Here is a 144179-nt window from a genome sequence, read left to right on the forward strand (position 1 = left end):
TGTTGCTGTTCAGTTGCCAAGACGTGTCCAACTCTTTGTGACCCCATAGACTGCAGCACGCCAGGCTTCCCTGTCCCTCACCATCTCCTGGAGTTTGCCCAAGTTCATGTCGATTGAATTGGTGATGCCATCCAACCACTTCATCCTCTGTTGCTCTCTTCTCCATCTGCCTTCAATCTTTCCCAGCATCAGGGTCTTTTCCAATGAACCAGCTGTTCACATCAGGTGGCCAAAGTATTGGAGCTTCTGCTTCAGCATCAGTCCTTCCGAATAGTATTCAGAGTTTATTTCATTTAAGATTGTTAACTGGTTTGATCTCCTTGCTGTCCAAGGGACTCTTAAGAGTCTTTAGCTGGATGCAAAGAAGTAAATCTCCATCAAGGATATACAATGTCAGGAAAGCAGGAGGAGGGAAGTAGGGGGACAATGATCCTTTCTCACCATCTGGCTGACTCAAGGGACTGACAGATACCCAGCCAGCACTGTCCACATGTGTGGGTGGGGATGACGATGGTGGTAAGGGTGGGGTGAAGCTGCAATCATCATATAAGCCAGTCTTTAAAGAGGAGTCTCCCAGTCCTTCTGGGATGGAACACCAAGTCATCCGCCACAGGTATTTTAGATAAAGAAAAGTGGAGTTGAGAACTTCCCAACTCCGCTTCCTATTTCCAGGCTAGATCTGCCTTTATTTATTTATTTATTTTTGGTCATACATTGATATGAATCAGCCATAGAGTTACACGTATTCCCCATCCCGATCCTAGATCTGCCTTTATACCTACCATAATGTAGCACAATTTGGCTCATTTGTTTTTTCCTTAGAGTAGAAAAGAATGTGTCTGTCCATGGATGTCAGAGAAAAAGATGCTGAGAGACAGAGGGTGAAGACAGATGGCATATAGTTATAAACATGGACTCTACAATCAGTCGTCTGGGTTCAAATCTTAACTCTTCAGTTATTAGTTGTGTGAGTTTGAGCAACTTATTTAACTTTTCTGTGCTTTAGGTTCTTCATCTGTAAAACGGAAAAAAAAACCACTAGTACTGGTGTCATATTGCTGTGAATTTTTTATGTAAAGTAGTTAGAACATTGCCTGGCACTTATGAAGCCTTGTATAAGCAATAATAATAATAGTTTTAAAATTATAATATTAGTAGGGACATCTTAGATTCCAGACCTCAACATTTCAGTCACTCTTTCTCTTAGATGCCCCATGCCCCCAGCCCCAGTCTCCTTCTGCTGTATTCCCCTGGTGGAACCCCAACACCGGGGGACCCCAGCCGCCCCACCACTGACACTGCAGCCAGGGGTGCTGCTTAGATGCATGCTTAGATGTCTCTCTGATGCCGTAAATTTAACAAGCCAAAGAAGAACAGATCAACTTTTCTCCAAAACCCGCTTTCTTTCTTTCTCTCTACACACCCTCCCTACTTTTCTCTCTCTCTTTTTCTCCAGATCAGAATTTACTATCTCAAGAAATAACACCACCATTCACCCACTGCCCAATTCAGAAATTTGGGGAGTTTACCTTTAAATCCTCCATCTCCTTCTTTCTTTGCTTATTGATTACCTTTTATCTTCCTCCCGTCTCGTAGAGGTTTCTTGAATCCATTCACTTCTCTCCACGTCTTTCTGTTCTACCTGGCCTTTCTTTCTCACCTGAACTATGGTGCTGCCTTATCCTTGGGCGTCCCTTCTATGTGCTATACTCTGACCTTGAGGTCTTTGAATGGTCAAACTTAATCATGGGACTCTTGCTTAAAATCATTCATTAACTTTTCATTGCCTTTAGAATGAGTATAAACTCCCCTGCAAGGCCTTCCAGGCCCCGGCCCCTCACAGCCTCTCTAGCCTCCTGTCACCACTTTCCCCTTGACCCCTGTTATTCAAGTGTGTAGACTCTCTTGGACTCTGCAGAGATGCCTTGTTCATGCTCATCTCTGGGCTTCCCTGGATGCTGTTCCTTCTGCCTTGACCACTTTCCTTTACCCTATTTTTTCTGACAGATAATTTTTTATCCTTCAAGAGTCTAACCACTAGACCATCTCCCACCCCCCTCACGTCTATACCAACTTTTAGAACAGGGTCTGCTATATGAGAAGTACTCAAAAACCATTGATTGCATAAGAAATGAATAAACAAACAAAAATTCTGGTACTACATCTTTTCAATTGTCTCTGCTGTCTCACAGCTTATCAGAAACTCCGTCTATTCCCTTATCTCAAAATTCAGCTTCTCTATCAACTCCCCACAATTTTCTACACTTTTAAATTTAATTGACTAGTTGGAGTTGGGTAACAGTCACTCTAAAAGGCATAGTTTCCAATTTATCTTAACCACACCAGACCCACTTCATCACTAGATTCCTTTGTGGTGCCTACAGTACCTGTAAGCATCTAGTTCGCAACACCTGGAATGGATTTGCTCCCCAGCAATAGATTCTCCAAGCAAGAAGAAACTCAATCTCAGTCATGCCTGTAGAGTTTCCCAAAGCGTGCCGGAAGGCATAGGATGTCTGTGCTGGACATCCAGCAGAGACCAGAGAATGTTGTCAGCACCACCATCATTGCTTTGCCCAGTGTGGGTCCCCTGCTGTCTGGGCGTGTGCTGCCATGCTGGGGGGTGGGCAGGCTAGGCTCAGAGATGTTGCCTCACAGGGTTTCTTTCCATGGAACTGAAGACTTGGTGATAGAGACCCTAAGTCATAGCACTTAAATTTCCAGTTTCCATAAGCAGCCCATAGCCATCCTGCCATCCAGCCATCACTCTGTCCTGGGTCCTACATATAAGTAGGGTGCATCTCTGCCTCTTAAGGAGCTCTCAACTTACCATCTTCTTTCAGTTCTAAGTTGCCTCCTGGGGTTGCTCCAGGCCAGCATTCCAAACCCGAACACCAGCCCAAACTCTGGCATCATCTGGTTTCACCCCTTTCATTCCTGCCAGGAACACAAAGGATGCTTACTGCCCCCTTGGAAGGTCTGTAAGGGAAACCCAAGACTTTCAGAGACACAGTAACGGCATTGTGCTAGCTTGTATTTTACTTTTTCCTGATGAACCCATCATAGCAAAACAGTAACAAAATAATACACCCATCAGCATTTTTCTCAACATCTCACCCTGTTATATCAGTTATTTCCATTTCCTTGTATTATCTTCCCCACCGAACTGCCAGTTGCTCAAGGATTAGATTTCTTTTATTCATCATTTTTATCTCTAATCCTTAGCACAGGTTCTGCCATATAATATTTGCTCAAGAAATATTATTTCAATAAATGAATGAATTATAGGTCAGTCTTCTGAGTCTCTGAGTCATGTAAGTGGTCAATATTTAGGGGACTACAAACCCTAAAGCAGTTATCTTCAAAGACCACTTTTTCAAGAATAGACCAGCTCTGTAGAAATCTGAGAATCTATGGAGACAAGCAGTTCAATTTATCCCATTCAAAGTAAATCCCCCCTTCAAACATTTATTGGTGATAACTAGAGATTCCATTTCTGAGTAATTATTTCTCTTTCAGTGAGTCAAGGTCGGGATATTTTCAAAGCTATAATCTGGACTTAGCCACACCGATTTCTGTCATTTAAGATTATCCTTGAAATAGTGAATGCACGTTTCTTACCCTGGGGTTGAAATTCATTTGAAAATCTAGACATTCTTTGTTTGCTCCGGATGAAAGTTCACATTTCTCTGTAACACAAGTTACATGAACAGGTAAATTAAAACAAGTTTTGCACTGTGATTTCCCATTAATCATGATTATCAATTCATGAATTCCTGATAAGCCTGTTTGGTTAAATCTGATCTTTCACCTCCATGTTTAGAAGTTGAATTAAGGATAATTGCATGCATTATGCCACTTGTGACAGTATTTGAGCTGATTAGCTCCTGGAGGGCTGATTAGGTGAAGCTATAGTAGTATAAAAGTGTGCATTATAATAGGCTATGTAGATGAGCTCGTAGTGATATTGTATATGACACGAAACTAAAAGAACATATTTTTATTCAGATTAGAGACACTGTTAATTGTGCTCCATAAGCATCAAGGTGCATGACAGTCTCTGAGTGACTATGTAAATTCAGCCCCACATTTTTATCAACTGCCCATCATGACTCCTTTGCTCTCTGCTAAAGAAAAAAGAAAGCATAAACAGAAAGTTTTGGCAGGTGGGATAAAATGCACAACAAAGAACATAGCCCAAATTGCTTTCCCTGCGAATCCCCACAACTAGAGATACACTTCTAATGCTGAGCCTGTTTATTTTAATAAAGATCTTAAGAGAACCCCTAGACCATCCCACATCATGTAAAGCTTCTTGTCTCATTTTCTGGCAACACCTCCCACTCCCACACACTTTCCTTCTTATTAGCTTTTGAAGCACAATGAGATCTCACTCAGCTCTGGTGTTGCAGTTTGCTTCATGCTTTTCCTTTTGACCTGTTCATCATTGATAATTTAATCATGGTTGCTTCTGGCAGCCTCCGTGTGTGTATCCTCCTTCGTTTCTGCATGTGGCAATTACCTGATGTAATCTGGGCTTCTAATTTTCCTAGAGAGCATAAAGCGTCAGGAGTAGCTACTCTGAAAAGTAATAAAACAAACACAAATATTCCCCACCCCACCTGCTCTTGACAAGCCTTCCATTTGAACGCATATTTAAAAATGTCTCATCTTCAGCTGAGGAAATAAAGCAAAAATGTGATGTTTGGGTGTAGTGGTGGCTGAGGCCTTTTGAGTTATCTCAACCTAGCCAACTCAGGCCATTTAGAGAGGATAAGATTTTCTTGGAAAACCACTGGGAACTTTCAACAAAAAATTACCAAATCTGTCAGAAAGGTGACCTGTTAGAAATATTAACTGAGCTTTCTCTTTTTGACCACATTTACTTATTTTTAAAGTTTTTTCCCCCCTAAATATATATATTTTATAACTTGTATATTTTCTTATACTATAAGTGAAAACATTCTAAAAATAGTAAAACACTCACTTGGGAAGCAGTTTTTAAAATGTAGTTGCCAGGTGACTCTCAAAAGTGGCTATTTGATTTTTCTGCGAGGATCACTCATGGGCTGAGGGTATGATGAAGGTCGAGAGATGTGTAACGTAGGCTAGCCTGACCCTTGGTTTGGCTCATATTAATAGTGGGACATCCAGTTCATTGCAGTACCCTTGTGACCTCAGCTTTTCCATCAATAAAACAACAATGACATATACCACCTATATAAAATAGAATAATGGCCCTTCCAAAGTTGTTCATGCTCTAATCCCAGAAACCTGTGTACTTACTCTTGGAGACAATGGGGAATTTACCGATGTGGCTAAGGATATGAACCTGGAGATGGAGAGGATATCCTGGATTAGCTAGGCAGATTCAATCTAATCACAGAAGTCCTTAAAAGCAGAGAATCTTTCCTGGATGGGTTACAGATGAGTTGGAAGAAGAAGGAAGGATTCAGACCATTATTTTGAAGATGGAAGAGAGAGGCCAGGAGCCAAGGAATGTGGGTGGCCCCTTGAAGCAGGGAATGGCCGCTAGCTGACAGCCAGCAGGAAGACAGGGATCTCAATCTCCATTTCTGAGCTTCTGTTGCTGAGTTCTGCCATCACACCAATAAGCAAGGAAATAGTTTCTCCCTGAGAAACTCCAGAAAGAATGCAGCCTGCTGACACCTAGATTCTAACTCAGTAAAACCCTTGTTGGACTTCTGACCCACAGAACTGTAAGTGGAAACATTTGTGTGTTTAAACCACTAAATGTGGGGTATTTGTTACAGCAGCAATTAGAAACTAACACATCATGTGATGGGGGATTAGGAAGGTCTTAATCTTTAAAAAATTTTTTTCTTCTCCAGACTATTTCCCAGAGAGGGAATATCCTGAGGTTGCTCATTTAGCTATCCCCTGCCTTCTGAAGAGCATTCTGGGTCGGTTTGATTTTGGGATCTGGTGAAGGGCTTCCCAGGTGACTCAGAGGTTTCAAAGAACCCGCTTGCCAGAGCAGGAGCTGCAGGAGACTTGGGTTCAATCTCTGAGTTGGGAAGATCCCCTGGAGGAGGAAATGGCAACCCTCCCTAGTATTCTGGCTGGTATAATCCCATGCACAGAGGAGCCTGGCAGGCTACAGTCCATGGGGTCACAAAGAGTCAGACTCAACTGAATGACTGAGCACAAGGAGGAAGTGAGTGAGAGGAGAGGAAAGAGGGAGGCTTAATAGGGACCAAAGTCTCAGAGGAGGTTTTTGATCAAAAGACTGTTAGGAAGAAAAGAAACACTAAGTTCCCTATGGAGTTAGGTAGGCTAAGTCTCAGTAAGTGCCTGGGGCATGTGGGAATGTGCTGGGAGGAAGAGACCTTGTCTAGGGAGTGACAGGCCCAGGTCTATCAGTCTGAAAAAGGAGAGAGGCAGGAGGGAAGAAGAAAGAGGGAGAGAGAGAGAGAGACATAAAGAGAGAGAATTTTCTGGGGTTGACAGCAGAGGCTGCCAGGAGATATAGCACTTTTAAGAGCTGTTAAGGATTTTGGTCATTGTTTAGTTGCTAAGTCATGTCCGACTCTTTTGACACCCCATGGACTGTAGCCCATCACACTTCTATGTCCATGGGATTTTCCAAGCAAGAATACTGGAGTGGGTTGCCATTTCCTCCTCCAGGGGATCTTCCCAACCCAGGTAATGAACCCAGGTCTCCTGCATTGCAGGCAGATTCTTTACCGTCTGAGTCACCAGGTGACCTTGGTACATAGTAATACGCATTTAATAAATAGCAGTTCCTGTTATGATTAGGGAAACTGGAGGATATTATTGTAATAGCTTAACCCAGGATATGAAAGAGGACAAGTGGATGACAGTTGGTAAGACTTAATAGCAATTTTCTTTGGAATTGTTGACATAAATAAATGCATGAGCCCTTGATTATACATTTTCCAACAAATTCAGTTAATTGTGGTTTCATTTCTCAAACTGTTCTCAACTCCAGGACCTGCACAAGTGAAAAATAATTAGCATAAAATGCAGAGTAAATGAAAGTAATATAGAATCCAAGTGCTAGCTCCTCAGCATGCTACAATCATAAATAATGTCTTTGCTTGGAATCACACTTTCTGTCTTGATTTTTTCCCCCTATTTATGAGAATTCAGATTAAAGCTGGGCTTTAACACAGACCTTGGTCAAAACTGAGAGGTGTTAAAAATTGGTATTTGTCATTTTTTCCCTCTAGTGTGATACTCAATCAACTATCCAAGGCCTGTCTTCAGGCTGTGGTTCCTGCTTGGAGTGTTGACTGCTCCTACGGCACTCTCCCCATCTGTCGCTCCTCTTTTCAGGGCCTGAGAGAATCATCAGTTGAAGTCTGTTTAACAAGACTGTTTCCTCTGAACATTGCCTGCACAGAGACTGTCAGCTTTTGACTGAGTTTTTTTCACTTGTTCACTGCTTACATGATATAGCAGTTAGCTATAGCCACAGTTCTGCTGTGTAACAAACAACTTCAAAACCTCGAGGGCTTACAACAAAAATCATTATTCTTACACTCACATAACTCTGCAGATGACTTGGGGTTCAGATGCTCTAGACGAGGAGGCTCTGCTTCAGGCTGAAAGTCTGTTGGTCTCAGCTCCAGGCTGTGGTTGACTCCATATGTATCTCATCCTCCTTGGACTAGTGACAACCCAGGGAATGTTCTTCTCCTCAGGAACAGTTGGTGTGCAAGCCAAACCACATGTGCAGATTTCAAGTCTCTGCTCACAAACACTCAGTAACCAAAGCAAATCACGGAGCTGTGCCCAGTATCGACAGGCTGAAGAAGAACACACCACTCCCATTGGGTGAACACCGGAAAGTGATGTGGCCAGAGGTAAGTGTGCATTAGGTTAAACCCTGTGAAACTGCTATTTGATCACTTTTCACTTAACCAAAAAAGCCAATTATATATAGTTTGATCTTATACTATTATTATCTAAGGAAGGGAAGAACTGGAACTTTGATCCAGTCTACCACAGATGGCTATTAAATAGACTTTTATGGTTAACTTACTGATCTTCAACAATGAAGCTTTTAGTCTTTCACATTAAGTATGAGGTTAGCTTTAGTTTTTCATAGATGATATCCTTTATCAGTTTGAGGAAGTTCCTGTCCATTTAGTTTGTTGAGTGTTTTGATCATGAAGGGAAGTTTTGGTGTCTTTAAGGTTACTTTATGTATTCTGATAAATGAGTGATGTGTCAGGGTTCAGTTCTTGCCTCTTCAGTAACAATATTGGGAATATGTCTTGCCTAAAATAGCTCTTCTATCTGTTGTAGTTAAACTACTCAATTCTAAAATATACCTATGAACCCTGACACTTTTTAACTTTTAGAAAACATTCAGAGTAGGGTGAATGTACACAGACTAAAAATTTCATTAACTGTAAGCCAGCCTGCTCATGGCAAACTATACTTCTTTCCATCAAAAGCCCCTAACCTGAAACAGGTTTACTATTCTACAATTTCCCCATTTTAATTAATTCTCTTTAAATCTAATGTCAACTGAGGAAATTTTAAATGAGTTCATTAGTCCAAATACTCAACATCTTTTCCTCCCAGCAACTGAAATAAGAACTTAAAAATAAAGTTCTTTTGAAAAAATAGTTTATACAAACAACAGAATCCATGCACTGTGCATTTTAAATGTTTTGACTGAGTCTGAATCACAATAGCGAAATGAGAAAAATGTCCTTATAAACCTAACATCCTTCACCCCATTGTCTTTCATCTTCTAATTTAGCATCTGCTGTCTACTTTACTTATGCTTCTCTGTGGTCTGTTCTTGGGTTAAGTATTTCACAGAATCTGTCTCCTGACTCCTAATCCCCAATGATGGAAAATGAACCTTCTGCAATTGAGAAAATAAACAGAACAGCAGATACCTTATTGTGGTGAATTTTAACTTTGAGGATCAGAGACCCTTTTTTAAAGAAACGTGAGGATTCTATGGATCCTCTCCCGGAAAAAATGCAGACACATGCAAGGAAATAATAAAAAAAAATGGTATGCAATTTCAGTAAGTCTTCAGATGTGTACAGAGAATATAAAAATCCAATAAGTCTTTGAGTCTGTCAGTGCAGTTAAATAAGCAAGTGTACTAGAGAAATTCCAAAGAAGTAGGAAATAAGAGTGTTTTTTCACATTTGACTCATTTTTATATCTGGTTTAGTCTCTGTTCCCAACCACTCATCACTCTGGACGTCCCTGATGCTTCAGAGACCTTAGTCTATTGCAGGCAAATCCTAGACGCGCTTCTGCCTCATAATGCAGCAGGCAAGCAGTTAATGCTCTGGCGGATTGGAGAGAAATACAGACAGGGAAACAATATTTCATTTTGCCTAGGATCTCTTTTTTATTGAATTCCTTGCCCCTTTGTTCCTTTCTCTCCCAGCTAAGAGCTTCCTGTATTGTCTTGAGGATGGGAAAACACAAGTTGGGGGAAGGAGGAGGCTAATTTTTCAGTGAGGCTCTTCAATGCCTGTGACATGACAGATGGATTTGGAGGTTCATATAATCACTTTTTCCTTAATCATGCTGGCTACCACATGGTGCATAGACACAATTGGAAATGAAGGCTCACCCAGGAGGGATGTTTTCAGAGTACCTTATCTGTGCACAAGCTATGGAAAGTACAGACAGTTGCAGAGCTATGGAGCAGCCTTGCATGCTTGGTATAGAGCCCTATTCTAAAACAGTGCATGGATGTGCACACTCACACACACACACACACACACACACACACACACACACACACACACACACAGATCCCCCTTCTAGTCAAGCGATTGTCTTATAAAGATTCACTCTAAGAGAAAACATATCTTGATCTGAAAGATGCTGCAAAGAAAAGAAGACTCATGCCATCCATCAATCTCTGGCAACTGGCATTCAGCTCTCAGATAGACTCCTCTCTTTTAATTTTTAAATCACCTTATCAATCAAAGCACCGTATTGTTCTCAGTCTCATTTGAGCTGTTCTGAGTTGATCCTATCTACTTGTCTCCTACTTGCTTCTTGGATTTGCTCCTATTGTCTGTGTTTTATAGAAATCATTCAGAGGCTTCTGAGACACACGCTTAAAAGAAGGTGTTCATTTTTCCTTAGTTAATAAATACACGAATTTCCTTGGGAAACTGTGTTGGCCCAGTGAAGTTCACACTATCAATCTCTAACTCTGGGTCACTGTAAGAAAAGGGCGAGGCGCTAGCAGTGAACCACGACAAAAGCGCAGAGTTCACGTTGACGCTGCAACAAACAAAACCTAGAGGCGGTTCGCAGAGCCTTGGTGCGGGTGTTTCAGAGAATGTCCTGGGAAATAAAGCTTTATGGTGGCTCTGCCGTCATAAATCCTAGAGGAAATTAAACAGAGGAATACGCAACTTTTTAGTAAAACATCTCAACCTGGTTCTGATCCCAGGTGATCCACTTCCCATCCCCTTCATTTCAGAGTTTTCCTGAGCTGGGCTGTGTAGCTCTGGTCCCAGTCTACTTTGAAGAAAAACAAGGCGGTGAGTATAATTATTCTCTTTTGTGACATTAGACAGTAAACCCTGTACTACTGGTGGAATGGAGCGTTTTTTCCTCTTTTGCTTTTAGAGTAACTGTCTTTCTTTCTGACACTTTTGAGGGCAAGCGAAGAGGGAAAGTTATTGGTGCTTTCTTTTTTCATCTAAAACTGTTTTATTTGAGGTGATATTTTGATTACCTTTTATGGGCTGCATTGTCGTTTCTAATCAGAAGCCAGATATCCACACTGTAGTAAAATCCTTGCCACGTTTAGGAAAGCAAGAGAAAGGCAAGGGAAATAAGCAATTCGCAGGAAGAGCGGGGTTGACATACTGGATGCAGCATTGTGAAATTTGGAGCATTCCTGCAAGCCACGAAATGATACTCCAGACACCTGAATCCGTTAACCTGCCACACTGGTTGTCAAACTCACTCTCGGGAAGCAGCTATATAGAAAGATAGTATTTACTGTCTAGAAATTACACTTACTCAGGGACTTCCCTGGTGGTCCACTGGTTGAGACTTCACCTTCCAATGCAAGGGGATGAGGGTTTGATCCCTGGTTGGGGAACTAAGATCCCACATGCCTCGGGGCCGAAAAACCAAAACATAAAACAGAAGCCATATTGTAACAAATTAAAATAAGACTTTAAATAAATAAATAAAAAGAAATGACACTTGTTCAAAAAGGAACTAAGGCATTCCTAATGCCATGTGTGTTATTACATCTTATTTTCTGTTACAGGACTCAGAAAAATATAGAAAACATTATATTTAAAAATTAAATATACTTAATATTTAACTATTAAGTATTATATTGAAAAGGCTATTTAATTTGCTTATGTCAATTCAATATGTATCTAGACTCTATTAGGCCATTGTAGGTAGTTGTTAAGGAGAATGTCATGGTTAAAAAACATAACTTGCTCTCAAGGAGCTTAAACTGTACTTTAATGTAAGAATTACAATAACTTGCTATGGAAATGTCACCTAGTCCAGTGGTTTTCTCTCTGTTCACTGTCCAAAATTCCAACGGGGGAAAGACTGAACTATAAATAAGCGGCTATAGAAACTGTTCAGATGGACGGTGACCATTCCTCAGATCTTCCTCTTCTGAGCTGCCGTTCTTGCCCCTCGGTCTGTACAGACAGATCCGGCAGCTGCAGTGACACTTGTAGGTCTTGCCGTTCTTGAATATGTGTACTTGAAGACTGAATGAAAAACGCTGAGTGTCAGGCTGGAATGAATGACTTCTAATATCATGAAGCTACTTGCCAACTGCATAGGCACCACAGGGAAAGACTTGCTTTCCCACCATCCCTACGGCCTGTGTGTGTGTGTATGTGAAAGTCACTCAGTTGTGTTTGACTTTTTGCAACCCCATGGACTGTAGCCTGGCAAGCTAATCTGTCCATAGAATTCTCCAGGCAAGAACACTGGAGTGGGTACCCCTTCCCTTCTCCAGATGATCTTCCGAACCCGGGGATCGAACCCAGGACTCCTGTATTTCAGGCAGACTTTTCACCGTCTGAGCCATGGTTGAGGCCCCATGCCAGTCTCCATGCCTCAGCATGAGGCCTAGAGAAAGTCCTTTGAAATGTTTTTATTTTTTTTTCTCTACTCTTTCCAAGAGTCAATCTTAGCACTTCTGTAATTCAACACTACCAGTTGTCCTGTGTTTACAGGGACAAGCCTCACAAGGGCTCAAACCCAGCAGCATGAAATATGATTTCCCCAGTGTCCTCTGGCAGCTGGGGGTATGGTAACATTACACTCATCATGGGATGACCTGCTGACTACTTTTAAAAACATTCATCAGCGCCTAGTTCAATGCCTGGCATGGAACGGCAGATTTCAGTGCACTTTGTCCCATTTAATTCTCATCTCAACCCAGGGATGTGGGTGAAGCAATACCGCCATTTTATGGATGGGGGTGAGAGTACTGAGTTCCAAGGAAACTGGATGACTTGGCCACATGGACACTTAAATCCAGATCTTCAGAGCCATTTAAAAAATTTATATAAAGCTCAACTTTGTCTACCATTTATAACCCAAGAATAAAATTGAGCCTGAATTATGAAAAATCAATCACACACATTTGAACCCATAACAGGAAGGGAGCCAGGGTTGCACTTTCCCCTCAAGTTTACTAAACAATGTATATGTGTGTGTGTGTGTGTGTGTGTGTGTGTATAAAACTCATCTAGTTTAGCCTGAACATTGTAATATAACATTTCAGCATTTTCCATTAAAACCAAGAAATACCACATATCCAAGTAAACTAAAGAACACTGTAATTGCTCATGTTACAGAAATGTCATTGGATATGTTAGCAAAGAGGCTTGTCATTCTATATGCCATAAATATTATTGTTTGAGAGGGTAAAATGCACAGTTTTAAGATTCCTAATCAGTGTTTTTAAGCACTTCTATTGGCTTTTCATGATTACAGTTTCACTGGGTATTTTGGTTGTTCCTTTCGACTATCAAAGAAACCTCCACGTTTGTATTTCTCTAGGGACATCCTACCAGCTCTCTGAGCTCCAGAGTTCCTGATTTCTGCATGTCCTTCCCTATAATGTGCTCTCCTGGTGGCTCAGATGGTGAAGAATCTGCCTGCAATGCAGGAGACTTGGGTTCGATCCCTAGGTTGGGAAGATCCCCTGGAGGAGGACATGGCAACCCACTCCAGTATTCTTGCCTGGAGAATTCCATGGAGAGATGAGCCTGGTGGGCTACAGTCCATGGGGTCACAAAGAGTCAGACACGACTGAGTGACTAACACTTTCATATTTCCCCTATAATGTACATGTATGTCCCCAGAAAGGAGTTTCCTCTAAATAATGTCCCTGGTCTTTCCCCTAGGCCCCCTTTCACTTTTTCACATGAGAGGAGGGGTAGTCATGTGATTGAGTTTTCAAGGAATTAATATCTATTGGTTACGCTCCCCTAACGTGAACTATTAAAACACTACAAACACTGAAGTATCCTTCTCTCTCTGCCATGAAGGGAGGCAGAAGTTCTAACTAGATGGTTTGCTCTGCAGACCGAAGCTCTCCCTTTGGGAGGGAGTATCTGAAAACCCAACTTGGCCACCAGATTAAAGACATGTTCTCCAGTTGGTTTTACGTATAATAAAACTAACATTGAATCTTAATTTCTTAAGGCTTGGCTCTCAGTTGGCTGGAAGAAGAAGATGTTATTTATTATCTCCCAATCCAGCAAAGTATTTTTTAATATACAGAAGTGGGAGCTGCTAGGTTTTCTTAAGGCTTAGACTCAGAACAGCATTTTTGCCACAGGCTATTGGTGAAGCAAACAGATTCAAGATGAGAGGGACTGGAGTTTTCACACAAGGGCATGAAGACTGGGAGGCATGGTTCACTGAAAGTCTCTTTCAGAGAACAGCTACTTCATGCAGACTTTAGTTTCTGTGCAGCATAGGACTAGAGCCTCTTTTTCAAAACTCTTGGAGTCAGATATTTTTCATAATTCAGATTCTCTTAGATTTTCTGTATGTGTGTGTATGTGTTAGTTGCTCAGTCATGTCTGACTCTTTGCGACCCCATGGACTGTAGCCTGCCAAGCTCCTCTGTCCATGGAATTCTCCAGGCAAGAATACTGGAGTGGGTTGCCATGCCCTCCTCCAGGGGATTTTCCCGACCTAGGAATTGAGACTGGGTCTCCTGCATTGCAGGCAGATTCTTTACCATTTGAGCCACCAGGGAAGCCCCTCTTAGATTCTAGAGAACTATGATATATACACTGTGTATTATATCACCTGCCCAACAGAGTTTAGAGTCACACTCCATAATCAAGTACCTTAATAATTCTATAATTAAAAAAATATGAGTCAAATGGAGTAACAGCAGAATACAGATAGCCTCATAGAAGGTCAGATCAAGTTTTGGCATTTTTCAGAGATTTCAAATTGTGAGTAAAATATTATGAACTGTATTTTGAGTCAAAATAAGCTTTTAAAGGTAAAATAAATTTCTCCTACCTTGGGCATATACCTGCTGTCAGTTCAGGTCCTCTGGGAAGCAGACATCAGAGCAGAATTAAAAGTGTGAGCCGTCTGGGGAGAAATGTCTGTTGAAAGTTACAGGAGAGAGGGAACCAGAGCAGGCAGGGAGGGCCTTCAGACCAAGAGGCAGGTCTGATCTCCATTTAAGGGGGGTGGGGGGGGAGGCTAAGCAGGAAGATCCTCAGCAGCAGAGCAGCTCCATCCAATGGGGAGCTCTATCCACAGCAAAGGTTGCCTCTTTGAGTCCTCTTGTGTCGGCTGTTATAGCCAGACCTAGTCTCCTTGCCCTGGTCAGTCAGTGGCTGGGAGCTGACTGGGAAGGGAGGCTGGCATCATGCATCCCTGGAGGCAGTCAGTCAGCTCCTGGCCTTGGGCAGTTTCTCTCTAGAAGGGAGAGCTGAACTCCTTCCTCCGTGGCGGCCATCATCCTTCCTCCTTGGCTTCCACAGACTTAGTCCCTCTGGTTCTTAGTTTCCAGCTAACACAGCGCTCTTCAGGGATGCATCCTCCATGTAACTGGGAGTTCAACTCCCATCTCAGGACTATCCCATTAGTCCATCAGCCACACGGTATTGCTTCTACACCCACTGCCAAGCCTATCCAAACAGAAGCAATTGTATAAGGCCTCCTTCCTTGGCTTTCCTTTGATGTGAGTGGACAGTAATTTACAGCACAACTCAAGAAGGGACGTCTCTGAGAGAAGTCCCCCAAGGGCCTAGAAGGACTGTGGGTTTGTGAGTGTCTTGGGGTGGGGTGAAGTGGGGGCCAGGAAGATGACACAGTGCTTGGCAAACATGTGGAGTGACTTTCAGATCAGTGACCCTTTCTTGTGGATTTTAGGGCCCTGTCCCATCTCTCCATCCCTCAGCAACCCCCTGCTGCACACGTAGCAGTGGAGTGAGGAATACGTGAACAGTAACACTAACACCAGTTAATCACCTAGCCCTTCATAGTGCCAATCCCATGACATGCACAACTATGGTCCCCATCCCTGCTATTGTGCTCCCTGGAGACAATCAGCTTGAGGCTAATCCAGTATATCTTACAGAGCAGGGACCCCAGAGGAAACATGCCCCAAATCCCCGGCTAGTGACAGGATCGGGACCAACTTCCAGCCCAGCCCTTTTTCCATGACCCCGCTCTGCCCTTTCCCTCCTCATATTAGCAAATTCACTTCCACTTTAGACCTAAGGTGCTAATGGCAGAGCTGTTATTTTAGCAGCGTGTGAAAGGTCCAAGGGTAACAAAAAATTAAAGTCACACTTCTCTTTAAATAATTATTTCAAAGACCCCTTTAAAAATACATTGGATTTTCCTGCCAGATTAAAGTCCTGGGGAGTCTTCCAAAGATTTCTTGGCTGGCCAGTGAGCATTCTGCACCCTCCCAGCTCCACACTTCTCTCACTAACTGTTATGAAATCTTCTAAGGCACTCATGCAGCACATGGCTAGGAGTTGAGAAGAGTGCAAAAGAGATCTCAGAAATAACACTCACCAGATCTCTGACCAGTTTTTCCTGAGATGTGGGTAGATAAGTAACCTCTACGAATGGCTGGCCATCCAGAGTGGACAAACTGGCATAACTGCTCTGAGTGTGCTTTTGTAGAGTTTAATGTGATAATCCAATAAAACTTAGAGCAAAGTTAATCTGACACATACAGCGGTGTACATAATAGTTATTGTCCTACATGGTAATTAGGCATAAATGAAAGCAGCTCCCATAAATGCCTATAATTAGATTTGGAATCCCTCCATGGGTGGAGGAAACAGAGAATTTAGAAAATGCTATTGCATGCTTAATATACTACAACGTTTTTTCTTAAAGAAAATTGCCTTCAGCTAGTTGCTCTGATGCCCATTTTGTGACAGAGTTCTGAATCTTTCAGTGCATGATGGTTATTTTTTTTTTTTTCCTCTCTCAGCTGCTTCTCTAGGATTAGAGAGATAAGGAGGAAGGGACTGAAATGCACCATACGGCTCCTTGGAAGCTGAGCATATAGTTCTACTATCACAAGAGAAGGATTTTCAGAATGGGTGAAGGGAAAACGCTTTGAGTATAGAAGAAAATGACTAAAATGAGAATTCTTTTTGAACAGTTGAGTCAAATTTCTAGTTTTCATCTTTGTTTGGTTCGTCTCCTAACAGATGCTGATCAGTGTTAGTGTTGAGTTCTTGATGCTGTGGACCTCTCAGTCCCTACAGCCATGACCACACAGGGGGAGACCGCGGTCCCCCTTTTTAGTTGGTGAGCACCTGCCTCATGCAGCACAGGCTTGGGGCAGGAGGTAAGGGTCGATCAGGCAAGGTCCCTGTTCTCCAGGAGTCTGCATCCTAGGTGAGGAACAAGCCCTGTAAAGAGAAGGCTCTGACATACATGTGAAGTCACAGCGGAGTCTGCGGGGGCACAGGACAGAGATTGGAAGACCTCTGCAAACAAGGCGGCACTGCAATGGAACTTGGCGACAGGGTTTTCAGTACAGAAAAGGACAGGAGGGCCTCCCTCCCAGGCTGAGGGGGCGCAGAGAGATGGAGGCTGTGCAGGAAATAATGGGGAGCTGCTGTGGGGGAAGTTGTGGGAAATGAAGCTGGGTAGAAACAGCTCGGAAGGGCCCTGGACATCCGAGAAAGGGCTTGGACTTCCCTGTAAAGGCAACAGGAAACAGGGCATGCATCCCACACTAATGGCCTGGGGCTGGGCTCCCAGAGTTGGGCCCATGGGCTAACATCTTGGAACAGCCCCTTCTGTGGGATCCGTGCAAGAGTCCAGCTGCTCCTCGCTCTCCATCCTCTCCTTTCCACCTGTTCCTCACTCGAACTAGTGGGGCCAGCTGCAGTGGGGAGGAGGAGTCAGTGCAAACAACCTTCCATGCCAGCACCTCATCCTTCACACCACTGGTTCCCAGGCCAGAATCTCCAGCAGCTGCCACTACTTCCCCGGGGAGCCCAGACAGTTGTCGCTTTTGGCATGTGGAGCTGGTAGAGATTTGCTATTCCTCTGACTCCGGCTTACCCAGCTCTCTGGCTTCCTTGGGAAAAACTCAAGCAGACTTAGGGACTGACTTTCTTTATGTCTTTAGTTGTGGATGATATTTTCTGGGAAGATTCTGGTCTTTTTCCACAGATAGTTGTGGTTTTGGCGAGCTCCTGAGAGGAGGAAGACTCATGGTCTTTCTCCTCCACCATCTTGGCTGGTCTCTCAGGAGCTAATTTCGAGCAAGTCTGAGCTCAGAATCAGAGAGACATCCCAGCCTAGCAAGTGAACCCTAATCCCCACCTGCACCCCAGATGCTTGAGATCCTTCTTAGAATAGTCAAAGCCTTCCACAGTCAGGAGCCTGGGGGAAACATTATCCACTATAAATGAGTTTCAGTCTCACCAAATTGTTTCTTTTCATGTAATATGGTGGCACAATGAGAATTTTAAAAGCACAGGGCAGTGAAGTTGAAGGAAGAGACAATTCCCGATAAATGCCAGGCACCGTGATAGGTAACTTACATACATTATGTAAACTGATTCTCACCACAAGCCCAGTGAGATGGGTGTTACTGTTCCATCTTGGAAAAGAAATTAATGCTCAGAAATTTTAGGTAACTTGTTTAAGTGAGGCTTGGGATCCCAGAGTTGTCTACCTAGATGACCCTGGGAGAGAAAAGGAGAGGCTGTATGGGCCAATTTCTATGCTATGTAAACAGTGAGAGACAGGTTGTCCCAAGGGCTTGGGGGCACTGGTGGCCTGATTTAAAGGAGCTTGCATTTCAGTTGGGCATGAAATCCTAGAAGTTAATGACATCTGGCATTTTAGCTTAAGCACAAAACTGTCAAGGACTAATCACAGAATCTTAGAACTAGAGGATTTGTCTTACAAATGATCTTATCCAATCCTTGTTTCACTGATAGGGAAACCAAGGCCAAAAGAATGGAAACAATTTGCTAGGATTAGCTCATTTGTGAAAGAGCTGTGATGAGAGCCTCAGTCCTTACCAGCTGAGTGGAATATTCACTGCCTCCGCAATAGACAATCTCCCTAATTGTGCCATGCGATTTTTATGCCGTGTTTCTGCTTCCACTGGTAAAGCCACTGATAGACCCAGGTCTGGCTGGGGTGCCTGGTAGGGGAGATGGTGGATTTTGAGTGCCTCTGGCAAGGTCAGGACAGGGCGAAAAACAGGAGCAAGGAATAACAGTTTTTTCCCCCCTAAGTTTTAGTCCTGCCCATAAAATTTATGACAAATTAATGCCCTCTAGAAATAGTGGTAACTCTCCTCTGAAAAGTATTTAACATTAACAGAATAATTTTGACGTCAAACCAAGTTCAATAAAAAGGACTTTTGTCTAAATTCGTAATATCTTTGAGGTCTAATGACCAAATTCAGGTATTCCAAGGCAGTCATGGGATATGTGCTGAGACCAATACATTATGTATATCATTAAATTTAATATTCATGTAAATTATCTATAATCGTGGAACAGGGAAAGTTGTTTTCCCGACTGCCAATTGTCCCATGTTGTTTCTCTCTACCCCTGGGGAAATTTCTCAGAATAAGACATAAAACTCACTCATTCTAAAGTGTAAATAGCTAACAATGCTTAAAGTAATTTTCTCCCAGGAGTATTTTCATTTTAACATTTAAGTCAGATAAATTATGCTTTATTGGAGAAACAACAGGCTTTATTTCAAGGTGGAAGAGAACCTTCTAGATTTAGTAGAACGTTCTTGGTGCTTCTGAAATCACACTATACCAGTGATCCTTTAGTCTTTTAGCCAGAAGAGTCCTTTCTGCTTGCAAAAATAGTAGCTTCTGATTAGTTAATGTAAATTAAATGTCTAGAGTTTGCCTAATGCTGTAAATAGATAATAATAATGGGTTAAAACCAGGCATTTAAAGAATCACTTTACATAATGAAATTATTTTCATCCTCCCAAATCCCTGTGAGGTAGGTATTATTATCATCTTGATTTTATAGATAACCGATTCAAGTTTATAGAGGTGAAGTAAGCTGCTAAGGAAGTTTTGGTGTTCCCATTTCACAGCTGAGAAGACTGAGGCTCTTAATTACTCTTTGCTCCCTTGCTCCTAGATTTTCTAACAGAAAAGAGTATCTACTTCCTTTTATTTTATATTGTTTTGAGATTCTGCATTCTTTGTTATGTTTAGTAACAGGCTAAATCATTACAACTGAAATGAATATAAGTAAGTCCAGTTTGGCACACGTTCCAAGACCAAATCAATAAGGGCAGTATTCCATGAGGTTCATTTGTGAACCTATGTGACTACATTTTTTCTTAAACGGACATGGAAATCATGATGATTATAATCTTTTGAAAAATTCACGGTTGAAACAGATCCAACTTAATTGTGAGATTTGCTTTATGAGGTTCTGTGTACAAGTCATCAAATAAAAGAAAGAACAGAAGGTCACAGATTTCACATCCGTGCAAGCATATGGATCAGTGTTTAAAACATACACAGAGAGACATTTCCACACATCTGGTTTGATCCAGAAAAAATCAGGAAACTCAAAGTTAAAATACAAACCCTTTTCATTTGCATACTGTCTAAAGAAATATCACGGAATGTTATGGAAACACAATTCTAAGCATGGTCATGGGACAGACAGTTCAGTTACAAGTTAAATGAATAGCAGGGCCTAAAGCCTGTGAGTGGTAATTAAGACCTAGGGTCTGACTCTCCCTCTACGTCCATGTCGTCCCTCTTTATACAGCACAGATGACTGGAGTGGGGTAATCACAGAGACTCAGGCTGCACACTTGTAAGAGAGACAATAGCTTTTTTGCACAATTTTCAGAAAGAAATGAAAAATTATAATTTAATGTGGTTTTGTGCTAGAATCCTGACATTTTTTACCCTGATGAACCACATGTGAGGATTTCTTTACGGCCACAAGGTGTTGAGAACTCTTAGGAAAAAAGTATCAACAAGGCTTCAATTTAGGCTTATTTTCTGGCATATTGTAGGCATTCAATAAAATTTATGGAACCACCCATTTCACAAGCCAGTAACTTCACAAATATATACTGAGTTTCCAACATGTCCCAGGGACTGTTCTAGGCTCATGGGATACAGCAGAAACAAAATGGAAAAATATTTTCTCTGATGTATTGAGGACCACATTCTAGTAAGCAGTACATAAATAAATACATAGACTATTTAGTGTGTTGAATGGTGATGTGTTCTGGTAGGCTGGACAATGGATCCCATAGATGTCCACATCCTAATTTCTGAAACCTATAAATAGCTACCCTATGGGGCTACATGATAGCTCAGCTAGTAAAGAGTCCGCCTGCAATGCTGGAGACTTGGGTTTGATCCCTGGGTTGGGAAGATCCCCTGGTGAAGGGAATGGCAACCCACTCCAATATCCTTGCCTGGAGAATCCCATGGACAGAGGAGCCTGGCAGACTGCAGTCCACGGGGTCCCAAAGAGTCGGACACGACTGAGCAACTTAGCACATGCACAGACCTGTGACTATGGTGAAAGGGAGACTGTGTTACTTCTCAGACTGGATCATAGAAGGTGACACAGCCTCTCTCTGGGATACCCACTCTTGGAACTCAGTCAGCATACAAAAAGGAAGCCCGATCAGCCACATGGCCACACCATTCACAGGTTGTTCTGAATGAGGTACCAGCTAACAGGCAACACTGATTATCAGGCATGTGAGTGGTGAACCTTCAGCTCCCAGCTGTTCTGTCACCCTCAGACTTGAAGACCCCAGTCACCGTGGACAGAGAAAAGCCATCACCACTGTGCTCATTCTGAATTCCTGAATTCAGAATTCCGCAGAATCTTTGAGCATAATTAAACAGTGGCTGTTTTAACCACCAAGTTTTGAGGTTGCTTGTTATGCTATAAAAGTAACTGAAATAGAAGGCCACATTGAGAAAGTAACATTTAAGCAAAAGCCTAAAGGAAGTAAGTGAGCACGGACAACATCAGGTGGAAGATTATTCCAGGCAGGGGAAAAGGTCACTGTAAAGCCCCCTGCGGGAGAATGCCTGAAACAGGAGGGGCTGCTGAGGCTGAAGCAGGGTGGGGAAGGGGGACGTGGGGGAAGATGAGTTCTGATATGTGTTGGAGGAGTGCAGATTGTGTAGGTACTTGGAGGCCATTGAAGCCATTTGGGCCTTTCCTCTGACTGAAACGGGAAGCTGCTAGGAGGTTTTTGAAGAGATTGTAGAATGATGTGACTTACACTGACAAAAGATCATTCCAACTTCTGTGTTCAGCGTTGACTGTAGTGGGACAGGACAGAGGCATGCAGAGCAGTCAGAGGGTATTTTTCTAATTAAGGAGAGAGTCTTGGACCAGGATTTGGATAATAGAAATGGTAAGGAGTGGTTGTATTTGCATATATTTTGATGGAGTCACTTCCCTGTCGCTCAGATGGTAAAGAACCTGCCTACAGTGCAGGAGACCCAGGTTTGATCCCTGGGTCAGGAAGATCCCCTGGAGAAGGGAATGGCAGCTCATTCCACTATTCTTGCCTGGAGAATTTCCTGGACAGAGGAGCCTGGCAGGCTAAAGTCCACGGGGTTGCAAAGAGTTGGACACAATTAAGCAACTAACACACACACTCATGTTTTGACAGTAGAGTCAGTAGATATTTAAAATATATCTTGAAGGTAAAGATACTGTGATAGATCAGATATAACGGGTGAAGAAAAGAGAATGATTGCAAAGATTTACCTAAACAACTAGAAGAATAGAGTTATTTAAGAAATTGGAAAATGCTAAAAAAAAAAAAAAAACCCTGAAAGGGAAAATTATGAGTTCAGTTTTGGACGTAATAGGTTGAAATTCCCGCTAGCCATCTAAAGGTGGGCTATTGATGGACAGGTTTGGCATCCAGAGGAGAAGTGTAGGCTAAAGACATTAATCCAAGTGTACCCAGCCTTGAGATTGGCTGAGCCCAGCAAGGTCATGACTGGAGAAAGAAAAGAGGTCCGAGGACTAAACTCTGGGGCACTCTGATTTTAGAGGTCAGAGAGATAAAGAGAGCCAGCATCAGAGACTGAAATAGAGCAGTCCAAGAGATAGGAGGAAGACCAGGAAAGAAGTGTGGTTTCCTGGAAGGCAGTTAAAAACTGTTTCAAGGAGGAGGGAGTAATCAGCAATGCAAATGATGAGATCAAACAAGATGAGATCTGAGAAGGGGCCATAAGCTTTTGCAATGTTGAAGTCACAGGAGACCTTCATGAGCCCTGTTCCAAGAAAGCGGTCATGGTAGAAAATGAATGAATGACTGAACGAATGAATGAGTATTGGTTAACAGGTTTCACATGGGCACTTTTCCTTTGAAAGAATCTGGGATATTTTTCTGCCAGAAAACAAGGGAAAAAAAGACAACACAAAACCCGAAAAGTACTCTGAGGTGGCCAAAAAAGCGTCAGTTGAGTGCATTCAGATGTTGTCAAGCTGAGCTCTAGACTCAATGATAGTCTAAGGGATCACAGTTGCCAGGAGGCTAGGTTATGATGAAAACTACAGTCTTAAGCAAGAACCAGTCATACCCTTTGTTTGTTTCCAGCAGGTCTCAACCTTCCTTCCAAAGTGAAGATAATTTAGTCTCCTGGTTAAGAGCACCCAGCCTCTGGATTCCATCTGCCTCTATTTAAACCTTGATTTCACTAGTTACTAGCTGAGTGGGTAGCTTACTTAAGTCTCAAATTCCTCCTGTGTGAGATGGGGCTATTAACAATATCCACCACATATGGTGATGTAAAGAATGGGTTATATCGAACATGAGCAGCCTGATTCATGGAAAAATTTCAGTGAATGTTAGCTGTTATTCCTGTTAATTAATATACAGGGAGAAGAGGAGGTTGTTGTACTGGCCCAGGGTAAATCAGTGCTACACAAACAAGTGTTTAACAAGCTCATCTTTATGAGAGTAAGATTAGCTGGTTTAGCTCTAATGGGTATTTTCTGTAATTGCAGGATTTTATAGTCTCTGGTAATACCAAACATCCTTTATTATACTAGAATTGAAACGGTAAACGGGGGGGGGGGGGGGCTGCCATTTGTAACCTTTGTATTTTACTCTCAGGATCAAAATACACAATAAGGAGCTTTATAAATGGAAAAGTATTATTCGGATAGGTCAGTGCTGGCTTATTGCCATGACATTGTGACTTTGATGTTGACCATTTGGAGTTCCACTGTCCCAGAATTTGACCACCCGTGCCCTTCCCCAACCCCATCATTAATACACACACCTACTCAGTATGAGATGTTTGACTAGTGAAACTTTTCAGAAAACTTCTATACTCCAAATGGAGTGAATGAAAAATGCTTGGGAAGGCTAGAAAGGAATACCCAGAACTGCAAAAACATTTCTTTAAAAATATACAAAGTCTGAGTTGTTTTCAAATTTAGTATCCCAACATGTCCACATGATGTGATGCTGGCCTTTCTGAAAGTATATATTGCTCTAATGAAAAAATGAAAAGGGAATGACAAATGCAGCAAATAGAGATCACAACTCAACTTCCACACATGGAAACAATTGTCCAAATTATGGCAAAATCTGGCAGTCTCACTTTGGCCTCATTATTCATCTGAGAACAAAATCATAGAGCACAGAAAAGTTATCCTTGTATGTAGGTTTTGCTGCTTTTACATCTCCAAATGACTTTTGCCTGCTATTGTATTTCTGTTAAAAGCTAAGCTCCCCGCTTCCACTCAAATCAGATTTCTGAGACCATAGAAAACCATGAGATCATAATCCCAATGATTCAAATAAACCCTCTGAATTCTTGCCTCAGTTTCTTCACTTTTTACAAGGAAGCCTCTGTAGCTGGGAGCTTCCCCAGTGGCTCAGCTTTAAAGAATCTGCCTGCAATGCAAGAGACACAGGAGATGCCAGTTTGGTCCCTGGGCCAGGGAAGATCCCCTGGAGGAGGACATGGCAACCCACTCCAGTATTCTTGTCTGGAGAATCCCACAGAGCCTGGCAGGCAGCAGGCCATGGAGCTGCGGAGTCAGATATGACTGGAGCGACGGAGCAGACATGCACATACTCTGTAGCTGAGAGAAAAAAAGTCAGAATGAATATGCAAGCAAGAATGAACAGTGTCTGCCAGCATCTCTAGCAGGAAAACTGTACAAACCCCAAGGTTCCAGCCCTTGTTTCCTCATGTGGGAAACACTGAGCTCTAAGCCTTTGCAACTCAGTGTAGAAAATGGACTGGAAACCTGAGTATCACCGGGAAGCTTGTTAGAAATGCAGAGTTTCAGGTCCTACCCCAGAGCCTCTGAATCAGAACTTGCATTTTAACCATTTCCCCAAGTGACCTTGTCGTTTTGTTGTGAAGTCATACCCAGCTCTTTTGTGACCCCATGGACTGTAGCTCGCCAGGCTCCTCTGTCCATGTAATTTCCCAGGCAAGAATAATGGAGTGGGTTGCCATTCCCTTCTCCAGGGGATCTTTCTGACCCAGGAATTGAACCTGTGTCTCCTGCATTGGCAGGAGGGTTCATTACCACTGAGCCGCCAGGAAAGTCCCCCAAGTGATCTGCATGCATGTGAAAGTTTTAGAAGCAGTCTCTGAGAAACTCTCACCCCTTGAGGAGCTTCCAAACTGCTTGTTCAGCTTGGTGTGATCCTGCATTTGCAAAACCAACCTCAGAGCCATGCAGGTGACTGACAGCTTTGAGGACAAGGGTACAGCAAGTCCCATATCATTATGCGTAAATGTTCCTCCTTACCCATTAAAAAGGTTCAAAAAATACTGCGCTCCTATATTCTACATAATGACCTTCCAGATTTCATGGCACCAATCATCTTCTGAGAGACTTCTGTGCCTGCACATATTAAATTAAACCTACTCTTTCTGCAAACTGTCAGTCCTTTGCTGCTGACTTTTAAGCCATGCCCCCTAAATGAGGTTATTGGAGAAAATATATCAGGCGTAACATAGACAAACTATAGATAGGTACTTGAGGAAATAAGATTAAAGCACCTTGGAGAAACAGGCCTAATTATTAACTGGTATAGTTTCTGAGTTCATTGAAATTCTGATTTTTGAATGTTCTGACAGTGTAGGGAAGACAGTGAAGCACAAACCTGCCTTGAGACTGGATTCATACGCACACAGCTGTTGCCTTAACTATCGGGTCATGCGTATAGCAGCTTTGTTTTTCTTGCCTTCCAGGTGTTTTCTGAGGATGCATTAAGCAGAATTTCAATGAGGCGGAGGGCTTTACTCAGTGTATAAATTACACTTAAATCTTCTCAAAGCAAGTTCGAACCAAATTGTCCTCCTCTGCTTATTTGAGTCTGTTACTAAGGATGCAATGGAAATGACACTTTTTAAGCCAGGCTCTCATAAATCAGGTGTTTCCACACTTCTTGAAGTGACAATAGAAAGCCAATTGGAAAACATAATAGCGAAAGACACTGCTCCCAAACTGTCGTCAGACTTTGGAGTGAGTATAATGTTTGACAGGAAAGACTGTGTGTGAACATTATTCATTGCAACCAAGAGCCATTCAAAGGCACCTTCGGAGCAAAGATTAATGAAAGAAAATTCTCAGGAAGTAACATAATATTGGAACCTCTTCCTCTCCCCCACCTGCTTCTCCTTTGGGGAGATCCAGACTTAGCTTGGGACAAGATTTACGATTCTGAAGGTGTGATGAAAGGCAAGTCATAGTTTACAATGCTGTTACCAGGTAAGGGTTTCACCTCTGGACGTATAGTTTGACATTTCTTAGCCCGATCTGGATGTCCCCTTGGTGTTTAGGCCCAAGTAGACAGCACTGATGAGTAAGTATCAGGTGTCCCAGCTACATAGGTAACCAACACCCCAATTTTAATCATCCTCAGTTTGATTTGAGTTTGATGCCCTGTGGGTGCCTATCTCAATCCATCAAACTGTCAAATGTCAGACCTACCTTCTTGACACTTCATTAATATTCTTTATCCAATAGAATTGATCATGGACTCTTTGAAGAGTCAGCCCAGAGTTATTGCTTAAGAAGAAAGCATGGAAGGAAGACTGATTTCATCTGTCAGTCTACACTCATAAGCAGCTTAGATTTTCCTCTGAAAACTGGAGAGCTTAAAAAAATCTTTCTAAATTCTGTGGCTGAGACACCACGTCCCTAGGCATTCGAGGGACCCATCTCCTTAAAAAAGTGGAATGGTGATCTGAGAATGGAAGGCTCCCCACTTTCATAACTGAAGGCTACCAGACTGCTCACTGAGAATGTGGGTCGTTTTCTAATCAAAAATGAAGATGATCAGCTGTTCGGTCACTTTTCAGAATTTAACCATATACTTAACTATGACCCAACCTAAAGAAGGCTGACATTGGGACTAAGTATACTAACTATTCATTCTTTGAAGTTTGTGGTTCCCAACATTTTTGAGCATTAGGATTCAGTCTTTAAAATAGACTATTTTTCAGATCAGTTTTAAGTTCACAGCAATTCTGAGCAGCAGGAACAGAGATTTCTTATATACCTCCACATGTGTATAGGGCTCCTCCATCATCAACATTCCCCACCAGAGTGGCTGCTATTGTTCAGTTGCTCAGTTGTGTCCAACTCTTTGCAACTGCATGGACTGCAGCACTCCAGGCTTCCCTATCCTTCACCATCTCCCAGAGTTTGCTCAAACTCATGTCCATTGAGTTGGTGATGCCATCCAACCATCTCATCCTCTGCAATCCCCTTCTCCTCCCACCTTCAATATTTCCCAGCATCAGGGTCTTCTCCAATGAGTCGGCTCTTCCCATCAGATGACCAAAGTATTGTAACTTCAGCTTCAGCATCCAAGCAGTCCTTCCAATGAATATTTCAGGGTTGATTTCCTTTAGGGTCAACTTTTTCGATCTCTTTGCTGTCCAAGGGACTCTCAAGAGTCTTCTCCAGCACCACAGTTTGAAGGCATCAATTCTTTGTGTACCAGAGTGGCACATTTGTTATATTTGATGAGCTTATATTAATACATCATTATTGTCCAAAGCCCATAGTTTAAATATGGTTCACTCGTGGTATTGTACATTCTGTGGGTTCAAACAAGTTTAAAATGACATATATCCACCACTATACCATCACACAGAGAGGATTCCTTTTTAAAATAATATTTTGTTTTTAAAAAACTTTTATTTAAAAATGTTTTTAAATGCAGAAAATTTACAAGAAGAAAATAAAGAACCAGTTACCCAGATTTGTTTTTATGAATATTTTTGCTCAGTTTGTCATTTGTTCTCTTTCTTGCTATTTCTTAATATTACATTTTTGTGAACCATTTGAAGATAAACTATATATATTACAATCCTTAATCCTTTAATATTTAGTGGCCATTTCATAGTAATAGTGGAGATTCTCTTACATAACCACAATACAATGATGAACTTCAGTAAATTAATGTTAACATGGAACAACAGACTGACTCCAAATAGGAAAAGGAATACGTCAAGGCTGTATATTGTCACCCTGCTTATTTAATTTATATACAGAGTACATCATGAGAAACGCTGGGCTGGAGAAGGCACAAGCTGGAATCAAGATTGCCGGGAGAAATATCAAAAACCTCAGATATGCAGATGACACCACCCTTATGGCAGAAAGTGAAGAGGAACTAAAAAGCCTCTTGATGAAAGTGAAAGAGGACAGTGAAAAAGTTGGCTTAAAGCTCAACATTCAGAAAACTAAGATCATGGCATCCGGTCCCATCACTTCATGGCAAATAGATGGGGTAACAGTGGCTGACTTTATTTTTCTGGGCTCCAAAACCACTGCAGATGGTGATTGCAGCCATGAAATTAAATGTTTGCTCCTTGGAAGGAAAGTTATGACTAACCTAGACAGCATATTAAAAAGCAGAGACATTACTTTGCCAACAAAGGTCCATCTAGCCAAGGCTATGGTTTTTCCAGTGGTCATGTATGGATGTGAGAGTTGGACTGTGAAGAAAGCTGAGCGCCGAAGAATTGATGCCTTTGAACTGTGGTGTTGGAGAAGACTCTTGAGAGTCCCTTGGACTGCAAGGAGATCCAACCAGTCCATCCTAAAGGAGGTCAGTCCTGAGTGTTCATTGGAAGGACTGATGCTGAAGCTGAAACTCCAATACTTTGGCCACCTGATGTGAAGAGCTGACTCATTGGAAAAGACCCTGATGCTGGGAAAGATTGAAGATGGGAAGAGAAGGGGCCAAAGGAGGATGAGGTGGTTGGATGGCATTATCGACTCGACGGACATGGGTTTGGATAGACTCAGGGAGTTGGTGATGGGCAGGGAGGCCTGGTGTGCTGCGGTTCATAGGGTCGCAAAGAGTCAGACACGACTGAGTGACTGAACTGAACTGAATTGAATACAATATTTTTATCTAATCTATATCCATATTCAAGTTTTACCTACATCCATATTCAATTGACCCAGTAATGTCATTTATAGCACATTTCCTCCTTCCTGTAGAGGGTCCAGAGTAGGGTCAGGTATGGCATTTAGTTGTCATGTTCCTTTAGCCTCCTTTGATTTGGGACATTTCACAGCTTTCTATTTTATGATGTTAATATTTTAAAAAAATAGAATATCTCCTCCATTTTTCATAGAATGTTCTTTATTTTGAGTTGCCTAATTAGATTCAGGCTATGCATTCTTGGCTGAATGGGAATACTATGTATATGATATGGTGTTTGGATATTTTTTTTTAAGTAGAAAGATAATTTGCTGACTCCTACATGATCTGAATTTTTCTTTTATTTACTTGACCCACGGACAGGACTTAGTGTGCACTTTGAAATTTCCATGTGTTAGTGGCCCGTTGAGTGTTGAACCCTCTGTACTTTGCTTATTATTAATTCAGAAAAAAAATAGAAAATGATATATCCAGATCATGTTATCTTAGTTCCTAATGTTGGCTTTTTTAGAGGTTGATGCAGGAAATATTTGAGGAACGACTTTGAAAATTTTGCACAGCTATAATTGACAACATTATCCACCATGATGTCAACCCCTCCCCTTAATAGGATCTGCTTCGGCTGCTGCTAAGTCGCTTCAGTTGTGTCCAACCCTGTGCGACCCCATAGACGGCAGCCCACCAGGTTCCCCCATCCCTGGGATTCTCCAGGCAAGAACACTGGAGTGGGGTGCCATTGCCTTCTCTGTAATAGGATCTAGTGATATTTATTTCTGGTGTAAAGCTTACCTTTATAAGATAATTAATTCCTTTTATTGAATAATTAGGAAGTAAAAGTCTCAATGAAATTTTTCTATTCTCTTCAGTTTTTTAGAAAGTTCAGGGCTGAATTTATTAAATATTCTAATTCAACTAGAATATATATAACTTTCCAAAGTGCTTTTGAATTTTTAAAATTTTACATTGAATTGCCCTGCCATCAATATGATTCAGTATCTTAGGACTCGTGTCTTGATAAGAAGACTGTGGGCTGAATTTCAGTCTTGTCGGTGACTCTCCTTTGGCACCTTCTTAGGGTGCAGCCCGAGTCACGACAGCATTCCCTTCTGAATCTCTGGGACTGTCTTCCACCTCTCGGGTCCTCAGTCTCAGGATAGTTCTTGGCCTCAGTCTGCAAAGAGTACTCATTCTCACACTTCCGGCCACCAGGCCAGAGACGTGGATTTAGGCTTCGCTTCCCGGAGGCCTGCTCTCCCAACGCCTGTCATAGAGCTGAGCTGCCGCCTTCACCAGTCAGGGCGGGTCTCCTAGGTCACCACCCCTGCCCGGCTCACCTCTGGCTGCCTCTTGTTCCCTTTGTTGTCTGCTCAGGCGCTCAGTCGTGTCCAACTCTTTGCAGCCCCATGGACTGTAGCCCGCCAGGCTCCTCTGTCTATGGAATTTTCCAGGCAAGAATACTGGAGTGGGTTGCCATTTCTTACTCAAGCGCATCTTGCCCATCCAGGGATCGAACCGAGGTCTCTTGAATTGGCAGACAGATCCCTTACCACTAGCACCACCTGGGAAACCTCTGTTCCCTTTGTTAATTCACACAAACTCATGCACACATTTATGGGTTGTGATTCCTTCCATATTGTGACTTTGTTGATTACAGGGGCCAGAACAACAGGGGCTGAGGCAAAATTCTCCCCCTGTTGTTTGAGTAGCAGGGTAATGTACTAGGGTATTAGCTTGGATTTTGTTTCTGCTTCAAAAATATTCAGCAAGAATGAGGACCGTTTGTGTTTTAGTCTCTCTGTTTTCCTGTCCCTCTCTTTCCTAGAAGGGGTCAAGGCCTTTTGTACTTCTTGCCTCCCGGGTATTTGAAGAGCTGAAAGCAGACAGTGCTTGAAACAACCTTTCTTTCTGGCTTTCCTGAAAGTCTTGAGAATACTAAGCAAGAATGTCCCCTGATGGGGAAGAGACTGGAGAGGAGGAGGTCAGAAAATGTCAGAGAGAGGATGAACATAAAGCCAGAAAGGGTCCACGGTCTCTTTTTTATTTTCCGGGAGGAGGTGGCAAGTTCCTTAAGGGGCATGTCCTCTGTGCTTAAGGAGACTGGACCCCAGGGACTGGAGCTCCAGTTTCTGTAGAATATTTCACCCAAACCTGCCTGGTATGGAGTAGCAAAATCTTTGACCTGATTTTTTTTTTTTACATTGTACTTTTAAAATTATCATAGAGCAAAATTAACTTTTATCTTTTGGTGTATAGTTTTTTTTTGTTTCAGGGTTTTTTTTTTTTTTTTTAGTTGCAGAGTGTAAACAAACTCTTAGTTGTGGCATGTGGGATCTAGCTCCTTGACCAGGGATCGAACCCAGCCCCCCTGCATTAGGAGCTCAGAGTCTTAGCCACTGGACCAGATAGGGTTTCTGAGCCAGATTTAATATGATTTTTTAAAAAAGTAAAGTGACAGTTCTTGCAAACCCAGTTGTAATGGAAATTCTCACCCACTTTATGTGTCTGATAGGTATCTGAAATCCACATATCCATAATTTTATGCATCTTGCCTTGTGGTATATCCTGTGCCCAATTGCATTAGTATCTCTTGATTATAAAAACTCAGCAAAGTGCTTCAAAAGGATAATTTGAAGCACATAACCGCTAACACAGCTACACACCTGAGTTCTGACTGGACACAAAAATACTTTGGACTTAGAACAATGGAGAAAAACTGTAAACTAAGCAAATAAAGACACTGGAGTCTAGACCTAGGTGTTAATTAGTCAGTGTTGAGTGAATTAAAGGCTACTTATCAATTGCTGACTGATACAGACAAAAAGTCTCAAAGGTGCTAGAACTGAAAGAATCCAAGTAGTTTCTGTTAGTAAGCCAGATGCCTTTCTTTGCTCGGCCCCCTGACTATAAATGTTCTCTAAAGCTTTAGTTTCAAGGATTAACTCTCACCATCCTCCCTTGGGGCTCTGAGAGGCTTCAGTGTGGGAACACATGTGTCACAATCCCTATTTCCCAATTCAGAAGACTCTTTATCTTATAATAAAGAATTTGTCTGGCCTTTGTCCCAGATTCCTAGTGTGGAGCTTTTAAAACCCTTGGAATTTGCAGCATGTTAGACTGTCTTTGTTTTTCCCGAACCCCTTGGATTACATTTGAGTTTATACCAATGAGGTTACTCATGGTGAGTCCCTAGGTAGCTTCAGGATGGAAGCTGGTCACCTGGAAGACTCATCACATGTTTAGAGGTTGGAACTTTAAGCCGGTCCAACCTGGAGGTGGTGAGAGAGGGAAGCTTGTGACTAGGTTAAATCACACGGCCAGTGGTTCAATCAGTCATGGCTATGTACTGATGTTGAAAACAGTTCTTTTGCCCCTTCCTGTTTGCAATATCTGTTCCCTTCTAACCTTAAAAAAACCTAATTATAGGAATGTGATCACTAAGCAATTGAAACTAACTCCTGATTTGTGCTCTCCTGAATGCACACCACACCATATCTAACCTGTTGATATTTTCTTCAATAAAAAGAAGAATGAAGAACTAAGCAGTTGAAAACGTGACTAGCTCTCAACCCCCAACAGTCCCCTTAGCGATCCTGCAAGCAGATCACGCAGGCAAGATAACATCTGAAGAGTGTCAGTTAGTCGGCACTCAATGGAGAATAATGCATCATCCAGCCACCTGCCTTGAAGATTCTCTGAGTTTCTCCCCCCATCCATTTTCCCCTTTAAAAACTGTCATGGCTGAGCAGAATCTCAGTTGGTCTCTGGACATGAATCCACTATCTCCCCAGATTGCCAGCTTCTCTGATGAAAGCACTTTTCCTTTTTACTGACACTTGCCTCTCGAATTATTGGCTAATGAGCGGCAAACAGGCGAACCTGGGTTTGGTAACAACAGACCAATAAAAACTGTGGACTGGAAGCTTCCTGGAGCTTCTGGCTGGTGAAGACATCAATATGCCAGGAGGGTTACATGTCTTGATTCCATGGAAAGGTGGTACAGACTTCTGCCTTCGGGAGCCTCCCTACCTTGTCCTAGATGTCTTCCTGTGGCTGCTCAGATTTGTGCTCTTTATAATAACACTGTGATCATAACACTTTTCCGAATTTTATCAATCATTTTAGTGAATTATTGAACCCAAAGAGGGTCCTGGGAACCCAGGTGTCCCCACCCCCCCCCCGCCAGATTTGCCGCTGATTGGTCAGAAGTTCTGGGGCCCTGGGGACCCCATTTGTGGCTGGCACCTGAAGTGGGGCAGTCTTGGCGCCTGCGCTAACTCCAGGTGGTTCGTGCAGAAATGAATTGCAATACACCAGTGGGGCTTGAAACAGAGCGCCCTCCATCAGTCCTGTGGGCAGGTCCCTGGCTATCGTCCCCGAATCACAGCCCCTGTCCTTCCTCTCCTGCCACAACAGACCCTGCCAGGCTGTTCTCACAGGGCCTTGCAACACCCTTAAGGTCTGAGCCAGACACTGCTTTCTCTGATGCTCTGGTAAAAGAAGTGCCCCAGCCACTCCATGGGCCCCTCAGGGAAATGCAAATGAGACCTGACCACCCCCGCTTTTCTCCCTTCCCGTGGCCTTTTATTTCAGACGCAGGGGGAGGGCTTCCTCCATCAGGCTCGTGATCTGCTCTTTTGCTGTTAATGCCTCCACAGAATTCGCTGCTGCTTTCCCCTTATTCTTCTGGCCTTTAGAAAAAAAGAAAGAGTGCTGAATGCCAGTGTCTCCAAGTGGATGCTTGCGTGGCTCTTCAGAAAGAACATGCATAGAGCCAGTGAGTCTCGGCTCCGAGTGCTGCCCGGGCGCGTCTGTATTCACCAGAGAAAAGCCAGTGGCTTTGTGAGGGGAGTTCGCTAACCCGTGTTCCCTCCTCCGCTCCTCAATGGGCGCTTCCCCGCGCCCTTTGGCAGTGTTTCCAAGGCAAAGTGACACAAACACCACATTCTTCAAGAGGAGGAGGCGGGATGATCAATGAAAACTCCCTAATAAGTTGCATGCACTCTGAGAAGTGCTGTCAGGCTTAAAGGTCACATATTTCCGAGGTACGAAAAACACAGATTCCAGTGGAAGCCTCATGCATAAGCAAAGCTTCTCATTGCATTCAAAAGTAATGTAAACGGCTGGGAAACTTATCTCTGTGATAAAGGCTGCACCTCTTTATGTATGTTAAACCTAAGGAAAGTGCTTGAAATCCTTCCTGGCATTTGCCTTGCGGAGCTCTTGTGGCCTAATGGGCCATGACACGCTTTGAGCTCCGAGAAGAGTGTGACGCAAGTGTAAATGTATTTTTATTGCCATTAGGGATGGTGATGTGGGGGGGGGGGGTGTTGAGGGAGGGGGGATTAAATGCTAAAGATAAAAATCTAGAAGGGAAATGTAAAACCAGGTCCATGAAGTTCCATGCTTCGATTAAATTAAAAGACCATATAATGCTACATTCTAATCCTGTGTGCATAAATTAACATAAAAACAAAATGACATAAAACTGCCAGCATCAGCAGGAAATTGAGGAGCTATTAGTCATCAGCCCCTGCAAGCCTCTCTCATTATTATTCAGTGCCTAGGAACTTGACGACTCAACCCACAGTGCTCAGCAGTCTTTGTTGGTAAAAGTGCTTCCTCAAAGCGGATCCTCTCCCAGGCCCTCCTTCTACCCATTGACCCAGGTTCCCTGCTTCCAACTCAGCCTGCACTGGGCCGAGGTCTTCCTGGCCGGTTCCCGCAGCAGCTGCAGATCCTCTCCAGGGCTTAGAGGTTCTCCAGGATTCTGAGAGCTCTAGTAATTAGCTGATCCTTGACTGATAAAGAGGCCAGTCCTGATCTGTACAAGGCCAAGCGCCTGGCTCCCAATGCCTGGTGTGACAGAGGTTTAACCCTGCAGTTCCTGATGCAACTCTTCACAGGCACAGTCTCTGCTTTGCCTACCAACTCCTAGAAGGGTTTTTCTTTTTTTTCCCCAGAAAACCAGGGCAGCCGCAGTCCCTGGACCCTGTGATGAGTTTGGTGGGCGTGTTTGAGGTTTACTGTTGTCACTGTGGTCTCAATAGCGTAGCTAAGCCCTTCACAAATAGCCAGCCTCCTGAAAGGAAATCCCAGCTCTCCCATTAGACACCTACTAATGCTGGAAGAAAACAACCAATGAGCCATTTGCTGGAAGTACGAGTAGCCATTGCAGACTAAGGTAGCGATTTTCCAACCAGCACGTAGCTCCATAGCAGGAGTTGCGACCTGAATCAATACTACGTCCACTCCAGGCATGGAGATGCACCCCAGCATGTCTGGCGAGCCACTGGGCAGACCTGAGCAACACCTGTTTTCATGAGGACTGAGCTGCCTCCTGAAGAGATTTCTGCTTAAGGAGTTATCTGAATCCGACTCATAGCGCCTTGCAAAACAGGGGAGGTGTGATTTGAAGATGGCGAGGAAATACTGCTTTGGAACCCCTTGAATGGATTTAATACCAAATGGAGAAAGACACCCCCAGAGACTCTGCTGTCAATTCCAATGCAGTGTGGGGCTCCAGAGCTCTGGTGTGTTGTCGGACGGCAAAGGAGAAGAGCACGTTGGGGCTGAGCTTCCATCTGCACGTGTGACAGAGCATGGAGGCTCACAGAATTGTTTAAGGAGCATCTTAGGAGACCAAGGAGCCATGTGAGCAGGTGTTCTTATTGTTGTTCAGCAGCTAAGTCGTGCCTGACTCTTTTGCGACCCCATGGACTGGAGCCTGCCAGGCTCCTCTGTCCATGGGATTTCCCAGGCAAGCACACTGGAGTGGGGTGCCATTTCCTTCTCCAGGGGATCTTCCTTTCCCAGGGATCAAACCTGTGTCTCCTGCATTGGCGGGTGCGTTCTTTACCACTGAGCCACCAAGGAAGCCCATGTGAACACTTGTGTGACTCAGGAGATCTGGCTTGTTTGGTGGCCATAGTTTGGCGGCGCATGAGGAGTCTGGAGCTGACAAGGGTGTAATTAACACGCTTGGTTTTACCTGTGAATTCTTTCAACACATCATTATTGAGCACCTGCTATGCCTGGCACTGTAGTAACTTCTGAAATTACATGTCTCCAAATCAAGTGGTAATAAAGAGATATTAATAACTCACTCTAATGATGATTATGATAATAATGAGCAAGAAGACCATGCTGACAACTATTCATTGTGCATTAGTTATGTGCCATGCACTGTGCTAGGTGTTTAATATATATTATCACAATTTTTCAATGGCCCTAAAGAGAGTACTTACTAAATCCATTTTAAAGATGAGGAAAATTGAGGCAGATCATGGGGCTAGTAGATGTCAGAAGTGAAAGCGAAAGTCGCTCAGTCCTGTCTAACTCTTTGGGACCCCATGGACTATACAGTCCATGGGATTCTCCAGGCCAGAATCCTAGAGTGGGTAGCCTTTCCCTTCTCCAGGGGATCTTCCCAACCCAGGGATTGAACCGGGGTCTCCTACATTGCAGGCAGATTCTTTACCAGCTGAGCCACAAGGGAAGTCCGAAGATGTCAGAGGTGGAATTCAAACGTGTATCTTTAGGATTCCATAATCTAAAGTCTTTCTGTCACACGTTGTTGTTGTTTAGTTGCGAAGTCGTGTCAGATTCTTTTGTAATCATGGATTGTGGTCCGCCAGGCTCCTATGTCCATGGGATTTTCCAGGCAAGAATACTGGAAGGGATTGCCATTTCTTCCTCCAGGAGATCTTCCTGATCCACAGATGGAATCCACATATCCCGCACTGGTAGGTGAATTCTTTATCACTGAGCCATCAGGGAAGCCTTTCTGTCACATGATAGGAAGTTTAATAGAAAACCATCTAAAGTGCCATGGAAGAAGGAAAGGAGAAATGAATGACTTGATGCTAACAATTGAATAGCATGCTTCAGATCAGATAGGCATTTTCAGTATTCAGTTATCCAATACATGGGGACAAGGAATGAAAGATTTTGCATATGAGTGTGTACCTTATTATAGTCCCTCATAACTTTTCTAGAAAGAAAGGAAGCAGAAACTTAAGGTATCAGAATATTGAGCTTTACTTAGCTGCCCAAAGGAGAGATTCTTCCAGAGTGGTGGTGGTCAAGAAATGCCCGAGACTCCATCTTGTTATTCTGGGGCAGAACAGGGGGCCCTTGACAACTGAGCTGTCACCAGAAGAGTGAACACTGTATTTCAATACACATTCACAGAATTTAATCTTGCCAATAAGAGGTAAACAAGTTTATCACTTATAGGAATGCCCTACTTAAAAAAAAAAAAAAAAAAGAGAAGAAGGCAGTTATTTAGTTGCATAATAGGACCCTCCAAGTTGTGAAGTTCCTTGCATAAGTTTGTGTTTTTAAGATTGCCAAGATTAATATGAAAAACTTTTTCGAAAGGGTGCTAGAGTAAAGAGAAACTGAAAGTTAAAATGTTAGAAGTTAATTAAAGTTCAATCTGGATAGACAATAGAACATCTTTGCCCAGATACTCTAAGCCAATAGGAGAATGACTCAGTTTATACACAACCTTTCAGGAACACATTTATTTTATCATGTGAGGCACATCTGTGCAAGCAACGCACTGACTCAATCCTGTCAGGAGAAAAATAAAATGTTCCTCTACTAATATGCAGTACTTTATTATTTCCCCATAGATAAGATAAACTCAGTCAGTGACCTGAAAGTAAGAGGTATAAAATAGTCCACTTAAAATCCGAGATTGTGAAGAAAATGTGCCATCATACTAAATCAACTACTCAGTAACATCCAATCCTAAAGAAAGACAAGGCGTTCTCTGACACTTGTTTATTGTTACAATGATGTACTGGGGATGAACTAGGCTTCCAAATTATTTGCTCTCCAAGAAACAAAACTCTATCCCTCGAATGCTTATTATCAGAACGCTCTAGACAAATACATGAAATGCATGCAATTTCATGTAATTTTGTGTAGGCAAATCAGCGGAATTTGATGCTGTCATTTTTCCCAGGCAAAGCTGATATCATTACCATATGACTACAGCCAGCAAACGGTTCTACAGTTATCTCATATCCTCACAGAATCTTTTCCCCCAAATGTCAATGTCGTTCAAATGCCTTCCATATGAACAACATTCAAAGGAACAGTTCTGTAATACTGCCACCCACCCACTCCCACTCCAAAAAAAAAAAAAAAAAAAAATCATGCTTACAAGAGAAGTACGAGGGGTTTTTTGGCAAGAACTTAAAGCTATCTGATTTAAGTGTTTAATTCTAGGATGTTGAGCAGAGCAGAGCACTTGAGCTGTGAGAGGCAGCCATGAGTTTTTATTGTAGACCCGACTCTACCTAATTCACATTTGATTATACATCATACCTAAAAGTCCCATTTCTCAGCACAACTGCAGTCTCCAACAAAAGCTCAGTGAGGGGTCCATTCTTTCCCCCTCAGTACACATCCTCAGCTCCTATCCATGTTAATGTCACATATGATAGTAGCAATATTCAAAATTCAAAAGATAGCCATTGTCACTTTCAGAGCTTTTCCAATACAAAATATTAATTTTATACAAAATATGGTTTGGGGGCAAAATAGAAAAAAAGATTCACATTAATAATTTTCTTCCTAAACAGATAAACAAAAATGTATTCCATTATAATTTCAGTAACTTCTAAGTCCAGTTCCTCTTATAGGTACATTTGTTTTTTATATCTTTATAAAGTGATAGAATCAACTTATTTAAACACCTCTTGTCTTAGTCACTTTGGGCTGCTATAAAGAAAGACCATAGACTGAGCGGTTTATCCACAACAGAAATTTGTTTCTCACAGTTCTGAGGGCTGAAAGTCCACCATCAGGGTGCCAGCCTGTTTGGGTCTTTGCAAGAGCCCTCTTCTGTATTGCAGCCGGAATCCTGTTGCGTCCTCACCTGGCAGGAAGAGGGTGACAGGGAGCTCTCCTATGTCTTCTTATCAGGGCATGAATTATATTCATCAGATCCACCCCCATGAACTAATTACCTCCCGTGGACCCCATCTCCAACACCATCAAACTGGGGATTACATTTCACCATATAAATTTGGGGGTGGGGGCACAAGCGCACTTCTCTAGAGACAAGCCCCATGGACCCCAATGTGTTATAGGGCAGCTGGGTTCCATACAATCAATCTGCTAGACTGTAAAGTCAGTGGAGGCAGGGCCCACGTCTGTCTCATCTAACACGAGTTATTTAGTAGACCCTCTGAGATTTGTCTGCCTCAGATTCACCCTCTGGACAGGGCATGTGTGCATGCATGTGTATGCATGTGCGCTCATGCACTATTGTAGGGAGGGTGTGAGGTGGGTGTGGAGAAACCAGGGTGTTCTAGCCCTATTTTTCCCTGTCCGGCCAGGGCAATATCTTCTGCAATGATTGAGTCTCCTCCACGGCTCCAGCCCTGTCAACCATGACCCCACTCTGCTTCCAGCTTCCCCAGCACCCTCTGCCCCTGAATTCCTGGGATGCCACCTCCTCCAGCTGCCCCTGAGGTCGAGGAGTGTTAGTGATTGCCCCTTGTTATAATTCTCTGGGGCGCCTCACCAATCCCTGTTGGGGTGAGCTCAGGAATTCAAAGTATACTCCAAGAGAACCACTTGAGTTTTCTAAATTTTATAGACAGAAGTCCGGGAAACATGCATGGGAATGGATATTAAGAATGTGAGATAATGGAGGAAGGGACATAAAGTCGGACTGGGCTGGACTTACTGATATTTGCTCACTAAGCCCAAGAAGGCAATGGCACCCCACTCCAGTACTCTTGCCTGGAAAATCCCAAGGATGGAGGAGCCTGGTGGGCTGCAGTCCATGGGGTCGCTAAGAGTCAGACACGACTGAGCGACTTCACTTTCACTTTTCACTTGCATGCACTGGAGAAGGAAACGGCAACCCACTCCAGTGTTCTTGCCTGGAGAATCCCAGGGACGGCAGAGCCTGGGGGGCTGCCGACTATGGGGTCACACAGAGTCGGACGCGACTGAAGTGACTTAGCAGCAGCAGCTCACCAAGCAGGGATTCTGCATTTAATGTGCAGCTTGAAGAGTTAGAATGGACCATAATAGTTTGGTGAAGGTTTGAGTCACCGCACCAGGTAAAGAAGCTTGTCAAGCTGAGGTGCTTGCTGAAGACAGAAAGAATACAGAATGGATAGTGGGGGAAAAGTAGTTATAAATATCAGCTGTAACCACATAACCAACAGAAAAATGAGGACTGTAATTTCATATGATTGTCATGAATATTTCCTCTGTATTTTGTTATGACTGTGTGTGTGTGTATTTGCCTTTCTTTTTCCCTTTAATATAACATAAGATGCACCGACTATAGCATAGTATTTAAATACTGTTAATTTTACATCATCGTATTGGTTTATCAAGGAGAAGAGTAAATATCACTCAAGATTTTTACCTCCTCTTTGGGGAAGGGACCAATGCCCTTTTAGTTATACACAAGACAGTTGTTTTGTGTTAAGTAGAACCTTAACATTGTCCTTATTTGGAGCTTGACTATGATTTAAGAAGATGTTTATCTTTGCCTGCTTCCCTCATAGCTCAGTTGGTAAAGAGTTCACCTACAATGCAGGAGACCCCGGTTCAATTCCTGGGTCCGGAAGATCCCCTAGAGAAGGGATAGGCTACCCACTCCAGTACTCTTGAGCTTCCATTGTGGCTCAGTTGGTAAAGAATCCACCTGCGATGCCAGGAGACCTGGATTTGAGAAGATCCCCTGGGTTGAGAAGATCTCCTGGAGAAGGGAAAGGCTACCCACTCCAATATTCTAGCCTGGAGAATTCCATGCACTGTTTAGTCATGGCGTCGCAAAGAGTCAGACTCGACTGAGTGACTTTCACTTTCACCTATCTTTGCCGGCTCGACAAGGAATACACTTGTAGTGGTTGACTTTATGTGTTAACTGCACTGAGCCACGCAATGCCCAGATATCTGGCTAAACATTATTTCTGGGTATGTGTGTGTTTCGAGAGGGCTTAGCATTTGAGTTGGTCATCTAGGAGAGCAGACTGTTCTCTCCAATGTAGGTGTGCCTCACCTAATCCTTTGAGGACCTGAATGGAACAAAAGAAAAAAAGGGAAATGGAGAATTTTCTCCCTCTCCCCCTCTCTTGAGTTGGGACATGAGTCTCCTGCCCTTGGACTGGGACTTACACTATTAACTGTTCTCAGGCTTTCAGACTTGAAAATTAACCATCCATTCTCCTAAAGATTGGACTTTGCACTTGGACTGGAACTATACCATCCAAGCTTTCCTAGGTCTCCAACTTGCAGACAAATATAATGGGACTTCTCAGCCTCCGTGTATAAATGTACTATTTGTTTTTCTCCACCTGATTTGTATACTTTCTGGTTCAGAAATTCTGGAAAAATCTGAGTTTCAAAACGTCATCCAGGTGACTGATGCAAGCCAAGTTTGAGAACCACTGCCCTATAGGACTCAGGACCCTTATCCCAGGGCTGGAGAACTCTGAGCCCCAGCTCCATCAGTGCATTTGCAGGAGGCTTAAGTGTTCCCTAAATGAGACCATCCAACTTCTTATCTACATCAATTAATAAGGCAAGTAAAACACTATACCATATTGATGGAGCTCATTAAGTAAGAGTTCTCCTTTACTAACGCCAATTAATTCTTCCCAATTATCAGCTGAACTTCAATTGAATAGCTTTTCATTTTGACTTGAAATTATCCTTTTCAGACAAGCTAATTTAACAATGCTGACAATATTCAGAACCTTCACCTAGATTAATGTGTATTCTCACAACTTAAATCCATGATTTAAAGTAGAAATGATGAGGTTGCTTTCCATGCATTTAATATGTATTTATAGAGCCCCTTACGCTACTGTAGACTTTGTGTCTGTAGCAGTGAACAAATAGATGTGATCCCTGTCCTCATGGCATTTATCAAACTCCTGGACTTGTTAGGCTTCATCAGGTTACAAGGAACAGAAATAGGTTTCTTGAGATAAAAATCAGCTTTTTAATTACACTAGGGGTTTATTGTAAAGATGCCGGAAAAGTTTAGGAAATTCAGAAAAAATAAATGGACATGGGGACAGTCTCAATGAGAAATTAAACAACGGTACCTCATCTTTCAGAATCTACTATGCTAGATGCAGAAGTTGTATAAAGGTAACTGAAATAGCAGTTTTCCGGGTAAAAAAACTGAGGTTGTCTTCCCCCGGTACCCATTATTGATGGTGGATTTTACTGAGATGCTGGCCTCCAGCCCAACCATCTTTAGACAGGAAGTCAGTGTCAAATGACACTCATCATGACTCCTCTGGGAGACAGAGCTGCCTTGGAGCTGAGGGCAGAACAAGTTAAAATCTTTTTTAACTGCAAGTGCTAGCCTAGTCCAACATTACCTAAAACCAGGACTTCTCTTGGAACTTTTCATTTGGATTTATCGTCTTGCTTGATATGGAGAATACACCTGTGTATAGTTTGAGATTTAGGTATCAACTCAGAGTGAACAAGAGTGAAGGATGGATAGGATAGAATTTGAGGAGAGAAAATGTTGACATTTTGGAGATTGGCTGGCATGAATAGCTCCGTTAGACAGATTTTTTTTTTTTTCACATTGTACATCTGGCATATTTTTCTTTCTGTATTTGCAGCACTGACCCAATGTAACACAGTCTTGCAGATCAGCTAAAGGACCGATCAGCGCAGAGAAACATATTACAGATATATCCACTCAACTGAAAGGATGTGGAAATAAACTTGATGTACAGAAAGAAGGTAATTCTGAATACCCTCATTTCAGTGTTTGCTCTAGGGGAGGCTGGGAATCTTCTAGAGACCGAGTAAGCTAGAAGGGCTTTTGGTGAAGAATTTTCTGAGTCACGAGAGGGGTATGCACAAGGCTCACACTGGCTTATTTGGAAGCATCATTGGACAGCTGCTTTTTATTCCATAGCTCCACACAATGCTCTCTTTGCCATGAATTTCATGGAACTTTAGATGAAATCCTACAGCAATTCATAGTCTGTGCACCGCAGGTTACCATGACATGCTTCCTCCCGTACTCAGGCACCACACCCCCGCCCTGAGGGTCTTCTACTCTTGTTACACCAAAGCTCTGTTATTAGGAAAAGGAGGAGCAGCTGTGGAAGTCAGACCTTAATTAAAATGAAGTCATATAAAGCTAGCTAACATGTACTGTCGCCCTCATTCTCGTTTGTTGTGTAAAGCTGTTTTATCTTGAGATCAGTCCTTTATCATAATCATTTCCTGTTTCTGAGATGGAATTTCCACCCTGAGCTGTTTATAATGATGTTTTCCCTCCTCGACCTACCAGTCAACATCACAGTATGATAACCTTTTCAGAAATAAGCATTCAATAGAGGGAAATATTTTACATATTTCCAAAAGTATCTTAAGGGCCCACTAATATCACTGAGTCTATTCTATACAATGCTTAAAACAGGAAGCTGAGTATAGAGTTACTACAATTGCTACAATTTTTGTCCCAGTGGTCAGAGCTTTCTGGTAAACAGAATGTGTGTCATTGTCCCAGTAATCAAGAAAAAAGAATCTAAGTGCCTCAAGATCCAATTTCAGCAAATTCCAATTCTCACTCTCCAAAGTGAAAGAAAACATCGCTATTGATTTCTGACATACGCAACTGGATCAAAAGAGCTTGCCGTTTTTGTTTAAGGTCCTTCTCTGTCTCTTCCTTTTGTTATTATGCTCTCCTTCGCTTTACTTGCCTTTGATTGGCTGCTTATTGAATGAACTCACCCAGACATCTTTTGTTCTGGGTAAATTTTTCCCCTGTAGAATTTTCGGGCTGTAAGGAACTGTAATCAGATCATCCGATGATATGTGGGTGAAGTCTGAATTGGCTGTGACACCGTCCAGATGTTCTCATGAGTTCTTGGCACCCAGTGTGACTTTGTGGCCAGAGCCATGGTTTGGACTCATTGCTTCAATTATTGATGGGCTGGAAACTGTCTTCAGTGATACTGCAGCTGGCAACCTCTTCATCAAATGCAGGAAAAACTGTGGGAACTAAATTGTGGTATGTTGCCATTTCATGGTGGATACAGCATTTGGAGAATTCATATTTGTTACAATTTCACAAAGCCTGAGTGATATCTCCTAGGTATTCATTCTTTCATTTAAAAAACATACATAATTCACATACTAAAAAATTCCCTTTTAAAATATACAAGTCAGTGGTCTTAAGTTTATGTGCAAAGTAATATAACCTAAAGTGAAAGTGAACGTCATTCAGTCATGTCAACTCTTTGCAACCCCGTGGACTGTAGCTTGCCAGGCTCCTCTGTCCATGGAATTCTCCAAGCAAGAATACTGGAGTGGGTTGCCGTTCCCTTCTCCAGCAGATCTTCCCAACCTAGGAATCGAACTGGCGTCTCCTGCATTGCAGGTGGATTCTTTACCAGCTGAGCTACCAGAGAAGCCCATATAAGCTAAACCACTATCTAATTTCAGATATTTTCATCACTCCAATAAGAAACACACACCCATTGGCAGTCATTCCCTTCTCCTTACTTCAAAACTCTTTACCACCGCTTATCTACTTTCTGTTTCTATTGATTTGCCTATTCTGAACATATCTTATACATGGAATCATACTGTGTTCCTTTTATTTCTGGATTCTTCCACTTACCATAATTTTTTCAAGGCTCATCCACATTGTAGCATGTATCAGCACTTCATTCATTTTTATGGCTGAATAATATTTGACTCTGTTTATATACCACATTTTCTTTATCCATTCATCAGTTGATGGACATGTGAATTGTTAAAGCTTTTTAACTATTGTGAGCATGAATATTCATGTCCAAGTTTTAGGTGGATTTATGTTTATAATTTATACTCAGTTTCCTTGAGTATATGTCTAGGAGTGGAATTGTTTGGTCATATGATAACTCTGTATTTGATGTTTTAGGGAATTACTAAGCTATTTCCTAAAATGACTGCACCAGGTACTTCCCTGGAGGTCCAGTGGTTTTGATTCCATGCTTCCAATGCAGGGGGCATACTCTGATTCCTGGTTGGGGAACTAAGATCCCACATACTGTGTGATGCAGGTAAAAAAAAAAAAGTCAAAATGGCCGCACCATTTTACATTTCTACCGGCAATTTATAACACTTTCAATTTCTCCACATCCTTGTCAACACTTGCTATTGTCTGTCTTTTTGATGGTTCAGTTCAGTTCAGCTCAATCGTTCAGTCATGTCTGACTCTTTACAACCTCATGGACTGTAGCACGCCAGGCCTCCCTGTCCATCACCAACTCCTGGAGTTTACTCAAACTCATGTCTTTTGAGTTGGTGATGCCATCCAACATTTCATCCTCTGTCGTCCCCTTCTCCTCCTGCCTTCAATCTTTCCCAGCATCAGGGTCTTTTCAAATGAGTCAGCTCTCCGCATCAGGTGGCCAAAGTATTGGAGTTTCAGCTTCAGCATCAGTCCTTCCAATGAACACCCAGGACTGATCTCCTTGAGGATGGACTGGTTGGATCTCCTTGCAGTCCAAGGGACTCTCAAGAGTCTTCAACACCACAGTTCAAAAGCATCTATTCTTTGGCACTCAGCTTTCTTTATAGTCCAACTCTCACATCCATACATGACTACTGGAAAAACCATAGCTTTGACTAGACTGACCTTTGTTGGCAAAGTGATATCTCTGCTTTTTAATATGCTGTCTAGATTGGTCATAACTTTTCTTCTAAGGAATAAGTGTCTTTTAATTTCATGGCTTCAGTCACCATCTGTGGTGATTTTGGAGCCCCCCCAAAATAAAGTCTCTCACTATTTCCACTGTTTCCCCATCTATTTGCCATGAAGTGATGGGACCAGATGCCATAATCTTAGTTTTCTGAATGTTGAGCTTTAAGCCAACTTTTTCACTCTCCTCTTTCACTTTCATCAAGAGGCTCCTTAGTTCTTCTCTGCTTTCTGCCATAAGGGTGATGTCATCTGCATATCTGATGTTATTGATTGTTCTTCCAGCAATCTTGATTCCAGCTTGTGCTTCTTCCAGCCCAGCGTTTCTCATGATGTACTCTGCATATAAGTTAAATAAGCAGGGTGACAACATACAGCCTTGACGTACTCCTTTCCCTATTTTGATGGTAGTCATTCTAAGTGGGAAGTAAGTAGCATTTCATTTGTCTTTGATTTATGTTTCCTTAATAATTAATAACTGTTTAGCATCTTTTCATGTGGTTACTGGCCATTTCTTTTTTGGAGAAATGTCCATTTATATCCTTTGTCTTTTTCCATTGGGACAGTTTTCTTTTTCTTTTTAAGTTGTGCATGATACGTGCTAAGTCACTTCAGTCGTGTCCGACTCCTAGTGGACTCTTTACCACTAGTGCCAACTGGGAAGCCCCTTTTAAGTCACAGAATTCTTTAAGTATCCTAGATCTGTAGATGAGTTCAAGATACCTTGTGTGTGTGTATACTCAGTCGTGACTAACTCTTTTCTACCCTACAGACTGTAGCTCACCAGGCTCCTCTGTCTATAGAATTTTCCAGGCAAGAATACTGGAGTGGGTTGCTGGGCCCTCTTCCACGGGGTCTTACTGACCCAGGGATGGAACTAGTGCTTCTTTCATCCCCTGCATTGGCAGGCAGATTATTTACCATTGTGCCACCTGGGAAGCCCGTCAAGGTACGTTAGCAGATATGCAATGTTCAACTATTTTTTCCCATTTTGTGAATTATTTTTTCATTTTCCTAATTATCCTTTAAAACACAAAAATTCAAAAGTTTGATAAAGTCAAGTTTACGTATAGTTTCTTTTGTTGCTTGTGACATTAGTTTATTTTCACCAACTTTTTGAAGTCCCTACTGATCCGAAATACAAAGATAAGATACCATTTCTGCCTTCCTATCAATTAGATTCTTGCATGAAAAAAGTTGACATGTGAACAGGCACACTGGGGAGTCTCGTTCTCCAGACTGAAAAGCCCATTTAGATGCCAGCATCGTTCTCAGCAGTGCTTTAAGGAAGTGGAGTGAGGGAGAGGAAATGCCACGGGACACGGTCATCCGCAGTCTTGGGGTCCGGTCCTTCTTGGGTGTTAATTTTTTACTGGCCTTAGGCAAGAGCCTATGGCCTCCATGTATTAGCCTCTAGAGGTGGCTGATCTTACTGTGTCCTCTAACACAGAAGTCTAGAATTCCATATCAGAAAGGAGATTACCTTTTAGTATCTTTATGATGAAGAGTCATTTCTTTCCTTTTTCTTCTTTATTTCTCAGGTGATCTATAACTCATGCAGTCATGAACACATGTTTTAAGTGTGCAACTCAATACATTTTTATACATGCATGGACCCTTGTAATAACCACTCATATCAAAATACAGAGCGTTTCCTTTATCCCTCACGCCTCTGCTCAGTTAATAGCTGCCCAGAGGTAAACCACTATTCTGACTTCTATAAGCATAGAGTAATTTTGTCTGTTTTTGAACTTCATTTAAATGGACCCATATAGGATGTGCTGTGTCTAGATTTATTTTTCATGATAATATCTTGAGATTCATTCATGTTGTGGCATGTATCTGTAGGCTTTGTTTTATACTAAGTAGTATTCCATTATATGAATATATTACAATTCATTATTCTGCTGAAGAACATTTGGGTTGTTGAGCTTTTAGCTGTTATAAGTAAAGTGCATGGCTTCCAGTGAACACATTCTCACATTTTTTCCCCTTGAGCATGCACCTATGAGTGGAATTGTTTATTTGTAGGGTAGACATATGTTTAGCTTTGGACATATGTACTGCCAAATATTTTCCAAAGTGATTCTGTCAATTTACCTTCCTATAAATGATGTATGAGAGTTCCAGTTGCTCCATATCCTTTTCAAAAGCTATTATTGTCAGTGATTTTAATTTCAGCCTTTCTAAAGTACGTGAGATGGCCTCCTCATTGTGTGGATTTGACTTTTAATTCTGTGATACAAATTATAATGAACTTTTCTCATGCTTATTGGCTACTTGGATATTCTTTTGGGACGGGCGACAACATATGCCTGTTCAACCCATTTTAAATTGAATGTTTGGTTTGTTTAATGAATTTGTGGAAGTTTTTTATATATTCAGGATGTGATTCTTGTCATTTATATATATATATATATTCATTTTTATTAATTGTGTAAAATAAAAGATCCCCTGGAGGAGGAAATGGCAATGCACTCCAATATTGCCTGGAGAATCCCATGGACAGAGGTGCCAAGAGGAGGGTTAGTGTGTGCAATGTAAAGAGTCAGACACTACTGAGTGGCTGAGCACTCATGTAGAATTATATATTATGCAACACTTGTGTACAAATGTATGTAATTAGCTGTTGTTGTTTAGTCACTAAGTTGTATCTGACTCTTTTGTGACCCCATGGACTGTAGCTTGCCAGGCTTCTCTCTCTATGGGATATTTTAGACAAGAATACTGGAATGAGTTGCCTTCTCCTTCTTCAGAGTCTCTTTCCAACACAGGGATTGAACCAGAATCTCCTGCATTGGTAGGCAAATCCTTTTACCACTGAGCCACCAGGGAAGCCCCCGTATAATAATATATGTATATTAATATAACATATATTACTGTATGTGGTTTTATATATTACAGATATCATGAATAGTAGTTACTAATTTTACTAAAGTGCAGTTTATCATTTCTTGCTTTAATCATTCGTGTTTTTTTTGTGTGTGTGCCCTGTTTGAGAAACCTTTTCCAAAATTCATAGAGATATTTCTCCTATGTTTCTTCCAAAAGCCTGATTATTTTAGTTTACACATTTAGCTTTATAATCCACCTTGAATTAATTTTAGCACAAACTGTGAAGTAGAGGTTCAAGTTTACTTTTTTCCATGTGGATATTCAATTTCTCCAGCACCGTTTACTCAAATGACCTTTGTTTCTTCACAGAATTACCGCATTGCCTTTGTCCTTAATCACGTCACTGTATGTGTGTGAATTTATGTCTGAACTCTCTATTCTGTTCCATTAACCCATTTGTCTATCTTTGTACCAATACCATCATGTCTTAATTACTGTAGCTTTAGAGTAAGTCTTGAAATCTAGGAATATAAGTATTCCAACTTTTTCTTCTTCAAATTGTCTTGTCTTTACTAGGCTTTATGCATTTCCATATATATTTTTGATTCAATTTCTCAGTTTACACTCACATATACATTCACATACATAAACCGATGAGATTTTGGCTGTAACTGCATTGAGTCTATAGATCAGTTCAGAGGAGAACTGATATCTCAACACACTTGAGTTGGCCAAACCATAAACTTGGAATATCTTGCCATTTATTTGTCTTTATTTTTTCTTCTTAATCCTTTGTAGTTCTTTGCAACAACTGGAAAATGAAATAAATATATAATTTACAATAGCATCAGAAGATCCAATACCTGTGATTTATTATATGAGCCAGCTCAGCAGACACTGCTCTCGCAATCCACTTCTATATGGGAGGATTTGTGGACCTCACCTGTCAATACATCATGTGTAAATATGTTAATTTTTGATTACTTTATTGATAAACATTAATTCTGATTCATATTTGACCTTCTTCAAGGGTATTGACACTGTATGTAAATCTGGCTGAAAACTGCATGTCTTTTCAGAAAAATTCAAGAAAGGTAGGAAATAATGAAACTGTGGCTTTGTTTATGATTTTTTTTCTTCTAGGAATTTGAATCTCTCCCTATTGGATTCTGAGCCCCTTTACTTTTTTAAATAGTTGATTAATATTGACAAACTTCTGGGTTATTGTTGTTTATTATTATTCATGTATTACTTGTTATATTACTTGTAATAATACTACTTTTCAAAGAAGTCTTACAATTATTATTTCATTCAATAGTTAAAACAATGTCTATTTTACAGGTGATGAAACTGAGAGGTTAAGCTCTTGTCCAAGCTCATCCATCTGGTTAGTGAAATATCTAGAACTCACAGCCAGTTCTCCTGGTGGCAGTAGAGCTGTCACTGCTTCTAGCAACACTATTCTTTTTTTTCTGTTCCCAAAATAGAGCACTGAGTAGAGAGATAATTGCCTCAGTACTATGCTTCACTTTAAAATCCAGAGCCTAATTTAGTACTGACTATACAAGTACAGAAAATTAGATCTTGAAAGGAAACTATTCTGTTATGAAGGAGCCCAATTTCTTCTTATTGGTATAAATTAATGAGATAAAACTACTTTAAAACTACTTTAAGATGCAGTGGAAAGCAGAGTAACTTTGACATTCCTTTTTATACTTAAAATGCAACAAAAATCCAGCGCTGACAAAGTCTTAGTGAAACTAGTCCATTCACACCCAGCAGCCTTCATGTCCATTGCTATTGTCTTCATGGAACATGTAATGGCAGTAAAAACCCAAAGAACCCTATATTCATTCACATCTTTTAGTCCAATGAGCTCATCCCAGTGAATTTATCCTAAAGACAGAATGCCCTTGATACTGATTTTTCAAAGTCAAAACAGAGTTCTTTATTAAAATATTATAATTAACTGCAATTGCTGGACATTAACAAATGTGTGTTCACAGAGCAATCCATGTATAGGTTCAAGTGCCTTTCTTCTGCAGACTTTAAAAATGATTTCCTTGTGTAACAGATACTGGCTTTACTTCCTAAACTCAAAACTGAGTGCAGTGGGGCTCCATTTTCAGACTGTGTTCACAGGATGGACCCGTAGGAAGTGGTATAGCTTCATGTGCCTGGAAGCCCTGTGGATGGACATGCTGCTCCTCTCCTTCATCAGTCAAATATGTCTAATTTTCTGCTTCCTCTGTTCTACTGCCCTCTTTAAAGGTGGCTGTTCTATGTTGTACATTTATAAATAAATATAAATATATTTATATAAGTATAAATATATTTATAAATAAATATACAACATAGAACAGCTCTCCAGCGTCTCCTTGTGCAAAGAGAGGAAAGTGAAAGTGAAGGGCTCAGTCGTGTCCGACTCTTTGAGATCCCATGGACTGTAGCCTACCAGGCTCCTCCATCCATGGGATTTTCCAGGCAAGAGAACTGGAGTGGGTTGGCATTTCCTTCTCCAGAGGATCTGCCCAACCCAGGGATCGAACCTGGATCTCCTGCATTGTAGGCAGATGCTTTACCGTCTGCGCCACCAGCGAAGTGCAAAGAGAGGAGGAAAACCTTCACGTGTTGTCCAGAGCATGTTGAGAACCCCACTCACTAACCAACCTGTGGAGTTGACTGTGGACTTTCAGCACCGCAGAGAAAAGGCAGAATAACAACGAAAGGCCTTCACTTATTATAGACTTGGCTTGACTTATAGAAATCTTACAGAAATGAAAATGACATCAAAGAGTAAGTTGCAAAAAATTAGAGCTGACTCAAGTTTCAGATATTTTCCTGTTATCAGATGAGGTAGCCATGTTAGAATTCCTCCCTGCCCCCCAATCCTGAATACAAGCTGAGTGCATTTACATCCGTTTAAACAAATAACTTGGATTGCCCTAACTCCTCAGGGCTGGACATATGAGTGCAAATAGCTTAAAAGGGGACCATCTGTGGCTTTCAGGTTATTCGTTACTGATATGCATTTTTCATGGTTCTTCAGTCTCAAAGTGGTGTTTTAGTTTTCTCTTCCACAGACTGCTAGTATTTCTCTGCCGTCCACCTCCTTTTTTCAATCCCACTCTTGGAATTTAGTCTTACTGGGAGGATTAAGAAAAGAAAAACATAACTCTGTGCTGAGCTCATTTTACCATATGTTACATTATAGCTAGAAGCCAGAGAGCTTTTGAAAGGCTCAACCTGAATTCTATCCTACTACAGAATAAGGCAAAAAGAGCCAGAGGTGAGAGACCTGAACACCACAGGTTCTAAGCCTTAATCAATCATATTTTGCTCTCTGGAGTAACCAGTTTTTGTTTCATTCCAGTCTAAGTTGACTCTCAAGGGGCACAGTTGTTCCATACACTTTAAGAGAAACCCATTGTTTCCCAAGGGCTTAATAACCACAGTGTGGCAAGAAATCTTTTAAGGTATTATACGGCCCTTTTTAAAGCATTTGCCTCCATTTCTGAGGTAATGAAAGGGATATGAAAAGGATTTTTCTCAAGGAACAAGATCTGAAAGAAGTACGTAGCTTGCTTAAGATTTTGTGCCTCAAGACCTTTCTGTAGGCATAGAATTTTCATGGTATATTCTGAGCCCCAGAATGTTGCTACCATATGTTTATAGTTTGTGGATAACCTATGAGAAGAGACGATGGCTTTAAGGAATTTTTCTGTATCAACTTGGCCTTGAATGGGAAGCAAAAGAGGGAAAAGAATCCAGCACTTTGGAACATGCTTTGTTTGCTATAGAATTATGCAGTAATATGATTTTGCTGTTGCTTAGGGAACCAAGAAAAATCTAGAAGTCTGAAATGGGATACATTTAAATGGGAACTGAATTTGGCAATAAGGAGTTCATGATCTGAGCCACAGTCAGCTCCTTGTCTTGTTTTTGCTGACTGTATAGAGCTTCTCCATCTTTGGCTGCAAAGAATATAATCAATCTGATTTCAGTGTTGACCATCTGGTGACATCCATGTGTTGAGTCTCCTCTTGTGTTGTCGGAAGAGGGTGCTTGCTATGACCAGTACGTTCTCTTGACAGAACTCTATTAGCCTTTGTCCTGCTTCATTCTGTACTCCAAGGCCAAATTTGCCTGTTACTCCAGGTGTTTCCTGACTTCCTACTTTTGCATTCCAGTTCCCTGTAATGAAAAGGACATCTTTTTTGGGTGTTAGTTCTAGAAGGTCTTGTAGGACTTCATAGAACCGTTCAACTTGAGCTTCTTCAGCATTACTGGTTGGGGCATAGACTTGGATTACCGTGATATTGAATGGTTTGCCTTGGAAATGAACAGATCATTCTGTTGTTTTTGAGATTGCATCCAAGTACTGCATTTCAGACTCTTTTGTTGACTATGATGACTACTCCATTTCTTCTAAGGGATTCCTGCCCACAGTAGTAGATATAATGGTCATCTGAGTTAAATTCACCCATTCCAGTGCATCTTAGTTTGCTGATTCCTAGAATGTCGACATTCACTCTTGCCATCTCCTGTTTGACCACTTCCAATTTGCCTTGATTCATGGACCTGACATTCTAGGTTCCTGTGCAATATTGCTCTTTACAGCATCGGACCTTGCTTCTATCACCAGTCACATCCACAACTGGGTATTGTTTTTGCTTTGGCTCCATCCCTTCATTCTTTCTGGATTTATTTCTCCACTGATCTCCAGGTAGCATATTGGGCACCTACCTACCTTGGGTGTAGGTAGTATCCTACCATTTTGCCTTTTCATACTGTTCATGGCGTTGTCAAGGCAAGAATTCTGAAGTGGTTTACCATTCCCTTCTCCAGTGGACCACTTTCTGCCAGACCTCTCCACCATGACCGGCCATCTTGTGTGGCCCCACATGGCATGGCTTAGTTTCATTGAGTTAGACAAGACTGTGATCCTGTGATCCTGTGATCAGATTGGCTAGTTTTCTGTGATTATGGTTACAATGTGTCTGTCCTCTGATGCCCTCTCGCATCAGAGGACACCTACCGTCTTACTTGGATTTCTGTACCTTGGACGTGGGGTATCTCTTCACGGCTGCTCCAGCAAAGCGCAGCCGCTGCTCCTTACCTTGGACGAGGGGTGTCTCCTCACGGCCGCCCCTCCTGACCTTGAACGTGGAGTCGCTCCTCTCGGCCCTCCTGCGCCCATGCAGCCAAGCTCCAACCAGTCCATCCTAAAGGAGATCACTCCTGGGTGTTCACTGGAAGGACTGATGTTGAAGCTGAAACTCTAATACTTTGGCCACCTCATGTGAAGAGTTGACTCATTGGGAAAGACCCTGATGCTGGGAAGGATTGAGGGTGGGAGGAGAAGGGGACAACAAAGGGTGAGATGGTTGGATGGCATCACCGACTCAATGGGCATGGGTTTGGGTGGACTCCAGGAGTTGGTGATGGACAGGGAGGCCTGGCATGCTGCGATTCGTGGGGTCACAAAGAGTCGGACACGACTGAGCAACTGAACTGAACTAAATAGGAACTTGTTCTGTCACTCTATTTTTTCATCAGTATGACTTAAGTGTGCACAGAGTGCTGAGCACTGAACAAAATACATAAAGCTTGTTCTATCTCTCCTCAAACACTTGTTCAGAGAAAGGTAGTTTAGCAGAAATCTGTATGTATACATAGTTCATGTAGAATAAACACTCAAAGACGTAGTTTCAGGAAATGTATACGTGTGGAGGACGGTTATACATGAGTTTTGTAGAGATGAAAAATGTGGATTCCAGGGATAATGCCAAAAATCATCAGCCCTTTTCATTGGCCCCCTATGAATCCATCCAGGGTAGATTTAGGAAGAAGACGAACACAGCAAAGAAGAGAAAGAGAACGTGAGAGCTGAAACAATTGCAAAGTATTCCCCAGATGGTGCAATTTGACAACTCATTATTAGGATTAGGCCTGTATTTGTTTGGTTTGCCAAATTCAAATTTGGAATTTGAATACCTTTCAGCTGGGAAGAACTCCAGGGTTCATGACAGTTTCCAGCCCATATGATGGTCTTACACCTGGAGAACTTCATGTCTATTCCTGATCTCCAAAGGTATTTAGTGACCTCCTAAAGAGCTCCATTTTGCAATGAGGGAGTCAAGGAATATGTGAGTTGAGAGTCAAGCTTACTAAGACCACATAGCTAGCTGTGGCTGAGTTAGTGACAGAACCTAAGTTCCCTAACTCCCAGCTCAAAATAACCACAGCTGCCGGCTGTTTTGAGCTGGGCTGTGTGCTAAGAGCTTTCTGCACAGTATTTTATTTAATTCTCACAACAGCCTTAGGAGGTAGGTCTTGATTATTATCTCCATTAGACAGGCAAAGTGAAATTTGGGATCATGAAGGAAGATACCTAGGTCACTCAATAGTGAAGTCTGTTATCAAAGCCTTTAACTTCTATCTCTTCTGCTCCAAATTTCTTCAGCCAGGTGTTCAGGACAAGGCCCTAGGTGGCTTAGTTGCTGGTTTTCAGAGGATGGTTTTGAAGAGGCCAGATTAAGCAAAATAAGCTTATGGACAGAATCATTTCAGCTTTCTTTTCATATAGAAAGAAAGATGAAATATTTGCTCAAATCAGAAAAATCCAGTAACATTGCTATTTTTCTTCAGATCAACCGTAGGAGCTTAAAATACCTGAAATCTGGCTGAAATTTTAAGTAGATTATAAACTTAAATGGATACATTTACTATGACTTAAAACAACAATCCTTTCAATTTGTTAGTATAACCTCTACTCTGATTTGGATTGCAAGTAAGAGTTCTAGGTTGGGTTTTTTTTTGTTTGTTTTTTTTTTTAACTTCTTCACAAATAACAAATGTTGGAGAGGATGTGAGAAAAGGGAACCCTTGTACACTGCCAGTGGGAATGTAAATTTGGGTGCAGACACTGAAAAATGGTATGGAAGTTTCTCAAAAAACAAAGAACTACCATACATGTGTACATGCTAAATCGTTTCAGTCGTGCCCAACTCTTTGTGATCCTATATAAGAATAGCCTGTCAGGCTCCTCTGTCCATGGGACTCTCTAGGCAAGAATACTGGAGTGGGTTGCCATGCCTTCCTCCAGAGGATTTTCCCAACTCAGGGATGGAACTTGTGTCTCTTAAGTCTCCTGTATTGACCGGTGGGTTCTTTACCACTGGTGCTGCTCCGGAAGCCTATAGAACTACCATATGACTCATGGGTATATATCCAAAAATACCCTAAAACCCCTAATTTGAAAAATTTATGCACTTCAATGTTCATAGCAGCACTATTTATAATAATCAAGATATGGAAGCGACTTAAGTGTTCATCAGCAGATAAATGGATAAAGAGATGCAGTGCATATGTACAATGGGATATTAGTCATAAAAAAGAAAGAAAATCTGCCATTTGCAGAAACATGGATGGGAACTTGGAGGGCATTATGTTAAGTGAAAGAAGTCAGACAGAGAAGCACAAATCCTGTATGATATCACTTATACGTGGAATCTAAAAAAAAAATTACAACAAACAAGTGAATTAAAAAAAAGCAGACTCACAGATGTAGAGAACAAACCAGTGGTTACCAGTGGGAGAGGAAAGGGTGGAGGGGTGGGAAATAGAGGGGTAGGGGGAAAAGGGTTATTATGGGATTATATGAAATCAAGTGTGTGAAACTTTTGAAAATTGTAAAGCACCATAGAATTTAAAGAATATTTCATTCAACATAAAAATTTTTAAAAATAAAAACGAATTCTATTTTTTTCCTCTTGAAATGACTTGGGACATTTGCTTGACTGGTGGGTTTGCCATGCTGTTATTTCTTTTTCTTTGATGACAGTATAAGCTTCTTTGGGATTTCAAAGAAAGGAAAGCAATGGAATCATTTCTGGAGTATTTCTTAAAAAGGTTTTTTTTGAATTTGTCATCAAGGGAATATATAAATGGTTCTTACTTTATGTAATTGTCGGGTCATTCCATCTTTTTTAGGGTGGTACTGAAACCATTTTCACAATGCAGTCTGAGACCTATGAGAAAGATGGTGTATAATCAGTGAACCCTTTTGTAAAACAAAGAATCATTTCAAAGCACGTCATCCACCAACATGCCTAGGTTACCCTGTGCAACATTAGCATGGTATATTTTCTTGAAACTCAGCACAACTGCAAAGAAATTTTAAATATTAAAATTTTTCCTAGATGATGGTATAACATATAAAACTTGTCCCAAATCTTGATGTTAGTGTATGATATCTGTAAGCAACTGAAGCAGTCAAAGAAATTGTACATTTAGGATTGTGTTCCCCGGGTTGATAGATGATAGCAAAGAAGTATTGATTTTCACTTGTCCATTCCTTTTTCATTCTTTATCACATGCTTCAAAATGGTCAACTCTGAGCCATTTACTCTTTCATGCTAAAAATTAGATTTTTGAAACACAGGAGAATCTCTCACTTTATCCGCTTTCCTCTGAGATTCAACAATGAAAGGCCAAAACCTTTGGCGAGCCACAAAATCCTTTGTTTCCTCAGTGTTTTGTGCAATGAAGAAAGCCTGTGAGGTTCACATCAGATAGAACAAGCTCGAATGAATTAGTTAGACTCACTCAAAACTTGGGGAGGGGGTTGAAATTTAGGAAGAATCCCACCTTTTTGTCATTTAGCGCTTAATATGTAGGTTAATGGTATTTCCTCCACGGTATCTCTGGGCTTATAGTGTGTATGTTAGTCACTCAGTCACGTCCCATTCTTTGCAACCCCATGGACTGTAGCCCTGTAGGCTCCTCTGTCCATGGAATTCTCCAGGCAAGAAGATGGAAATGGGTTTCCATTTCCTTCTCCAGGGGATCTTCTTGACCCAGGGATTGAATTCAGGTCCCCCACATTGTAGGCAGATTCTTTACCATCTGAGGTCTCACAAATATACAGAGTCACTTAAACTTGGGTCCAAGTTGCCTGACCCTGGACTAGTGCTTTGCATCTGTTTTCCCATGACTATAATAATCCTTCCTCCACCTGTATCTGGAAGCTGCCCGAACCATCAAATGGGAAAACATCACGAAAGGGCTCTTAACAACACAGCAGAAAAGGTGGGGAAGTGTGATTTTAAGTGATATGGATTCCACACACAACATATGGGGGATTCAGTTGCTTCTCTTTCATGACAACACATGGTATTGTCAAACTTAAAATTTTTTGCCAATGTGTTGAGCATGTAAAGCTATTTCCTTGTGCTTCTAGTTTGCATTTTCTGATTTCTAATTTCATTAAATATTACATAGTAATAAAATATTAAATAGCAATTATTCCAAACCTCTTTAGCCTTTCACTTGCTTGTCCTCAACCCCTAGGCTGCAGCCTCTACTCAAAGTTCCCAAACTGTGTACTTCCTCTAACCCTGGAACTTTGCACAAACTCCTCCCCTGAATCTGCCTTCCTCATGTTGGGCTCACTCTCTCTCAATAGGATCTCCTCTGGGCATTGTGTACCTGGCCCTTTGAGTCCCTTCTCTGGTGATTAACCCACATCACATTGTGTGGAATTGTTGATTTAGTTGTTTCTCCCATGCAAGGCTGTGAGCTCTCTGAGGGCAGGGGCCATGCCTCATTCTTCATTTTTCTCCAACTGGTAGCACAGGATCTAGTTTACCATCGGCACAGAATAATTATTTGTTGAATGTCACTACTTGAATGACCCATAGAATACTCAAAGAGTTCAAATTCTGAGTGGAACTGAAGTTGAATTTCAGCTTAAAGGAAAATGTACTATAAATTGTTGAACTGAAGAACCTAAGCTCTAAAATACTAAGTATATCTCCTTATCACTTTCTAGCACCACTGAAACATTAGCTACCTCAACTCCCCATTCACACTGAATTTTGAGCTGGGAGGGAACTTAGAGATCTCATGGTGAGCACATGTCATCTTACAAGTAAGGAACTAGAGGCCCAGAGATGCCAACATGAACACGGCTGCATGGTGAGATAATGCTGAGACTGCCAACGTCAATTCTTAAGTACATCTTTTTCAACTCAGAGTGGTTTATGCTAATGAAGGGAGAAAAGTGGTTTCAATCTGGAATAATGCAATGCACACGCAAAAGAATTCAGAGAGATTTGGCAAACTCTCTACATCTTGGTGTGGATACTACTGGTAAACCATGTGAAAACAGGAACATAAGTTGCCAGACCCTGAATTTCTAAGAGAACCTAGTTCTCTGCTAACAGTAGCCATTGTTCTGAAAACATTTGTCTGAAGGCTGGGCTGGGAGCCCTGGACCAGGCTGTCATAGGTTTTGGGAGTATTTCCGGGAGCCCTGGGCCATCAGAGGTTCCTGCCCATCTCCGGGGTCCACGGCTGTCACTGTCAAGAGCCAGAGAAAGGTACGGTGATGCTGGGGATGGACCATCCTGAACTCCCCTGGCCAAGGGGGGTGCCTGAACTAGGGCATCCTGGTGTCACGCTTCTGTGCGGGGAACCTCATGGCTCACTCTCAAAACACACTCACACACACACAATATTGTGATGACACAAAAGAAAAGACTACCCTGGCAGGATCCCGGGACCAGGGATGGACGACTCAGAATGCTACCTGTCAGCTTCTATGACATATCCATCCTTGTCACACAATTAGAGGATGTCAACCAGAAATAAGAAGTTTTCTAAATTATTTAACTGAGAAACTCAAGCACAGCTGAGCTCCGCAAATATGTTCCTTTATGGCCTTATTGAAATTCATATTGTTTCCAAAGAGATACTGTCCAGCCATTTTAACCTCAGGGAAAATGACTGGCAGTAATATTAGGGGGAAGCCTACCTAGAAAATGCCAGGGGCCCTTTGGTTGTAGTAGTATATCATGTTCCGTGTGCATTTAAACAGTGCAATAATCAAGATGCAGCTCTGGTTACCTGCTGGCACTTCAGCATTAGGTGGACTATTCTGCTAATTACTCCAATTGAGTAGTGCCTACTTGACTTTTTGAGTTCCTTGATTTAGAATGTTTTCATATGGAGTGCTTCCCCTGCAGTCTCTGCCTCTGTCCTGCATCAAGCCAAGAAATGTTGCAATGAGATATATTTTGCCCTGAGGGTACCAAAAAATTGGTATGGATACATTTTTTCCCCAGCAAACACCATTAAACTTGTTCATTCTTTGATTTGAGGTATCCTGTCCTAGGAAATGATCAGTAAAAACTGATAAGAACCATACAAATGTAGTAATAATATAATATTAAATAAGAGTAATGTTTTTTTACGATATATAAATAAGGATGGATACCAAAATGGCACTACATGAAGAAACAAAAAAACAAAATAATTGTATCTCCTAGGTTACATTTGGAGGTTTTAGGGTAGATCCAAATGATTAAGAGTTTCTTTTTCTCTTTTTTGGACACTTCACGTGACTTGACAGAAACAGCCCATCATGTAGTCACGGGCATAACACTCCTTGCCAATAGTATCCAATGGCTTTCTTTCCAGAAAAGTAAACAAGGACCTTTCTTTTTCATTTTAAGGCACTCTTTTGATATTACCATGATGGCGAAATCTTTCTTCCCCTGTTGACCTGACCTCAATGCTCTCAGTGTTGTCTTTCAACATGCATGCTCCTCTTCAAGCCCATTGGAATGTGGCCTGGAAAAAAGACATATGGGCCTGCATGAGGTTATAAAATCTGGCTTGAAAATCCACAGCTTCTTATAAAAACACTATTTTTTTAAATAAATGTACCATTTTAAGGAAGATGGTTACTTAGCAACCTGATTTAAATTATTATGAGAAATGGGAGGAAATTCTTCCATTAGGTCTGTTTTTACTTAGGTCAAAAAGTTGTGTGGTGTTTTTTTTTTTTTTTTGGCCTGTATTGGTTTTGAATTTATTTTCCCTTCTTTCTTGTTAACACATGTATACCAGGTTCCAATTAAACACTGGGTATGAGGCTAGGTGGAACTTGTGGGCAAAAAATTGAGGTGAATTATTCTGCAAACCGTGTCCTCGAGGAGCAAAGGTGCGCACGTGTGTGTGTGTGTGTTTGGGAGCAGTAACCTGTTCAACTGGCTGAATTGGAAAGAGGGAATTTAATAGGAGTTTACAAGTCCAGGGCTGCCAGTGCCCATGAGCCTCAAGAGGGCTGAGGCCAGACTTTGAAGGACAGGGGAAACTTCTCTCTCCTGCACTCAGGTTTCAGGCCTCTCTGTTCAGTTGCTTCATCGTTCACTTTTTGTGGATTGATATTTTCTGATGCTCCATGGATATCATGGAAAAAGCTGCCAAAGTGCTCTCAATGTCTGTTTCTACTATGGTGGCAAAATGCTCATTAGCATAAAATTGCTTCAGTCATGTTAAAGTGTCCAACTTGGAGGCATTAATTACCTTCACAGTGTAATATAGCCACCATTTTTATTACTTAGATCTAAAACTTTGTTATCACCCCAAACAGAACCTCCATACCTATTAAGCAGTCACTGTCCATTCCCCTCTTCCCTGAGCCCCTGGCAACCACAAATCTACATTCTGTCTGTATAGATTTGTCTATTCCGGATATTTTTTGCAGATGGAACCATATAATATGTGGCCTTTTGTCTGTGACTTCTTCACTTAGCATAATGTTGTCAGTGTTCATCCTTGCTGTAGTACTTCTTCATTCCTTTTTATAGTTGAATAACATTCCATTGTATGAATACACAGTACCACATTTTGTTTATCAATCTGCTGGTGGGTATTGAGATTATCTCCATTTTGACTATTATTAATATTGTTATAAACATTCTTGAACAAGTTTTTGTTTGAGCATTTGTTTTCGGATCTTTGGGATATGTACCCAGGAGTGGAACTGCTGGTTCATTTTGTCATTCTGTGTTTAAGGTTTTTAGGAACTACCAAACATTTTTTCCACAATAGCTGCATCATTTTATACTCCTATCAGCATTGTATGAGGGTTCCAATTGCTCCACAAATTTGCCATACTTGTTATTTTCTGTGTATTGATTATGGCCATATGAAGTAGTATTTCATTGTGGCTTTGATTTGTATTTCATTAGTGACCAGTGATATTTTAAGCCTCTACTTATATGTTTATTGGCAATTTTTATATTTTCTTTGGAGGAATGTCTATTCAAATCCTTTGCCCATTTAAAAATTGGGTTGCTAGTCTTTCTGTTGTTGTAAAAGTTTCTTATACATTATATATACTAAATCCTTGTAAGATATATGGCTTGCAACTAATTTCTTCCATTCTGTGGGTTGTCTTTTCACTCTCTGGATGATGTCCTTTGATTCTAAATATTTTTTTAAATTCAAGAACCTGCAGACACTTATTTGCTTCCCCAGGTCCCGATTCTGATAGCTGAGTAAAGAATGAATTTTGCCTAACTGGAGGTAGATGTCCAGTTAGTTATGGCTAGGAAGGTGGGTTCATGCCATACAAATAAGGCTGCTGGGTTCACCTCTGTTGCTGGTGGAGCTGGTTCTTATGGAAGGCACAGATACACAAATGCTTAGAGACAAAGGCATGATGACAAATAGCCAAGTTTCAGGGTTCATGGTAGAGATAAGGAAAGGTTCTGCAAAACCTCAAAACAGAGACACAGGGTTTCCAAAGAGGGGATTGAAAGAAAGCTTCCTAGAGGTGGCGTTTAATGGCCTAGATGGATAGAAAAGCTTGTTCACACTGGGATAGGGATAAAATGCATCAGTGCAGGCAAGAATCACAGTACGATTCAAGATATAAGTGGAGACCCACAGATTTGCTGGAGAACCGGGTTCAATGCACATTGTAGTTAAACTGAGCCCATGAGAGTGAGCGGCACTGCAAAGAGGAAACGGAAACAAGAAGTGAAGTGAGTCTAGGCAAGGATGGCGAGGTGTGGAAAGATGGTGATGAGGATAAGGGATGGAGTCGCAGAGGAGGCCTGTGCATCAAGTTCAATTTGGCCATGGGGACTTTTCTCTTGTATGAGGCTCATTTATGCCTTTCCTCCTCCAAGAACTCCTCCCACACCTCCCAAGCTCCATGAGCTCTTTTCCTTCTGAGCTCACAGAATTCCTTTCTTTAAGACTTCATGGGAAATAGATGGGGAAACAGTGGAAACAGTGTCAGACTTTATTTTTTTGGGCTCCAAAATCACTGCAGATGGTGATTGCAGCCATGAAATTAAAAGACGCTTACTCCTTGGAAGGAAAGTTATGACCAACCTAGGCAGCCTATTAAAAAGCAGAGACATTACTTTGCCAACAAAGGTCCATCTCGTCAAGGCTATGGTTTTTCCAGTAGTCATGTATGGATGTGAGAATTGGACTGTGAAGAAAGCTGAGTGTCAAGAAATTGATGCTTTTGAACTGTGGTGTTGGAAAAGACTCTTGAGAGTCCCTTGGACTGCAAGGAGATCCAACCAGTCCATCCTAAAGGCGATCAGTCCTGGGTGTTCATTGGAAGGACTGATGCTGAAGCTGAAACTCCAATACTTTGGCCACCTCATGAGAAGAGTTGACTCATTGGAAAAGACCCTGATGCTGGGAGGGATTGGGGGCATGAGGAGAAGGGGACGACAGAGGATAAGATGGCTGGATGGCATCACCAACTCGATGGACATGAGTTTGAGTAAACTCTGGGAGTTGGTGATGGACAGGGAGGCCTGGCGTGCTGCGATTCATGGGGTCACAAAGAGTCAGACATGACTGAGCGACTGAACTGAATTGAATTGAACTGAATTGAACTGAAGAGTCACCTGGCAATTACTCATGTATTACTAATGCAGCTCTTGCTTTTCATTGCTATTCATTCTTCCATATTTATTCTTCTTTCTTGTCTCCACAGCTAGACTCTGGGCTCTTACAGGGTCCAAGGACATTTTTAGTTCCTGACATGCAATAAATGCTTAAAAATATTTGTTGATTCGGTGTGAATACAAAATTCTAATAAGATTGAAATAATTTCATAAGCTACTTACGGGTATGCTTCTTTAAGCTTTTTTGTTCTATGCCATTAATTTTTTCTCTATATAATCTTGCATGAAATAATTCTTGTGTCCGCATAGATGGGGCATGCTACTTATGGCATAATTTTTTCAATAAACCCATTCATTTGTTATCATTAATGATTTCTCCGCTAAGATTATGAAGAGACAGGAGAGACATGACAATACGTGTCAATGCTTTTTCAAAAGGAAAACAACATTTTCAATCTACAAGATCATTAGAGATATAATGATAAAAATAAAGCTTGAAACTTGAGATAATGTATCATCACTGCTCTGAGAGGTCTAAGATAACAAATTGGAAAATTTGTCTAAAAATAATTGCAGGAAAAAGATTGTTATTACCTGCTTTTGTGAGTGAAACAAAGGAAATTACTACTCTTCTTGAGGTAGATATAATTTGTGTGCATCTGGAAATTAATGATATTACAAGATATAATTGCAGAATGTCTTAATTTTACCATGTAATTATCTTCTTTCAGCAATGTAGTATATTCGCATGGTAAAAATTTAATATGTGGGGCTTAAAACAGACAAAAACTTGAGATTTTTTTTTTCACTTTTGGGAATATGAACAATCAAAGAGAGCAAAATAACACACAAAAGTTGTTCTTGTTGCCGAATAAAAAGCTCAAGAAAACAGAAATCAATCATTAAATGCCCCAAAAAAAAAATGCTGTTTTGCTTCAGCATTTATTTCTCCTAGTCATTTGCCATATATATGGCCATTGGGTTCAGTTGCTAGACTCCTTTAGAGAAATGATGAGGGAGGCAGAACACAGGAAATAAGGACAAAAAGAGAATTATGCCAAAGCCACAGCTCACCCACTGTGGTTACCCCTGACTTTAAATCTGTTCAGGAATTGTGAGCTATTACGGGCCTCCATTTCCTCTGTTTTGGGGTAGATGCCATTTCTTAAAGCACCTGAATCTTAAGTGTTAGGGAGCCTCTTAAGTTTCCAAAACATTATTATTGCAAATGAGCATTTTAGGGTTCAGAGATAGTTACTAGAAAGAGCACCGGGCAAGGAGTCCAAAGATCAAAAGGCTACTTTGAGCACTTCAACTGAATAAAGCATTAAAATTTTAGTAAACCTCACTGAATCTCAGCTTCCTCACCATTGAAACAAGGGGGCTGTCTTCCATTAGGATGCAAGTAAGATTTATCTCAAGTGCTTTGCTTCCTGGAGCACAGTATTGAGAAGTATTCTGATGCTGTTTATGGGATGGATGGAGGAGGCTTGTGCAGGTCAGCATCACTGGCCTCAAGCACACAGGATGGTGAATAGCTGCATTCTTTCCAGGGACATGTCACTGAAACTCGGTGAGTTGGGGGCGTGTCTGAAAAGATTGACTCGTGTATCTGAAAAAGCTTATTTCTGACTCACAAGTCTACAGTTTACAGAGCTGAGGTGTGACTCTGTTTTGTGACCTCTGGGGTCCCTCAACATCTTCTTTTCAGATTGTGAGGTTGAGATGTTGGCTGCTGCTGTTGGCTGGAAGCCTGGAGTCACTGCACCTCATGGGAACATATGCTTCAGGGTATTTTAAATGTAATCCTCCTGCCTGCCCTGCTTTAGTAACTTAGTTCAACAAATTTCCTATGTGACAGGTACCCTGCTAAGAAGCTGTGGCTGCCCCGCAGCTCTCTGGGGATTCGTCCTCCACAAACCAACAGCCCCAAAGGGCTGCAGCATCGGTTCCAATGGCCGGAGGTGAAGGGCTCCCCATGGCGGTTTATCAGTAATCACCTCAGCCAGGCTCATGCGGGGTCACCGTCGGGAGGGGGCAGGGATTAAAAGATGGGCAATAAGCAATTATGCAGAACTCACGGTGGAAACGGAAAGAGAGCTGGGCCCCTCAGAGTCTAGAATTTAAAGGATAACGAAGTATGCTCAGGCTTCCGTCGTAGCTCAGTAGTAAAGAATCTGCCTTTCAAGCAGGGGGACATGGGTTTGATTCCTGGGTCATGAAGATCCCCCTGGAGAAGGAGATGGCAACCCACTCCAAGTAACCTTGCCTGGGAAATCCCATGGATGGAGGAGCCTGGTGGGCTACAGCCCACGGGGTCGCAAACAGTCAGACACAGCCTAGCAACTAAACCCACACAAACACACACACAGTATACCCAGGCTCTTCTGCACTTTTCTTGCTCAAATCTGCATAGGGCGAAGCCTGACAGCTCATCTCCGACTTGTACCCCGGTTGGTCGGCAGTGTTTCAGATGTAGAAAACCACTCAGTCCTTCCCAGCACATGTCTCTCTGTAAAAGATCACCTCCTCTGTACTGTAAAGATGAGTAAAAGATCACCTCCTCTGTACTGAGGCTGCCCTGGAAGCCCTCTTGTCCTTGTTCAGGGTGAGGAAGTTGCTTGCACCACGGGCAGCCGGGTCCTCAGGACTTTTCTGCACTGACCTCTCTCTATGCTCCTGGGGGCTGCTAGGGCTTTGGGTCCTGGGAAACCGGATCCTTGCTGTCCCATTTGACATGCCTGAGTCATACTCATCGCCAGCTGACAGGGCAGGACTGAGGAGGCTGCTTCCATGGAGGACTGGCCCGCATGAGTGGGAGCGGTGAAACTTTGAAGAAAGGGTCAGGTTTTGGAGACATTTTAAAGGAAGAGCCACTTGAGTTTGATGACTGATAATGTACTCCAAGCTTATGGGGTGGAGGGAGTCAAGAGTACCTGAGGACTGAGAAAATGTTGAGAATGGGCATGCGAACAAGACAAGAAAGCAGAAATGAAGGGAGCTAAAAATGAGAAAGGCTTGATTTGCTGTTATTTTTACACCAAATACACACACAGATTATATTTTAAATGGATTTGTGTGTGTGTGTTTTTTAAGATCTTCATTTGAAAGTCAATTGTTGGAACATCTAAACATGCTCTCCCATCAAAACAGCACTAGAAGAGGTTCCTAGGCTAGCTCAAATACAGCCAGTGTGGAATCATAAAGGTGGAGAGGAACTTAGAGATCGTTCAGTATTAGAGCACTAAGGCAGAGAATACAGTCATTCAGAGACAGACTCAGAAATGACACCGTATTTACTGACTAGGTAAGCCTATTTAATTTCACCAGGCTTCATTCTCTTTGTGTATCAGACAGACTAAAACCACCTCCCAGGCTTGTCATGAGGATTAAATGAGATGTTAATACTCAGTGTATAAAGGCTGAGTTGCTTCTTGTTCCCATCACCACATGGTGTTATATCAAGGAAGCCTTGATCTGGCATTGAAAAGGAATTGAGGCTTTCCTTGGTCACCCACAGGGCTAAGGGGTTCCATGCATTGGATTTCTGTAACCCCGGAAAGCCCTAGAGACAAGATTGTGAATATGAATGTGCCACTATTTCCTTTCCACCATCTTACAAATATAGCATAGGGGCTGGCGTGTGATGGATGCTCAACCAGAGGAATTATTATTCAGTCCAACCTCTCCTCTTCCTTTTACATATGTAAGCACTGAGGCCCAGAGAGGCAAAATGATGAGGCCAAAGGCCTCCTGTTAGACTGTGGCAAAACTGGAACTAGAAACCAGGTACTCAGAGTTCACAGAAAGGATTTCTTCCTACTATGTCAGGAAATAACTCACCACTTCTCCACTCTTTGTAGATAGGTGACTGTGAGGAAACTTTGGGAGCTCTAAGAGTCAATGCCAGAGAGAATCCCCTTTAGAGGGTATGGGGCTGCGGCTGGCTCTGGGCAGAGAAGGGGTTGTTCTGGCAATACTGGCTGTCTGGGGGTGCAGACACCTCCAAGAAGGGGCAGTGTGTCTGCAGTGCCCTGGCCTATGGCGCTTAGGTTGGGCCAGGGCCAGGGAGGAGCTGCCCACGGAAGTACCAGCAAGGGGTTTGGTAGCAGAAACAGGAGGGAGGTAAAAAGGCTGTCCGTGTCATTTCTGTTGACTGGTTATTCCTGAGTAGAAGTTTTAGATGCAGGGAAATGCAATAGGGTTTACTGTGAAAAAGAGCATCACAATTTAGTTAATCCATACTATCGGGGCATTCCGGTTACAGAGAGGGTGAGGAGTCACATACTTGGTGGACTTTAACTGTGCAACAGACATGTTCATGGAATGCACATACTTTCTCCCACAGGTTGGTTAGAACAGCTGACGCCTCTGAGATGCAGGAGTTCAGTGGTTGTGTCCACAAAGACAGCAAGTGGCAGAGCCAAGGGATGACAGCAGAGCCAGGCTAAAGCCCCAGCCACCCCCCCCACACGCAGGCCCACAACTGAGCCCCCACACATTTGGCCCTCATTGTGAAAATATGAAATTTATTGTTTGACTTTCCTGCTTCAGAGAGTTGACCATGCTTGCGTTGCTTCTCCATGACATTCTCTGTCATAGAATCACCGTCCCAGAGCGCAGTGGGGCTATATGAGGAGGTCGGTGTAAGACAAGTGTTTCCACAGCTGCCTAACATCTGAGAGTCTCCACTTGGAGAGAGGCCATGTGTCTTTGGGAGATGGGAAGACGGTAGGGTGTGGATTGGAAAATATTTGGAATTCATTCTTTTACTTTCTCTCATGTATCAGGTGTCCTCACCAGTGAAGACCAACTGTCCTGGCTCTTAACTCTTACCCTCCCCACAAAAAGCTCCCAGTTTTATTCATTCAGTCAACAAATATTTATTATGCCCTTACGAGTGATGATAACATATGTCAAAGGCACTTAAAACATGCATTACTTTTGAGATGTTATTTTATTTCTATGAATTTTTAATAGGAAACAGTCATGGATTTGGTTATAAGGACATTTAGTTGCAATGTAAAAGATTTTAAAAGTGAAAGTGAAAAAAAAGCACACCAATAAAACAGAATACTATACAATATATAGCATTATTAAATGAAAATGGCATATTGCCCATAATACTATATGAATATATGAGCATTACATTATGAATGTAATACATTTTATTTCTTAGAAGAGTTTTAGGTTCACAGCAAAATTGAGAAGTAAATACAGAGAGCTCCTATACACCCGTCTGCTCCCACACAGCAACCCCAGAGCCAACGTCCAGAACCATAAGGTACGTTTGTAAAAACCTATGAAACTACATGTCATATCACTATCTCCCGAAGTCCATAGTGTTCATTAGGGCTCACTCTTGGTGTTATATGGCCTCTGAATTTTAAACAACATATATTAAAATGACATGTGTCCACCATTGTAGGGTTTCCCTGGTGGCTCAGACGGTAAAGAATCTGCCTGCAATGCTGGATCCCTGGGTCTTCGGTCCTTCTCCTTTGTGATTTGCTGACTATCATTGGTGTTATGTTTGGATTCCTTTCTCTCTTTTGTGTGTGTATCTGTGGTAGAGGCTTTTTTTGTGTGTTTACCATGTGGTTTATATATAGTCATATATATATAAGTATGCATGTATATATATGAATTATTATAAGTTGCTGACTCTTAAGTTCAAATGCATTTTAACAATCCTGAACTTTTACTCCCCTCTTCATATTCACTGGTTTTGGTCTCTTATTTTACATGTATTTGTTGAGTGTATCCTTTAAGTACTTACTGTGGATATAGATGGTTTTACTACTTTTGTCTTTTAACCTTACTATGAGCTTTATAAATGGAGTCATCTCGGGAGCCCTGAGCTCCAGTCTCTACCTCCTGAATTCAGCAAGGCTGAATCTTCCTATGCCACAGTCTTGGAAGTGCCTCCAGGCAGACACCTGGTGACTGTGGGCTAATCTCATTTCACTCTCTTCGCTTAGGGACAGTTACTTTTGTCCAACATCTGAAAATAGTAATTAATACATTTCACTTTGTTTGTAATGAAAGAGCTAATTTGATACTAATTACTTCATCATGGCTGAAGTGTTTTTAGTTTTTAATCATAAATGTGTTTCAAATGTTATTGAATGCATTTTTTCTTCTATCAAGACTATCTTGTCCTTTTCTTCAATTTGTTATGGTGGTGAATTACTTTAATAACTTTTCTAATGATATAACGTCTTCATATGCCAAGGACAAACCCAACTTAATAATAATAATTTTTTAATACTTGCTAGGTTTGTTTTGGCAATGGTTTGTTTAGGATGTTTGCACCTAAATTCAAGAATTCGAACAGTCTGTATGTTTTCTTTCTCATGCTGTCTTGGATTTTGTATCAAGATTTTGCTAATCTTTTAAAAGATATAGGCATTGTGTTAGTTTCTTATTGCTGCTTAATAATTTGCTACTATCTCTGTGCCTTAAAATGACATAAATTTATTATCTTACACTTCTGGAGGTGAGAAGTCCAAAATGAGTTTCACTGGGCCAAGATTAAGGTGTCAGTAAGGCCACAATCACTCCAGAGGCTAGGAGAGAATCAGTTTTATTGCCTTTTCCATCTTCTAGAGGCCACCTTCATTCTTTGACTCATGGTTCCCTTCCAGACAGCAATCACAACACTCTGAACTCCTCTGTCATCACAACTTTTCTCACTCTGACTTTTCTGCTTTCTTCTTTGATCTGTAAGGACACTGATGACTGCATGGGATTTACCTATACTATTGAGGAGAATCTCCCTATTGAAGACATTTAATTTACTCACGTCTGCAAATATTCACAAGTTTTGGGGGTTGTGATATGAATATTTGGGGGGGGGATTATTCTGTCTAGCAAAATAGGAGAAAGTATTCTCAATTTTCTTTTCTTAGAAATATCTTATGTAAGATTGGAATTATCTGTTCTTTGAATATCTGATAAAATTTACCAAATTATATGGTACATTTTTATGAGTGGCTTAAAAAAAATAGCCCAAAGTGTGTGTGTATGTGTGTGTTTTAAAATAACCACAATAATACTGTTACTAAGAGTAAGATTATTACTTTCCAATAGTTTTTGACCTTAGGATATTGCCCTCTACGGTATATGGATATATCCTATACCACCAAAATACTGGGTTTAAAAATCTCTTTAAATAATTTTTTATGTAATAATGCCACCAACAAGAGATATAGTTGGATCTTTTTGCTTTTTATATTTCATAATTTATTTTTCATTTTGATTTAATTTTGCTTTTTAATTATGTAAACATTTGCATGCTTCAAAACTATAAAACAAGGTTTATTCAGAGAAGCTTAGCTTCCAGAATATCCATTTCTTCTTGGCTGTCCAAATTCTCACTTTTTTCTTGCTAACCATATATTCTGGAGATAAGTTCATCACTATATGCAGAGCCCTCCCTAATGACTTTATAACTTCATTGTACTGATTGTTTACATGTACCATGGTTCTTGTTTTTGGACATCTGGGTTGTTTTTAGTCTTTGTCTAGTGCCAACAATGTTTCAATGAATAGCTTTATGCGTAAGATAATTCATATTTTGTGAGTGTATTTTTAATATAGCTTTCTAGAACTGGGACTGCTGGTCCAAAGAGTAAATAGTTTCCTTGTCATTCACCATCTCCTCACAGAAAAACCTTTTGGTTTATTGCCAGTATGATAGGTTTGAAATGATACTTTTAATTTGTATCTCTAATATTATGAGTGAAACTGAGTGTCTTTCCCTATGTTTAAAGGCCATTAACATTTCTTTTTTAGTGAATTACCTAAAATAGATAAAATTGTGTTATCTATACTTTTCTAAGGGCTACGGGCATTTCTTCTTATTTTTTAGATGTAGCTATCCATCACTTTTGTGACATAAGTTAAAATATTTTAAAATTTGTTAATTATCTTTGACTTTGCTTAAGATGTGGCTTTTTTTTTGGTAGGTTTCATTTTGTCATGCAAAGTGTCTTTGCTTTTTGTTTATATGAAATCAAATTTATTGTTTTTTTCCCCTTTTCCATTCTGATTTTTGTCATGTTTGGGAAAAGTTTTGTTCACTTCCAAGTTATAAAGAAATTTACACATATTTCCTCTAGTACTTTAATGGTTTTATCATTTAGACAAATATCTGATCCATGTGTTATTTATGTTAGCTTTAGTGTGAGAAATGGATCCAATTTTACATTTTTCAATATAGTTATTTAGTTGTCATAACACCTCTTATTAAGAATTCTGTATTTCTTCGCTGATTTTAGATGTTGTCTTTATCATACACTAAGCTTCCATTGTATTCAAGTCTATTGCATTTTCTCTCTGCTCAGTGATGCACCCATGGACTCATGAGCCAGTATTACACAGTTCTAAGCACAGAACCCTGTAGTCTATGTGGTGTTACATGCTTAGTGTTTAGCAGGGACCGCTCTCGGCTGTCATTGCCTTTCTTTCTGAGCGTTTTTCTGGCTCTTCTCTTTTCCTGTTCATCTTAACACATATTATAATCAACTGGCCCAGCTTCAGGAAAATAATGAAAACCAAATAACCCATGGCATTAGTATTTTTACATGTAGTACATTAAATATAATTAAATGAATAAATGGCATGTTCATGATGTTGAGTCTCTGTATCCAAGAATATGGTATATGTTGTTATTTTTATATCTACATTTCAATCTCTAAAGAATATTTTATAGATTTCCTCAAATATACTTTGGACACCTCTTGTTATCTATGCTTATAGTTAAAGTGCTGCACACAACATGTCATCAAATTTGGAAAGTTCAGCAGTGGCCACAAGACTGGAAAAGGTCAGTTTTCACTCCAATCCCAAAGAAGGGCAATGCCAAAACATTCAAACTACCGTACAATTGCCTCATTTCACATGCTAGCAAGGTTATGCTCAAAGTCCTCCAAGCTAGTATTCAGCAGTACATGAACCAAAAACTTCCAGATGTACAAATGGGGTTAGAAAATGCAGAATAACCGGCGATCAAATTGCCAACATTTGCTGGATCACAGAGAAAGCAAGGGAATTCCAGAAAAACATCTACTTCTGCTTCACTGACTACGCTAAAGCCTTTGACTGTGTGGATCACAACAAACTGGAAAATTCTTAAGGAGATGGGAATACCATACCACCTTACCTCTCTCCTGTGTAACCTGTATGCAGGTCAAGACAGAACTTTACAAGGAACAATGGACTGGTCAAAATTAGGAAAGGAATATGACAAGGCTGTATATTGTCACCCTGCTTATTTAACTTCTATGCAGGGTACATCATGCAAAATGCTGGGTTGGACGAAGCACAAACTGGAATCAAGATTACAGGTAGAAATATCAACAGCCTCATGTATGCAGATGATAGCACTCTAATAGCAGAAAGTTAAGAGGAATTAAAGAGCCTCTTGATGAGGGTGAAAGAGGAGAGTGGAAAATCTGGATTTAAACTCAACATTCAAAAAATGAAGATCATGGCATCCAGTTTCATCACTTCACGGCAGATAGAAGAGGGAAAATTTGAAATAGTGACAGGTTTTTTTTTCTTGGGCTCCAAAAATCACTGCTGATGGTGACTGAAGCCATGAAATTAAAAGATGCTCCTTGAAAGAAAAGCTATGACCAACCTAGACAGTGTATTCAAAAGCAGAAACATCACTTTGCTAAAAAGGGTCCGTATAGTCAAAGTTATGGTTTTTCCAGTAGTCATGTACAAATGTGAGAGTTGAATCATAAAGAAGGCTGAGCACTGAAGAATTGATGCTTTTGAAGTGTGGTGTTGGAGAAGACTCTTGAGAGTCCCTTGGACAGCAAGGAGATCAAACCAGTCAATCCTAAAGGAAATTAATCCTTAATATTCACTGGAAGGACTGATGCTAAAGATGAAGTTCCAATACTTTGGCCATCTGATGCAAAGAGCCAACTCATTGGAAAAGACTCTGTTGCTGGGAAAGATTGAAGGCAAAAGGGGAAGGGGTGGCAGAGGATGAGATGGTTGGATGGCATCAACAACTCAGTGGACATGAATTTGAGCAAACTCCAGGAGATGGCAAAGGCCAAGGAAGTCTCTCTTGCTGCAGTACATGGGGTGGCAAAGAGTCAAACACAATTTAGCGATTGAACAGCTGTACCAACAATGCTTCTAGTTGTTTTAATTTCATTTTATTTTGTCTTGCTACTATAAAATAGAGTCTTCTCTCTCATTATACTAAGTAGTCATTGCTTATATATATATATGTACATATATATATATATATCTAAGAGTATTGATTTCTGGATGTTGGTTTTTATAATTTGTGACTTTACTAAATTCTTATTGTTTATAATAGTTTTTCCATTGATTCTTTCAAGTTTTCTAGAGAGATAATCACATTGCCAACAGATAGAGTTTTAGCCTCCTTTCCAATCCTTATGCCATTAATTGTCTGATCACATTGTTTGTACATGTTATTTAATTTTATTCTTTTACATTACCTATGAATGTAGAGTCAAATGGCTTGTTACATAAATTTCCAAATGAGATTACAGATTTTAATTTAAAATATCTATCTTTATCTCACTTCTGTTAGGTAGAATACAGTCCTGCTCTTATCATTAGTATCAACATTTTCATGCCTACATTTTTAAAAAATAATAAGTGCAAATGTGATAAGCTATTACAGCACTACCTCAATCACTGCTAAGGAGACAATTAGGGCAAATGCCATGAATGTATCAATACTGGGCAGCAATTTTAGGTGCCCAGTATTGGTATATTAGTGGTCTTCTGTTTGATCTTGTGTGCAAAGGTAGATGCTCATGTAGGAAAGGAATTTAAGGATATTAAAAATAATACAGATAAGCGCAAATGATACAATAGTTAAAATTTTCAAAGGTTGAAAACTAGTTGCATCTTTTTTTACACCTGAAAGATTTTGGGGTAGCTCTCTCTTTAAGATGCAAATTTTAACAAACTGATAATGTAGATACCTTATTTTTTTCCCTAATTAAATGCTTCATATTTGGTACATGCTCATCTTGTCTCTTTAAGCCCTCTTTTTTCTCCCCATCCTAGAAGAGATAAGAGAGGGCAGCAAAAATATCTTTTTCTCTCAAAATACCAGTTCTCATTCTTCTACCTAATTTATTTTAATTCTTTAACTGGACTCTCTTATCAAGGTGAGATTTCCCATTAGCCTTCAGTTCTCCTACTTAAACAGAAGCTTTTGAAAATTATTGTTTCATTATAAAGCAAGGTATGCCTATAGTAAAAAACAATACAGATAGACATAATATTCTTCTGCAATTCTGTTATCCAAATAAAAATATTGCACTTTTATTTCTTTTTATAAAATATATTATTTTACAATGGTGAGTGAAAGTGGAAGTGTTAGTAGTTCAGTTGTGTCTGCCTCTTTGAAACCCCATGGACTTTAGCCTGCCAGGCACATTTGTCCATTGAATTCTCCAGAAAAGAATACTGGAGTGGGTAACCATTCCCTTCTCCAGGGGATCTTTCCGACCCATGAATTGAACCCCAAAGAGATGACTCATTGTAAAAGACCCTGATGCTGGGAAAGATTGAAGGCAGGAAGAGAAGGGGGTGACAGAGGATGAGATGGTTTTATGGCATCACTGACTCAACGGACATGAGTTTGAGCAAACTCTGGGAGATGGTGAAGGACAGGAAAGCCTGTTCATGGGGTCACAAAGAGTAGCACATGACTTAGCAACTGAACAACAACAATAAGAAAAAACTGCAAGAAATGAACACGTGAAAGGTAAACAATATGTTACTAAACAACCAATGGGTTACCTCAAAGAAAAAATTAAAAATATCTGGAGACAAATGAAAGCAAAAACACAATGATCTGAAATCTATGGGGGGTAGCAAAAGCAGTTCTGAGGGGGAAGTTTCTAATGATCCAAACCTACCTCACGAAACAAATAAGCAATCTTAAATAAACAATCTAACATTGCACCTACAGGAACCAGAAGAAGAACAAGCAAGTTAGTGGCAGGAAAGAAATCATAAAGATCGGAGTAGAGATAAATGAAATCAGTTCAGTTCAGTCGCTCAGTCGGTTCCGACTCTTTGCGACCCCATGAACTGCAGCACGCCAGGCCTCCCTGTCCATCACCAACTCCCGGAGTCCACCCAAACCCATGTCCATCGAGTCAGTGATGCCATCCAACCATCTCTTCCTCTGTTTTCCCCTTCTCCTCCTGCCCCCAATCCCTCCCAGCATCAGGGTCTTTTCAAATGAGTCAGCTCTTCGCATCAGGTGGCCAAAGTATCGGAATTTCAGCTTCAGCATCAGTCCTTCCAATGAACACCCAGGACTGATCGCCTTTAGGATGGACTGGCTGGATCTCCTTGCAGTCCAAGGGACTCTCAAGAGTCTTCTCCAACACCACAGTTCAAAAGCATCCATTTTTCAGCACTCAGCTTTCTTCACAGTCCAATTCTCACATCCATACATGACCACTGGAAAAACCATAGCCTTGACTAGACAGACCTTTGTTGGCAAAGTAATGTCTCTGCTTTTTAATATGCTGTCTAGGTTGGTCATAGCTTTCCTTCCAAGGAGTAAGTGTCTTTTAATTTCATGGCTGCAATCACCATCTGCAGCGATTTTGGAGCCCAGAAAAATAAAGTCTGACACTATTTCCACTGTTTCCCCATCTATTTGCCATGAAGTGATGGGACCAGATGCCTTGGTCTTAGTTTCCTGAATGTTGAGCTTTAAAAAATGAAATAGAGACTAAAAAATAATGGAGAAGCTCAATGAAAAGAAAACTTGATATGAAGTTGAACTAATTAAGATTGTGTGATGTTGTCGAAAAAGCAGCCTAATAGATTGATGGAACCAATAGAGAGATCAGAAATAGACTCATGTTCATATAACTTAACTTTTAACCAAGGTGCCAAAGCACCTTAACACCTTTAGGAAAGCAGTATCTTCTCAACAAGCAATGCAGGAATAACTGGGTACATACAAAAAACAGTTTTGACTTATAATTCACCCTATAGACAAAAATTAATTTGAAATGAAATGAGTCATTTAAATTAAACATTAAAGCTAAAAAATTAAAGCTTCTAGAATACAGGGGAGAATTTATACACCTTAGAAATAAGGAAAGATTGCTTAGAACCTCTAGAAATCACTGACCCCTTGCCCCCAAAAAAGGATGAAATAGAGTAACTAAAGTATTCCACATTTCCAAAGACATTGTTAAAAAATGAATAGGCAAGCTACATACTGGGATATAATATACTCTCTCTCTCTCTCTCTCTCTCTATATATATATATATATATATATATATATATATACATACATATATATAACAAATAAAAAATGCTCAACATCATAAGGGAGAAGGCAATGGCACCCCACTCCAGTACTCTTGCCTGGAAAATCCCATGGACGGAGGAGCCTGGTGGGCTGCAGTCCATGGGGTCGCGAAGAGTCGGACATGACTGAGAGACTTCCCTTTCACTTTTCACTTTCATGCATTGGAGAAGGAAATGGCAACCCACTCCAGTGTTCCTGCCTGGAGAATCCCAGGACAGGGGAGCCTGGTGGGCTGCCGTCTATGGGGTCGCGCAGAGTCAGACACGACTGAAGCGACTTAGCAGCAGCAGCAGCAACATCATAAATTAGGGAAAATCAAGTGAAAAGTACAATGATATCACTGCACATGTACTAGAAAGTCTGACATAAATAAGACTGATACCAAATGTTGATAAGAATTCAGGACAACTAGTATTTTTATACCTTTCTGGCAGGATTTTACAATATTACAGCCAATCTGGAAATTTGTCTGGAAGTTTCTTACTAAGTTAAACATAAATCTGCTATGCTGTGCTGTTTCGCTTTTGTGACCCCATGGGCTGTAGCCCACCAGGCTCCTCTGTCCATGGAGATTGCCCAGGCAAGAATACTAGAGTGGGTTGCCACGTCCTCCTCCAGGGGATCTTCTCAACCCAAGGATCAAATCCAGGTCTCCCACATTGCAGGTGGATTCTTTACCATCTGAGCCACCAGGGAATGACCTAGAAATTCTACTTCTTGGTCGTTTTCTATCTTTATTGTATAGTCTTTTTAGCATCCATGTCCATTACATCCATTAAAAGAAACATGGAAAATATTTCTAATAAACATAATGGACACAAGTCATTAGGCAGAATACACAAAGACCTCCTATACATTTTTTAAAAAGACAACTCAAGAGAAAAGTAGTAAACAATAAAAACCGGCAGTGCTCAGAAGACCCTACTGAAAAGACTTTTCTACCTAACTGGTAATCAAGGAAAGGCAAATTAAAATCATAGAATTTTAAAAGCCTAAAATAGCTAATATCCAAGCACCTAGTTTTAAATCAATACCTGGTTTTAGAAATAATGTCAAAAATGGAACCTCACCTGCTGAAGGAGTGTGAGTTAGTACAACATCTTGGAGGATAATCTGGCAATATATAGGATCTCTGAAGTTAAGTATACCCTTTCATCCAACAGTTCTATTCTTAGGCACATACTCTTGAGAAAAACAATGCACGTGTGCCCAGCAACCTTTCACAGGAATGCTTATAATCAATTCAGTCAATTCAGTTCAGTCGCTCGGTGGTGTCTGACTGTTTGAGACCCTGTGGACTGCAGCACCCCAGGCTTCCCTGTCCATCACCAGCTCCCAAAGCTTGCACAAATTCATGTCAATCAAGTTGGTGATGACATCCAACCATCTCATCCTCTGACGTCCCCTTTTCCTCCCACCTTCAATCTTTCCCAGCACCAGGGTCTTTTCCAATGAGTCAGTTCTTCATATCAGGTGACCAAAGTATTGGAGCATCTTCAGCATCAGTCCTTTCAATGAATACACAGGACTGATTTCCTTGAGGATTGATTGGTTTGATCTCCTTGCAGTCCAAAGGACTCTCAAGAGTCTTCTTCAACACCACAGTTCAAAAGTAGTAATTCTTCAGCATTCATCTTTCTTTATAGTCCAACTCTCACATCCACACATGACTACTGGAAAAACCACAGCCTTGACTAAACTGATCTTTGTCAGCAAAGTGATGTCTCTGCTTTTTAATATGCTGTCTAGGTTTGTCATAGCTTTTCTTCCAAAGAGCAAGCATCTTTTAATTTCATGGCTTCACTCACCATCTGCAGTGACTTTGAAGCCCAAGAAAATACAGTGTGTCAGTGTTCCCATTGTTTTCCCATCTATTTGCCATGAAGTGACAGGACCAGATGCCATGATCTTAGTTTTCTGAATGCTGAGTTTTAAGCCAACTCTTTCACTCTCTTTCTTCAAGAGGCTCTTTAGGTCTTCTTCTCTTTCTGCCATAAGGGTGGTGTCATCTGCATATCTGAGGTTATTGATATTTCTTCCAGCAATCTTGATTCCAGCTTCTGCTTCTTCCAGCCCAGTGTTTCTCATGATGTACTCTGCATATAAGTTAAATAAGCAGGGTGACAATAGACAGCCTTGACGTACTCCTTTCTCTATTTGGAATCAATCTGCTGTTTGATGTCCAATTCTAACTGTTGCTTCTTGACCTGCATACAGATTTCTCAGGAGGCAGGTCAGATGGTATGGTATTCTCATCTCTTGAAGAATTTTCCACAGTTTGTTGTGAGTCACACAGTCAAAGGTTTTGGCATAGTCAATAAAGCAGAAGTAGATTTTTTCTGGAACTCTCTTGCTTTTTTGATGATCCAATGATGTTGGCAATTTGGTCTCTGGTTCCTCTGCCTTTTCTAAATCCAGCTTGAACATCTGGAAGTTCACAGTTCACATACTGTTGAAGCCTAGCTTGGAGAATTTTGAACATTACTTTGTTAGTGTGTGAGATGAGTACAATTGTGTGGTAGTTTGAGCATTCTTTGGCATTGCCTTTCTTTGGGATTGGAATGAAAACTGACCTTTTCCAGTCCTGTGGCCACTGCTGAGTTTTCCAAATTTGCTGGCATGTTGAGTGCAGCACTTTCATAGCATCATCTTTTAGGATTTGAAATAGCTCAACTGGAATTCTGTCATCTCCACTAGCTTTGTTCGTAATGATGCTTCCTAAGGCCTACTTGACTTCGCATTCCAGGATGTCTGGTTCTAGGTGAGTGATCACACCATTGTGGCTATCTGGGTCATGAAGATCTTTTTTGTACAGTTCTTCTGTGTATTCTTGCCACCTCTTCTTAATATCTTTTGCTTCTGTTGGGTCCATACCATTTCTGTCCTTTATCGTGCCCATCTTTGCATGAAATAGTTCCTTGGTATCTCTAATTTTCTTGCAGAAATCTCTAGTCTTTCCCATTCTATTGTTTTCCTCTTTTTCTTTGTATTGATCACTGAGGAAGGCTTTCTTATCTCTCCTTGCTATTCTTTGGAACTCTGCATTCAGATGGGTATATCTTTCCTTTTCTCCTTTGCCTTTTGCTTCTCTTCTTTTCACAGCTATTTGTAAGGCCTCCTCATCCCCCCTCCTTGGGGATGGTCTTAATCATTACCTCCTGTACAATGCCATGAACCTCCATCCATAGTTTTTCAGGCACTCTGTCTACCAGATCTAATCCCTTGAATATGTTTGTCACTTCTACTGTGATAAAATGTAAGGGATTTGATTCAGGTCATACCTGAATTGTCTAGTGGTTTTCCCTACTTTCTTCAATTTAAGTTTGAATTTGGCAATAAGGAGTTCATTATCTGAGCCACAGTCAGCTCCTGGTCTTGTTTTTGCTGACTGTATAGAGATTCTCCATCTTTGGCTGCAAAGAATATAATCAATCTGATTTTGATGTTGACCATCTGGTGATGTTCATGTGTAGACTCTTCTCTTGTGTTGTTGGAAGAGGGTGTTTGCTATGACCAGTGCATTCTCTTGGCAAAACTCTATTAGCCTTTGCCCTGCTTCATTCTGTACTGCAAGGCCAAATTTGCCTGTTACTCCAGGTGTCTCTTGACTTCCTACTTTTGCATTCCAGTTCCCTATAAAGAAAAGAACATCTTTTTTGGGTGTCAATTCTAGAAGGTTTTGTAGGTCTTCATAGAACTGTTCAACTTCATCTTCTTCAGCATTACTGGTTGGGGCATAGACTTGGATTACTGTGATATTGAGTGGTTTGCCTTGGAGACGGACAGAGATCATTCTGTTGTTTTTGAGACTGCACCGAAGTACTGCATTTTGGACTCTTTTGTTGACTATGAGAGCTACTCCATTTCTTTTAAGGGATTCTTGCCCACAGTAGTAGCTATAATGCCCATCTGAGTTAAATTCACCCATTCCAGTCCATTTGAGTTCACTGATTCCTAAAATGTGGATGTTAACTCGTGCCATCTCCAGTTTGACCAGTTCCAATTAACCTTAATTCATGGGCCTAACATTCCAGGTTCCTATGCAACATTGTTCTTTATAGCATCCTACTTTACTTCCATCACCAGTCACATCCACAACTAGGCATTGTTTTTGGTTGGTCTGTCTCTTCATTCTTTCTGGTGTTATTTCCCCCCTCTTCTCCCGTAGGATATTGGGCACCTACCAACCTGGGGAGTCCATCTTTCAGGGTCATATCTTTTTGCTTTTTCATACTGTTCATGGGGTTCTCAAGGCAAGAATACTGAAATGGTTTGCCATTGCCTTCTCCTGTGTTTATAACAACAATGTTTACAATAGTAAAATATCCTAGAAACCCCTGAGTGTTCAATGATATTAAAATAAGTAATTCTGTCTGTTTACATCATGATGAAATAACTAGCAATGAAAATGAATGAGCTAAAACTACCTGCAGCAACGTGAATGAATCCTATAAACATAATACTAAGAAGGAATTTTTTCTCCTTTATCACTGTGTAATGAAAAGCGTACATACTGGATCATGGCATTATGGGCTTCCCCTGTGGCTCAGTGGTAGAGAATCCATCCGCAGCACAGGAGATGCAGGAGACATGGTTCAATCCCTGGGCTGGGAAGATCTCCTGGAGGAAGGCGTGGCAACTCACTCCAGGATTCTTGCCTAGATAATCCCATGGACAGAGGAGCCTGGTGGTTTACAGTCCATAGGGTCACAAAGAATCAGACAGGACTGAAGTGACTGAGCATGAATGGCATTATGATGAGCTGAAACAGTACGTGCTATTTAGGGTGAGATAGGTTGGTATATATATATATATAGAGAGAGAGAGATAGCAAGAGGAAGCAGAGCTTAGGAACTGGTAGCACAAGCTTCAGATCCCGGATCCGTGATTTGTGTCCTGTCCTACCCATGTGAGTTGGTTGCTGTGTGACCCTGGGTGAGTTACCTGACTTCTCTGTGTCACAGTATTGCCATTTGTTAGATGAGAGTAGCTGAGGTATCCAACTCATGGGAAGGTTGCTTGGATTAATGAGTCAATATTTGCAAAGTATTAAAAATTGTGCCTGTCAGACTGTCCATATCTGTTTTAAAACATACAAATCATAAACATTAAATTCTAGAGGGTGGTCAGTGGTGTGGGAGGATAGAGGCATCCGAGGGGCTTCAACTTCACTTTGAATATCTTATTTCTTAAGTTGGATGGCGTTCATACATTATTTTTTGATGGGTCAAAAATATTTCAAAATTTTAAAAAGGATGCACAGGCTATTTCAATATATTGCCAAACTTTGAGGAAAAAGACAAGTTATAATGAGAGACTGATATTGTGAAGGATATCTGGAAAGAGAACCTCCCTTAAAATGTCTAAGTTTAATTAGTGCACCTACAATTTTGGTAACATTTTCTGGAAGCATCCCTAAACCTAGGGGAGAAAGCACTGGCCTTGGAGTCGGAAAACCTAAATTTTCTTCAAGCTTCTGCTGTTGATTCATTTTGAGTCTCTGGGCTGGTCTGTCTCCAGTGACATCCTTGTGCTTCATTTTATTTATCTTTAGAACGGATGTGTTGTCTTCCACCTCTTTCAAATGGCCAGAATGGAAGTTTCTTTCCTTATCTTCAGCACAGAAGGGAGAGTTAGAATTTCCTTCCCCACCCTCCCCCACTGCCTTTCACTAACTAGCAAAGAAGTTTATTTTATTTTAATGAAGTCTGTGAAAAATGATTCATGCTTGAAAGCAGCCTTTTCCCTTTACTTAATGACAGCTTCAGCTTCTGAGTGTAAGCTAAAATGGAGAAAAATCCCATGTGGTTTTCAGAATGTACATATGAGCATATGTGCTGTGCTTTCAAAAATTTCTTTGTTGGTGAGTCTATTGTGCACATAAGCAAAAGCAGTCTAGACCCTGAGAAGGGGAGAATCGCAAGAAAGCCGTCTTCTAATTTCTCAATAGCTTGTTTCCAGATGGTTCACGTTAGAAAAAGACGGGACAACAACACAATCGTAACAACTGGCGCCCTTGTTACGTGTGGACTGCTGCATTTCTGAGAAGGCATGTGTAGCTGTTTTCGTCCTGCTATGCCCGATTTCAGACTCCCAGACTATCGTTTATCTGAAAGTAAAACAACGGCGAACAAAATGACTACTTACCCTTTCCCATGCCAATGGGAATTATATACTGGTAACCAGGGGGTCTGGCCTTGAAGGCCTATTTTAAAAATAAGAATGGGTCCCCCACCCAGCTGGTGTGCTAATGGATTAACTACTGCTTTTTTCTCTTATTGTAAAGCAGATGAAAATATCTGGCTTCAAAGTTTGTCTCGGCTCATCCCTTTCTCTGGTTCCTTACGCTCAGCAAGGTGGGCTCTAGATGTGTCTCTGGTTGACTGACAGCTCTGAGCTTCCCTCTAAAAAGAGGTTCAATAAAGCTCAGAGCTTATTTTGCCAAGCATGACTGCTCTTTCTTTTTAAGCCCACATACGCTTGAAAGGGGATTTAATCCTTGCATTTCTGATTGTTTACACTAAAGAGTTGTGTTGTGAGAGCGATTTGATGTCTGTGAGACTGTTTGAACATTTTAATAAAGCTTGTTGAGAGAAACATTTTCTCTCAAAACAGGAAGCTAGATTTTTGCCATGTGTAAATAAACATAAAATACCAGCGGGCTCAGGGCTCCAAACCTGGAGATTCTGAATGAAGCTTGCACTTAACCAATCAATGTGCTTTTCATCTTTATTTAAGAGCGAGCATGAAGTCCCTCGATGTGAATGCTCTTTATCCTTTTGCAGACATTTAACGTGTCTTTACATTAAAGTTGGGACCATGCCATTAAAGTCATGGCATCACATGAGACAGCTTTCAGGGTTAACTCCTCCAACATTCATTGAGCATCTCCAGGTGATGGGACACAGTGACACCAACATGAAGAACACTCAGTTTTGTATTCAAGGAGCCCATGGTCCACAGCCTGGTTCCAGAAACAGACTTTCACACAAATTATTGTCAAACAAGATGGTAAGTGTGAAGGCAGTGACGTGTTACAGATATTATGGGAGCCCAGAATTGGGGCTTTTGAGTCAGCTAGAATTAATTCAGGAGAGGCTGATCTTGGGTGCCCTCAGCCTTCAATGCCTTGGAGTGGGGCTTGGGTTCCCAGCCAGAGACTGAGGCTGGGTCACGGTGGTAAAAGCACCAAACCCTAGCCACTAGACCAGTGGTCAGTGACAAGGGTCCTGGCAGAAAAGAATTTCCAGAAAGACAGTAAGTAGTGAAGTAAGTCAAGTGTTTATCAAGAAGAAAAAGAGTACAGTATGTGTGGATAGACATGGGGCAGACTCAGAGGGAGAGTCCCTCCTCCTGGACCTCCAAAACATAGGTACACATGTACACATGTACACACATGCTCAGACACACACATGCACATGTACACACATGCACACATGTACACATCTACACACATACACATGTACGCACAGGCACATTGTGGCATTTCTAGACTGGAGTCCCCCTACCCTCTAGAATGACAAAATTGTTCTCATCTTTTAAGATTAAGGAGTCCAAGAGGAAGAAGGATAAAACATAAGCAGTTCAGCATTGCTAGAAGATTAAAACATAGGACAAATGAGCCCAGAAGGTAAATGGGACTCAGATCAAGTTGGTTAGCCTGGGGAGATTTGATACTGGGATGATGGATAATGTTTGCTTTTTAGATGGATCACTCCAGCTCCATGGATGATGGACTGGGCCCTGCTGGAAGACACAGGAATCATACTGTCCTTGTCCTTTAGGGTCACTTCAATCTTGGTCCTTCTGCAAAGGAACCAGCAGAAGACAGTGGTGTACCCAGAAGTACGGGGACCCTCTCTGGGAATCAAGCAAGATCCAAACACACCGGGAGAAGAGCCTGGAAGGAGACCCGGCCAGAGGAACGTCTGCTCGAGCCCATTCCACTCCCTCCCTGAATGCTCCCTAGGTTTCCCACCATCTCCCCACCCCCAACCCCAGCCTCTCTGCTTCTGCACCTCTAACATTCAGAGTCGAGTGGAAAAGAAGCCTTTTTCTCATTCCTTTCAGCACAGCTGAGACAGGCAGTAATTTTCAGAAGGAACTTCATTTGAAATAGCACCACCACAGAAAACACGAAGGGAGAATGAAAGGGAAAACAACAAAGAAAGCAGAGAAAGCTGTAAAACAATTATGCTTACAAAATATAGATTTTGTGTCCAATGACAGCCAACGTTCCTGCCAGACCCACAAACCGTTTCTTCAGCTCTTTGCTCTCTCTTTCTCTCCCCTGCCCCTTGAGATCCTGAGCTCACAGATGTGGGGGAAACTGTGAACAGTCAATACTGCAAATGCACCCCCCCCCACCGCCCCCCGCCGTGATGAGGGCTGCAGCCTCTCCAGGGAGTCAACATCTTCCAAAGAAACATTCCTCCCCAGAGACACCCTCTGACTCCTTGTGGGGATCCTGGTCCAATTAAAGCCCCTGGGCAGACTGAATAGAGGTCTGGTGTAAGTCTTGTCCCCACAGGGGGGAACACGAGATCCAGCATTCCAGACGTGTTTCTTGAATGATCCTCCCCTTCAACCTCCCTGTTCCCACCCAAATTCAGACCTTTGCTACCTCTTGTTCAAACAATTTTACTGGTCTGGTCTACAAATGCTCTGACATTTTCTCTTTTTGAAGTTTAGTTTGGACCTGATCATCTTTCTCCCACAGTCTACCAGATTAATTGAGAATTTTTCCAATTGATGATAAATGCCAATCCAACTCCTCAGCCAAATATTCCTTGTAAACATCCTATGCTTCTGTCAAGCCACAAGAACTAGACACAATATTTCTCAAATGTGCCCCTGCCTTTGTTCCCACATGTCCTTCCATGAAGTATTTCTTGTTTCTCCAATTCAATGGGTTGACAATCCAAACTATCCTTATAAAGTCCATCCTGGGGTGATTCACTTGGTGAACTCTTCATGTTTCTCTTGCACTTATGTTACTCTGATTTGTATCAGAAATAATTGGAGAAGGAAATGGCAACCCACTCCAGTACTCATGCCTGGAAAATTCCATGGACAGAGGAGCCTGGTAGGCTACAGCCCATAGGGTTGCAAAGAGTCAGATATGACTGAAGGACTTCCCTTTCCCTTTTCAGAAATAATATTTTACTCTCATTTACCTCACTCTCTTCCCCAGCTTGAACTATAGAGTCATTGAAGAAAGGAATAAAATACCTTAGGGGTCAGTGTGGAGAGCAAAAAAGAGACTCTGTAAATTGCTAGTATGGATACTGGCCCACGGTAAGCTCCCCACAAGTGTCATCAAGATTTGGAGTATGATTCTGGAGTCAAATGGAACTAGATTTGGACCTTGACTCCACCACTGACTTGGTAACCTTGAGAATTACTTACTCTCATGGAACTTCAGTTCTTTCATCTGTAAAAAGGGTTACTTACCATTGTTCCTTCCTCATGGGGTTGTAAGGGTAAATTAGATGACAGATTAAACTTGATCATAGATATAAAAATACTTAGCAATCTCTTAACAAAATTGTGCTATTATTATGGGACTTGAGAAAAGTGCTTTGTCTACAAAGTCCTTAGGGAAAATTTGGGTTGGCACTTCTGTGCCTCAGGTGCAAACACATCGTACACTTGTGAATCTGGATTCTGGGTGGGGGTCCCTGCTCTCCCTCACAGCCCTCCTCCCTCCTTGGGGTAGGCACCTCCTCTTCCCACCCTGTGCTCTGTGACTTTGTCCCAGATGGATCCTGCTGGTTCTCATGCTGGATGGTAGCTGGCCTGCTGGAAGACCCCATCATCATGTAGCCCTTCTCCAATGTGCTCACTATGGTTTTCTGGGGAGGATGAGGTGAAAGAGTATTAAGTTTTTTGGCCATTTTGAAGACACCGCCAGGGAAGCTATACTTCGGAACTTTGCATGTAAGGATGCTTGTGCACTTATCTATTTTAAACTTATTCGTTAGACTTAAATGGAAGACTGGTTAATATTGCTGATATGAGTAAAGGAAGGCTGTTTCCACTGTTAATGTGAGAGTATCCATACAACTGGATGCAACCAGGAAGACTCCAGAAACTGCCCTGCCCAGTTGCTTTGCAGGCTGGTCCTGATTTCCAGTCCTGGAACAGCAGACGCACACTGCTTGTGGATATTAACCAGCCATCCAATTGATAGTCTGAGTTTCCATCTTTATTCTGTGGCAAGTAGACACAATGCATTGCAGGAAGCCAAGCAATTATTTGCAAGTGGGTTATATGATATCATCTCCAGCACTTCAACCAAGCTGAAATCCAATTCCATCAGCTGGCTTGGATTTGGAGGGGAAATGAAAGTCACATTTTGGAAGAATGGGATGGATTCTGCGTGTTACAACTGATACTTCTGCAAAAAATATCCAACCAAACACACAAGAATTCAGTCATAGAGACATTCCCTGATATCCAGTCCTGTTTATCAATCCCCAAAAGTCACAGTTGAATCCATGGGTTTAGTAAACTTTTCATAAATTTGTAGTAAATTTTGATGACTCTTATACAGACTGTTTTCTCATTTGTTAATAGAGGTAATTTTATATCCCATGGTGCTGTTTTGAGATTAAATTAGATAATGCTGAAGTGAATTCCCAGGAAGCCAGTAAAGTTTAAGCTCTTCATTTGCATGGACTTCTTTCAAGATCTTGTACCTGGCTTCATATTTATAATTTGCATCTTTTTTCTTTAAGAAGATGCAAAGTCCCATAAGCCTCAAACTCCACAAACCTGCATCCGCTCCTATGCAGATGTAGGGTAGTTACTAGAATGGCGGGAAGTGGCTGATAACCTCAGGGGCCTGGTAGAAGACTTGGAAAAGGAGATGGGAGTCTCTGGAGATTTGTAACTTTATTAAAAGCTTTACGAAGTGCCAGAGCACCTGACTGTGAGCAAATTGCTAGGACTTGAAAGAGAGCTAGTAAAATATCCTCTAAAAAATTATGACTCGACCACGGCTTCAGCTGTTACCTCATTTAGTGGGAACTGTGTCCTAAGCAACTCGCCTTCTCATGGTGACCGGGGATGGGGGACGATACCCTGGGCCAGGTGCCTCTCAATTCACATCAGGCCAGTAGCCTGCAGGGCCAGTCACAGCTGATTCCACGGAGCCTCTGGGAGGACTGGGACAGACCCCGCTTGGCGTGCAGTGAGGGACGTGCTGCCTTTCAGCCACCAGCCTCCCCTTCAACAGTTTTCTTCAGGCAGACGCAAGGGGAATCACTTTCAATTCCCGGCTCCTCCCTCCTTCCTCCCCACCCCCCTATCCTTCTTATCCTCCTGTTTTTCTTCTTTTCCTTTCTCTCTTCCATTTCATGAATCATGATACAAATTTCAACCCAAGATAAAAACAGTACTTTATTTCACCCTTTCGGCTGTGATTAAGTTCTGTCCACAGCAAGGACATTGCCGTTTCCATGGGAACCAATACACTCTAAAGCCGAGAAGGATGACAGTGTAGAAAAGTAGAAAGAAGGCAAAGAGGTTTGCTCGAGTTGCTTTTCACCCGCCACGGAGGAAACAGAATTACGGAAGCCAGGGGCTGCCGAGGAATTTACGAGGTCACTAAATCATAGGCCCACTTCCAGAAGAGCCAGTGAAACAATTCTGGAGATAAGCGAATATCCTTTATTTAAAAAGAGCCAGAACAGATTCCACAGTCTTCTTTGTAAAGGCATTCAGTTGTTATTTTTTAAGGGCAATTATTCAGCAGCTGATGTGAGCAATGCCTGGGAGCCTGAGATGATTCCCTTGCATTGCCAGCTGCAGAGACCTTGCCTTGTGAACCTTCTTACCCAAAACTGTCGTGCCCCACTTTCCTACCTTCCATCCCTCTAAGCACGCTATCAAAGTACCCAGAACCCATCTGATTAAAGCAAAAATCTCTTCTCTCCCTCTTTACCACTTTTTCTAAAGAAGGAGAAGAGTTTATTATTCCAGTCTTCCTATCATTATTATAGACAACACTTACACTGGTTTTAAGCATATGAAGAATGTTAGAGAGGCATTAACATTCACTGTTGGGAGTGGATGCTAATGCCAGGACTTTAACAGAAAAAAAAATAAACAGAATAATTCTCTGGAAGGTGACAGGAATACGGGAGAGTCTAGTTCAAGGACTCTTCACCCTAATGTCTCAGGAACACTTAGCCCATGTCGGATTGGGCCACAGGAAGTGAAAGAGAGCTGGTGGTCAAGATTCAGTGAGTAACTATTCAGATCACTCAGGGAGGGGAGAGGGGAAAACATTCTGCCCTTGAACAATTCAGAGGGCCTGCTGTACTCAGTTATTGGGCTGTGAGCACAGAATGCTAAGAGGATGCCTGGCTAGCATCATTTTCCTGAATACTGAAGCCTCGCTGATGATAACTTTCAAGCTCTGGTTCTCCTGGTTCGAGGTTGTACCCGGCAGTGCCAAGGAGCTGACTACACACAGGGACCCACCGAGATGACCTCCCTTGGCTTGGCTCTTGGCTTGCCATTTGCCAGCCGTATGGTCTTGGGCAGAAGAAGTGCTTTGGTCCTCAATTTTCTTATTGAAAATAATATCTGCCTCAAACCTGTGATGAGCTGAGAAGTGCATAAACCATTTTGTGTGGTGCCTGACACATAGCCAATGAACGCTGCTCAATAAATAGTAGCTTTATTTATTACTCTGTCATTTTGCCCTCCTTGTGGAAGCTCCTTGAGGGAAGTGGCTCAGCTTCCTTGCTATTGACTCTGTTGCTTAAACTGGAAATTGAGGCACCCCTTCCAACCCACATAAACTGCTGCTGGGAATGAAAATTGGTGTAGCCACATATGCAAAGTATGGAGATTCCTCAAAAAATTAATAGAACTACCCTGTGATCCAGCAATTCCACTTCTGAGTCTTTATCTGAAGAATATGAAAACACTAATTCAAAAAGATAGATGTAGCCTTAGGTTCATCATGGTGTCGTTTGTTCTGTAGCAAAGATATGGAAACAAACTAAGTGCTCATTGGTAGATGAACAGACAAAGAAGATGTGGTGTATATATACAATGGAAGATTACTCAGCCATAAAACAGATGAAATCTTGCCATCCAACAACATGGATGGACCTTGAAGGTTTTAAAATTAAGTAAGTCAGAGAGAGACAAATACTATATGATTTTATTCATATGTGGAATATGAAAAACAAACAACAAAGAAATAAATGAACAAACCAAACTAAACAAAAACAAGTACATACCTATGGAAAACAGAATAGTGGTTACCAGAGGGGAAGGGGTGGGGAGGGTGATGGAGGAAAAGATGTTCATCTGGACGGTGTGAGAGGAAACTAGACTTCTGGTGGGTAGCACCTTGCTGTGTGAATTTGAATATAATGTTGCACACATGAAATGTAAAAATATTATAAACCAGTGCTACCTCAATACATTTAAAAAAAAAACCTCATACATACACACCCTTCATTCTTCCTGCTTTGACTTCTAGGGGAAACAAAGTGCAGCAAAGTGCCAACAGAACAATGCTGTTATTACTCACAATGACATGGCTCTTTAGAGCCAGTTTGTATTGAAACAGTATAGATCTTAGGGGCTCTGCAGTTCTCTAACACCAACTATTTAATGCTTGTCACAGAACTACTCATGATGCTGCAGAATGCAGCCTACAGCCCATGAATCTGCACTTCACTGGCTCTTTCAAAGGTTGTTTCTGTGCTTCATTGATGATGACCAAACATACAAGTCTTACTCAGAAAAATGTGAACAATAATTCATTTTCTAGTCATATAAAGCTTTCCTTTTGGAATTTTATAGCATAAGCATAGTACATCTCTCTCTGGTGATAATCGCTGTGTTTCTAGAATGTGATCTAGAATGCAGCCCTGAACATCATCACCAGACAGGGACAGAGGCATGCAGCTTCTGATCTGAGTGAGAAGAGCAGCCCTCTCCCTTCAAGAAATGCTGGCTACTCATTAAGACTGGTCCTGATGATCGAGGTGTCATCACAGTCATTGAAGGCAAGAGAGTGGATCCCTCAGAAGGGCCCATAAAGGACTCTGGAGCAACAGTCTCCAAAGCTCTTGGAACATAGGTGCAATCACCTGGGGAGGGGAGGGGAGGGGCTGTCTAACAGGCGACAGGGAGCCTGCAGAGAGGCTAAGGTGACTGTCCTAGGTGTCCACGGCAGAAACAGGCATGCAGCGTAAAGGACATCACTGCCACCTCTCCTCCACGGGGTGCACTGGACCAGGGGGCGCCACGGTCAGAACACAGAGGCACAAGAGATGCAGCCCAAGCCTAAAGCGGAGCAGCAGGCCCTCCAGAGCTCAGAGCCCTAAGTCTGTCCTGTGTCCAACATCTGTAAGAGTCCCCAAAGCAGCATGCAGGCACTCTTTCCGTGGCCCCACCCTGCACGATCCTGTAAAAGAAATACTTTTCCGTCCAGTGGCTGTGATCTGCTGGCTAAGGGGTCTTCCCAAAATCCCACTGCTCACGGACTGGGACAATTCTAGGGACAAGAATCACAAAACTGCCCAGGGCAGCCGAATGATTGCATTCAATGAGTTGGGAGAACCTGATGGGGATAGCCTCACAGTGCTCCATTGCAATGGTGCTGCCTCCTCCTAGCTGGTCCCCGGAATTAAGGCAGGCCTCTTCTGAGGAAGTGCCTGTTCTTCTGAGGCTTGAAGTGGAGTAGAAAAGACAGAGAAAGACAAGATCCTCTGTAACTCCCATTAGAGAGAACAGGAAGGTTAAAAGAAGCTGCCCCTGTAGTCAGGGGCAATGGTATTGAAGCATAATGGGTTGAATGGAAACTCCCAAAGGATGCCCCATAAGTCTCATCATGAAAGCCCTATAGTTATGAAAGAGAGACCATGATTTCCTTCAAAGATTATGAATTCTGGTTTCTCTACTAAGTCATATTAAAAATCAGTGAGCAATGAATTAAGCATTCAACAGAGCTTAGAGGTGCAAGAGTCATAGAAAGAAAAATCAGTGAGATACAAGGACTCAGTGGTCCAGCGTTTCTCTGGGAAGTAGATGCACAGAAATGGGGGACCAGAGCTGTGGAAACCGGCCTCCTCTCCTGTCTTTGTGGATTTTCCCCAGTTGACTAGGATTAAGGTTGACCAAACTGATCCCACCTACTTCAGCAGAGTAGATCTCAAGCATTTCTTTGCATGCCCACAGACACAGGATTTGCCTTTTAGATAACTCTCCAACAACTAATTAAAATCCTTTAGACAGAGTGATGAATGTTAGTCAAACCGAGGAGGGCACAGGAGCCTGTCTGGACTGATCATTTGATTTCATAACCCCTTGTGCACCAGAGGGGTCTCCATTCTTGAAACATACTCTGACTGGCACACTGGAGGATTTATGACATCTCCTAGAAAATAGAAGAACTCATAAGAAAAAGAAATGGTGCTAAATATTTAAATGGAAAACAAACAAGCAAGCAAAATTCTGGATTTGCTGATATTTAATATCTTCTCCAGGAAAATACTCCTCTAAAAAATTTTTTTTTATTTTGTACTGGAGTATAGCCAACTAATACTGTTTGTGATAGTTTTAGGTAAACAGCAAAGGGACTCAGCCATACATATATGTATCCATTCTACCCCAAACTCCTCTCCCATCCAGGCTGCCTTGGAACATTGAACAGAATTCCATGTGTTAGTAGGTCCTTGTTGGTTATTCATTTTATTTATTTATTTTTCCATTTATTTTTATTAGTTGGAGGCTAATTACTTTACAATATTGCAGTGGTTTTTGCCATACATTGACATTAATCAGCCGTGGATTTACATGTATTCCCCATCCCTATCCCTGGTTATTCATTTTAAATATATCAGGATGTATGAATCCTCTTTATCAATTGTTCAGGAAACATTGACATTAAAATGTGTCTATCGAGAGATTGCCAAAAGTTTTATTCTTGAACGTCTAGATTCTTTTTAAAGATTAAAACCTGCCTCTACTGGGTTAAAATGTAATGTGCTTTGAACTTGCTTTGGCTTTATTTTCTTTTTGAAAGATTCAGCAAATTGCCCATGTAACTCACCAACTGACTTTTTCTGATCCCTGTTGCCTTGTTGAACGTGGGAGGTAGAGGCATTTCATATCCCCGCATAATCGATATTATAAGGATGGAACAAATGTAATTTCTTTTTTATGTACTAACTGAATCATCCAACACATCTGTCTACAAACTGTATGCAAGTTGTATTCTTTGGTTTTTAGGATACTGGAATGAGTGAACATGCTATAAAGATCTGAAGATTTAAAAATTTTAGTACAGAAATAAGAAATAAAAGCTGAGGTTAGTATAAGGTGTGTATATCCTGACTGGTTCACTGCTAACAAGTACAATGCCTTTGTGAGACTCGGGAAAAAAGCTCCCTTCTTCCATTTGGGGGCATTTTCAGACTGGTACAAAGTCACACTGATCCCTTTGCCCAGGCACAACCAGCCCAGCCTTACATGGGCACCCTGACAACTCTCTATGACTCCTGAGCAACACCCCCAGCCCTGGTTCAGTTCTTTCTCTGTCCAAAACATTTGTGTCACATTTGAACATTAGAAAGTCTTTTTATTCTTGGGATCAGCTACCCTACATGACAGTACACTGCTCCACTGGAATTTCAGATTTAGAAGAGAGTATAAAATGACCTTGAAGATAGAGGCAGATTGTTAAGTGTTAATTTCTAAGGGTTTGAAGTGTAGAGGGCCAGAAATCAAGGAGACCAAGACAAGAAGTCTGCCTTGCTGATTTTCTTTTTTCATCTTCTGAGTGGTTAGTATTATGCTTTGAAAGAGTATAATTTAGGCTTGGCAGCAATCAGTTGCAGAACACCATTATGCTAACATTTCTAGAGGAAAAAAAAGTTCTAGGAACTTGCTCTTTAGAATTTCTCAAGAGTCGGTTGGAGCCTACACATGAGATTTAAAGCAAATCTAGTTGGTATGTATCTTTGCCTTCTTTTACTAACTCTATCACCCAAAATCGAGTATCCCAAGATTAACAACAGAAAAAGCTTAGAATAGACACTGACAGGCTGTAAACAGGACTTGGTGGAAAGATAAATCAGATGGCCTTGAGACTCTTGCATGTCTCATTTCTATGACACCACTGGATCCAGTAGCCTGTTCCTGTGTGTAAAAGGGAATTTTTAGTTTTGGTGGAAAAGCAACCAATGCTGTCCATTTCCATGGGCTGGGGTCCAGCCCTGGTCCATTTTAGCAGGACTTTGCCTCTGAGGCCAACCAAAGCACTCCGTGCCAGCCCAAGGCTGGTAGGTGCTCGGAAAGCTGGCCACCTAAGCTAACAGCCTCACAGAACACTCTCCTGGACACAGAACAGTAACCTGACTGAAAGGAGCAAAGTGCTGTCAAACATTTGCAGCCATTAAAACCAAAACATGCAGTTTCTTCACCAATTGACCACAGCTTAATTTTCTGAAACTAAAGATTCATGTTCATTCAACTCCTGGGTCAACGGTCACTCAATGTGTTGAAATAATGACATTACAAAAGCAACCCAGAAATATCCAGATTTTTAAAAAAAAAAATCACTTTATTTCTCCTCATGAGATAGAAGGTGCATTTCTACTCCCTTTAAACTGGATACACGTGAAACCAGGCTCCCCAAAGAATGAAATATCATTAACAGGATTTACCCAAGAGCTACCCAAATAGAGAAACGGTGCGCGCAATGATCTGTTTCACGGAACGAAGCTGAATCAAACATCTGTTAGGTTTTCCTCCCCCTCCTTCTCCCCTCCCCGATGGTTAATGACATCTGAAGCACTTAAGCTTTGCACATTCCTTCACTAATTAAATTCCTGCAAAGCTGTCTCATGAATCAGGTGCTTTGTGGAGCAAGAACACAGACCCCGATTTTTTTGTCGCCAGCGCCTGCCACAATACAGGTAGGGGCCGAACACACACTCAGGCCCACTCAGGACCCTTTTCCAAAAGATCTTAAGGGTCCTGTTTTTCCCCAAAATTCTTCCTTTACTTTTTTATTACCTGTTCTGTCAAAGCTAAATGGATGAAAATAAATGAGGGATTAAGTGGCACAAAGATTCAAGAATGTGCAAATACTAATTTTTCAGGGGATAGGGACATTTCAGTAATCCAAGTGAAAGTAAAGAGAAAGGGAACTGCCTTTTTCCAAAGAGAAGGGCTGCTGTCTCAGATGCATCCATTCATTGGACAAATAAACATGCCTTCAGCACCCCCTATATGTCCTTGTCTACAGGTACTGAAGTTAAGGATGGGCTCAGTCCTACCCTCATGGAGCTTCCATTCTACATCTCAGAACTTAGGACCTTTGATCCAAAGCCAGAATGAACAGTAGGATCCTTCCATGATCAGGAGGTGCATGGTCATTATGGAGGCAGGGGCCTGTAGAAAGAAATTTCCAATTGATGATTACCTTGGATCCGGGACCTGGGGGACTGGATATACCTTAATCAAGAGGGATTATTAAATATATACTATGTAACAATAACCTCAGATATGCAGATGACACCACCTTTATGGCAGAAAGTGAAGAAGAACTAAAGAGCCTCTTGATGAAAGTGAAAGAGGAGAGTAAAAAAGTTGGCTTAAAACTCAACATTCAGGAAACTAAGATCATGGCATCCAGTCCCATCACTTCATGGCAAATAGATGGGGAAACAATGGAAACAGTGAGAGACTTTATTTTGGGGGCTCCAAAATCACTGCAGATGGTGACTGAAGCCATGAAATTAAAAGATGCTCCTTGGAAGAAAAGCTATGACCAACCTGGACAGCATATTAAAAAGCAGAGACATTCCTTTGCCAACAAAGGTCTGTCTAGTCAAAGTTGTGGTTTTTCCAGTAGTCACATGTGGATGTGAGAGTTGGACTATAAAGCAAGCTGAGTGCTGAAGAATTGTTGTTTTTGAACTGTGGTGTTGGAGAAGACTCTTGAGAGTCCCTTGGACTGCAAGGAAATCCAACCAGTCCATCCTAAGGGGAATCGGTCCTGAATATTCATTGGAAGGACTGATGTTGAAGCTGAAACTCCAATACTTTGGCCACTCATTGGAAAAGACCCTGATGCTGGGAAAGATTGAAGGCAGGAGGAGAAGGGGATGACAGAGAATGAGATGGTTGGATGGCATCACCAACGCGATGGACGTGAGTTTGAGTAGGCTCTGGGAGTTAGTAATGGACAGGGAAGACTGGTGTACTGCAGTTCATGGGATTGCGAGGAGTTGGACACGACTGAGCAACTGAACGGAACTGAACAGAAGTAATGAAAGCTACGTCTTATTAAACGCCTATTATACACAAGGCACAGTGCTAAGCTCATCATATGAATTCCCTGAATTTTCATATCAGCTCTTTAAGGTAGTGATTTTCCCCTCATATTGCATTTGGGGAAACTAAGCTTTGGAGGGGTATCTCTAAAACTCTTTCTACTTTTATTTTTATTATTATTATTATGCTTGAAGATAGGATTGGCCCCCACAGCGATGAGGCAGTACAAAGCCATGCATGTATGATGACCAGAGAAGACTGTGCCAGCCCTCTGGAAAGTCTCAGCAGCGGAGGTTCAACAGGAGGGAACTGAAGCAAGTTCTGGATTGGGTGGAAAGAAGCCGGAGTGGAACTATGAACTCATTTAAATTAGGGGAAATTAGATAAATGGGGACACAAAGGCCTAATGACCAGAAACTGCTTCAGACTTCCTCCACCCTCCTGAAACCCTTTCTGCCGCAGGCTTGCTCTCTCCTTCTTCACAGAGAAAGCAGACACCATAAACCTCTCCAGAACAGAAGGTCTTGAACACACACCTTTACTGGCATCTGCCCGGTCCTCCTCTTTCTCTCCTATTACTTCACAGGAGCTCTCTTTTCCTCACTGAGACCAAGGCTCCCATCCATGTTCTGGGGCCTTTAAGTAAACAACAACCCTCTGGGGTGGCTGCGTATTTATGACTAAAGAACCAGATGTGTTAGAGGAGGTAGCTGGCCTGAAAGGAGGGTGGCTTCTCTACTCTCTCACCTTATTGTTGTGACTTCAGCCGAGCAGAGCTGTCTACAAGTCCCTTCGTGCTCCATGCACCTTTATGCTCCTGTGGCTTTGACAAGGTTTTTCTCTCTGCCTAAAAAATACTTCTGCCTCTTGTCCACCTTGCTGACTTCTACTAATCTGTCAAAACTGAACTCAGTGGGCACAATATAAGTTAGCATTAAGAAAACTTAAAATAAGAGTAGCTAAGATATATGGATTTTCATTTTCATATAAAGGGAATCCAGAGATAGGCAGTCCAGAGCTGTACGGTGGGTACTGTAATAATTAGGGACTCAGATTCAGGACTCAGGTTATTTCCATTGTTCTGCTCTTACATCCTTGGTCCTCGGATCCTATTCTCAAGTCTACCTAATGGTACAAAATGGCTGCTGGAGCTCCGGCTCACATGCCCATATTTCAGATGTGAAGGAAGGATGAGGGAAAGCAATGAGGACAAGTTCTAGCTGTCTGTTTTCCCTTTTAAGATCTCTTCTGAAAAACTGATCAAAATGTCCATTTACATCTCACTGGTCAGAATTTAGTTGCATGATCATTAGGGAGAGTAAGAAATGTAATCTCTATGGTGAGCATATTGCCACACTGAATAAAAATAGGCATTGGGTTAATAAGGAAGGGAGTGGATCGAGTAGGCAACCAGCCGTCTTTGCCTAAATTCCACATTCCTCTGTAAGCCTTCCAGAGCCACCTTCTTGTTCCTCCAGCTATGAGGCAAGTGTCTGTGTGCTTTTGCACCTAAGGCGTGCCTCTGCAGTAATACATATTACACCATGTTGTCATCATCTGGTTTGCTTGTTTCTCTCCTCTAGTAACTGTGAACTCTCCAATGACAGGTACCATCTCCATCATATCTGAATTTCCTAGCACAGGGCCTGCGAAATTAGTCCCTAAATAATTGATCACATTGCACCATATCGCTGAGTATCTCTTGGGTATGGATTTTCCATTCTTGTGTTTCTTTTTTGGAACATTGGTATTTTCACAAAGAAAACACTAAAAATATCTGGAAGGTTATTCCAAAGTGCTACAAGCTACCACTGTGACTGGTGCTGGTTTTAGAGCAAGGAGCACATGGTTTTGAAACCAAACTTAAAATAGTATTGAAATGCTGATTTCAGTTTTCACTCAAATAGGTCATTTATTTGGTATCTGTTACTAGGGAACCACCTGGAGTGTAGTGGGGGCGGGCCAGGACAGTCTGGGCAGGCTGCTAACAAGTGAAAAGGGCCAGAACATGAAATTTAAACCAATCTTCTTTTAAATTACACTTGCATTTTTTACAAATGCAAAAGGCTGAGGGATACGAATCAGATGGCTGCTAAGAATAAGATGGAAGCACGGTCTCCTAGCTCAAATGAAGTCACATTTTAATTATACGTCGAGCTCTGTCTTTTTGTGGGAAGAGGAAATAAAGAGAGAACATTTTAAATGAAATATTGAAAGCCAACACACAGGAAGTCATACTAATGTGACATGAAAGCTTTAAGAAGCATGGTATAAGATGCCGTCTAACACCACAGCGTCCTCAGGGACTTTCTATCCTTCTTGATCTTTATGTCCTTCTCGCAAGTCTGTTTCCTTCTTATGATTTTTGCTGTCATCAGCCTGCACAGGCCCTTAAAACAATCATTTGGAGGCATCACTACCCTCCTACCTAATACAGCCCCTGTCTCCTGTCCCTCCCACCTGCCCCACACCTCTCTCTGCCTCGTGTTGCGTCTTGGTCTCTTACTTGTCTATGAGTGAAAGTTCCTCAGTTCATTGTGCATCGCACACTGCATCTTACACTTCTTCCTATTCCTCCAGGTCCTGGCCCAGGCCTCAGCCCACGATCTGGGCTAAATATTTGTTGACTCACTGAACTTGGGAATGATGAATCCATTGGGCACAGCAGGCACAGACATATGACCCGCCCTCCCCCCCAACTTCTAGAGGGCTCTAAAAATGGTTTAATTTTCATTTCTTTTAAAGTAAGAAGAAAAAACTGACTGTAATAATGACTATATAATAATCAATTCAGCCTGGATTATATTCATCTGTTTACTAGCACAGTCATAAAATAGATTTTTTAAAATATATTTTTAAAATTCTGGAATCAGCCCATGAAGATAAAGGTGCTGAAAGTCATAAAGAGACCCTGGACTAATTTTTCAGAGCCCAAGTCAATCAAGGTCAAAGCAGGCACACAAAAAAAATGATTTTTGGTATACTTATTTTAGATGTGAATTTTCCTTGAACACTCTCCATTTCTCAGATTTTTATGCTGGTTCATCGCTGATCACTAGTCCAGAAAGTGTGAAGGCTTCTTCCTGGATTTGATAAATCGATGTATATGGAATGTGACATGTCACTGTGTTATTTTGTTCACACAATTGCCTCTTTGATGGCTCTGTATAAGGTGGAGGAGAGAAACTTCTCATGATATCTCTAAAATATACATACACCATGTTCAGTCTGTGTGTTTAAAGACAGAAAGTTCCCTTTCCAGTTTCTAAAACTCTAATTTCTGTGTGTCAGGGCCAAATGGAACGTGTTTTAGCCAGCTCTTGGATAAACACAGAAACGTAATCTTTCCTCTCTTAAAGCCGAGCCTGCTTCACACACTGCATCTGTGTGTCTAATGTTTATTTAAGCATGCAAGGATTAGGACTTAAAACTGGTTTGAAAGCACTGGTGGGTGTTTTTCTTAAAGCGCCTAACGATTTGAGAATTTACAATATTTTTAATCTTCACAATTAATTTTCCCTTCCAGGTAATTTATATTCAACTTGAGTTGGAAAGGAAATAATAACTGTGCTTTCTTTTCTATTTTTTTTTTTATAGAGGGGGCGGTGCACATGATATTCTGTAAAGCACTGATATTATCTTGCAATTAAGAGTTTCACTTCTTTTTACCTAAACACAATTATCACTAGCCCAAATAAAATCCAGAAGATAAGTTGACCTTTTCCTTTGTGCTATAAATTATAATCAAGGCCATCAGTTGCTGCTTTATTCCATTAATTAATTTGCTTTTTTCTGTCAAAATGTCACCTGTCCCTTTTTAACATTATAGCCAATTTACATAATTTGAAGCTACTTGTGCAGGTACTGAAATGGTCACTTTTGTATCTTCATGGACTCTCTGGGATTTTCTTCTCTATTCTTTGTGTTCTGTGTGTCTTCCTTCCCATGGTCCTAGAACTGCAGCATGAAGATGATGTTGGAATATCACCTGGCCTAGTCTTGTGGTTTTGGGTGAATGCCCTGTGGAAATTCATCTGAAATGAAGGGATGGCCCTTCTCCTTCTGAAGGTCAAGGGCTCCAACTTCACCACTTCCTTCCATGGCACTTTCTCATTTTAACTCCCTTGACCATCAAGATGAGCCCTCCCTTGGCTCAGCCAAGAATCTCTCCTGTCCTCCTCCTTCCCTGGCTTTCTTTGACTTCATCCTTCCAAGTGTGGAGAATAATTTCTCAGCATCTTGCTAAATAAAGACTTCTTAAAGCAGAAGTCCAGGTGAAGTCCTGCTTTAGCTTGCTCTTCTCTAGCCAATTTCTCGTCCTGCTGGACACACTTTCTACCTTTAAAGAATGTTTAAATGGCATAGCCATACAATGGACTATTATTCAGCCATAAAAAGGAATAAAGTGCTGATGAAGCTATGCTAGGTGAAAAAAGCCACTAAAGCTTATATATTACATGAATCTATTTATGTAAAATGCCCAGAACATGTAAACCCATTGAGACAAGGGCTGGAGGCAAGGGGTAATGGGCAGGACTCCTTAATGGAGTATGAATTTTCCTTGAGGTGATTGAACTGTTGTAGAATTTGATGGTGGTGTTGATTGCATAACAGTATGAACATACTAAATGCCACTTAATGATCAAAATGAGGAATTTTATGTCATGCATATTTTAACACACACTCCACAATGCTTAAGCAGTTCTCTGAGGACCTTCCATTTTTACTTGCAGCTCCTTTTAAACATGGTGTTTAAAATGATAGACTTCTAAAATCCTGACTGGGCATTGCAATAAAAAGATTACATCTCAGGTGACCAGAGATAGAGTTCAATGGACAGAAGACATGGCCAAGAACAAGGCACTGCATTTCATTCATTTGTCAACCAGTATCCGTTCAGCACCTGCTCTGTGACATGTTCTAGATATCATACTGCAGGGGCTAGAGATATGACCATGTGGACATTTCAGATATAGCCCTTGTCCTCAGCAAACTGTGGTCCATCTACTCCCTTCTATGACTCTATGAGAGTAAAGAGTCTATTTATTTTCTGATCTTAATTTGGCAAACAAAAGCAGGGGATAATAATATTTCATCATATTCACCTTTACAATGCACAGGCTTATGCAAGGATTAAATAAGATAATGCACATGAACATAATTTGTATTTTTAAAGCATCACAAAAAATTAAGTATTAATATTATATTATTCTAGCTTAATGTCGACTTATTTCATAACAGTACTGTATTTCACTTAAGAAACTGGTGTGATTGTCTCTTTATAACATTCATTGGTGTTAGGGGAGCAGGCTTCCCATTACAGATATACTATATGTCAATTGTAGGAAATTAAGCAAATCCAGAAAAGTACACTTTAATTGGCTGTTATCCTCCCCCCAGCTATATTCCCCACTAGCATTCATGGACAGAGGAGCCTGGTGGGCTACAGTCCATGGGGTCACAAAGAGTCAGACAAGACTGAGCACACACACGGCGTATTAGCTTGTGTCCTTATTTGGTAATAGATCACTAGGTTAGAGCAAGGATGCTACTGGAGATAAGTTCTATCTCTAATGATTTAATGTTGGGAAGGCATCTCACATCTCCAAGCCTCAATTCCTCATCTGTAAAATGGAGGGAAAAGCTGGCTGAAAACTCAACACTCAAAAAACTAAGATCATGGCATCTGGTCCCATCACTTCATGGCAAATAGACAGGGGAAAAATGGAAACAGTGACAAATTTTATTTTCATGAGCTCCAAAATCATGTTGGACAGTGACTGCAGCCAGGAATTTGGAAGAAAAGCTATGACAAACCTAGACAGCATATTAAAAAGCAGAGACATCACTTTAGCCAACAAAGTTCTGAATAGTCAAAGATATGTTTTTTCCAGTAGTCATGTATGGATGTGAGAGTTGGACCACAAAGAAGACTGAGCACCAAAGAATTGATGCTTTTGAACTGTGGTGTTGGAGAAGACTCTTAAGAGTCCCTCGGACTGCAAGGAGATCAAACCAGTCAATTCTAAAGGAAATCAACCCTGACTATTCATTGGAAGGACCGATGCTGAAGCTGAAGCTATAATACATTTGGCCACCTGATGCGAAAAGCCTACTCATTGGAAAAGACCCTGATGCTGGGAAAGACTGAAGGCAGGAGGAGAAAGATGACAGAGTATGAGATGGGTGGATGACATCACCAACTCAATGGACATGAGTTTGAGCAAACTCTAGGAGATGGTGAAGGACAGGGAAGCCTGGTGTGTTGTAGTCCATGGGGTCGCAGAGAGTCGGACACAACTTCGTGACTAAACAACACAACAGCTGTGAGGATCAAACGAGATATTCAGTGTACATCACTTGACAGAGTACTTAATGCACCGTACACGCATGCACTGCTGTTTTAGTAGTTAGGTCGTGTCCGACTCTTGTGACCCCGTGGACTGTAGCCCGCCAGGTGCCTCTGTCCATGGGATCTCCTGGGCAAGAGTACTGGAGTGGGTTGCCGTTTTCTTCTCCAGGGGATCTTCCCAGTCCAGGGATCGAACTCACATCTCCTGCACTGGCAGGCAGATTCGTTACCACTGAACCACCTGGAAAGCCCACGCACATGCATATGTATATATAAATATATATGTACATATATATATATATCTCATATGGATGTTATACACACACATGCACTCATAAATATAAAATTTACTGTTTGCTTATTAGTGAGGCAGGAATAAACACATCTATCTCAATCAGTGCCTTAGCTCATTAAGGAACTACTTAAATGAGACTCCCAAGTGTATTAGAGTGGAACTTTTGTGAAATAAAAATATTCAACCCCTTCAAAGAGCAGAAGATTTTAGAATCTGTGTACAGAGGTTTTCAGATTTTCTGCTGTTTATCATTCTTTTTTGCCCTGTAACAGGGTGAAATAATTCACATTTTAACAGATGACCCTCTGAGCTCCTTTTAGACAGAGCTGTTTGTTTTCAGCAAAATTCCTTGATGTGCATAGAAAATGACCTCTCTGGGGGTAGAGCTTGAAAGGACAGTGAAACACACCATCCAAACAAACTTTGTAAGAAATTAAAAGTTTCTTACAAAAGTTTCTTAAGAAAAAAAAAAAAAGAATGGGAGGGAGGGGCAGAGGAGAGGAATTTGGAGAGGAAAAGCTAGCAGGCGAGCAGAAAAAAGGAGAAAGGGAACGGGCAACAAGCAAGATTCTGGGTTCTGATAAAAAGTCGTGAATGAGAAACTTCCAGGGGTGGGGTTAAACAGACGGTGTTTAAAAACTTGAACTCCAAATAGTCTAAGCTTATGTGTGTACTGCTGAAAGATGAGCCCTATCCATTACTCTAAAACTTGGATAAAGTCTTCTATGCCTATAAATACCTTGAGTGAATGGATTAAGGGCAGAGGAAAGGGACTGAGCACCACATCCAGGCTGACGTGTAGCAAAGAAAACAATATACCCACAGATAATGAGATGTGAGATTAAGATTTTAAGATGAGCAGAAATTCAGAGCCAGAGCAAATCATGAGACTATGGTTTGGTCCCCCACCCTTGTGCCCCCAATAAATTCATGTCCACTAGGAATCTCAAAATGTACCGAAACAGGGTCTTTGTAGATGTAATTAGGGATTTCCAGATGAAATCCTCCTAGGTTTAGGGTGGGTCCTAAATCCAGTGAATGACTCTTTATAAGAAGAGAGGACAGAGAGGCACAGAAAAAAGAAAGTGACATAAAGATGGAGACCAAGATTGGAGTTATGCCCTTATAAACCAAGGGATGCCTGTGGCCAGAGAAAATCAGAGAGCCAAAAAAGGCTTCTTCCCTGGAGCCTTCAGAGGGAGCACGGCTCTGCCGACACCTTGATTTCAGACTTCTGGGCTCTAGAACTGTGAGATATAAATTTCTGATGTTTTAAGCCACCCAGTTGGTTGGAACTTTGTTACCACAGCCCTTAGAAAAGTAATACAGCTCTTGGAAACTTGCCAGAATCTTGGGGTAAGCATTGAACTTTCCACAGCACATGAACAACCTGAGGATGAAACTGAACTCATTTAATTTTCAAAGGGTAAGATGACTTGGGCTGTCATCTCACTTTATGCAGAAATAAAAGGAGATTTATCTTTTGATTAAAAACCATACCATGATCTTTCCAGTTATCATTCACAAATCTGATCATAACTTTCCCCTATCAAATAGGCTTTTTTATTGTTGTTTTCCATCACCTAGAACATATGCAGCCTAACTGTCTAGCCTCAACTTTTGGGAGTCCTATCTCTCACTTCTTGCATTTTAAGCTGCTAATTTATAAAGTAAAACTAAACTCTGAAAATGCCATGCTTGTTTGCTCCTCTCTGCCTTTCAACCTATGTTTACCCTGTTGGTCAAGAGTACCTGGTAAATGCTCATTTCAAGCCTCTGGGTCACTTAACTCCTCCAGTCTGATTTCTCCAGTGTATTCAAAATGATATACATGAGATATAGATAGATATAGATATGAATATGGATATAGGTGTCCACTGTGATAGATTTCAAATGGTGTTTTGTTTGTCCTTAAAACTGCTTTTCACCTTCTCAGAGGATGAGGATATCCCTCCTTGTGTCCCAGTGCTAGCACAGTACCACTATGTTAGGTGGTTTTATGTAGTAGCAAGAAAAGTGGCATTGAAGTCATAAGACACAGCTTGAATCCAGGCATCTCCATGGTTGCCCATGTGGCTGTGGCAGATGTTGGTAACAGAGTCAGTCCTCTAGCTTTCCTTCTAACAAAGTCCCCATTTTGTTCAGGGGTATGGCAGAGGTTCTTTTATCTCAAGGAAGGTGACCCCAGCTGCTATCCCAGGAGTGGAAATTATAACTCAGTTGTGGACAATGAGATGAAAGAGGAAGTCTGTGGGGTCTCCAGTATAATTTTGATGTTTCTAGTTCTTGCAGTTATATCAGTTTTTGCTTCATATATTGTGAAGCTCTGTTATTAGGTACATAAACACTAGGATTCTGATAGGTCTTCCTGATGAAGTGACAATTTCATCCTTATAAGATGATTCCTCTTTTTTCCTTGGTAATATTTTCTCTCTGAAATCTATTTTATCTGTTATTAATAGAGACCCTCCACTGTCTTTTGATTATTGTTAGCATTGTATATCTTTTCCGCACTTTTACTTTTAACTGTGTTTCTATGAAAGTATGTCTCTTACAGGCAGCATATAGCTGAGTCTTGCTTTTCTACCCAATTTGACTATCTCTGCCTTTTAACTGGAGTGTGTATTAGTAACCAACTGATATGTAACAAAATGCTGTTAAACTAAGCCTGTTAAAACAGCAAACATTTATCACCTCACAGTTTTGTGTGTTGGGAATGCAAGTGTAGCTTAGCTTGATGTCTCTGTCTCAGGGCTTCTAATACGGAAAGAAATTTATGATTCTGGATTTTATTAAAAGAATACTAATCAATCAGTCATTCTGCTTTATATTCTATATACTCTATACATGTCTAGTTTTGATTGTTCAGTAAAGTTAATTAGCTTGCAAGTCTACTATCAACCATATTGCTTTTGTCTTTCTCATAATCCTTACTTTTGACTCATTTTTTCACTCCACCCAAATAATTTTTCTGAAAATTGTAGATACAAGGTGCCCAGTAGCAGAACTCCCCTGCCCCAACCAAATATGTGGAGTTCTGCTCTGTAGAACTCACCCTTCTGCTACGACCCTTGCAACTGAAAAGGCAGATACCGCTTTCCTCTCCTGGTCAGCGGAGGTACGCTCCTGTGAACACGACTCCATCCCGTAGGCGCACCCACTGCTCTCTAACGTTGGACGGTGGAGAATTCTGATTGGGTGGAGGGGGCAGCAACCACGCCCACTATTCAGATACGGGGACGGCAGCGTCCGGGGCCCAGAAGCTGCCGAGCCCTCGGTGACACGTGGCAGCACTGGTCTCCCCTCCCTCGGCTGAGTTTGGCCATGATTCTCGCTGGCTATCCTTTCAGTGTTTCCGCCTAGTACACTGAATTATGGCCGCATCGCTCCCCCCTTTTTGTAACCTTCCTTGTCTGTATCTTCCTTATCCATATCTTCCTTTATATCTCATCTGGTTATAAATTCTTTCATAATAAGGATTCTTTGGTTCCAATCACCAGAAGCCTATTCTGGTTTATTAAGCAGGAAAATAAAGTTAGAAAGGTAGTAGTAACTCACAGAATTGAAGGGAAGGCTGAAAACCCAGATTGGGAAAAAGCAGACTGAGAAGGGCACAGCAATCAAGGTAGTCCTGGAGGCTGGCGGCAGCGATTCGTCTGTAGCCCCTAATTAGAGCTTAACTCACCAGGAGCCCAGTCTGGGGATGGATCAGTGCCAAGCATTTTATTTTCCAATCAGCTAACTCAAAATTGGTCTAACCTAGCTCATGAGCCTGTCCTCTTGCTTGGAGACAGCGACCTGTCTTGATTGATGGTCTTACCACAGGCCCACAGAAGGAGAAAGGGTATTTCACCGAAAGGGCATCAGGCTGCTGTTGTTCACAAAGGAGGAAAGTGATTCTAGGTAGCCAAAAAATATAAATAAACAACACATCATAAATGATTAAATGCACAGATACACAGCACTTTAAAAACATTGTATATATAATCTTGGGTATCTATTCTTTTGTTTCCAAAGAAGAAACTCTCTAAATCAAGTCTATTTTCATATGATTAAGAAATAAAAAAAACTTATTGAATGACCTTTGTAACAAGATGAATGGGCTCATAAAGGGTGAACCATTACTTTCTCTACCCATGGGCCGGGAGGGACAAAAGTCAATGTCACATATACCTAGGGTCACTGTAAGACGCTGGGCATCCAAACGTGCTTTGTAAGGGCATGACATACTCTGAAGTGTGGGTCAGAGAGAAAAACAGAAACTCAGCAGACAGGTAAATACCATGCATTTATTTTGCTGTTTGCAATCTCAGGTAGCTTAGCAGAAATTAAATTTTGCAGTAACTCACCCGAGGCTGTAAAGGGATGATTAGTTTTTCAAGGATTCAGTAAATTTCCTTAAAGCCCTCTGGTTCATTTGGAAGAGAAAAAAAAAAAAGCCACAAGAATATTTTGACCACCGTCCTGAAGCTTGAAATCTGATTTAATACCCAAAGGTCACCTCACTGTTTTATTGGAGGGAACATTTCACTTGGTGTTAAGAAGAAGCTATTGGGTAAAATGAACTGCAATTGGGACAGCCCTGATTGTGATGGTCTGCTATTTGGGCTGTCTGTCCTCCACAATATTGTTTGTACTGTACTAAAGAGTTCTGGAATGAAACCTCATGACAGCTGTTTCCCTTGAGAGTTCTCTGGAAATAAGATAGACATCTCATGTGACTGTCCCAGCAAAATGCATTTAAAATAAATAAATACCCCATCTGTTGCCATCCATCCAAGTTCTCCAATCTCTTGAGCTTTCTCTGTGTCCTTTTCACACATGTGTACCGGCATGTCTGGGGGTTAAGGATATGCCTAGAGCACCCTGGCCCATCTCCCCTGACACAGTAGACCTTTCAAATCTCTTTTGTTGGATGTGAGGGCAATGCATCTCTTTTGTACTATGTTGAGCAAAGTTGTGAAAGATGTTGTTTAAGGGAAGTTACCAGTCCAGGATTTGGAGAGAAAGCTGCTGGGAGGAAGCGGGATTTTAAATTGGAGCATAGGGACCAGCGAGGTTCGCTGGCAAAAGGGCAATGGGGATGGAAAACGGGTGGACTTTATGGGGGCGGGGGTCCAGCTAGTGCTTGAAACTGGACATGAGACAGAACATGGCCCCTTCTGCAGTCTCCAAAGGTTCAGTGTGTGTGTGAACATAGTGAGTAGTATGTGTATGTGTGTGTGTACATGAGTGTATATTCATGAGTGTGTGCATATATGCATGAGTATATGTTTGAAGGTGTGTCTGGGGGTCTGGCAAAACGTCAAGCTAGAGAGATGAAAACCTGATTGGTATGAGTCTGGTAATGACTGTGATTTTAGTTCTTTATCCAGAAATTAATAAAATTTCCCACCCCACAGCACCCCTACTCAGTGGCCAAATGGAAGATTATAGCTTCAAAAAGTCTTCAAAAAGCAAAAGCCTTTTCAGGGAACACTTACCGGTCTCTTGTTAGCCCTTGTTTTAAAAATCAGACTTTAAAATCAGACCACCCACTCACTCATTTGAGTCTAAAATCTTGAGCCTCCTAGCAACTGAGCGCTGTAGTCGTGTGTACCTTCTCTCTGTGACAATGTGTTCCAGCCCCTCGCAGGCCTCACCCTCTTGAATTCTGCTCCCTTAAAAAGAATTATTTGGCTGCCCTGGGTCTTACTTGCAGCATGTGGGACCTAGTTCCCTGATCAGGGATCGAACCCCAGACCCCTGCTTTGGGAGTTCAGAGTCTTAGCCACTGGACCACCAGGGAAGTCCCTCTGCTCCCTTCCTAACTGACTCCTACAGAACTGGCATAGGTAGTTTCCAACATGTGCTAATTTACCAAATTTTTTTGTAAGGTGGCTGCTCGTAACTTATAAATGTATACAACCATTGTATCTATCACTCTCAAAAAAATGTAGTTGTGACTTGATGTCTTTGATTAAATTTTTGAAGACCAGTGATCCTGAGAAGCAAGAAGATTTCCCACAGTTGTTACAGGCACTCTTACTGGTTGCCTTGCTTACAGGGAGAGTTATGAAATTTTCCTTTCCTACGCCTTATCTGGGTTGACACACAAGTGCAACATTTTCCTGAAGCAAGAGCGCAAGTCTTCAAGGGACACCTGGATGGAGGAGCCATGGTCTGGCCCATTTTATGTCCTCTCTGTGTTTCCTCCTTTTGTTCTTCACATATTTCTAATTTATGCTATCTTGCTATTTTTTATGTATCCTTTCAAAGCCCCTTAAATCCATTCTGAGACGAGCTAGAATATAAATTTTAAAAAATAAGTAGTATGAAAAAACATAAAATAAATCATGTACTATATATTTAAAAACAACACTGTTTTTTCAGCACTCTGAGGGATTTTAGTTCTTTTTATAGTTAAGGGGCTCGAGGCTGAGAAGGGAGGTACATGGCCCACTCTCCAGAATATCAATCTTGTATTCTTTTGCTACATCACAGATTTGAAAAGATGATTTTCTTCTGGAATTTGGAAAAATATCTACAAGCATCCCTCAAGTAAGATACTATGGAAAAGAAAAGTTAAAGTGTTAGTCGTGTCTGACTCTTTGCGACCCCATGGGCTATAGCCCGCTAGGCTCCTCTGTCCATGGGATTCTCCAGGCAAGAACACTGGAAGAGGTAGCCATTCATTTCTCCAGGGGATCTTCCACACCCAGGCAGTGAGCCCGGGTCTCCTACATTGCAGGCAGATTCTTTATTGTCTGAGCCACCAGGGAAGCCCAATAAAAGAGAACGTTTCCCTTTATTCCAGTTTCACTCCACAAGAACCCAGGAGTTCTTCAGTCAACATCAACCCCAGACAAGAAAGGGGCTGCTATGTGCCAGTGGGCTCCCACGAGAGCAGGACCCCAGACCACAGCTGCAGTGGGAGAGCACCCCAGGCAGCCAACCCTTCTGTCAGGCAGGTTCAAGTTTCAAAAAAGAGACAGAGAGAAGAGTTTGGCTCCAAGTCTGGGAAGTTAAGTAACTCCTTCCAGGATTGCAGGGTGGCCAGGCAAGCAGTCACTGGGAGATGCATGTCCACGTGGATTCTGAAGTGGGGCAGTGCTTAGGGAACGAGGCTGTGACACCTACTAAGTAACTCTACCATGGGACAGGCAGGTTTGGAAATGACAGGGCAATCAGATAAAGAGTTCTATTTCATCCTGTGGGTTTCAGTTCAGTTCGGTCTCAGTCATGTCCAACTCTTTGTGACCCCAGGGACTGCAGCAAGCCAGGCTTCCCTGTCCATCACCTACTCCCGGAGCTTACTCAAACTTATCTCCATCAAGTCGGTAATGTCATCCAACCATCTTATCCTCTGCCATCCCCTTCTCCTCCTGCCTTCAATCTTTCCCAGCATCAAGCTCTTTTCCAATGAGTCAGTTCTTCAAATCAGGTGGCCAAAGTATTGGAGTTTCAGCTTCAGCATCAGTCCTTCCAATGAACACCCAGGACTGACTTCCTTTAGGATTGATTGGTTTGATCTCCTTGCAGTCTAAGGGACTCTCAAGAGTCTTGTCCAACACCACAGCTCAAAAGCATCAATTCTTCAGAGGTCAGCTTTCTTTATAGTCCAACTCTCCCATCCATACGTGACTACTGGGAAAACCATAGCTTTGAGTAGATGGACCTTTGTTGGCAAAGTACTGTCTCTGCTTTGCAATATGCTGTCTAGGTTGGTCACAGCTTTTCTTCCAAGGAGCAAGCATCTTTTAATTTCATGGCTTCAGTCACCATCTGCAGTGATTTTGGAGCCCCCAAAATAAAGTCTCTCACTGTTTCCATTGTTTCCCCATCTATTTGCCATGAAGTAATGGGACCGGATGCCATGATCTTAGTTTCCTGAATGTTGAGTTTTAAGCCAACTTTTTCACTCTCCTCTTCCACTTTGATCAAGAGCCTCTTTAGTTCTTCACTTTCTGCCGTAAGGGTGATGTCATCTGCATATCTGACATTATTAATATTTCTCCCAGCATCTTGATTCCAGCTTGTGCTTCATCCAGCCTGGCATTTTGCATGATGTACTCTGCATATAGGTTAAACAAGCAGGGTGACAATATACAGTCTTGATGTACTCCTTTCCCGATTTGGAACCAGTCCGTTGTTCCATGTCCAGTTCTAATTGTTGTTTTTTGAGCTGCATACAGATTTCTCAGGATGCAGGTGAGGTGGTCTGGTATTCCCATCTCTTGAAGAATTTTCCATAGTTTGTTGTGATTCACACAGTCAAAGGTTTTGGCATAGTCAATAAAGCAGAAATAAATGTTTTTCTGGAACTCTCTTTTTTGATGATCCAATGGATGTTGGTAATTTGATCTCTGGTTCTCCTGCCTTTTTTAAATCCAGACTGAACATCTGGAAGTTCACAGTTCACATACTGTTGAAGCTTGGCTTGGAGAATTTTGAGCATGACTTTGCTAGCATGTGAGATGAGTGCAAGTGTGTGGTAGTTTGAACGTTCTTTGGCATTGCCTTTCTTCGGGACTGGAATGAAAACTGACATTTTCCAGTAGTGTGGCCACTGCTGAGTTTTCCAAATTTGCTGGCATATTGAGTGCAGCACTTTAACAGCATCAACTTTTAGGATTTGAAATAGCTCAGCTGGAATTCCATCACCTCCACTAACTTTGTAGTGATGCTTCCTAAGGCCCACTTGACTTCACATTTCAGGATGTCTGGCTCTGGGTGAATGATCACACCTAGGGTTTTTGAACTTCTGTCTTTCATTTTTAAAGGCAAAAAATGTTGTCATGGACACTTGAGAATAGGTTCATTGATGACAGTTTGAAAACATTGATTTAGGTTGTACTTTCCCTGAGAATCAGTATCCGTCTTTGGGAGAGGGTGTGTGTGTGTGTGTGTGTGTACATGCCTTCATGTCACACCACATTGATTCCCTCCTAAGCAGTGATTCCATGACCAGAAGCTGGCTCATAATGATTCCATGCACTCACAGCCCTCCACTGAGGATGTCACACGAGACCCAGAAGCACATGGAGATGACTTTGCACAGCCCTGCTTCCAGGGGTAAGAGCAGCAAGTCAGGTGCTATAAAAGAAACACCCCAGGGCTGGAGGAGTAAGGAAGTAGATGACTCCAAAGCAGAGTGCAGACAAAGCTTATTTCTTTCCTGAACATCCTAGAAAGAACTGACCTTAACAGAGAAGAAAACTAATCTTTGAGCCTCAGGAACACATCTCCTTTTAGGGTAAAAAACAAGAGAGGTAAAGACTGCGTGGTGAGTGAAGCAGGTGTACACTTTGGACAGCAGTGAGACAGGTTATGGTTCATCTTGCAGACGGCAGTGAGGGGTTTACTATCCTCATCTGAAGCCTCTTCATTGCTGGGAAGGCCAGTAGTAACCAGCACACAATCAAATGCTGCTCGATTCATTATTATTGATTTTGAAGTCACAGTGAAGAGGGTGCACCACGAACATCAGCTCTAACGGGGAGCAGTGGGCATCATAATGACTCCTCAGGCACCTGTAGAAAACAAAGAAGTCTTGATGCCTCCCCTCTGAATTAATAAAATAGTTGAGCAGTGTGACAAAGTAAACATCCTTTGGAGGAGCCACAAAGATGGATTTGTTTGTGGATTATTTGCCTTTATCATGTAGCTTGGCTTTACCAAACCTGGGGTATAGTGTTCCCACAAAGAGGAAACTGTTTACGATAGTGAAATGTCATTCTAGCACTTTGATGGTTTGAAAGACAAATTTATGTTACCCTGTCCTGCTCACACACTATCATAGTAGAGAAATTAGGCAATTATCCTTAGCACATTACAGTTCATGTCTTATGTTTAGCCAAATAACTGTCATTGGTTCATTCATTCATTCAGCGAATATTTATTAAATGCCTGCAATATGTGCCAGCTGCTACTTGAAGAAGTAGAGATTTAGTCATCAACAAGACAGACAAAGTCCCTGACTATGAAGTATTTGCTACACTGAAAACCAATGAGCTTTTTTAGTCTGATACACAACTGGCTGATTTATTCTCATCTTTACTCATGAAGATTTTTCACTTTTTGTAGTTTTTAAAACTCTTAAATAGAGAACAGTGGGTGAAGAGAAATGATCCTGGGCAAGGCTCAAAATAAATAAATAAATAAATAAAATAAATCCAAACCTAAAACCCAACAATAAAAAACACGATCCTATTGGCCAACTGTAGCTAGGAGCCTAATTCCTTTCATTCAAGACTGTACTCTTTCAAGGGGCAGTTCCCCAGCTAATCAAAATTTCAAAGGATACAGAAGACCATTTAATAGGATTGTACCTAAACCTGTTATAGATTAAATTCTCTGACTGTTTGACACCCTAGTAACTAGCCCAGATTTGTATTTACAAAAAAAGAGATGATAAAATTTCCCTTGTGATAGAAGAGAGAGAACAGAATATCCTGGCCCTCCCCCTTTCTTCAAAAAGAAAGGGGTTGGGAGGGGAACAAGTGCTAAGAAATAGAAATCCCAACACCAGGGTGCTGTTGGCAAAGTTCAAATGCACCAGGAAAGCACACAGAGAAATGTCCCTCTTGATACAAACCCTCTTCCCCCGCCCTTGTTTCCAGAGGCCCATGGCCAAGATCTAACATATCTCCTTGAACTGCAGAAACAATAAATATCCACCTCCAGGTGACACCAGTGTTTAAGCATGACAGAATTTGAAACAGAAAGCACTAAAAACTCTGCCTCCAGGTTGCAACTACTAATCTTACTGCACCTTCTGAGTGTGAGGACAATGGCAACTGACACTAGAAACCCACCAGCAGGAAAATTATGTGAAGAGGAAAAACACTAACACACATTTCCACCTGAAGATGGACGGTACTGGAGCAGAAATAGACTGGATAAAATGAGAAGTAAGCAATATTCTTTAAAACATGATGGATAATCCCTTTACATAAACATGTATTCACTCCCAAGCTAATTAACCATCAGACAAAGTCGTCGTTCTAATATCAAGAGACAAAGAGGTTCATAAATAGAAAACTATGTAAGCAAGAGTTTAAGCAAACAGCTATTCCCGATATCTATGAAAAGTCTTAAACTTGTTTCTGTATTGGACTTTTACCATCTGGGAAGACATTCTATGGCTAATAAAGTGGTTTTCTAAATGATTTTCTAATAAGGACAAGTCTCCTAGAAGGGTAGAGAGAAGTCTTAAGAGTTAATTCACTTTTAGCTGAGGTTGTTGATTCCTTCTAGATGGTTTATATATATACCAGTTTAGTATCTAATTCCCATTTGCAGCACTTTTAAACTTGACTTTATACTTATTATTATGAGACACTTTTAAGTCCATTTATTTACCACTCAATTGATTCTGTGAGCTACTACTAAAAGTATGGATTTTAAAATACAGTAGAACTGCCATTGAAAAGTGAGATGGAAGCTGGTGTTTAGGCATTCTGATGGGGAAAGAGGGCTACTCTCCACTCCGCCCTCGAGGGTACAAGACAACAGAATCCGTCACCTCAGAGGGTGCTCTGTCCCACTTGTACTGGTTAGTGTACGTACATTTCTACAAAGATATCTCTCATCATAGGAAAAATACTGGCATTTGACAGGTCATGTTTGCAATAGGCATTCATTATTATTTATAAGCATGGCTACATGCTCACACTTGCTTCATTTGACTTTCTCATAATTTTAACAAGACAAGCCCTAAAATATATTACTATGTACTTGGGAAAAATTTCCCCAAATCTGAGGTGTGACAAAAACACCCCTGTCCCAAGAAATTACTGTTGCTTCTTCTTTTATGAAGTGTTAACATCTTAGGTTCTGCTTCACTCAAACATTTTAGTTCTGCCAGTAATTAACCTCTCTAAACCTCAGTTTCATTAGCTGTAAAATGAGGATAATCATAGTCAGTCTATAGAGTTTTTTTTAAGAATTACATGAGATTGGGCACATAAAGTGCCTTGGATAGCGCCTTGGAAAAATAGGGCTCAATACAGGTTAGGTGTTTGGTTCAGTTCAGTTGCTCAGTCGTGTCTGACTCTTTGCAACCCCATGGACTGCAGCATACCAGGCTTCCCTGTCCATCACCAACTGCCGAAACTTGCTCAAACTCATGTCCATTGAGTCAGTGATGCCATCCAACCATCTCATCCTCTGTCTTCCCCTTCTCCTTCTGCCTTCAATCTTTCCCAGCATCAGTGTCTTTTCCAATCAGGTTAGGTGTTATTATTACTATAGTTCATCAAATCAAATCTGTCAGTGACTGCAAGATGCACCATTATGGAGTATACCACTATGAAAGAAATAAAAACACTATCAGTTCAACTATAAAATTACAATGCAGTGCTTTTTCATTACTTAGAATTTTTATTTTACATTTATTGAGATAGTCTTTTTAGATGGAGACATAGGTTCTATTATAAGAACACTTATGCATGTGTAAAAAGGGAGATATGAGTTTAAAAATGGTTATTTCTAAGTTTCTTCATATTCTGAGTCTGACTCCCTGAATCTTTTTGTGACTCATGATTGCTGATGGCCATGTTTTCCCCACACAGTATCCTCAGAGCATCAAAGGGGCTACAGATGCTGGATCATCTTTCAAGCCACTGACACTTTTTCTACAAGTTTTCATGCTGGTGCTTCTTGGATCTCACTGAATGACAAGAAGAGGAGGTTTTCATTCATCAGCCAGAATGAATAGTTCTTTCTCAAATGACAATTGAATTGCTTGTTGACTAAAACATCAAGGAATTGCCTTCGTGTTGTCACACCATCAGTAATAACAATCCAGTTGACATATACACAGCAATGACACCCAAAATTGGTAAATCAGAATGGATTAAATACAGAATTTTCTCTGTTACCTCTTCCCTTTTCTCATATGAATAAAATAAGGTGTGTAAATACCTAGAGTCAAAATGACATTGAAACTTAGATATTTTCCTATAAAACTTAAGTATTGATTCTAACAGTGTCCACAAAGATCCAACATTTATTTGTTTATTCACTTACCAAACATTTATGGATTGTCTGCTCTATGGACACATATTAGATAAGGTATCAGAAATTCAGAGCGATTATCTTCATCACTAAGACCTAGCGATGGATGCAGCTCTTGGCAGTGAGAGAAAGCAAGCAGGTAAGCGCACAATGAATACGGTCATAAGAAATCCATGCGCAAGGTATACGGGAGGCACAGGGAGACGTTGATGGATCCTCCTTGGGCCAGAGTTGGGGGAAACACAAATAAGTTTCCAGACCAGCAAGGGAGGAAAGGGCATTGAGGCAAAAGGGCTTTCCTCAAAGGAAAAGATGTGGCTTAAAATTTTTTCAATTTTATTTTCTATGTCCTGTCTGTGTTCCCTGCACTAAAAGGCTGAAAGCATCCATTTCTCTTTTTTCTCCTAGGCATTTGTAACTTTAGTCTATTCTAGTCTCGGATTATGTTCACTTTTGACCTGTAGGAACTTTTTACATATTATGAGCCTTAAGTTATTATAAATTATATATTTGGCAAGCATATTCTTCCATTCTGTCACTCATCTTTTAATTTTGTTAACAGCAACTTTTATATTCCAACAGTTTAACTATTTCCCCAGTCAGATCTGTCAATACTTTCCTTCACAGTTTTTGGGTTTTAGATTTGCTTGTGAAGGCCTTCTCTACACTAAGACATAGTCTAAAACTTCTCATATATTTTATGCCTTTTCTTTCATCTTAAGGTGTTTTTTTCACAACAAAGTCTAAAGCTAAAACTTATTTTTTAAATATTGCATGTGGTTAGTATAATATTTTCCCTGAAAATGCATATTGAATTTAAACCTACCCTTAGATTTTCTGTTAGCTTTTACCAGATCATTATTAACTTGGAAAATTCTAAGCATGCAGCTATTAATAATCCATGCCAACAAAGAAAAGTAGTGTCACAAATGAAATAAAACTACTCTTTTAGTTTTAAGTGTCAGAAATTTCCATCAAATTAACTTTGGTAAAACAGATTTTTTTTTTTTTTTGGCTTTCATAAAGCAGGAAAAGGCTGGGATGGATCTGTCCTCTGGAATGGGTGGATCTGGGGGCTTAAAAGTCATAAAGACCACGTCTGCCAGTCGTTTCTGCTGCTCTCTTTGTGCTGATTTGGTTTTCTTCCTCCAATAGCAGACAGGTTTTTCCCATATGGTAGGAGAAATGGGTGCAAAGCATTCCAGACACACATTCCCCCCGTTCAGTAACCAGAGAGGGAAATCTGTTTCCCATCAGCTCTAATAAAAACCACATCTCAGGAAAGGAGTGTCATTATTCTATCCTTTAGACACTGGTTATTTCTTTCCCAGGCAATGACCCATCACCAGAGTCATCCCTGTGGCCAGGAGGAGTGAGTTCTGCGCTTTGAGTGAGCAGACCTGGGTCATGTTCCCAGCCCAGTGGCCAAAGCAGTAGGATCTGGTAGAAGAATGAGGCTGATCATGAACATAACTGCTAAGAGATCACTAACAGTCTGTCCCTCCAATTTGTGATTTGCTACAATACAAGCATCTACATCTCCCTATTCATTACAGTAGATTTTAAGACAAATTGTCTTTTTTTTTTTTTTTTTTGACTATCTTCAGTTCAGTTCAGTCGCTCAGTCGTGTTTGACTCTTTGCGACCCCACGGACTGCAGCACACCAGGCCTCCCTGTCCATCACCAAATCCCAGAGTTTACCCAAACTCATGTCCATAGAGTTGGTGATGCCATGCAACCATCTCATCCTCTGCTGTCCCCTTCTCTTCCCGCCTTCAATCTTTCCCAGCATCAGGGTCTTTTCAAACGAGTCAGTTCTTCGCATCAGGTGGCCAAATCTTAGGCTCATATTAAAATTAATTTCCAGAACCTCAATATACAATAATTGATTTAAAACTTGAGTTTTCACTATTTGATCCTTAAGACAAGTTGTTTAACCTCACCTAGTTGAAGATTTTTTTCATCTGTAAAATGAGGCCTTTGGTTTTATGATGTAGAGAAAAGGAAGGAAGACAATGGAAAAGAGAGAAAGGCATCTGAGGTTCAATATTTGCCACAAATGATTCCTAAATCTACAAATACATAATAAGAGGTAATCGCAGCTCAGGGCATCATCTACTTCTATCCTGTGCACCCTTCTCTAATCTGTATGTGTTACTTAAGGAAAAGATAGAGCTCAGAATCAGAATTCTCTGTATATGAATCAGAAGCTCTTTCAGGAACAAGGAATAGAAATCCAAATCAAATTAGGTTAATGGAGGTAAAAAAAAAAAAAAAAAAAAGAGGATTTGCCAGTTCCTACAACTGCAATGGGGATAGCACAGCACCCAAGGAAAAGCTGCAGCAACCAGGGGCTCAGAAGCTGTAACACTGGAACTCAACGCTACCAGTGTTCTGGGTCTGTTTTGTTCACTGCTTATCTCTGCTTCTCTTTGCATTTTCACTCACATTATTTGGTAATGGCTGCCAGAAACCTCAGGTTAGCAGCCATAGCCAAAGGGTGTCTTTCCATCCCAAGAAATGACTCTGGCGCTAACAGAGTTATGTGTACACAATTTGGGCCAGCCTCTGTTGGAATGGGAATTGGGCACACATTTATTCCTGTAGCCAGAGAGAAGGCAACTATTAACTGAAAAATGGGGTGGATAGGAAAGAGGGTTGCCAGACTTTGCAAATAAAAAGACGTTCTATATTGAATCTGGCAACCTTGGGTGGGAGAGTTTTCTAAAGAGGCAAAATTAATAATCACCACAGCTTTTTCCACTGTTTCCCTAAGAACTTCCCCTTGTGTCCTTTGCCGTTTTGATCATACCAGTGGGCAGATTCACGAGTAGACAGACAACGGCTGTCATTTCAGGAATTTGGTTCACTGCTAAGTGTGACGGCCTTTGCTATATTATTGAATCCTCCTTGAAAAATTCTTTCTTGGCTTTTCTTAAAGCTAAAGTGACTCTTCCAGAAGCATCTTGGTGACTGTGAGCTGTGCACTTGATCCAAGTCCCAGAGGTCCTGGCCGATCCTCTTGCAATCAGTTGGTAAACTACCCAAGAATTCCACGCATGGTCATTTCTAAATGAAGAATCCTTACCAACTATGTTTCTGGAGCATGAAGGAGGAGGAGGAAGAGGAGAAGGAAAAATGAAGAAGGAGAAGATTTGGGGAGCAATGCAAAAGAGCTTTGATTACTGAAGAGCCAGCGACCATCCCCCACAGAGGAGCAGAAAAAGTCAGACTGTGTTTTAGACAAACAACACATGGTTTGCAGACTGTGATGGAAGGACCAGACGGAAGTAGCCTGATGGGGAGCAGTCTCATTGGTCTCAATGAGTGGTTTGGGGAGACTAGTGGAAGCAGACATGGAAAGAACAGAGGGTAGAGGATACCTGTTTACACAGCTCAGAATGAAAAATCAGCGGCAATTAGTGGCTGGTATTTTCCATATTTAAATTCACTCCTGCTTTTAGCTTTAACCAATGACATATGGTCAGTTTCTCCCACTGTCAAGAACCTACAAGCAGCACACACGTCAACTTTGTAAAAGACCACATTCAATATTCACTGAAGATATTGTGTAATCTGCAAGTTCGTCATGTTCTCACCATTTTAATGATGTTTTTAAGGGAAAGTACTTCTCATATATCTGTCCTGTTAATGTTTATTTTTACTGAGGGAGTTTTATGCACAGGATGATTCTACCTTGGTGTCAGTTTAAGTGATTAAAAAAAAATATGCATGATCCACATTCATTATTTTAGGTTACATGACTCCCATTTTGACCTTACCTTCAAGATGAGGTAGAAAACTGTCAGGTCAGTTGTTAGCTGACCTCTTCCAGACCTGCCTCTCACTTGCACAGGTCAGCCAAACGGTCACAGGATGGGGCAGAACCTCTGATTCTCCACCTACAGGGGGAGGGCTCTAAGGCCAAGTGGTCCCTCAGCAGACTTCCAAATCTAGTAACATCAGATTCAGTAGCCGAGGAAATAATAACTGAGACAATGAAAAGATGATGACTTTTTGCTGAACATGACCTCTTTTTAAGTAAGCAGCACTCTCATATGTGGATTAAAAATATAGGTCTTGGTGTAAATAGAACTGCCATATGACCCAGCAATCCCACTCCTGGGCATACACACCGAGGAAACCAGAATTGAAAGAGACACGTGTACCCCAATGTTCATTGCAGCACTGTTTATAATAGCCAGGATATGGAAGCAACCTAGATGCCCATCACCAGACGAATGGATAAGAAAGCTGTGGTACATATACACAATGGAATATTACTCAGCCATTAAAAAGAATACATTTGAATCAGTTCTAATGAGATGGATGAAACTGGAGCCCATTATATGGAGTGAAGTAAGCCAGAAAGATAAACACCAATACAGTATACTAATGCATATATATGGAATTTAGAAAGATGGTAAGGATAACCCTATATGCAAGACAGAAAAAGAGACACAGATGTATAGAACAGACTTTTGGACTCTATGCGAGAGGGTGAGGGTGGGATGATCTGAGAGAACAGCATCGAAACATGTATATTATCAAGTGTGAAACAGATCGCCAATCCAGGTTGGATGCATGAGACAAGTGCTCAGGGCTGGTGCACTGGGAAGACCCAGAGGGATGGGATGGAGAGGGAGGTGGGAGGGGGTTTCAGGATGGGGAACACATGTAAATCCATGGCTGATTCATGTCAATGTATGGCAGAAACCACTACAATATTGTAATTAGCCTCCAACTAATAAAAATAAATGAAAAAAAAAAAAGAAAAAAGAAAAAAATATATATATAGGTCTTGGAATCTAGCAGACCTGGGTTTAAATTCTGGTCCTGACATGTCGTATCTTCCTTAGTCCCCACTTTTCTGAGACAGAAAAAGAAATCCCTGCTCTGTGGTATCATTATGGGGCCTTTCCAGGTGGCCCAGTGGTAAAGAATCTGCTGGTCAATGCAGGAGGTGCAGGTTCGATCCCCAGGTAGGGAAGATCCCCTGGAGGAAGAAATGGCAACCCGCTCCAGTATTCTCGCCTGGAGAATCTCATGGATGGAGGAGCCTGGCGGGGTACAGTTCATGAGGTCACAAAGAGTAACACTGAGCAACACGGACACAACTGAGCACCTAAGCCCAGTGTCATCGTGAGGAATCCGTGAGAAGAAGAGGTGAAGGAGGCGCTCTACAGAGGGCCAAGAGCCTATGTGAATCCTCAATACCGGGGCTAGCACTGATATTGATGACATGGTGCATCCTCAGTGTTATTCCAACCACCCAACCATTTGTTCAATCATTCTGTTATTCATTCAAAAATACCATATCTTCCCAAGAATATTGGCATGGGTGTGCCAACAGACATGGCCTCTGACTGCAGAATTCCCTCCAAGCATTTTTATATTCTCACTTCCTGGCTCCCCACAACAGGTTCCAATTGCAAGAAGCATTTTGGAATGGTTATCATTATGGTATCTTTGAAAGTAACCAGCTCCTGGTTTTAATTAATCTTGGCCCCTCACTTTTTTTATGACAAGAAAAGTCAGTGAACTTGTGCTGCAGCATTTATTTCCAGAACTGATGTGTTTAGTCATTTGTGTGTGAAACTGCCAAAGGCAGGCTGGGTTACTGTCCCACGGAACATCTGCACTGTGTTTATCATCTTGGCGTTTGAGAACTCCGTCAATACGCGCAGACCCGTGACAACCTCAAGATTTTGTTTCCAAATGTGCCATCGATGAATAACGGCCCAAATGAGCACAATCATTCAGACAACAATTTGGGTGGAGAGTGAGGCTGGGAATTACAATGTGTTTCCAAGTGCTCTGGGGGTAAAAATCCGTTGCTATCATTACAAAACAATACAGTCTTTGGAAGCACAATAATGTGTAGGCTGGCTTTAGAATCAGACAACTTGCTTTTGTTTTGGAAGCACAGATTCAAGTCTAGCCTAGGATAATCACTGGCAGAAGCAGCTTTCTTGATGAAGTCAGTCCCCTGAAAGAATATGTGTCTGTATGACAGAGAGAGCCTTCTCCTGACCCCCACCCCAGAAGCAAAGACTGCAAGCCCCTCAACTGGACCCAAGGCTCTCTCAACCCAGAGCACAGTGCCTCAGCTCCACCGCTGGGAACTTGAGAAAAATTCAGCTTGTGCTGCCTCTGTTAGTGTCCCCAGTGGTTCTACCTCTTTCCCAATGACTCGACTTCTGTCTCCAGACGGTGTCTTCGGGGTGTGCAAAGGCACATGGGTGATTATTTTCAGCGGCCCCCCAGAGCTCGAGAAGCTCCTGCATAGAGGTTGACACCATGCCTGGTCACTTGGTCTGACTCGACTTAAAAAGGCGTCGGGCACAAATAGATTCTGGGAAATAAATCAACTTTAGGCCTTTTACTGCTGAAGGCTTAAAATAATTCCCAAAAAGGCTAATTATGTCTTTCTTTGCTCAGTAGTTGGGCTTAATAATAAGCACCAAGCATATGGCAGAGACTGGGCTGCATAACCCATCATAGCCTTCTGTTCGGCAATGAGGGCATTGGTCTGAAAGGAAACTATATACAGAAAGCTTATACATATTAATAGTTGTAGCATGTATTATTGCTAGAAACTATAAAGGCAAACCCGGGTTCTAAACATTTCTCTCAACTTACTCATAATCAAAGAAACATAATGTGAAATAACACTAACCATCTATTTTTCATCTATCAGATTAATAGAGATTCTTAAATGATTATAATATGAAGCTGGATTTGATGAAATAAGCACTTTTATATCTTATGGTGAGAATATAAATTGAGATAATCTTTCCAGACAGCAATCTGGCAAGAGATACAAGGGCTATAAAAACATTCATATATTTTGATACTATCATTTCATTCCCAGACATCTATCTCAAGGAAATAGTATAAACCATGGACAAAGATTTAAATATAAGAGTGTTCCTTGTAACACCATTTATAATAGCCAAATTGAAATGAAAAAAGAATGATTAAGCAAATTATGTACATCTACCACATTCTATGAGACATTATGCAGTCATAAAGAATCATGTTGACAAAATCATGTTCAAAGGCGGAGGGGGGGGGGTGAAAACAGGATACAGAACAATGGATACACCATGATCTTAACTATGCAAAATAAAACACCCAACACATATTAGAGATGAAATGGTGCTATTTTTAAAAATTCACCCATTTCTAAATTTCTGGATAGAAGCTGAAATATGTATTAGTTAGGGATTGGGAGGTTGGAGGGGAAGTGCCTAAGCCACTGTCCTTGGGGAAATTCTGAACCAGCAGAGTAATCCAGATCCACTTGCAGAAGATATTCTGTTTAGTATTACCGAAGCTTGCCTTCGCTGAGGGCTGTGGGCTCCTCCACACGTTCAAATAACAATATTTATGGAGCCCCCACTATGTGCCAAAGCACTGTGCTTGGTGAAGGGAAGACAGTGTTAAGCGGCAGAGACACAGTTCCTGCCCTCGCAGAGCTTACAGTTTGAGCAGTCATCATCATTCTGCTGTCTCCTGATATTTTTTTCTTAGTAGTAGTAGCAAGTCAGGGATTTGGGAAAGACATGTCCAGTGGGATATGTGTGGCTAACGGATGCTGGACACAGCAATACTCAGCTGTCAGTTTCCTCTCCCTCAATGAAGTTCCCTGGTGGGATCCTCAAGACATTTAAAGTCTGTTAAACACGACTGCCTTGGGTTAGCTGGGCTATAGGGAATAACAGGAGGGGCTGGTCCCCACACTTTGTAGCAAAGCAGGCATAAGAGGGCAGAAGAAGCCCAACAAAGTGCTCACCAGGGATGTGGAAAGAGAAGAACAGAGATGCTGCCAGTCCAGAGCAGGAGCCGAGGAAAGCAACGGCCAGATGCATCGGTGGAACATATGGAGTATCTCTAGAACACATGAGACAGATGTAAACGCCTAGAAGGGGCTATCCCCAATGTATATAATACCGAGAGGTAAGTGGGGTTGTGGGCATATTCATTTTTTCCCATCAGTCCACCTGTACTATCATTACATGAATGAAATGTTATTTTTAAAACCTCCTTCCTTGCCACCTTCATATCATTTGTGTTTCTACTACTCTATCTTCCTTCCTCATCTTCCATATCATTTTTCATTTTCTCCCTTCCCTCCTTTGCTGGCCCACAGATCACAAACCAATCTGCCCAGTCACAGCAATGAAGAGGAGGACTTTGATCTGAACCCAGGCACTCAGAATCCAGAGCATACACACAGCTAGCCCCATTACTGGGCAGCTTGGGAGAAGACACAGATGACCACAGTTATAGTTCTAATCCCAGGACCGCTTAGTATCTCAGCTTTTATATGAAATGGAGGGTACAGTTCCTGGGATCTTGAGCCCAAGTATCTGATAAGTGGTGGGACGTAAGTCCCAGCGTAGTGCCCTGGGGCACACACTGCACCCACCCATACCCTCACCAACAGTAGGCAGGCCATAGGACCCCACTACTTAGCCATGTGACCTCAGGTAAGTTGCTTAAGCTTTTTGACCTTCATTTCTCAATCTACAAAAAAGGGCAGTAATATCCACCTCAGTAAACAATGTTTATATATCTTATATATCCTTATGGTTGTACAGGAGGCATGAGTTTGATCCCTAGTCTGGGAAGATCCCCTGGGGAAGGAAATGGCAACTCACTTCAGTATTCTTGCCTAGAACTCCCCATGGACAGAGGAGCCTGGTGGGCTACATGGGGTGACCCATGGGGTCACAGAGAGTTGGACAGAGCTTAGCGACTGAACAACAATAATGTATCCTTGGCACAGTATCTAGACATAATTAGTTCTCAGTAATGCTAGCTATTTGTCCCTATCAGTCATTGGCAAACTTTTTATGTTGGAGGACTCACTTATCCTCATGTAACTTACCTTCTAGGGGTCAGCAATCTACAGGCTTTAGAGCAAATCTGGCCCACTGCCTATATTGTAAATAAAGTTTTATTGGAACACAGCCATGTTCATTTATTTACATATTTTCTAAAGGCTGCTTTCATGTGACAATAGCAGAACTGACTAGTTGCAACAGAAACTGTACTACCTGAAAAGCCCAAAATATTTATTCTTTGGTCCTTTACCAAAAAAGTTTGCCAACCTCCACTACAGACACACTAACTAGATGGGATAACAAAACAAATATACAAAATCGGCATTTTTTTGGTCAGGCTTTAGGTCTATATCTCTGTTTTGTTTACTTTATGGAAAGCTAAAATAAGGTTTATATTCTAGACAAAGAGCATAGCAAACACATAACATAAAAAATTTTAAATTGTCATCTTAAAAAAGTCACAAATACACAAAGTCATCTGGCAGGATGTGAAATGTTTAACAAATTCCCCACATCATCTGTCCTTTCATGTGTCACTTCAGCGTTGCTGCTGAAGGCTTCTTTCCCAGGCACTGATAGTCTTATCAGGGAGGCAATGATCTATGTTTCAGCCCCTTGGTTCATACGTTTGGGTATCATCTGCCTTGCCCTGAGATGAATCAAAATGAAACATTACAGGCATGAGAATGGGGAGGTTATGGCTTCCAGAATAAAACAGCAGCCTAGTGATCTATAGAATGTCTCCAAATGATATTAAATTAATCAGCCAAGGATTATTGTGTATTTTTCTGAACATCTGTGAGCTCTTTAGGGTGTTTGGATGGAGTTTCTATGATGAGATTGTAGCAGGGAGACCATGGTTACCGTCGCACGGACGGCATGTGGTGAGAGATTTCACATGGTCAACAAGGCTCAGCGTTCAGTGTCCAGCGGCTTCTCTGGGAATATGAGTATACACGCTTCCGAGGAAAGGAGGCTGTGTTCTGCAATCTGTTTAGAGAAGGCTCAGGTTGGGAGGAATGGAAAATCTGTTTCTCCTATTGTGCTCTTTCAGAATCAAACAGCAGCCAAAAATCCCAGAGGGTAAAAAAAAAAGAGAGCTCTTTTTAGAAAGATAATTGAGGGGGAGGGAGAGCAGACCCAAAGTGTAGGGCAATCGTACATAGTTACCAAGAAAGTGAGGGATTCCTCCCAAATTAAATTTCACATTAGGTGACAAAGATTACAGATCTAAACTAACCAGGGACTTGAGGGAGTGTGTTTTGGAGGCAAAGAGATGGCTGTGGAGAAGTGGAAACAATTTAATGTAAAAAGCTGTTGTGTCTCGAGCATCCATCAAATTAATTGTGACAAAAATTACTTTTCAAGGAGGATACTTAACAGAAAGGCATCATATCAGGGTTTGGTTAGACAGTACTGCACAAAGAGAAAATAGTGAATCAGAGAAAGAATAGGGGCTTTGGACTGAGAGAGACCTCAGTTTGCAGCCCAGATTAGCCACTCACCCTTGTAGAAGCTCAAAGAAATTACTTTGCCTCTCGGAACCTCCCTCTCCTCTCTCTGCAGCCAACCTTGACTTACAGTCCACTCTAGAGAGAAAAGGGCAGTCCTCAGTCCCAGCCTCAGGCTGGCTGCACTCCCTCCAGCTTCAGGCTCATTTACATCCATATCTTTCACGCCTTTTTTCTTCCAGGGAATGGAGGTGTCTCCTCTGGTTCCCTTTAAAGCCACCTTGCTCCTGCCTTAGTTCCTCTCACCTCCTCTTGACCCCCAGTCTCTATATCTCTGGTCTGTACCTCTCTATCCACTCCTTAGTCACACAAGCAAACATTTCACATCTCTCCCCTAAAACTCCTCAATTCTCCAATTACCTCCTAATTCAAAAGACACACTGGACTCCCACACTCATTCTCAATCCCAGTACCAGAAATTCTGATTCAATAGCTCCAGAGTAGGGCCTGAGGAATGTGTGGTTTGTAAAGATCCTCCAGGCCATTCACTTACTTCCTCCCACCTCCCACCGCAACCTGACTCCCAGATGAAAACCCATGCTTTGAACTTAGGCAGGAAGCCCAAGCCGGGCCTGGTCATTCACAAGACGCCTGTAGTCACAGCTGCATGCTTTTTCAGCTGCATTAGTTCTGTGCCCTGCTGGGAACCAGATGCCTCCACGAAAACTTAGCTCTACGAGGCACCTTCTGTTCTTCCAGAGGAGTCAAGCCAATTGTTTTTGGCTGAGCCAAATACAGAATTGAAAGGGCCCTTTGGGAGATTCTTTGCAGATTTCTATAGCAATTAAGTATTTTCATGTCTAACTTCCCACTCCAATGCTATTATGCACGGGCAATCTGCGTTTGCAGACTCTGACTCTCCAGTCCCAACAAAATCTCCACCAGGTACTTCTGGGAGTTCTCAGAGGTGACCCATTAGTGATTTCTGGTATTTTTGTTCTCTCTTCTTGCTCCATCCTCTCTCCTTTGGGTGCTGCTATAGTCATCAATCTCTCCTGAACCTGTTGGACCTGCCAAGGCTTCCCCACAATCTAGTGTTTCCATCCTGTCTTCAGGATGTCACTGCCTTCACTGGACACTGCCACCACTTTGGCAAGACCACTCATCCATCCAACAGGTTTTGCTGCCTCCTCCAGGAAATTGAAGGATTCCAGTGTTGATTCAAGGGGAGCTTGACTCCCAGGCTGCTGTTGAAGTAGGGAGAACTGTCTCTTTCTCCTCTTAGTATGAGATTCTCTTATATGCATATCAAAGCATTTACTTACATCATAAAACCAAAGACCTCATTTTACAGATGAAAAAAATCTTAACCCAGGTGAGGCTAAACACTTGTCTTAAGGATCAAATGGTGAAAACCCAAGTTTCAAATCAATTATTGTGTATTGAGGTTGTGGGAATTAATTTTAATGTGAGCCTGAGAAAATCAAAAGAGAGAAGGACAACTTGTATATCTAAAAATCTAAAGTAATCAGTAGGGAAATGCAAAGGCTTGTATGGCTTTTATGATTATTGATTGTAGCAAATCACAGATTAAATAGTCAGTAGTAACTCTGAGGCATTTTTGCCTTCAGAACCAACTGAAGCATCTCCACCAGCCATTCGGTAACAGGGAGGCCAGGCACCTCTTTGCTTTCCTTGGAGACCAACATTTGACCAGAGATAAGCCTTTCCCAAAGACCTGCTTAAGTTTCCAATTATATCCTGCATGAACATCAACCCCAACTTCGTTATCGCAGGATGACTGTTCTTCAGCCAAGCCCATGTGCCATTTCCATGCCTCACACTCATGTAGCAGCAGCGGACTTTGGACACACACTTGATTGCTTCTAATACAAACACTAGTAACTATTTTGGGAACCTGACAGTAGCTCGTCAAATGCTTTTCTAATGGCCTAATGTTACGGCCTTAGAAGAACGTATTAAGGGCCAGTGACCTCATTTGAATCTTTAATTACCTTCTACCTCTTTTATGGATATAAGCATGCAACTTCCTCATAGAACTATCATCATACGAATATGTTCATTAAGTCCAACAGCTAATCTTTACCACTGAGGCCCAGAACATTCAAGCACTAGTTCTCTGAATAGTTCATCAATTGAATTATCTGATTTATTTGACACTTTTCAAAACAATAAGCCCCAAGTTATGAGGTTTTCTCTTACTGCTTATGTTGAACTCTGCTGTTCCTCTGGTTATCCCATAACAGTGGACTCAAATTTTCATTTGGAGATATGAAATTCTGACTTGGTCACTTTCCAGAGATGGGGAACAGGAAGAAAAGGGAAGAGCCATATGACTGCTGATTATAAATTGAGACCTGTTTAATAAAAGCTGTATTCTGGCTTGATAAACTTTCTGCTAAATGTCTCTTAATAGAAAATGGTTCTGGGGTTTATTCTCAGGTGACAAGTTTACTTTCCAAAATCAGATTAAAAATTAGGTGGGCTATTTTGTATTTATTTTTTCTTTTGCTTATTTGAATTTTTAACATTTTCATAGAGAAGATACACTTCTTGTATAACAATAAAACTGTTGTAAAAAAGTGAGGAATACTGTGACCACTTCAGATGACCACGATGATGTCAACCCCATCAGGGGACTGTCTGGATGGAGTCGCTGCCCAGCCCCATCTGAGTGCATCCTGTGAGTGTCTCTACAGTTCACTAAAGCGAACTCTGCTGGCTTCCTATGGCAGTGTGAATTCAGCTTTAACACTCTCTCTGCTCCAAACATACACATGGATAAACACATGGATAAAACACAGAGATACAGAAAAAAGAGTACCAAGAAATTCAGCTGACCTAAAAGGTGAGAGTAATATCTTTCTGGCCCAGTCATAGAAGAGAGATTTTTAAAACTTCTCTGTATTTTTAAAAAAATAGTGGGGGGTGGGGGGAAAATAGGTGAGGGAGGTTAAGAAGTATAAACTTCCAGGTGCAAAATAAATGAGACATGTATAAAATGCACAGTGTGGGGAATATAGTCAATAAATGTATGATATCTTTGTATAGTAACATATTGTACCTAGACTTGCATAGTGATCATTTTGAAATGTATAGAAATATTGAATTACTCTGTTGTGTAACAGGAACTAACATAGTGTTGCAGGACAGTTATACTTTAAAAACAAGTAAACAAACTCATCTAAAGATCAAATCTGTGGTTACCAGAGGAAGAGGGTAGAGGGAGAGAGACTTGGATGAAGGCAGTCAAAAGCTACAAACTAAAACAAAAAAATTATGTTTTAAAATTTGAGATGACTGTAGATTTATGTGCTACTGTAAGAAATAATAGAGTGAGAGCTTACATACCCTTTACTCAGTTCCCCAGACAATACCTTCATAGCTATAGTGCAGTATCACAATCAGACCATTGACATTACTATAATCTACATATTTCAGGAGTTCTACATGCACTTATTTGTGTGTATATTTAATAAGATGCAATTTGATATTACATGTATAGATTCAAGTAATCACTTCCATTGTCCAAATAGAGAAGAGGTCCATCACCAGAAGGATCCCTCTACTGCCCTTTATGACCACAGGCACCATCCTGCCCACTCATCATTATCTCCTGGAGACCACTAATCTGTCCTCCATCTCTAAACTTTGGTCATTTCAAGACTGTCATATAAATGGAAGAATCATAGAGTACCTTTTTGATTTGGCTTTTCAAACTCTGTATAATTCTTTCAGGATCCATTCAAACCATTGCATGCATCAACTCCTTCTTATTACTAAGTAGTATTACATGGTATGGATGTACCACAGTTTATCTTTTCACTCATTGAAGGATCTTTGGATTATTTCTAGTGTTTGACTATTATAAATAAAGCTACTATGATTTATGTATATATTTTGCATAAATGTTGAGTTTTAATTTCTCTGGGATACATGCCCAGAATCTTTTTTCAATCTCCCATACTACATACAAACACAGTAGGATGGAATCATGTGTCTCATTGTTCTCACAGCTAGTCTGTGAGTCTGCTCTGGATGACTGATGATCATGTTAGAGATGGAGAAACTGAAATTATCAAAATGATCCACCAGATTACTCTGACTGTGAACTTTGAAGTTTGAATTCTCTCTCATTAAGGCCTTGCTTGTTCTTTAAGGCAGCCCTTTTTATAAAGGAAGTTTTCTCCATACTTGAAACGTGATATTCTTCTGTTACCTCTGAGATTTTTCACCTTAGTTTAGGTACTTACATTTAAAATGCATGATTTCTGCACACATTTGGATGTCTCTGATTTGGAAATGGATCCCTATCCCTTTCTCTTAACGACGAGAGCAGTCTAACCATCTCAGACAATGAGGAATGCATTAGCACCAACTGGGGAAGAGCAGGAAGTCTGTAAACCCGTCAGCAGAAGCTAGCTAGTAGCCAGAAATTCCTTCTCCCCATAAGCTGGAAAACAGCTGTCCCTGAAAATTGTCACTCCAAAGAAGGAATTACTTACACTCTTTTCTTTAACTCAAAAGGTCAAGGCCTGGCCGAATAGAAGACCAAGTCATTTGTCTGTACATTCACAAAGCATAGATTTAGCACCCCTGACCTCCAACTGGCTCCAGTTTGAAAAAGCAAGACTGGAAACCAAGAACCATCAAACCCTAAGTTTCATTATAGCTCCCTTTGGCCATATCCTTTCATTCAAATGGGCCACTCACTGACTGAATTTTTGTCCATGTTTTTCCATGTAAGAAGACAAAAAGACAAAGATTTAAACTTGCAGTCAACAAAACCAAAAAGAAAAAATTCTAAATCCATCAATCCCAAAATGTGCATTTCAGAAGATAGGGAGCTGGTCTAATTTAACAGTATGCTAAACAGGTAAAATATTTTATCTTAGAATTAAACTCATCAGCAGTGAAACATGAAGCTTCTACAGTCTGCCTGGAAAAGACAAGAAGTGCTGTGTCTCTGTTGTGAGAGGCATGGATTCAGCTCAGAGTGGGCGGGGGTCCAAATGACCTGAATATGCCACTTTCAACAACTAATTCAGATTAAGTGAATTAAATCGACATCCACCTTTCCTGGATTTTGGGTTGGACTTAGACATGAATTGCTGCTGCTGCTAGAATCGATGCTTGCTGGGCTTCCCTGGTGGTGCAGTGGTTAAGAATCCGCCTGTCAATGCCAGAGATGCAGGTTCATTCCCTGGTCTGGGAAGATCCCACATGCTTTGGAGCAACTAAGTCCATAAGACGCAACTATTGAGCATGTGCTCTAGAGCCCGGAAGCCGCAACTACTGAAGCCCACGTGCCCTAGAGCCTGTGCTCCACAACAAGAGAAGCCAGAGCAATGAGAAGCCCAAGCACTGTAGGGAAGAGTAGCCCCCCACTCACTGCGACTAGAGAAAATCTCACATAGCAACGAAGACCCAACATAACCAAAATAAAAATTATAAATAAAAAATTAATCCTTCTCAATGAGATGGGATTTCATGTTAAAAAAAAAAAAACCAATAATACCTAATACTGATCAGGTGCTAGCATAGGGTTAGCCTCACAGGGATTATTTCCTTGTATTTTCAAGATAATCCTATGCTTCTGACTGCTGACACGTGTTCAGTCATGTCCAACTGTTTGCAACTCCATGAACTGTAGCCTGCCAGGCTCCTCTGTCCATGGAATTTTTCCAGGCAAAAATATTGGAGTGGGTTGCCATTTCCTACTCCAGGGGATCTTCCCCATTCAAGGATTGAACCTGCATCTCTTGTGTCTCCTGCATTGGCAGATTCCTTACCACTATCACCACCTGGGAAGGTAGATATTGTTATCCCTATTTGATAGCTTAGGAAACTGAGACTTAGAGAGTATAAGTGACTTGCTTACGATTTCATAGCTATTAAGTGATGAATCTAGGATTCAGATCTTTACCAAAGTTCAAGTTCTAAACCAACAACCAGAGACTACCTAGTTTAGTAAGAGACCAAGCACAGATCTTCTAGACTCCAATTTCCATTTTTGAGTCACTACAAGATAAAGCAAATGAACTATAAATAAATATCTTTGAAATGAGCCCCCTATTAAAACTAAAACAATATTCAAAGGAGAGCAGAAAGGGAGATGGTACCTCGTGTGGATCTTATAGTCAGGACATAAAAGAAGACTGGATTGGCCTTGAGCAAGGAAAGGTAGCAAAAGTGACTATAAAGAAAAATCAGCCAACCAAATGCCTTGAGAGTCACTTGGCTGGTGTGGCTGAAAATAGCATATGCTAGTCATGACCAACTAACAGAAAGATAGCCTGGATTTTGAATCCTCAAATCCTTACCTGAGAGGTGGACATGTGCAGGCTACATTCTAAATAAAGTTATATGTCTTATTACAATGATGGTTGGGACCCCAAAGCCCAAAGTGTTCTCTTGATGAGGGAGGATAGGCCACCATGAGCCTGGCTCCCAGTTGACCTTATAATAAAAGCCAAGCAGGAGACAGTCCTGGGCCTTCCCATTCCCTTTTGTAAACGAGTTGTTCCTGGTTCCCTGCCAAAAGTGAGAGCTTGTAGATTTCACATCTCTCCTTGGAGTTTTCCCTTCAGTCCTAAGCATTACTTTCTAAATGAAGGGAAAGATGGACAAGAAAGTAGCCAAATTATGTCCTTATCTTATTCCCAAGTGCATATCTCTTGGCTTGAGAAAGAAAGCTTTGTTCTTCTCTTCAGGTAAGTGTTTAATCATTCCCTATTAACCCTATGGGTGAAAAAGGGATTTAAATCATAGACTTATGGAGATGGCCAAATGCATGACACCCAATGTAGGGTAAGGGAGTTAGAGAAGGTGAGGTTCAGAAAAAGAACGAGACCAGCACTTTACAGGGACAGATCACCTTTAATGAGGCGAGAAGGGGCAGCAGTCAGATTAGTGAGCTGCTGCGCTAACCCAAGAAAAGAGTAAGTATATGTAGGCATATACGTGGAAAGCTACTGTCTTAAGGGGGCCTGTTCTTCTCCAAGGCTGTTTGGAGTAGTTATCTCTTAAACGGCTGGGGCAAGGAATTTTGGAGATTGGCCAGAGGACCAGCTGGGAGCTGGGCATAATCAGCCTTGATGTCCATTTTTTTCTTTGGGTGAGAGAGTTCTTTGTTTTGCATAGAATGGTGGGGAGGACCTGGAGGGAAGTTTTAACTCCAGGCTATTTTGAGCCATGTAACTTTCCTTCACCTAACACCACACAGCATTTTATCAGTCATATATACTCCCTTGGACTGCAAGGAGATCCAACCAGTCAATTCTAAAAGAAATCAGTCCTGAATATTCATGGGAAGGACTGATGCTGAAGATGAAACTCCAATACTTTGGCCACCTGATTCAAAGAACTGACTCATTGGAAAAGACCCTGATGCTGGGAAAGATTGAAGGTGGGAGGAGAAGGGGATGGCAGAGGATGAGATGGTTGGATGGCAACATCGACTTGATGGACATGAGTTTGAGTAAGCTCTGGGAGTTGGTGATGGACAGGGAAACCTGGCGTGCTGCAGTCTGTGGGGTCTCAAAGAGTCAGACATGACTGAGCAACTGGACTAAACTGATATACTCCCAGCCCAGGAGAGGAGGATACCACACACCACATAAGGTCATATGGGGACAGAGTGAACGATTTGGGGGGTATGGGAAGCTTCTTTAACAGTATTAAAAGAGTGACAGGCCCCTGATTTCCATGGGAGCATGTTATTGGCTTATTTGAATAATTTCATAGGCAGGAAGGGAACTACAACTTGCTACTCAGGGATGAGTGCCTCTGTGCCTCGTTCCCGTGATAAGGCTAGAAGACCTTATCCATGGGAGGAGACCTGGGAGGGGAACTTGTGGTTAGCCCATTAGAGGCCCTCTTTGTTTCCCTCGGATGTCAAGACACATCTGTCAGGCCTTATACCACAATAGGACATGTTCTTAATGGAATAAACAAAAACAGAGAAGGACTATGCAATTTTGGCTTGTGTATGTCCTTCCCTATTCAATTCACATGCCCTGGAAGTAAAGAACATGCCTGTCCCTCCCCATTTTTTCCCCTCCATGAAGCACTGGAAGACAATTTGTCATTTTTGATGGAACACCTCAGTAACTGGACACCTGATCAGTGTTATTGTTTGAATAAGTGTTTTTATTTGATCAAATGTTGGTGTCCAAGTTTTTATTGATTTACCAAATAGTTGTAGAAACTCTAAGTAGAAACCTATTTGGTAAATTAATTAAAAAAAAACAAACTTGGACACCAACATTTGTTCAAATAAAAACACTTCTTCAAACAATAACTCTGATCAGGAATCCAGTTACTGAGGCTTGGTCTCTGTGGGGCCTCCGGGTCCTGGTACACACAGGGTTTTTTTTGAGCCCTCAAAACATCTCTGGTGGGTAGGGGGTTTGATTCTAAATATGATTTCGTCCCTCCTACCATCTTGTTAGGACTTCTCCTTTGCCCTCAGACATGGGGTATCTTTTTTGGTGAGATGCAAAATTCTCCTGTCAATGGCTGTTCAGCAGTGAGTGGAAATTTTGGAGTTCTCACAGGAGAAGATGAGTGCATGACTTTCTAGTCCACTATCTTTATCCTACCTATCCAGTCACAGAAACCTAACCAAACTGATCGCATGGATCACAGCCTTGTCTAACTCAGTGTAACTGTGAGTCATACCATGTAGGGCCACCCAAGACAGGTAATGGTGGAGACTTCTGACAAAACACCGTCCACTGGAGAAGGGAATGGCAAACCACATCAGTATTCTTGCCTTGAAAACCTCATGAACAGTACGAAAATGCAAAAAGATATGATACTGAAAGATGAACACCCTAGATTGGTAGGTGCACAATATGCTACTGAAGAAGAGTGGAGAAATAACTCCTGAAAGAATGAAGAGGCTGAGCCAAAGCAAAAACAACACTTTGGATGTGACAGGTGATGGAAGTAAAGTTCAATGCTGTAAGGAACAGTATTACATAGGAAGCTGGAACATGAGGTCCATGAATCAAGGTAAATTGCAACTGGTCAAACAGGAGATGGCAAGAATGGACATCCACATTTTAGGAATCAGTGAACTAAAATGGACCGGAATGGATAAATTTAATTCAGATGACTATTATATCTACTACCATGGGCAAGAATTCCTTAGAAGAAATGGAATAGCTTTCATAGTCAACAAAAGTGTCTGAAATGTAGTACTTGGATGCAATCTCAAAAAAGACAGCATGATCTCTGCTCATTTCCAAGGAAGCTATTCAGTATCACAGTAATCCAAGTCTATGCCCCAACCAGTAATGCGGAAGAAGCTGAAGTTGAAGTACTATACTGACCTATAAGACCTTTTAGAACTAACACCAAAAAAAAAAAAAAAAGATGGCTTTTTCATCATAGGGGACTGGAATGCAAAAGTAGGAAGTCAAGAGATACCTGGAGCAGCAGGCAAGTTTGGCCTTGTAGTACAGAATGAAGCAGGGCAAAAGCTAACAAGGTTTAGCATACACCAGTCATAGCAAACACCCTCTTCCAACAACACAAGAGAAGACTCTACACGTGGACATCACAGATAGTCAATAACTGAAATCACATTGATTATATTCTTTGCGGCTGAAGATGGAGAAGCTCTATAAACAGAAGAGAAGTCAGGAAAACAAGACCAGGAGGCAACTGTGTCTCAGATCATGAACTCATTATGCCAAATTCAGACTTAAATTGAAGAAAGTAGGGAAAACCACTGGATCACTCAGGTATGACCTAAATCAAATCCCTTACAATTATACAGTAGAAGTGAGAAATAGATTCAAGGGATTCGATTTGATAGACAGAGTTCCGGAAGAACCATGGATGGAGGTTTGTGACATTGTACAGGACGCAGTGATCAAGACCATCCCCAAGAAAAAGAAATGCAAAAGGCAAAATGGTTGTCGGAGGAGGCCTTACAAATAGCTGAGAAAAGAAGAGAAGCGAAAGGCAAAGGAGAAAAGGAAAGATATACCCATCTGAAAGCAGAGTTCCAAAGAATAGCAAGGAGAGATAAGAAAGCCTTCCTCGGCGATCAATACAAAGAAATAGAGGAAAACAATAGAATGGGAAAGATTAGAGATCTCTTCAAGAAAATTAGAGATACCAAAGGAACATTCACGCAAAGATGGGCACAATAAAGGACTGAAACTATATGGACCTAACAGAAGCAGAAGATATTGAAAAGAGGTGGCAAGAATACACGGAAGAACTATACAAAAAAGATCTTCCTGACCCAGATAACCATGATGGTGTGATCACTCACCTAGAGCCAGACATCCTGGAATGCGAGGTCAAGTGGGCCTTAGGAAGCATCACTAAGAACAGAGTTAGCAGAGATGATGGAATTCCAGTTGAGCTATTTCGAATCCTAAAAGATGATGGTGTGAAAGTGCTGCACTCAATATGCCAGCAAATTTGGAAAACTCAGCAGTGGCCATAAGACTAGAAAAGGCCAGTTTTCATTCCAATCACAAAGAAAGGCAATGCCAGAGAATGTTCACACTACTGCACAATTGCACTCATCTCACACGCTAACAAAGTCATGCTCAAAATTCTCCAAGCCAGGCTTCAAGAGCACATGAACTATGATGTTCAAGCTGGATTTAGAAAAGGCAGTGGAACCAGAGATTAAATTGCCAACATCCGTTGAATCATAGAAAAAGCAAGAGAGTTCCAAAAAAATATCTACTTCTGTTTTATTGACTATGCCAAAGACTTTGTGTGGATCACAACAAACTGTGGAAAATTCTGAAAGAGATGGGAATACCAGACCACCTTACCTGCATCCTGAGAAATCTGTATGCAGCTCAAGAAGCAACAGTTAGAACTGGACATGGGACAGACTGGTTCCAAATTGGGAAAGGAGTACGTCAGAACTGTATATTGTCACCCTGCTTGTTTAACCTATATGCAGAGTACATCATGCAAAATGCCAGGCTGGATGAAGCATAAGCTGGAATCAAGATTGCTGGGAGAAATATCAATCATGTCAGATATGCAGATGATACCACCCTTATGGCAGAAAGTGAAGAAGAACTAAAAAGCCTCTTGATGAAAGTGAAAGAGGAGAGTGAAAAAGTTGGCTTAAAGCTCAACATTCAGAAAACTAAGATCATGGCATCTGGTCCCATCACTTCATGGCAAATAGATGGGGAAACAATGGAAACAGTGACAGACCATATTTTCTTGGGCTCCAAAATCACTGCAGATGGGGACTGCAACCATGAAATTAAAAGACACTTGTTCCTTCAAAAACAGCCATGATCAACCTAGACAACATATTAAAAAAGCAGAGACATTGCTGACAAATGTCCATTTAGTCAAAGCCGTGATTTTTCCAGTAGTCATGTATGGATGTGAGAGTTGGACCATAAAGAAAGCTGAGCACCAAAGAATTGATGCTTTTGAACTGTGGTGTTGGAGAAGACTCTTGAGAGTCCCTTGGACTGCAAGGAAATCAAACCAGTCAATTCTAAAAGAAATCAGTCCTGAATATTCATTGGAATGAGTGATACTGAAGATCAAACTCCAACACTTTGGTTACCCGGTGCGAAGAACTGACTCATTGGAAAAGACTCTGATGCTGGGAAAGATTGAAGGCAGGAGGAGAAGGGGATGACAGAGGATGAGATGGTTGGATCACATCACTGACTCGATGGACATGAGTTTGAGCAAGCTCCAGGAGTTGGTGATGGACAAGGAAGCCTGGCATGCTGCAGTCCACGGGGTCGCAAAGAGGTGTGGACATAACTGAGCGACTGAATTGAACTGAAGTAGAGTTCAGTGACTGAACTGAACTTCAGTCACCAGCATAGTATTCATATTCCAGGAAGAGTCTGTCCAGCACATCCTGAGTCTTGGCTAAGGGATGGGGACACACTGACTAAACACTTTACCCAATTTGCAACATGTTAGGGACAATTTCTCAAAGGAAATCAAATGACTTCTCACCCTAAGAAAGGAAAAGGAATTCTGGGCAAGCACAACGAAACAAAAAGATATATTCATTTCTAGAGATATTTTATTACCTTATATGAATTAGAAATCAATGATTATCAAATGAAAGAGGTAAATCATACTTTAACTCATTTATTGCTCTTTGTGTTTTATCGTTTCTGCTGTGTATATACTTTCTCATTTCACCAAAATGAAGCATTTTCAATGCCTCAATAGCTGGTTGTAGAATAGACTTGTTATGGATTGCATTCAAATGGGTCAATCTGCCTTTAAGCCTTACCTCTTACTCCAACTGCAAGAATGGGTCTTTTTTATTTTTTTCACAAAGTAGTAGGTATAAGAATGGACCAGTGAAAACTCAGTATGTTGAGTGATCTAAAAACTACTTAATGAAAGCATTTTTTCTCTTTTTTCGGTTCTACCATGTGGCATCCAGGATCTTAGTTCCCAGACCAGGGATCAAATCCACACCTCTGCAGTGGAAGTATGAAATCTTAACCACTGGACCACCAGGGAAGTCCCTAGTGAAAGTATATTATGTGCACATTGCAGTGCTAGACTCCTGAGCAGTAAAAAGATATACACAACAAAAAGTAGAATTGCCTATACCTAAGGAGTTTACACGGAGAAGGCAGTGACACCCCACTCCAGTACTCTTTCCTGGAAAATCCCATGGACAAAGGAGCCTAGTGGGCTGCAGTCCGTGGGGTCGCGAAGAGTCGGATATGACTGAGCGACTTCACTTTCACTTTTCACTTTCATGCATTGGAGAAGGCAATGGCAACCCACTCCAGTGTTCTTGCCTGGAGAATCCCAGGGATGGCGGAGCCTGGTGGGCTGCCGTCTATGGGGTGCACAGAGTCAGACACGACTGAAGTGACTTGGCAGCAGCAGCAGCAAGGTGTTTACAATGAGCATATGCACACACAATTAAGTGAAAGTTCACATAACAAATATGTAGCCCAGATGTCAGCGGAAATTCCACATTCCTTTCCTCTAAAGCTTCCTGAAGAATCCCAGAGGCTTGTGTACTCAAGCTCACTTTTGAATCTCAGTGTCTGCCACCCCTGGAATCTTACTTTCACTTGTATTTCTGCCCTACAATTGGTTCCTTTCTCTGTTCTGTACCAAATCAGAAACTTGCTCAGTCACTAAGTTGTGTCCGACTCTTTGTGACTTCATGAACTGCAGCAGGCCAGGCTTCCCTGTCCCCATCCTTCATTATAAAAAAGGGCATATTTGAGTATTGCAAATTTCACTCAAACTTTGGAGAAAAAAAGAAGACATATCACAGAAGAGCTAATAAGTTAAAAAGTATTCTATTTCTACATTCTTAATAGTCCTTGGGACTTTTCCAATAAGTAAGGGCCCCAGCAGCCTGCTATGTATTTTAGCTCTCTCCTCTCATTCTTTGTCAGTAATGTGGCCCGTATTACTATGCCAAGCAATTCGGCTCTCTTTAATTCAGCCCCAGTCCTCAGCTGACACATCCAAGCTGTTAAGACAATGGCTCATCTACTTCTTCATTGGAATATACAAGAGATAGACCAGAATAAATATTTTTTCTCCCAGGGATATTAATCTTGCCACCCATCACTGAGAGTTGGGAGTGGGAGCAGAAATGGTTATAATTAGTTTGGATTTTAAATAACATTTTCCTTTCTGTGACAATTGCTCTATGAAGGCCCATAAGTGAGAGACAGTTGAGACCCCAAGTGGTAAGGAAGGGTTTTGAGGGAAAGACTAAAAACTGAACTCATGACTATGACTTAAAAATGTAGCAATGAAGTTTAAACTGAAAACTTCATATTAAATTTTTCTTAAAGTGAAGTCGCTCAGCCGTGTCCAACTCTTTGCAACCTCATGAACTGTAGCCTACCAGGTTCCTCCATCCATGGGATTTTTCAGGCAAGAATACTGGAGAAGGTTGCCATTTCCTTCTCCAGGAGATCGTCTTGACCCAGGGATTGAACCCAGGTCTCCCGCATTGTAGGCAGGCGCTTTATCATTTGAGCCACCAGGGAAGTCATATATTATCTCTCTTTCCAAGTCCCATCAACATGTCATAAGTTAAATCAAAAGAAGAACAAACCTACTGCAGTGGGGAAAAACCAGGAGTAGTACCTTTAGGTAAGTAAAGAACTTCTAGAAGATATAAAGTGAATGGACTTCCCTGGCAGTCCAGTGGTTAAGACTGTGCTTCTATTGCAGGAGGTAAGGTTTTAATCCCTGGTTGGGGAACTAAGATCCCACATGCCACATGGCCAAAAAAAAAAAGGAAAAAGAAAATTTCTTAAACTGAATAAAATGTCAACTTAAAAAAAATTAAAAGAAATTTTAAAACAAGCAAACAGAAAAGACACCCAAAGGTGAAGAACCTGCAACCCCAAGTATTTGAAAGAGAGGAATGCCCTCCATGAGAAGAAAAAAAGAGAGGAAAAAAAAAATTTTTTTTAAGAGGAAGAGAAGAAGAAAAAGTAGATTTTCCAGAAGAATCTTGGAATCCTAAGATCGAAGACAGTAAGAAGTAAAGGAAGAAACTGGCGATGGGGTGGCAGGCTGGGTGAATAATTAGAGACTTACAGAACAGCTGCCCTAGTCTCCTACTCTCAGAGTGGCAGGCTCTGTTGTTTGACCTAGGATATAGTCTTCCACTGGCCAAATGAAAGAAAAATCTGATACAGAGCTTTTCCAAGGTAGTTGTTGGGACCAGAAAAGCAGGAAGCCCCCTAGATAATATATGATCACTATGCAATTCCCTTGGGAAAAGTAACAACTTGCACATCTTTCCCTCTGCTTCCTTTATGAGTTATCAAAGGAAAGGGGGTTATATTCAGAACCTATCACTGCCAGAGAAACAGGGGTTTTCATTCAGGCTGGGGAAATGCACCCCAGCTACCAATCCAGGTCATTCATAAATATGAATATACAGCCAACAACCACCAATCATTCGAAGGAAATGAGTAACATGAAAGATAGTAAACTCAGAGAGTGGAAGAACTAATTCCTAACGAAGCAGAGTTAATAGAAGAAACAAAAGAGAGTTAAGAGCATGTCATACCCAAAAGAAGAACAGATGGCTGTGAAAAAGAATCTATCAGAATCCTTGGAAATTAAAAATATGATCACCATAATAAACAACAGATGGCCCAAATAACGGAATTTACATAGCCAAAGACAGAGTTAGTAAATGAAAATATCTGGCCAATGAAATCTCTGAGTGTGCAGTAAAAAATAAGATGAAAATAGATACAAAATTAAGACAGGAAAGAGAGTTACAGGAGATGCAACATTCATCTAATTGGAGCTCTAAAAGGGAAGAAAGACCAAGAAAGAATAACCAAATAAGCAATTATGGACATACATGAAAAAATGCTCAACATCACTAACCATTAGAGAAATGCAAATCAAAACCACAGTGAGATACTTCACATCAGTTAGGATGGCTATTTTTAAAAACACAAAACAAAATGGAAACAACAAATGTTGGCAAGGATGTGGAGAAATTGGAACCCTCATGCATTGCTAGTAGAAATGTAAATGATACAGCTGCTGTGGAAAACAGTATGGTGGCTCCTCAAAAAAGTTAAATATAGAATTATATGCTCAAGAAATCCCTCTTTTAGATGTATATCCAAAAGAATTGAAGGCAAGAACTCTAACATATTATATACCAATATTCATAGCAGCATTACAATAGCCTAAAAGGTGGAAACAATCCAAATATCCATCAGTTTATGAATGGATAAACTAAATGTGGTATATTCACATAATACATTATTACTCAGCCTTACAAAGGAATAAAATCCTGATATATCTACAACATGGAAAAACCTTGTAAATCTGCTTAAATGAAACAAGCCAGAAACAAAAGGACAAAATGGTATGATTGCACTTACAGGAGGTATTATAGTAGTCAAATTTATAGAGCCAGAAAGTAAAATGGTGGCTACCAGGGGCTAGAGGAAGCAAGGAATAAAAAGATATTGTTGAATAGTTCCAGAGTTTCATTCTGGGATGATGAGAAAGGTCTGGAGATGGACAGCAGTGGTGGTTACACCATAATGTGAAGGTGCTTAAGACCTCTGGATTGTGCACTTTAAAAATAGTTTAAAAGGTATATTTTATGTTATGTACATTTTAACAGAATGAAAAAAGAAAGGAAAACAAATATATTACATATTGTATTTACATTTAAATAAATAATTTAGACATTTTAAAAAGAAAAAAATATGCAAAATTTCTTAAATAATTCATTGAGTGCTGAGCAGAAATAATTTTGAAAGAAACAGACATAGACACACCATGATCAATTTTCTGAACTCTAAGATTGAAAGACAATCCTAAAAAACCACAAGAAAGAAAAACGAAATTACCTACAAAAGATCAGGAATTATATTTGCATATTTTCTAAAGTATAAGGTGCTATTAATAGAAAACAATGGAGTGATGCCTTCAAAGTTTCAAAAGAAATTATTTTGAGCCTAGAATTCTTTCTTCATCAGAACTATCATTCACATATCCACAAAGGGAGGGTAAGTTTAGATGTTTAAGGTCTCAGTTTACAACTTAAGAATACTTTCTAGAAGAATTATTGGAAGATAAGGTAAACGAAAAAACTGATTTTAAAAAAGAAGTGCAGTTCAAGGAAAAAAGACATGCTAGTAAGAGTTTTAATTAAAAAAACATAGTTACTGATATATGGCTCTAAAACACACTACAAAAAATACACACTACAATTTTTAAGAAAAGATAAGCATAATGTAAAATGATTGATAATAATTAGAATTTAAAATTCAGAGTAATTTGAATAAAACCTAGGAGAGGGAAAGAGATACAGAAATTAAGTGAAAAGATTTGCCTTGTCTTGAGGAAAGTGAGAGTTTAGATATAGATTAAATATCAATTTCAAGAGAGAATGTAAGTTTAAACATAGTTATTAAAAATCTAAGAATACTGAGACAATAAAAATAAGACTTAGAACTTTCAAATACCATAGCGGGGGAAAAAAAGGAAATCTTATTAGTAAAAGTGAAAAACAAGGACCCAAAACCACACAGGCAAAAGCAAAGCAAAACCATAAAACAAGCAAAACCAAAGACAAGAAAGTCTTTCAAATAGAAAATGCAACCTAAGAAGGCGAGAATAGGATGGATCGGTTGCTTGAACAAACACAGGAAGCACTTGCCTTTTCCTAGGGTCTGCTCTAAGTTGTTTACAAGTATTAACTGATGTAGTCAAACAATCAAGCATACAGTTAATTCCATAAATGTGAATGGATTAAAGTCCTTAATTAAAAGGCATTCTTGTGCCTTAAGTTGTGTTAAGGCAAGGGAGGGAGCGTGGAGAAGATGAAAGCAAGAGAGGAAACAATACCTTAAACAAAATTACTTAGAGTTTTAGAGATGAGAATCTAGGAAAATTCTACCAAAAGAAGACAAACAAACAAACAAAGTGGAAATGGCAATGTTATTATTAAACAAACGAAAATTCAACTTGAAAAGTAATAAATTAAAGAAAAAGAATTATCTTAAGATGGTAAGAGCTATCAACTATTAAAGGCCTTGGAAATAGCCACTTATGAGCCTCAGAATAATATCAAAACATACTAATCCAAAGCTATGAGGAATACCAGAATTTGAATTGATCCAGGGGGTTGAAAAGGGAGGGAGAGGTTTTGGTAAAAAGGAATTGCCCAGTGGTAGCTGGGCTGCCCTCTATGGGGTTGCACAGAGTCGGACACGACTGAAGTGACTTAGCAGCAGCAGCAGCTATAGCCAAGCATAGAAACAGCACCTCCGCTGAAACCAAGGGTCACTGGAAAAGGCAGAGGGAGAGGCAGAAGGCAGACTGGAAAGATAGAGCAGGCTGAATGCCAGGTGAAGCCTAGTTTTAACCTCCAGGAAAGGTGGAAAGAGGCAGAAGACAGAAGTGACGAACGGTGATCTTTTAGGAAGATGAGGCAGGCAGCAGTGTGCAGGGCTGGCTGGAGAAGAAACGAAGTGTTTGCAAAGCAGGTCCAAGTGACTGCTTACCACTGGTGAATCAGTGGAACACTCTCCTGTTATCTTTATGTTCCTAGACGATCACAAAGAAATGCTTGGGAATTGAATTCAGTAAGGGATATGAAAGCGCACTGAATATTGAGGTGCTATAAATACGTAATATTAATATTAACTATTCTCATTCATTCTATAGTATTATGTTTAAATACTTAGAGTCTCTAAATTATGATCAGTGTAAATTGGTCTCCACGATCCTTATCCTGTAGGTAATTGGGAGCTTTGAAGAACTGGATCAAAGTGAATTCTTTTACCGAGAATCCAAGAAAAGCCAGAGTC

The 144179-nt window shown here is 41.2% G+C and overlaps 2 long non-coding RNA genes across 7 annotated transcripts; one reads left to right on the forward strand and one right to left on the reverse strand.

The window, feature by feature from the left end:
* Positions 1–237: 237 nt before the first annotated feature.
* Positions 238–14683, reverse strand: LOC122698821. Of its 6 annotated transcripts, none has more exons than XR_006342428.1 (5): positions 14527–14683; positions 7532–10367; positions 3622–3689; positions 2831–2979; positions 238–1015 (listed from the first exon to the last, which is right to left on the reverse strand). It is a non-coding gene; the product is annotated as an uncharacterized LOC122698821 (long non-coding RNA). The 6 variants fall into 6 exon arrangements; XR_006342430.1 differs by having other exon boundaries at positions 7532–7734; positions 14527–14675; XR_006342427.1 differs by having other exon boundaries at positions 7532–7793; positions 14527–14675.
* LOC122698822 lies at positions 7756–87112 on the forward strand. Its single transcript, XR_006342431.1, has 4 exons — positions 7756–7850; positions 10466–10526; positions 42567–42690; positions 84353–87112. It is a non-coding gene; the product is annotated as an uncharacterized LOC122698822 (long non-coding RNA).
* The last annotated feature ends 57067 nt before the right edge of the window (positions 87113–144179 follow it).

Source organism: Cervus elaphus, chromosome 8 (genome assembly GCF_910594005.1).
Source record: "Cervus elaphus chromosome 8, mCerEla1.1, whole genome shotgun sequence".
In the NCBI taxonomy this organism is placed as follows: Eukaryota; Metazoa; Chordata; class Mammalia; order Artiodactyla; family Cervidae; genus Cervus; species Cervus elaphus.